At 36.0% G+C, this 144179-nt stretch overlaps 1 protein-coding gene across 1 annotated transcript; it reads left to right on the top strand.

Annotated features, from left to right (window-relative positions):
* The first annotated feature begins 34206 nt into the window (after positions 1 to 34206).
* On the top strand, positions 34207 to 129647 carry ST8SIA4 (ST8 alpha-N-acetyl-neuraminide alpha-2,8-sialyltransferase 4). The gene is made up of 5 exons (XM_037032178.1): positions 34207 to 34792; positions 43057 to 43188; positions 57084 to 57341; positions 76089 to 76382; positions 125337 to 129647. The coding sequence occupies exons 1-5, from the start codon at positions 34680 to 34682 to the stop codon at positions 125617 to 125619; spliced, it is 1080 nt and encodes a 359-aa protein (XP_036888073.1). The 5' UTR covers positions 34207 to 34679; the 3' UTR covers positions 125620 to 129647.
* The last annotated feature ends 14532 nt before the right edge of the window (positions 129648 to 144179 follow it).

Genomic DNA, 144179 nt, shown 5'->3' with positions numbered 1-144179 from the left:
CATTGTGGCTGGGGGTGTGTCAGTTAGTATGCTAATGTATTACAGTGAGGTTATAATAAGGCCAGGGGTTACTATAACAGGAGATTAGTGACCGTGTTGGATCAAGCTACTCTTGCCAGTTGTAAGCCATAAATCCACTGGGGGTTGGTCTTATCCCCATGACTGTCCTTGGATAAGGACTGTCCTTGGAGCCTTTATTGGTTTTAGCCATTTTACCACATACCTTATTTCACTCCTACCAAGAAATAAAAAAATAATAACAGGACAGATTACCATTCTTCCCTACAATCTACAAGAGGTTAAAGGTCTATAAAGGTTTTTCAGCATTTTAAGGTGGCAGAGACCTACTTTTGAAGTTACCTTAGGAACAGTTGCTATAGCTTGAAGGCTCATATGTACTAAGTTTGTATGTTGCTTGTTTGGAGAATTAAACCCATAATTATTTTTTAAAAATAAAATTTAAAATGTCATTGTGTATTTTGACTTATTCCCCCAGGTAAAAGATGTTAAGCAGAAAAATTTGAAAAAAGTGAAGTTTTAACAGTCACTTTAGGAGTTTTTGACTTATCCATATAGTCTATAACTATATATCATCATTTTCTCCTAAAACAGGCAATATTAATATTTTTAGTTATTTTTAAATTTCTTCCTTCCTTTTGTATTTGACATTGTTGTATGTCGATATTTTAAATATTAAATAAATAGCTTTTATTGTCTCTTTCTTTAGAGAGATAACTTGCACATAATCATAAATCTGCCTCGGCAGTGCAATTATTGATATAACTTGCCCATTAAGCAAGCTCTGCTGTCCCAGCAGACATAATTTAAGGACATAGATATAACCATGGAGAGATGTTAACAATATGATTATGACTAAATTTTTAAAATATACTTTAATTTGAATATCCAAGTTTTGTGTGAAAGCTGTTGTAGTAAAGGTTCCCCAGAGAAAGAGATCCAGTATGACATAGCTATGGCTCCATAGGTAGATATGTAGACATAGATAGGTATCCACATCTATCTACTATTTATGAGAGAGAGAGATTTTAAGTAATTGTCTCACAGTTATGGAGGCAAGCAAGTTCAAAATCTGCAGTGTGGATCAGCAAGTGTAAACACAAGAGAGTCTGTGGTGCAAATGAAGTCCAAAAAGAGTCTGCTAAAGAATTCCATCCTGCTCAGGGAAGCCGATGGTTTTATTTTATTCAGGCCTTCAAGTGGTTTAATGAGACCCACCTACATTATACAGGGCAAACTGATTTACCTAGCCCTCATCAATTGAAGTATTAATCTCATCCCCAAATACCCTACAAGTATATACATAAAGTTAAATATCATAATACACTTTTATATTAATCCCTTAGGCCTTATTAAAATACTGATAAGAAGATAAACACTTTACAATTAACATATGATAAACTAACAGAGACATGCTTATTTTATACAATATAATGGAGAAGAGGCATTGTGAGGAAGAAGAGGTGGAGTTGGTCAAAAATGTACTAAAATGTGAAACACTCAAGTTGAGATAAAGGAAAACAATGGTGTATTTTTAATATTCTATTATTAAATCTTTGAAGTATCTATTTTTGTCTCAAAGACTTTACATACCAGTGGTGCGTAAAGGTAGTGTGAAGATTCACGAGTATTAATAGTTCCAGACACTTCAAGGATGGTACATGAAAATATACAGTTAGTGAGATAATTAATTAGCAGTTTTAATCACACAAGGGGTAAGATATTTTTCAACCTTATCTTTGATATAAACATTCCTAGGGAGACAGCAGTATTATTTAAAGAAATAATTAAAGAATTAAACTTTGTTAAAGGAGCTGCTGTTCTCCCTGTGCATCTGCGAAAATCAGATTGAATTTTTCTTCACCTTTTTCCTGAACCTCTCTTATTGGTCCTAAAGGAGGAGCCAAAGAACTAGTGTATTTCTGACTTATTCATGAGGAATTCTCCCCAGCTAACTCATTTTCTCTCTTTTTCTTCTCCCAGAATACTAGAATGTATAAAATTCCTATTCTCCCTTTATTCTTATCCCTATCCTCAAAACTAAATATTTTCTCCAGTAAATAGGAGTATTTTAGTTCAGCTATGCAGTTGCTTGAGTAAAACAGAATAAAGAAACAAAATTTTGTGCTGTTTATGTCAAAAATAGCACTTTTCCGTGCATTCAAGTTAATTGAGCGACCTCTGTTTTCACAAGACTTAACACATATTAAAGACAATTTCTTTTTAATCTATGAAAAGCTAAAATTAGTCTTAATTCTTTCAAAATAATCTGGAAAATTTTTGTATAGCTCTCATATTTTTATAGGTGGAAACCGTTGAGAACTATGCAAATGTTACATGAGTAGATGATGCTAGAATAATATCAACTAGCTCTGTTTTCATTAATCATACATTCCACTGTGTACTTTCAGGCTTTGTATATGAATTTATCCCATGGCAGTGTGGGATATTGAAACATTTAGGTAAGTGTTGCTGAACATTATGTGCAACCATGTGATTATTCATAGACGTTTATATGAATCTTTCATTCCCCATCCAAATAAATGCCACATTGAGCAGTCAATATGTTTGAATGTGCAATCTCTCACAAAAAATATACTTTCTTCAAACCATAATGTTATACATTGCTTTACTATGGAGCTTTTAATATATTAGAATATGATTCTGCACATATTAACTTTGGGATCTTGTGCTATGAGCCATGGGATGCTCTTATACAGTGGTGCCTTGATCAATGGACCAGAGCTTTATTATGCCACTGCAAAGAGAGAGTAGAGCAGAGGTACTTGCCACTTACACGACTGTCTCTTATTTTGATTGTTTTATTTAGACAATAAATCTCAGTGGCATTAAAGGTGGTCTGAAAGTTAAACATTGTAAAGGCTTTCCAAAATTAACAATGGGCTGCTTCAGATGAACAAAATTCACTTGAAACTGTAGTGGTATTTATTTTTGCCTTCCATTCTTTTTTATTTTCTTTTAAGTCTACAAGAATTAATTAAATAGCTCATTTTTCTAAAGCCTGTAGAGATATTAGACTTTCTGAAATTAGGCTTTGTAAGAGGTATCAGAAATAAGTTTCCTTTTTGCTGTAAAATCCTGAGTTTCTTTAAAAAATATATATTGTAATTTTCATAAAATGTCAAATAACAACTTTCCAACATGTATCACTTAAAATAGCCATCATGTGCATAGACTTCGATAATAATACAGAATAGACCTACTGAAACTGGAACCAACTTATTTCATACTTCTAGAAATTATGGTAAAAATAGGAAGGAGTCAACCCCTAAAATCCCTATGAATGCAAAAATCAAAGGGTGACCAACCAACACAATGTCATTCTCAGTCACTTTCTGTATAGTAGATAATACAATGTGCCACTCAGAATCACTATGTAGGACAGAGACACTTATCTCCCCTTCCCCTTTTGGAAATTCCTGCAGGTGGGTCAATGTCTAGAAATTTACTTTTGCTAAAGAGAACATCTATACTCAGTCATGTCCCAACCCAAGTGGGAACCTAACCATTTTAAACAGGAGTATAAAAGCATGGCTTTCTTGTCTCAAGGTAAGACACCTGGAAAGGGCCATCCCTTTAGTGCTACCAGTGCTACCCAAGATCATCCTTATAACTGCACTGAAATTCAGCTTCACTGATTGTCCAATTCCTTTCCTTTGCCTTTACTCCTAAAAAAATGTTGACATTGAGTGTGCTGTCCCAGACACTTCCCACATCCAAATCTCCATCTCAAAGTTTGTTTTACAGAAATCTGGACATAAGACAATTTTAATGTGGGACATTGAAACTGGATGCTGTAACAGCCAGCTGGCAATGAAAAAGGAATTAATTATAATAGTGGCAGAAAGCCTTCCAGAAAAGGTCGAGTTACTAGTCTTTACAACAAAGATTCCTAGTTGGAAAGAGTGAGATTCTGAGGCTTGGATTGGGGAATTTAGGGTTGGTGAACTCATAAAAATTAACTCCAGATCCCTTGAATCCTCTGAGCTTGACACAGAGTCCTGCTCTTTCCTAGGAAAAGCAAGTGTGTCTCCATTGCTTGACAATGAGGCAGTGATTTCTGCTCACAAGTTATCATGAGCATCCCTTAGCACAAGGCAATAGTGTCCCTTGAACCTCCAGACTAGGGAAGTGCTAACATGCTAAGGAAGAGATGGGACTGTGCTCTGGAGAGCACTTGATGTCAACTCCCAATATATTAATAGTAGATTCCGCAGGGTCTAGTCAATATACCTGGGGAGGAATTGGGAGAATATGATTGGGACTACATCCTGGGAGTCCTGTATAGAAAAGGTAGAGCATGAGATTGGATAAGGATTCCTTACTTTATTGATAAGGGAGACCTATCCCATGATAAAGGGTTTCACACTTTGAAAAAGAGCTCAGGAAACTGTGCTTATACACTATTAACACAGTTCTTGGAAGCATGGAGAAAAGGATAGCCCGTTATAAGTAAAGTAGATATGCTAAAAATGCCATGGCAGACATAGAAAAAAGAAATTTAAAAAAATCACAAAAGTGTGCAAACTACTTGATATGCTGTATAAAGCCAGAAAATCCACCAGTTAAGCACATTCTGAGAGATTCTGAAATGTGCCCATTTACCAAAGCAACGACAATGCACTGGCGAGAGAAACACCATCATCCTTGAGAAGCTCAGTGGTAGCTGTCCTCTGTTGGTAGAGCACATCGTAATCAATGCTGTACAGAACTGTGTTCTTTGGTTATAAGAAGGATGATAGAATCTTGAAAATCTAGAAACCAAAGGCAGCATCTAACCATAAGAAGCAAAGTCAGTGCAGCTGTCAGGATGGGTGGTGAAATTGAAGTGTCTCTCATATGCATTGATTTAGAGAGGTTTGGAAATGGTTAATAAAACACAGCATCTTAGTATGGGCAGCTGAGAAAAGTATTACTCCATATGTGCAATAAAAAGAAATTAAATATAGATGTTAAGTAGGCTGAGGGCTGCCACCCCAATGAAATATCAGGGTTCCTGGACCAGTTTCTGAATTTCAGCCAGTTTTCATGCCTGGATCCCATTGTAAAAAAAAGAAGGGAAGGAAGGAGGAAGAAATAAAGGGAGGGAAAGAGATGGGGGTACTACAGAGAGAGAGAGAGAGAGAGAGAGAGAGAGAGATCCCACACTTAGGAATATTGCTGTGAACCATTTACAAAGTGACCTGCAAGGCTACCGTCTTTGAAGAGGGCCCAGACCAGGAGAGTGTTCCACAGCAAATAAAGACTGGAGTAGGTAAAAGCTATACCAATCTGGAAGACGTTTGGGTAATGGGAAATGCTTCCTTCTGTTTTTAATGGCAAACTCCATTAGGATAATCATAGGCAGGAGTCTAGGTTTCTGGACCATGACTGTACACTTTTCAGGGGAAAATCATGTATTATTCAAAGAAAGTTGCTTCTGGCATGTCACCAGGGCCTAATACAGAAGAAGCACCTAACACCATGGAAACTGAAGTAACCATTCAGTTTGAACTCCTATTCCTGAGTTGAGGTCTGTCAAATTCTCCACATTGTAAGCAAGGTAGGCCTAGTAGCAATACGCTTCAACATGGGAGTAATGCATGTAAAATCAGAAATATGCGGGGCCACATGCAACATCTAAGCTGCCAAGGTGAAGAGGACTAGAGCCTCATTACACACACCTCCCCTGTACCAGAGCCTTTCCTTCTGCCTAAGTTTGTGACCATATATGGTTTTGTTTGTCTCGCCGATGGAAGAGAAAATAGGTTGAGCTTAATCTGCTGTTTAACTACAGGCCCTCTCAGGAGTAGCCCTGTAAGGTGACAATGATAGGAAATCCTCTCAACTTCATGGTGCAGCTTCAGTTTAAAGACCAACTACTTCTTCAGAGGAGATAATTCGTCCCATTGCCCTTCCTTTTTGAAGTTTCTCTTGAATAAAAGTCCAACAAGAAGCAAATAAATTATGTTCAAGATATATTACATGGTGGAAGGGGTGGACTGCAATGGGTACTGCGGTGCAAAGCTCAGAGATCCCACTTTAGAACCATCAGCAGATACAGCTCCCAGCTGAGTCCTATATCATTCATTGCCTTGAGTCCAAGAGAACTGCCTTGCTCTACCCTGGAGCAACCCACATCTAGTGACTGATGGTTAAAAAAGTATTAAGGGCTTACCCACCCCCTGCCTCAAGGCTGGATGACATTGATGGGCCTTCCCAGATTCAGAGTCCTTTAATGGACAGGGTGATGCCATTGTTAAGGATGAATCATAGTTCACTTTCTTTCCACTCAAATCTACCTCCTTCACTTCCACACAGATGTTGATAATGAGGACACTGACAAATTTTCCACATAAGTCTTTCTTTCAGAGTGTTTCTTGTACAAAAAAAAATGCATACTCCTTAAGAAAAATCTGAAATCTTTATCAGCTAACTGTAGAAGCTCAACTCAAAGATTGCAGGTTTAGTTTCAAACCATTGAAATAAAGCGAGTATCACAATAATGCAAATGGAAGTCTTTTTCCTGGTGGAGCATCTTGCCCTCAATTGGGATAAAAAAGTCTGTAAAGTGCAACAGAACAAGATATGTTTGTACTAGCATGTCAAATAACTTTAGTTCAGTCAAGCATCTAACTCCTGATTGGGCAATGGCTTAATCCAAAACTTACATATATAAAAATTCAATAAGGTGTGGGAGTTTCTAGTATAGTATTAGGAATGAAGAATTAAAGTTGGAGTTTCAATCCAGCATAAAGTCACTGTCCCTAGTGATCTTTCCTGGATACTTGGAGTACTTTATTTTCGATGAAGCATGGTGGTCATAATTAAATGATAGAGGGACATTTCTGGCACAATAAAGCAGTTAATAGGTGCTCATAGTCCTCCAGGATACTGCCATTTCCCCACCTAATGTCTTATATTGTGACCTATTTCCTGCCCTTTCCCACCCCCAGTCATACATTCATCCTCTAAGAACATAAAACTAATCTCCAGTTCAAAGAAAGTTTTAGCATCTAGAACTTAGCATTTTTTTTCATTTGTTTGTCTAGAGAGTATTGTTCATGGTACCTGTCATGTCTCTACTATTGTTTTAACTAATCTTGGTACCATACTCATCATCTCATGTTGTTTCAGAGGAAAACATCAAGGTAGGATTAGATGAACAAGAAATTTATTGGGTGAAGAGTTATCATAAGAAAAATGGGAGAAAGTGGGGTGACCCAGACAATTATGATGTAGGCACTACTCTTATGAGTGGGGGGTAACTTTGAGTCCCAGCTTGGGCTCTAGAGGAATTTATCTAGAGGAATTTAAACTATCAGGAGCTGCTAGCTAGTAGCTAGCAATTCAAGAGTTATTATTAATTATATTATGTGAAAATGAGTGATGAGTATGCAAGTGCTTATGTGAGAGCATCAGAAGAAATTTCAAAAACTCTAGATAGGCAGATAATGGAAGAAAATTACTTGCCAGGGCAAATGTTCAATGTAGACAAAACCTTCCTATTCTGGAAATAGATGCCTGAAAGAACTTTCCTCCGTAAGGAGGCCAAGTCGGTGCTGAGTCTCAAGGCCTTTAGGGGACAGGGTAACGGTCATGTTTGGGGGCAATGTTGCAGGCTACAAATTGAAACCCTCTGTGCTCTGACACCGTGAGAAACTTAGGACCCTTTAAGCTTATCAATAAACACACACTGCCAAGGCACTATAGAACTTATAGGAAGTCATGGATGACCACTTCAAGTTGCCCTCCTGAAGTGCTATGCCAATGAAATGAAGAAGTACTATTTGGAGAATAAAATACCTTTCAAGACTTTACTTATTGTTGATAACGCTCTTGACATCCTTCTTTTATTGGTAATCTTCATTGCAATATCAAAGCGATATTTGTCCCTTCAGATACTGCCTATTTGATCCAACCAATGGATAAGGAGTTATGAAAGCTTTTAAGGCCTACTACCTGAGGATGACCACTGCCAAGGTTATTGGTGCCACTGAGGAAGACACTAGTGATTAGTTTAACTAATCATGTGGATCTTGATGAGCTCGTTGACTTCAACGGACTCTCTCCTGGGCCCGGTACTGATTAAAGCTGGCCTTGGTGTGCAGGATGGTTTTTTCTGCACATACCCAGGCCTAGTAGAGGAAGCCACACACTGTCAATTACTAATAGCTCCAAACAGATTGACCAGGGCCAGTCACAAGCGGTATATGACAAAGGCCTATACCAGAGTCTTTGCAGATCTCCTGAATACATAGAAACAAATACAAAGAAATAGCCAAAATGGGAAAACAAAGAAACAGATCCCAAGCGAAAGAACAAGAAAATTCTCCAGAAGAATTCGATGAAATGGAGGCAAGCAATTTATCAGTTAGAGTTTAGAGTAATGATTATGGGGATACTCAGCAGCATTAAAAATACATAGAAACCATAAAAAAGGACTAATCGAAAATAAAGAATGCAATATCTGATATAATTCATGCAATGGAAGGAATCAATCATAGGTTAAATGAAGCAGAGGATCAAATCAGTGACTTAGAAAACAAGGTACCCAAAAAAAAAAACAAACACCCAAGCACAGAAATGAAAAGAAAAAAGAATTTTAAAGAAATGAGGACAACTTAAGAAATATTTTGTACAGTGTGAAGCATAACAGCATTTGCATAATGGGAGTACCAGAAGGAGAAGACAGCGAGCAAGGGATGGAGGACCTATTTGAAGACAAATGACTGGAGACTTCCCTAATCTGGTGAAGGAAAAGGACACACAGATCCAGAAAGCTGACGGAGTCCCAAACAAATTGGACCCAAATAAGCCTAAACCAAGAAACACAATTAAACTGGCAAAGCTTAAAGACAAGGAAAGAATCCTAAAATCTGCAAGAGAAGAAAGCAGATAGTTATATGCAAGGAAGAACCAATTAGAATCTGATTTCTTAAAAGAAACACTTCAGGACAGAAGGCAGTGATTTGAAATATTCAAGGTGATGAAAAGCAAGGACCTGCCACCATGACTATATTACTCAGCAAGTCTATCATTTAAATAAAGAAGAAATAACAAGTTTTCCAGACAAGAAAAAGCTAAAGGAGTTTGTTAATGCCAAACCCTACTGCAATACATGTTAAAGGGCTTTTAAGAAAAACTGAAAGAGGAAGAAAACACAGAGGAAAATAGTCTAACAATAAAATGACACTAAATACATACCTATCAATAATCACACTTAAGGTGTAATTATTGATAAGTGTAGCTTAAATGCTCCAACCAAAAGACATAAAGTAGATGAATGGATAAGAAAAAAAAACACGTACACGTGCTGCCTCCAAGAGACCCATTCAAGATCAAAAGATACATACACACTAAAAGTAAGGGGATAGGAAAAGATATTTATGTATGTGGAAAGAAAAAAGTGGGGGTAGCAGTACTGATATCTGGCATTATAGACTTTAAAACCAAAGCTATAGTAAGAGACAAAGAAAGACTCTACAAAGTGAAACCTAATCAACAAAACAAACAATCAAGCAATATATGACCAGAGACATTAAAATTAAGGACAAATTGACAATAACCAGAGGGTAGGTGGGAGGGGATAATGGGTAGAAAATGGAGAAGCATTGTCATGAACAGGTATGAAGGACACATGGACAAAGCCGAAGCGGGATAGGATTTAGGGTGGGAGCTGGGGTGGCTGGGTTGGGTGGGAGTGGTGGGGGCAAATGGAGACAACTGTACTTGAACAACAATTCAAAAATAACAAATTTTAAAAAGCAGCAAAAAAGACTCTACATAATGATAAAGAGAAAATCCAAGAAGAGAATATAACCCCAGTAAATATTTGCACACCCTACATAGGAGCACCTAAATATGTGAAGCAAATCTTGATGGACATAAAGAGTGAGTCTGACAGAAATAGTCATAATCAGGGACTTTATAATCCTACAACTTCAATGGTTAGATCTTCCAGACATAAAAATCAACCAGAGACAGTTGCCCTAAATGATACACTAGATTAAATGGATATAATTGCTTTCTTCAAAAATTTATCTCAAAGTAGCAGAATATACAAACTTTTCAAGTGCACATGGAATGTTTTATAGGATGACCACATATTAGGACACAAAACAAGTCTCAGTATATTTAAGAAGACTGAAATAATAGCAAGTACCTTCTCTGAGCATAATGTTGTGAAACTAGAAAGAACACTGAAAAATATGCAAAGACATGGTGCTAAATAACAAGTTATTAAACAATAAATGGGTCAACAAGGACATCAAGGAAGAAATCAAAAGACACCTTGAAATAAATGAAAATTAGGGCACAATACAAAGTTTGTGGGACACTGGGAAAGCAATCCTAAGAAGGAAATGCGTAGCATTATAGGCCTATCTCAAAAAACTAGAAAAAGCTCAAATAAACAACCTAACTCCATACTTAATGGAACTAGAAAAAGATCAACACACAAAGCCCAAAGTGACTAGAAGGAAGAAAATAATAAACATCAGACCAGAGTTAAATGAAATAGAGCCTTAAAAATGATACAAAAGATTAATGAAACCAAGAGTTTGTTCTTTGAAAATATAAACAAGATTGACAACCATTTAAACAGAATCATCAAGGAAAAAAAGAGAGAGTATGCAAACAAATAAAATCAGAAATAAAAAAAGAGAAGTAACCACTGACACCAAAGAAAGACAAAGGATTGTAAGAAAATATTATGAACAACTATATGCCAACAAACAGGACTAGCTGGATGAAATGGATAAATTCTAAAACCAAGTCAGAAAGAATCAGAGAACCTGAATTGGCGGATTACATCTAGTGAAATTCAAGCAATAATCAAAAACCTCCCAACAAACAAAAGCCCTGGATTGGATGGCTTCATGGTGAATTTTCCCAAAAATTCTATGAAGAACTAACACCTCCCCTTCTCAAATTATTTTTTAAAAAGTGCAAGGGGAGGGAAGGTTCCCAAACTCATTTTATCAGGTCAGTATTACCCTAATTCCAAAACTACATAAAGATATGGTGAAGCAAGAAAATTATAGGTCAATATCCCTGATTAAAATAGATACTAGGTCCTCAAGAAAACATAAGCAAACTGAATACAACAATGCATCAAAATATAGAATAATCCAGTGGAATTTATTCTGGTAAGGCAAGGTTGGTAGACCTTCCAGAAATCAATAAATGAGATTCAACACATAAACAAAATGAAGTATAAAAACCACATGATTGTGTTGGCTGGTGTAGCTCAGTGGATTGAACTCAGGCCTGCGAACCACACGATCGCAGTTCGATTCCCAGTCAGGGCACATGCCTGGGTTGCAGGCCAGTTCTCAGCAGGGGAATCACAAGAGGCAACCATAAATTGATATTCCTCTCCTTTTTTCCTTCCCAAGACAAAGACATGGTGCTAAATAACAAGTTATTAAACAATAAATGGGCTAATAAAATCTTAAAAAAACACATGATCATATCAAATGATGCAGAAAGCATTTGATAATCCAGAACCCATGTATCATAAAAAAAAATTTAGCAAAATGGGATTAGATGTTAGGAACCACCCTGCCTGGTTTCAGGAGCTGTAACCCACCATGGCTAAGGCTGAGTGAGTGACCTTTGGACCATAAGCCACTAAGGAGACAAAGCTTATCTCCCTGGCAGGGGCACCGCTTCTGCTCCTTCATCCATAAGTGGCCTCCAGTGCTTGATCAGTTAGCCAGTGACCGGTAAGATTTCTCAAGGAGGGAACGACCTAAGACAGGCATAATCATATGGAAGGACTTGGTGGGGATATGGAGAAAGGGGATGATGTACCCTTGACTCTGGGCTTTGACAAAGCCTGAGTCCTCATTCTGTCTGTGAGAAGTCTCCTAATTTCTTGGCTATCTTGCTCTACTGCCTGACTTAAACCTGAAACAATGACAGAGGGTGGTGCAGCCCTGTGCTGGAAAGGGCAGGCTCCCTGGATAATCAGGCCTGAGAGAGGATATGTAAAATCCTGTGAAACCTGCTTTGCTAAGAATGCTCTCAATTAAATGATAAAGGTCTGAGCAGGAAATGAGTTTCTTTCCCAACATTTCGTAGCTTTTTAGCTAATAGAACCTGACTCAGATCAAGCCCTAATAGTTCTTTGTATGCTATCTACTGTTTGATCCTTACTGCCTGAAAATGATTAATGAGGTGTACCTATATTCCTGCACAAATTAAACCCAATAAAAACCTGTCTAGGCAAGGACGGGCTGTGCTCCCCCCTTTAGGGAGTGGCTATGCCATCCCTTTTCCTCCCTATAGTACTTGGTAGTCCATGTGAATTTGTCTCACATCTCATCCATGACGCCGTGGACACTGTGAGTGGGTCACTGTCCGCATCAATAAGAGGGAATATTCCTAAACATAATAAAGGTCATATATGACAAACCCACTGCCAACATGATGCTCAGTGGGCAAAAACAACAAGCATTGCTCTTAAGATCAGGAACAAATCCAAGATGTTTGCTTTCACCTCTCTTATTCAATTTAGTACTCAAATTCCTAGCCACAGCAATAGACAATAAGAAGAAATAATAGGTATCCAAATTGGAAAGGAAGAAGTAAAACTGCCTTTATTTGCAGATGTCCCTTAATGATCCCACCAAGAAACTACCAGAACTAATAAATGAATTCAGCAAAGTAGCAAGATGCAAAATTAATATCTATAAATTAGTTGCATTTTATATATAAATAACAAACTAACAGAAAGAGAACTTTAGAAATTGTGAAGCATTCGCAATTGCTTCAAAAAATGATTAAAGTTCTTAGGAATAAGTCTAATCAAGGACATAGAAGGCCTGTACTTGGATAATTATAAGATATTAAAGAAAGACATTGAAGATATAAATAAGTGGAAGTATATACTGTGTTCATGGATAGGAAGAACTAAGAGCAGTAAAATGTCCATACTACCCAAAGCAATCTACAGATTCAGTGCAATTCCTATCAAGATTACAATGACATATTTCACAGAACTAGAACCAATATTTCAAAAAAATTATATGGAACCACAAAAGGCCCTTCATGGCAACAACAATCCTGAGAAAAATGAACACATTTGGCGGAATCACACTACCTAATATCAAACTATACTACAAAGCCATAGTAATCTGAACAGCACTCTGCTGGAATAAAAACTGAGCACTGGGGGAGTGGGCTGGGATGGTTGTAAAAGACAGAGAACTATACTTGAACAACAATTAAAATAAAATAAAAAATGACACATAGATAAATAGAACAGAAGAGAGAGGTCTGAAATAAACCCATACTTTTATAGTTAACTAATATTCAACAGAAGAAACAAGGACATACATGAGCTAAAGATAATTTATTCAATAAATGGTGTTGGGAAAATTGGACAAACACATTCAGAAAAATGAAACTAGACCACCTTCTTACACCACACACAACAATAAATTCAAAATGATTTAAAGACTTAAACATTAGGACCAAATTTATAAAAATCATAGAAGAAAACATAAGCAGCAAAATCTCAGACTTTGCTCATAGCAATAGTTTATCAGACATATTTCCCCAGGCGAGGGAAACAAAAGAAAAAATAAACAAATGGCACTGCATCAAAGCAGAAAGCTTTTACACAGTAATGGAAATCATCAACAACATAAAAAGAATACCCACAGAATGGGAGAACATATTTGTCAATACATTTGATAAGAAGTTAAAATCCAAAATTTATAAAGAAGTCACAAAATTCAACATCAAAAAAACAAACAATCCAATTAAAATATAGGCCGAGGACCTGAATAGACACTTCTCCAAAGAAGACATACGGATGGCCAGTAGACATATGAAAAAATGTTCTATGTCACTAACCATCAGAGAAATGCAAATTAAAACCACAATGAGATAACTTCTCACACCTGCCAGAATAGCTATCAATAAATCAACAAACAACAAGTGCTGGAGGGGATGTGGAGTACGGGAAACCTTTTTGCACTGTTGTTGGGAATCCAGATGGGTGCAGCCACTGTGGAAAGCAGTATGCAGATACCTCAACAAATTAGAAATGGATCTGCATTTTGAACCAAAGATCACACTTCTGGGAATGTATCTGAAGGAACCAGAAACACTAATTCAAAAGAATATAAGCACCCCTCTATTCGTTGCAGTGTTACTTACAGTTGCCAAAATATGGAAGCAGCCCAAGTGTCCATCAATAGATGAGTGGATAAAACAACTATGGGACATTTACATAACGGAATTCTACTTAGACATAAAAAAAAAGGGAAAAAAAAGTTTACTTTTGCAACAGTGTGGATGAACCTGGAGAACATGTTGCTAAGTGAAATGAGCCAGTCAGACAAAGATAAATGCCATGTAGTTTTCTCATATGTAGAATCTAATGAAGAAACTGAACTAATAAGGCAAATGAGGACAAACTAATAGCTGGAGAGCAGAATGACAGCTAAGAGAGGAAGGGAGGCTAAGTAATGGAGTGACTGAGTAAAAAGTAAAGGACTTATGGACATGGACAAGAGTACCGTGGTTGCAGGAAGGAGAGGGTATAAGGGGACTAAATGTCAATGGAAAATACAATTAAAAAATAGAATGAAGCCCCTTCACCCCCAAAAGAAATTAATAGAGAAACTTTCAGCTCTTAAAAAAAAAGCATCAAACCGGAATAGCCTGAATTCTATCCATATGCAAATGGAGTTTCTTCCAGCATGAAAGCTTTGAGTCAGTCAGAACTTCCAGTGACATGAAAGCTGTGTGGTATATTTTTAACACTTCTCTTTTTGAAATATGTGAAGGACTTAGGATTGTTTTATTCTTTTTTTATAATAGTAAAAAAAAAAGAAACCCACCTTGGGTTGTTTCTGAAAAAAGTGACAGTTCTTTAAGGAGAGTCTTGGGCAGGTTCTTCTGGAGGGTTTCCAGAAGGCATTCTTAACACAACAGCTGATAGCTCCATGCATGTTATTTCCCCTGAAGACTTTTGCAGTCAGTGGAATAAAATGTGCAGTGCTTGAACAACAATAAAAATTTTTTTTTAAAAAAGCCCTGGCTGGTGTAACTCAGTGGATTGAGCGTGGGCCTGTGAAGCAGAGGGTCACCAGTTCGATTCCCAGTCAGGGCACATGCCTGGGTTGCAGGCCAGGTCCCCAGTGGGGGACACAAGAGAGGCAACCACACATTGATGTTTCTCTCCCTCTCTTTCTCCTTCCTGTCCTCTCTCTCTAAAAATAAATAATTTAAAAAAAAAAAAAAGATGTGCAGTGCAAGTCTATGATATTGATAATCCTGACCCTTGTGTAGGATTAGGATAAATGTGTATTTGCGTCTTAGTTTCTAACAAAAGTTCAAAAAGCTAGAAATATTAAAAACAGGAAATACCTTATAGGATAAAGATATAAATAAAGAAAATATTTTGTGTAATGTGTTATTACAAAGGTGGATATTTAAAAAACTAGAAAGTTTATAAAGTCAAAAGGTTACAGTAAGCTAAGGTTAACTTATAATTAAAGAAAAATATTTTAAACTTAGTGTTGCTTAAGTGTACAGTGTTTATAAAGTCTAGAGTACTGCACAATAATGTTCTAGGCCTTCACCGTCACTTACCATTCATTTATTGACTCACCAAGAGCAATTTCTAGTCCTGCAGGCTCTTTTCATGGAAAGTGCCCTGTACAGATGTATTGGTTTTTTAATCTTTGAAACCATAGATTTGCTGTTTCTTTTCTGGTTTTAGGTCCATAGATTCTTACCATTGAGTTAAAATTGCCTACAGAATTCAGTACAGTAATATGCTGCAGAGGTTTGTAATCTAGAAGTAGTAGGCTACACCTATAGGTTGGGTGTACAGTAGGCTATACCATCTAGGTTTGTGAAAGTGAACTTGATGTTTGCCCGGCAAACTTGCCCGACGACATATTTTTAAGAATATATCTTACTATTTAAGGGACACATGACTATTTAAGGGACACAACTGTATCCATTGAAATGTCGATTTCTCACTAGTCTATAGCATATGTTTGAGATAACACAAACAAACACGCATAAAAACGCTAGTAGATTCCAATTTCAATCCATAAAGGAATAAATGGTACCAGAAGCAACTTCTCGAAGTAAATAACAAAATAAGTCAAAACACATAAAGCAATTTGCTCCCTACAAATGCCCGGACCTCTACTGTAAGACAAAGATCTTTGTGAGGCTACATTGGCTCAAGGACTGCTCATCATCCTAATTAAAACTTTGTTAGAACTATGCTTCAGCCCAAGATACTTCTTACAAATCCCTCCATCTTGCCTTTATCTCTTCATAGGAGCCACCACATCTTCCCTGGTTCTCTCCCATTTTTTTCTCATGAGATTTTTTCAATACATCTCTTGTTCATCCAATTCTGTCTAGATGTTTTTCTTCCAAGCAATGTGAAATAATGCAAATGGTACCAGCATTAGTCAAAAAAATGTGTGGTAGTTTCAAGATTTGGGATGGGCTCACTCACTACCAAGCAGGCAAGGAGGATGCAATTTGTAGTAGAATGTGAGACTATAGTGTAAGGTGTTGCACAACTCTTAATAATTACAGCAGCAGTTACTTGTAAAATTTTCCATTGGGAAAGAAACCTTTTGCGGGTGTGATAATAGACATGTAGGGGGCACAAATGTGGAATTTATGTGACTCATTTTGATACTTTCTGTTACTACCTTCTGTAAAAAAAAAAACACATACAGCAACGCTTTTCTAGAAAGATTATGATTACCAAGAGGTCAGAATGCTCATGAATGAAAGTTTGGGTTAGTCTGTCAGGTGAGCCACCCAGACCTGCAAAGGTGGTAACTGAGGGTGAGAAGAGGAGGGAGACAATGACCAATAGTAGAGACAGGGGCTATATTTGTTCAACCAACTACTACTGCCTTCTAAGATTCTCCTCAGAAACAGAGGCCTTTGAGAATCATAGCAGAACTGTTCCTTGAACATGTGTGGAGAGGTAAATTTGAGGTGGGGGTGAGGATAGTAGTGCCGAGTGGTCATAAGAATGTGTCTCTCTCATATCCAACTGCAGAGAGCATAAATGACAGAAGACCCCAGTGCTGCACTGCGAATCCACTGTCCGTTACTGCCCAGGCCACAATTTCTGTGGCCTGTTTCTGACTAATAGATGATTATGGCAGAAATACTAATGTCCTTTCCAGTCATTTTGTCTTAGGTATTCATTTGCTTTCCTGAAACTCTCAAAGAATCGTAATCAAAGATTTTTTATCACAAATTTTTCTTCTTTAATAGGTGTAACACTTGCATAACAGTCTGATAATTCTCCCCACCTCCTCTGGTTGCTTCCTCACATTCCTTGGTCTTTTCCTCTAGTACATTATCTGTGTGTCTGAACCTGTCTGGCTTCTGCTTCTCTAAGGAAATGAATGAACACATATGTGATCACTAAGAGAACGGAAATGTTTGAGGCAAACCTCATGTTCACACTAGTTTCTGAGTACATACATGCCACTTTCTGAATTGAATGCAGAAAGTAACAAACCAAAGAGAATACAGTCTGTGGCTGAAAAGCACGTTGGATTTCTGGACTTATAAACAGACTGGAATTCTTGGGTTAAGTGACTGAAGAGATGCAAGTATACAGAGGAGTAGTCCCAGAATTCTTCGTGGGTTTCCCCAAACATTCTTCCTTGAGGGCAGGGCTGCACCTGTACACAGTGAGTCTTAATAAGACCTAACACTGACTGCTGCAAGGTGAGAGCTAATGACCAAAGGTCAGGTAAGGTAGGTAGGTATTAGCGTCACATTATATCCAAGACTTCCTATAGTTTATAATCTACCTACAAAAGCTACTACATAATTTTTTTTAAATTAGACAATCAAAACATATGACCCAAAATCAAGAAAAAAGTGCATAAAAACATCTAGAGATAACTCAGATACGAATTTATCAAAGAAGACTTTAACAGCTATAATAAATATAATAAATGAGCTATACATAAAACTGAATATGATAAATAAATGGTAAGGACTCTAAGAAATGATTTTCAAAATCTATGAAAATAAAACAAGTAAAAGCACAGAAATACCAAGTACAATATCTGAAATGAAAAACGTAATGGACAAGCTGAGTGGGAGATCAACTATAGCATGAGAAAGTATTGGTGAATTTGAATACAGTCCAATAGAAATTATTAAACAAAAATAAAAGGAGAAAAAATGTTGGGAAAAAACTGCCTCAGAGACTAGTGTTAAAATACTGATAAAATATATGTCACTGGTATTTTATAGAAGAAAGAAAAATGTCAGAAAAGAGTTACAGAATGATGGCCAATTATTTGAGGAATCTTCATAGTGTTTCCATAGAGGCTGTGCCAATTTACATTCCCACCAGCAGTGAATGAGGGTTCCCTATTCTCTACAACCTCTCCAATACTTGTTATTAGTTGTCTTCTTGATAATAGCCATTCAAACATGTATGAAGTAGTATCTCATTGTAGTTTTTTTAAAGATACAATAATGAAAATATTTTATTTCATTTTCTGATTTAATCTTTATTATATTTTTTCCATTATCATTTAGTCCCTTTATACCCAGGTCCCCTCAGCAATCACCATGTTGTTGTCCATGTCTGAGAATCCTTTTTCCTTTTTGCTCAATCCCTCCACCCCCTAACCTTCTCTCTCCACTAGCATCATCTTCTCTCCACCTATGAGTCTGTCTCTGTTTTGCTTGTTAGTTCACTTGGTTTATTAGATTCCACACGTGAGTGAAATCATGTGGTATTTATTTGTCTTTCTCTGACTGGATTATTTCACTTAGCAAAATGTTCTCCAGGTCCATCCATCCTGTTGCAAAGAGTAAAATTTTCTTCTTTTTTATGGCTAAGTAGAATTTCATTGTGCAAATGTCCCAAAGTTGTTGTATCCACTCATCTACTGATGGACACTTGGGCTGCTTCCATATCTCGGCAATTATAAATAATGCTGCGATGAATGCAGGGGTGCTTATGTTCTTTCAAATTAGTGTTTTGAGTACCTTCGTATATATTCCTAGAAGTGTGATCTCTGGGTCAAAATGCAGATCCATTTTTAGTTTGTGGATATATCTCCTTACTGCTTTCCACAGTGGCTGCACCAATCTGCATTTCCACCAAGAGAACAAAAGGGTTTTCCTTTCTCCATACCCCTGCCAGTACATATTGTTTGTTGATTCATTATTATTAGCAATTCTGAGATGTTATTCCATTGTGGTTTTAATTTTTATTTTTCTGATGATTAGTGACGTAGAGGATCTTTTCATATGTCTATTGCCATCTGCATGTCCTCTTTGAAGAAGTGTCTATTCAGGCCCTGGCTGGTGTAGCTCAGTGGATTGAGCACGGGCCTGTGAACCACACGATTGCTATTCGATTCCCAGTCAGGGCACATGCCTGGGTTGCAGGCCAGTTCCCAGCAGGGGACTCATGAGAGGCAACCATACATTGATACTTCTCTCCTTCCCTTCCTCTCTAAAGATAAATAAAATCTTAAAAAAAAAGAAGTGTCTATTCAGGTTATTGGTCCATTTTTTTAAATTAGGTTGTTTATTGTTGGCATTGGGTTTCATAATTTCTTTATAAATTTTGGATATTATCCTCTATCAGGTGTATCAGCAAATATGTTCTCCCATTCTGTGGGTTGTTTTTTTATTTTGTTGATGATTTTCTTTGCTCTGCAAAAGAAAATTCTTTTAATATAGCCCCGCTAGTTTATTATTTTTTTTGTTTCCCTTTCCAGGGGAGATATATCTGATAAAAAATTTCTACGGGAAATGTCTGAGATTTTGCTGCCTATGTTTTCTTCAAGGAATTTTATGATTTAGGATCCAATACTTAAGTCTTTGATCTATTTTAAATTTATTCCTGTGTGTGGTATAAGAAGGTGGTGTACTTTCATTTTTATGCATGTATCTGTGCAATTTTCCCAACATCATTTATTGAATAGACTATCTTTAGCCCATTATATGTGCCTTTTTTCTCTGTCAAAAATCAATTGACTATGAAAGTGTGGGTTTATTTTGGGTAGCAGGATACAAAATTAATATCCAGAAATCAGTTGCATTCCTATTTGCCGATAGCAAACTAACAGAGAGGAAAATTAAGAAAGCAATCCCATTCTCAATTGCTTTGAAAGAATAAAGTACCTAGGAATAAACCTAACCAAGGAGGTAAAAATTTGTACGTGGAAAATTATAAGACACTGAAGAAATTGAAGAAGAAAGAAATAAGTGGAAGCACATACTGTGTTCATGGGTAGGAAGAACCAACATCATTAAAATATCCATACTACCCAAAGCGATCTATAGATTCAATATAATTCTTATCAAGATTCCAATGACATATTTAACAGAACTAGAACAAATATTTCAGAAATTTATATGGAACCATAAAAGGTCCCCCGTAGCAACAGCAATTCTGAGAAAGAGCAAAGTTGGAAGAATCATGCTACCTAATATCAAACTATACCAGAAGACAGTAGTAATCAAAACAACCTCATACTGGCATAAAAACAGACATATAGATCATTGTAGTTTTGATTTGCATTTCCCTAGTAACTGGTGAAATTGAGCATCTTTTCGTATATCAATTAATCATTTGTGTTCTTGGGAAAAGATGTCTGTTTAGGTCTTCTGCCCTTTTTATTTGGAGTATTTATTTTTGGGTGTTGGGTTGTATGAGTTCTTTATATATTTAAATATTAACTCTTTATCAGAGGTATTGCTTGCAAATATCGCCTTCTTTTTGTTTTTCTGTCTTTTTATTTTGTTGACAGTTTCTTCTGCTATACAGAAGACTTTTAGTTTGATATAATACCATTGATTTTTGCATTTACTTCCCTTGCCTTTGGGGTCAAATTCATAAAATCCTCTCTAAGACTGAGGTCCATAAGTTTAGTACCTATGTTATCTTCTATGTAATTTGTTGTTTCAGGTATTACATGTAGGTCTTTGGTCCATTTTGGTTAATTTTTGTATATGGTAACAGGTAGCAGTCCCACTTGATTCTTTTACATGTGGCTTTCCAATACTCCCAGTACCATTTATCGATGAGGCTTTTTTTTCTCCATTCTGTGTTTTGGTTTCTTGTTGAAAATTATTTTCCCATATACACATGAGTTTATTTCTGGGCTCTCCATTCTTTTCCATTGGTCAGTGTGTTTATTTTTTGCCAATACCTGTTTTGATTATTGTCACTTTGTAGTATAGTTTGAAATAAGTGTAATACCTCCAGAATTGTTCTATTTTCTCAGGACTGCTTTGGGTATAAGGGATCTTTTGTGGTTGGGAGGTAGTAAAAGGTAGAGGGGGTCAAACATATGGTGATGAAAAGTGATTTGATTTGGGGTGGTAAACACACAATGCATATGCAGATTACTTACAATGGAAATTTACATTTGAAACCTATATACTTTTATTAACTAATAAATTTAAGTTAAAAGAAAATAGTCATGTCCAAACTTTTCAAATTTTATGAAAAATATCAACCAGATGTGTTTCCGGAAAACTTTTAAAATAACTCCTATACACATTATAATCTGACTGGTGAACATTAAAGATGTGGAATATAATGTTAAGAAAAGTCGGAATAAAATTCCAGTGTATGGAGGAACAAATACATGAGAAACAGTTTCCTTCTCATAAAAATAACAGGGAGAAAGATAAAGTAAATGTAATGAAATGACACCTGTAAAGTGCTGGAATGAGAGCAATAAATTTTTACCTACTCAGGGGTCTATGTCAAGCCAAAATATCCTTCAAAAAGTTGAGTGAAGTAAAGAACATGTTGCCAGCAGACCGGTATCACAAGGAATATTATCAGAACTGCTCCAAGTAGGAGGACAATGATGCCAGATGAATGTTCAGATCTGTACAAAATAACAAAGAAGAAAGTGGTAAGTATATGGGTAAATATAACAAGTATTTTTATTTTGTATTATTTTGAATTTCTGAAAGTCAACTGAATGAAGTAAAAATGATAACATTTCATTGTGCACCTTATAATGTATACAAGAAAAATATATGACAGCAGTAGAAAACAGAGGTGATAAGCAGAATTACTTATAATTTTGTTACATCTTGCATAAAATTTAATAATATTTATAATATGTTCTAAGAATGAACATTCTAACACATATAGAAGTCATTCTATAAAGGTAATAAATAGAAATAGAGAATATAAAATAAAATGGTTAAGAATTGAAATAATCCAAAAAAGGCAAGGGAAGGCAGGAAAGGAATAAAAGAAGAACCAAAAAAAATCAATCAGGTAGAAAATAATACCAAGTTAGTATAGCTAAATCAAAATGTATGAGTAATTTGTTTAAATTAGACTAAAAAACTAGATAGACTAAAAACTTCTCTTTAATAATTAGAAAACTTGATTCAAAAATATTTGTTGTCAAATTCTTCTTAAATATAAAGGCAAGAATAAGTTAAAAATAAAAAAAGGTATAATATGCAAATTACCAATAAACACAGCTTTGAAAACTCTCAAAATGAAGTCACAAAGGAGTATGTACTATCTAAGTCCATTCTTATAGAGCCCAAGAACAAGAGAAACTGAGCTATGGTGAGATACATAATACAGAAGCATATTATAGGTGGAGACTGGAGAAGAGGACAAAGGGCATTTCTAGGATGATGGAAACATTCTGTGCTCTGACCTGAATACTGGTTATTACTTATAGATTTTACCAAACTCATAAAAGAACAGTTTATTTCACTGAATGTGAGTTATTATATTAATAAAATAAAAATGACTCGATAAAGGCTACAGGGAACAATGAGAAAAATGGCCAAACCCATTGTTATTCCTTTGTGAACATTCTTATTCTCATAACCAATTGATCCTTTGTTTAATCAAGTCTTTCCATCTTGATGAAATAAGTATTTTGGGTTGTTGGTCTGACATTCCAGAGTTTTGAAGCCTATCTATTAATATAAACATTCATCCACTGAGGTGATATAATTTAAAAAGTTTACTCCAAGATTAAGCATTGGGAATATGAATATATCATGTAAGCTTTCTGGAATGACAATGAGGTAATCAATCTAAATTTTTGTAATGGAGTGGGTTGATGATTGCTTCCTGAGCGAGGGAAATTTTAAAACGAAAGAGAGAAGATATGATATAGGAAGGAAACAGGATAGCTAGATAGCCGTGAATATACAAATGTAACCTGATAGTATGAACAAAATGCTGAAGAATGAATGTTGCAATCAAAATAGGACAAGATTACACCAGATACTACAAGAAAGGAATATGAAATAAGTTTTGTCAGCTCCTAACTAAGCAGAGTCTTATGGAAAGAGAGCTTTGGCCATCAGCCTTCAAATACATTTAGCCCACTGACAAAAAAAACCATTCTTTTGCAGAGGTGAATAAACAAGCTATTAGCTTCAAGCACATAATAATGTGAATCTGCCCTCTGACACGTGGAACACTTGCAGAGAAATGATGAAATAATTTATCTGAGTCAGTATATTTAGTAATCAGACATTAAATTGTGAAATATTTACTGTAGAAAAATTGCCACTTGGTGAGGGTTCGAGGTGTGTGGACTAGCTAACCTTTCTTTTCTGACAGCACGGTTCCCATTGTGTCACCTGTTTTTATTTTCCATGATGTTTACAAGAAATGTTCTTATTTATTCTGTTTTTCAATCTTGTATTCCTTTGGACACTGCAGATTTTGTCAGCATTTGGATATTTATCCATGGCAGATGCATGTCTATCTGCCCAGTGTGGATTCAGCTCCTGAACATTATTAGTCTCTTAATGATTTATCTATTATAACCTTGTGTGAGGTATCAGTGATGCTTTCCAGTGGCAGACCTTATTTTTGCTGCTACATCTTTGCTCTCTTCTCGTCTTCGTAAAGGCTTTACTCAGCCTTATTTGTGGACACGTGGCCTGCAAGGCCCTCGTAAAGGAGGTGCCAACCTTACTGTCTGACTGATTTGGGATTTGGCCACAGTACAAGATTTAGACAAAGGAAGGTGAGGAAATGTAATATAGAGAAGCATATTATCTGAGAAGAAACTTCAGGAGCATCAAGAGTTTCTGCCAGCAGCTTTTCTGGAGGTCCAAATAATGCCAGCTCCCTGAGCTGGACAGACAGAGGGACAGAGGCTGGAATCTGGAGTGAGGAGACACGTGGAGCAGACACACACAAGTTGTCTCACAGCTGCTGTCATCCATCATGAACAAGAAATGAGTGTGTGTGTGTTGTAAGCCACCGTGATTTTCAGGGTCGCTTTTCATTAATAAAGCTAATAAAATGAACTGAATGGATTAGGAAATAATCAAAATGAAATATTTTAACAGCACATTTGAATTGCAAATTTGAATCCAATTTAGATGATTTGTTAAATGAGTAAAAATACACCGTTTAAACAAAAGTAAAAATAAAATTAAAGTTACTTAGAATTCAGAATAGTACAACATTAAAAATGTTAAATAAGAAGGCATCTGCAATCCAGAGTTCCTGAAAAGCATAATTCCTTTGATTTTTGGTTATAATAATTTAAAATTAAGTTAACTAATCTTCTCATTACTTAATGATCACTTCTGAGCATTTGAGGAGTGAGCTCCTCATACCTAGCAAAATTTGGTTTTACCTGTTTTGTTCTCCATTAGTCTCTAATTCCCATAGTACCTCTGTATGTATCTTGCACCACCATCAACTTAGTGTGCTCTGCAATGCAAACTGTGAGTATCTCACTCTCCAGGTACCAGCGATGACCTTTTCAGCTTACTTTCGCTAGGAGCCCCTAAAATGTCTCCATTGTATTGAGAACTCATCCTAGTGTGTCATGGACTTCATGCATCTGTCCCCTTCTGTCTTCATGCTTCGTTTTACTTTCACCATCTTGGACGTCAGGGTTCATCGTTATTTGTATGAGTTCTTCAACACTTTCAACTCTTGATTTTTCTTTCCCTCCTATAATTGCCTGGCAAAACCTCAACTTTGGTTGAACTCAAATAAATGTACTATATATATAAAACCTGCATAACTCAGCTCAACTAGAAATACTCATAAAACCATATTGATAGATAGATCTCTGTTTTAATTCACGAGCTCAAACATTAAATAGACAAGTAACACTACCTAAAATAATACTACATGTCCTACACTATTCTAATTTTCTAGGATTTGGTACAAATTTTTCAGAAATTTGCTTTCAACAGATATCTTCTTATATGATTTTATAGTTTGCTTAATTGGTTATGCATGATGTAATGGCTTCCAGTATGGCCTTTTATTTTCTGACATTCCTGTCTAACCATCTTTTGCTTCCTGATTTTTGCACTTGCTATTCTTTTGCCTGGTTCTGTGCATTGCTAGCTTCCATTTATTCTCCAAGTGTCTGTTCAAATGTAAGCTCCTCAGAGAACCCTTCCCTGACTATCTTATTCAAAGAACTTCTTTATTACCCTTTTTCACACTGGCCTGTTGACTCCTTCACAGCACTAATTATAATATGCAATTATCTCTGTTTTTTTCTTTTATCATATTTTTCTACATCTTGAAACTAAACTCTTCAAGAGGAGAACATCTGTGTGATTTGTACCTGCTGTATCTTCAATGCTGAGAGTAATGTGTGACAAAGACTATGTACTCAAAATATTTTTGAGTAATTAATAAATGAATGAATTCCATATAAAATCTCTAGATAATATTTTAATGCATTTTGTAAACCTGCAGAGTAAAAAAATGATAGTGTATGGTTTTTAAAGTCTCCTGTGGGATTCAAGTCCCATCTTTAACTTCTTGACTATATGTTGTAAATAACTATACCATGGGATTAATTGGGTACTTGAATCAACTCATCCTTGAAAGTGTCTTTCTGTACTTGTTATACCATTTGTCATCAGAGAACTTCCTGCTATAAGGCCAGTTTTGATGCATCCTATAGGTGACTTCATTTTCAAAGAATTTATGGGAAAGAATCATCAATGGCCTAACACCTCTGTTCACCTTAACATTTGTGACAGATGTCTGGGACAACCAAGAACACACATTCAAATATTTATTGGTTTGAAGTTAATCTCCATGGGAATTCTATATACCATGAATATTATAATAATCTAATACAAGTTTATTCTTCTTTCAAAAAAGATTATAAGTGGATAAATCCAATTTTCATTGTTTTTCATATCTCCATTTAGCACATATGGCCAAAGGGTAAATCATTTTACTTTTAGGTTAAACAAGAGGTATTAAAATGCCCAGAAAATTTGGATCTTCCCAATAGACTTTTAAAGTGTATTTATTAATTTTTCAAATAATAGGAGCACAATTGTAACCAATATAATCTATGATGATTTGTATGGGCTGTGAATTTGTGAGGATGTATGTAACCACAACACCTATGTTAGCCATGGTTATTTACATAGCAGTGTTTTCTGATGAAATGTAGAAAAATATGACTATATTTATATAGAAAACAGATCAGTTATTCATATTACCAGGTACAGGTCAGATGTGAATTGAACTCATTATTTTTCCTTTTTTCCCACAGGTTCCTTGCATTAGGTATCTATTGATTCACTCTTCCATAGCAACTTTCTCATGATGACAGATTAGGCATTTCTAGACATAGCATTCACAAGTTTAGTTAATAAGGACTTCATTTAGTCATTTATCTTAACTATTCATTTACAAAAGCCAAGGTTATCAAAATTTCAATAATTTAAATAACAGATAAATCATGATTTGTACATCATTTCATAGAAATATTTACTTGCAGTATTGTAATTTCAAATATATGCAGGGGCTAAGTAAATAAAATAAATGAATTAAAATTTTTGGAATAAACAAAAATTGTGGAGAGAGATAAAACAGTTGTTACTAATGCCTCCTAATCATTATTGTCAGAGTAGGTGAATCTGGTATTATTAACAAGTCTTACCATATTTTTGAAAATAAGTTTGTAGTACTGGTACTACTGGCAGGTGTGTATTTAATTTTGATCTATTTTTCTGGAAAACGAAAATCCACTGGAAGCTGTATCCATCATTAGTGTGCCCATTAGTAATGACCTCAATGTTATTTTTCTTCAAAATATTAAATAATAAGCATTAATGAATCATTTAAAATGTCTGCTTCACAAAAGTCTACTGGAAGCTATATCTATCATTAATGTGAGAGTTAATAATGACCTCAAGATTATTTTTAAATATTAAATAATATACATTAATAAATCATAAAAATGTCTGCTTCACATTATATATATAGTATATCAAAGCAATATTCTCCAGAGATAGTCTAGAAAAGCAATAAAACAAAAAATACATAGATGTACATATCTAAAAGAGAGATAGACCTACACAAGTAAATGTTTTAGCCTTGAAAAATGTGTACTATTATTTTTCTTTGTTTCTATTATAATGAAATTAAAATAGTATACAAAAAAGGTAGGTTACATTAAAGAAAAAATTAAGTTCAATGAGAGCAGAAAGAAATTGGCCAAATTAGATAACAAGAGACTTAGAAAACACACTGAGGTTAAAAAATTACAACCCTAAACAATAAACACCCTAGATAATGACACAGAAAATGCCTTATAGGTTATAACTATTCAATAGGAGAGCAGTTTGGGTTAATATTCAGCTTGATAGTCTATTTCTACCAGACAGTTCCTCCATTCTCCACTGAGCATGGAAACACAGCAAAACAAAACACAAAAGATATGTTGATAAATAATAAGGTGGGACTTTGAGGACTTGCCAAAGCATGTGATGAATAATGCACCTGTTTGTTTCAAGGGTCTTTGCAGTAGGAAATAAAATAGCAAGAGCTAGGGCTATAGAACCAAACGAGATAAGGGTTTATAAACAATTAAAATGGGGACTATAAGCAATTGAAGTCTCATTCCAAATTGGTGTATATTTGACTAGCAGTAGTTAAAAGATGTCTCAGACATACCAAATGGATATTATAAATTGAAAAATATTTGACTAACAATGCATAAGAATTGTATTTTCTAAGACATTCATATTTAAATAGAGATTCAGTAGTAAATGCAAATAATTCTGTAAGTGGTGTGGGTTAGATAGTGGGGAAGAACTGAGAATGACAATGATGAGATTTTTTCCTGTTGTTTGAGAAATTATATTAGGTTTATAATTGTATATTGTATCTAAAGTCAAGATCACCCTTCTGTTATTACATTTACTTATTATAAATGAAAAAAAGTAACAGAAAGACAATGAGTATACATATTAAACAAAAGTCAGTGAAGATTTTACACATATTTACATGGGCAGAATTAATTATTTTAGAATAATTTAAAAAACTAGATATTTTGTTCAGAAAAAAAAAGATATTGTGTTGACTAGTGGTGAGCAGCTGGATTTTCTCATTGACATGCTTCTTCCTTTTCCTGATCAAGCATTCATAGGTAAAAGACTTTGCATGAATAATTCTCACTATATTGTAAGGTCATTAACAAAAATTTTAACAAGCCCACCTGTGATGATTTTATGTGCCAATTTCATTAGTCTATGGTGCCCACATATTTGGTTAAACTCCAGTCTAGATGTTGCTGTGAAGGTGTTTTTTCAGATCAGAGTAGTATTTAAATTAAAAAAATCTTTGAGTAAAGCAGATCTTCTGTAATGTAGTTGGGCCTCAGCCAGTAAACTGAAGGCCTTAGGAAAAAACAGATTGAGATTTCCTAAGGAAGAGGGATGTCTACCTCCAGATGTCCTTGTACTTGAGCTACAACTCAAAGCTGCCTACCACTTTATCCTAACATGATCAGTTCATTAACATAAATCTTTTTTTCTGTATGTTACCGCATCTTATTGGTTTTGTTTCTCTGGGCGTTCTTGACTACTACACCAGCATTTCCATTATTAAAATGGAAGTACCCATTATGGGATGGAAATACCCACGATGGAAGTACTGTTCCTTGCTAGTACCCATTATTAAAATGACATGGGTACTAGCAAGGAACAATTGGAACTTGTAATTTAAAAAAAATTGTTAGCACTCAATAAAATACTTCAGTATACATCTAATTAAATATGTACAAGATTTTTATGATGAAAACTAACAAATTCTAATATAATGAATTAAAAATAATTAAATAAATGAAGATATGAACCCTGTTAATGATAGAGAGACAACCTTGTCAAGTTGTCATTTTTCCCCAACTTAATCTACAGATTCAACACAATTCCAATCAGAAACCCAGCCAGTTATTATTGAAGATATTGACAAACTGATTCTAAAGTTTATATTGAGAGACAAAAGATTCAAAATAGTCAACAATATTGAAAAAGAACGAAGATGGAGGACTGGAACTACCAGACTTCAAGACTTACTATAAAGTTACAATGGTAAAGACAATGTGATTATTTGTGAAAGAATAGACAAGTAGATTAGGGGAACAGATGAAATGTCAGAAATAGAACCATTAAAGTACATTTAACTGATTTTTGGCAAAGGAACAAAGGCAGCGCAATGCGGAAATGAGAGGCTTTTCAACAAATAGTCCATAAACAACTAGATATCCACATGCAAGAAAGTAAAAATTGAAAAGAAGAATGTAGACATATACTTTACACTCTTCATAAAAATTAAAATAAGTAGTAGACCTAATGTAAAATGGGAAATTATAACACTCCCAGAAGATAACAGATGAAAAAATCTAGATGACCTTGGGTTTGAAAATGACTTTTTAGATTCACCACAGGCATGATAAAGTCAGAGTAATTGATAAGCTGGATATAATCAAATTTAAAATGTCTGTACTGTGAAGGATACTGTCAAAAGAGTCAGAAGACAAGCCATGGGCTAGAAGAAAATATTTGAAAATCACATGTCAAATGACTGTTATCTAAAACATACTAAAGAACTCTTAGATACAGCCATAGAACAATGAAAAATCCAATTTAAATTGGGCAAAATATTTCATCGGACATCTCACCAAAGAAGATAGACAGATGGCAAATAAGCATGTGAAAAGATCTTCCACACCATATGTCACCAGGGAAGTGCAAATTAAAACAACCATGACACACCACTAAACACCTGTTTAGTGGTCAGCATTCAAAACACCAAAATACCAAATGCTGGTGACAGTGTGAAGAAACACACACTACCATTCATTGCTGATAGGATGGAAAATAGTACAGCCCTTGGAAGACAGTTAAGATTTCTTACAAAACTAACCATGGTATTAGCAGCAACTACCAGATTATCAACCAAATGAGTTGATAATTTATGTCTACACAAAAACTTCACATAGATTTTTATAGCAGCTTTACAATTTGCCAAAAACTTGGAAGTAACCAAGTGGTCCTTTAGTAGGTATTTGGATAAATGCTGCAGTATATACAAACAGTAGAGTATTATTCAATGTTGAAAAGAAGTGAGCATTTAAGCCATGAAAACATATGGAAGAATTTTTAAAGTATATTACTAAGTGAAAGAAGCCAGTATAAAATGGCTACATACTATATAACTACAACCATATGACTTTTGGAAAACCAAAACTATGGAGGCAGTAAGGATATCAATGCCTGTTATGGGTTTGTGGGGGAGGGAGGAGTGGATAGGCTGAGCACAGAAGATTATTAAGGCAGTGAACCTACTCAGTATGATACTTATATGTCATTACACATTTAGCAAAGTCCATAGAATGTTCAATACCAAGAGCAAGCTTTGAAATAACCTATGGACTGTGGGTGACAATGATATGTCAATGTAGCTCCATTGATTTTAACGAATTTACTGTACTGGTGTGGGGTGTTGGTAGTGGGGGAGGCTGTGCATGTCTCGAGGTGAAGGTAATGGGAAGTCTCTGTACTTTCTGCTCAATATTGCTGTAAATCTAAAACTGCCCTAAAAGTGCTCTGTTAAAATAAACTGTCATGGGCCACAAAAAACCCCGCTATGAAATTCCAATTGTCTATCCACTTATTTGTAAAGTTGAGGGAACAGCTAGCAATTAAAACATGATTTACATTAAGTTCAATGATGAAGTAGCATTTTAAAAGCAGCAGCCATTACTTGTATTATTTATTTATAGGGTGCTGCATAATTGCAGAATTGTGCTGAATAAAGACAAATGTGTTCTCTTTATTGAAGAACTTACAGTCCAAAGATAGAATGGAAATTTAGGAACAACTTTAGCTTCTCAGGATCACCAAAACAAGCATTCTCATGGAAAGGAATGAGTCCAAAAGACCCCAGTGTGGATAAGACTTCTTACACAATACTTATTTTTATGGTACTTATCCCTAATTGCATTTTGGGAAGAACCAGACTGTCCTGAATTCGGCCCAAGTGTTGGTCTGTATGTTTTTTATTAACTTGCCAAATGTGGGTGCATATTTCATGAATTCAATAATATTAAACAAATGACACTAAAATACACTCTAAACATCAAATTGTTCAGATATGGGGAGAGAAAGCTCTTCAGTCTTGCTGAACCATTCATTATCAATCATTCAGAATTGTTTACCTCAATATAAAGGGTGCAATGCTGAACAGATTTAGAAACAGTGGCATTATACAATTGAAACATTTATTTTTTTCTCTTCTAGATATCTAAATGTATCTTCTGTGTTCCTATAACAAGTTCTTGGTGTACTTTTGTTCTGTTGGTGTTTTTTTTTTTTCTTCTAACTGTTAGGGCCAGATGAACCACACCCCCTTAATTTAATTTAAAGCTTAAGACATTTTCCTCTTGAAGACTTTCTTGTTGCAATTTTCCCAGGAGACAGCTTGACATTGTGAGGCTGTGGAATATTATGATCATCTGTAAACTTTGTTCCACTACTCTTCCTTCCCACTTTCTGTTCCCACAATGCTGAACTACTTCAAAGTTCCCCAAAGCACCAGCATTGTATTCTCAGAAGTCACACACATACTCTTTCCTCCTTTTGCAATGTTCTGTCCTCCCTTTAACCGGCCCGCCCTTAGCTTTTGGCCTCTTTCAAGAAGCTCACCTTCCTTGCTGCCCACGACTTAAAGACTCCATCTGCATCTACCCTGTAGCTTACCCAAGATACCAACTATATGCTTCAAATGCTGCTGTTAGTCATGGTACCATATTGCAACTTATTTCTTTTGCAATCTGCCTGATCTTAGTGAATGAACTTCATGCTTGGTTAGATGCTGTATTTTAATCATCGGTGTGTTCACATGTCTTTCACATTGCCCGTAATACTTGCTCAAGATATACTGGACAAATTTAAGTGATGGATACTACACCATCCTCATCAATGAGTGATGTTTTATTTAAAATTCAAACTATATTTGTTAATTGTTTAAAATGCATTCTGTGTTCTAACAACTAGAATTTATCATCTTAACCATACATTGCCCAGGTCCTCCAAATTCCCTTTTAACTTAACATGTTCTTTGTTCTTGCAGTTTCTTCAAGTTGAGAAGTCAGTGTGATAGAGATGCAGTAATGCAAGTAGGATTTGCCTAGACGTCAATAAACTTGAAAGGCTCCCAGCAAGGCTCCCAGTGGGCCACTTGTAGTGTCAATAAAGGCTCATAATTACTTGCTCCTTTGAGCATTTTAGACCCAACCCCCCCCCCCCCTAATTCTCTCTGCTGCGAATATATAAGTCCCACAACTGAGAAGTTCTTAACTTCCTGAACCTTAGGCAAAGAATGTTAAACATTGCCAGGGACCTGGTTTCTTTTTATTCAGAAGAGCTGAATGTTATCATGATTATAAGCTCTCATGGGACTGTTAACTCTTAATTTCTTTTCCCACTCTGCTCCAGCATAAGATTGGCTATGGGCCTCACCACTTCCTGGCTTGGCTTGTGGAGGTGTGAACCCCAAAAGGCATAGAATGGATGAGCTAAAGCTGTTGCTTGATCTGAAGGAACAAGAAATTCAATGAAGTTAGTGGTGGGGGTGGGGAGAGAAAAAAATGGGATACTTGTTTATAAACTGGGGAAAATCCTGGCCTTCAGGCACTGTCTCACATTAGGGGTGCCTCCTGATCCAACCCACCTGCCTCCGGGTGAAAAGCCAAACCATGATGTGGGAAAACCAGAACAGCAAGTTCTCTCTGGGTGAGGGTGAGGACCAAAGGACAGTGGAGAAATACTCAGAATGAAAACTGGAGCCCAGGACTGGAGAAGTGCCCCTGCCACATAATGCAGCTCGTCTCTCCTTTCCCTGTCCTTCCTTCCTTTGTTCTTTCTCCCTTCCAACTTCTTTCCTGTTTTCCTTTACCAGTGTGGGTGTGTTTGTATTTAAAAAGCAGGTCCTTGATGACTGCTTTCTCTCGGAATCCTGTTTCTTCTCAGTGAAGTTTAAGTGGGATTGAAGTTTCCTTGACTTCTGTGCAAGGAGTTTCCAGATGACAATGAGAGTCACAGAAATATCCATAAAGTGTCTAAGGACACCTTTGACATCACTTGTTTCCTACACGATCCTGAGTAGGGATCATTATCTACCACCCACCCTGAGTGGGCGATAGGCTAGTGGGTGCATGTGTGTTTTTATACTTTCCAGATTGAGCTGTGTATAGATTATAAAAAGCCCTCTTCTCCTTCGCCCTCCCTTGGAATTCCCTCTACTTGGAAGGCGTGCGGATGCATATGTGTGTGCGCCTGTGCGTGTGTTCAGCAAAAGTGCTTGGAAGAAGCGACCTTTCTTCCAACGCGCTCCCAGCTCGGTCTGTAGTATTTCTCCACCACCACGCGTCTCTAATCAGCTGAAGTGCTCTCTCCACGCGGATGCGGACAGGCGATCCCTGCANTTATAAAAAGCCCTCTTCTCCTTCGCCCTCCCTTGGAATTCCCTCTACTTGGAAGGCGTGCGGATGCATATGTGTGTGCGCCTGTGCGTGTGTTCAGCAAAAGTGCTTGGAAGAAGCGACCTTTCTTCCAACTCGCTCCCAGCTCGTTCTGTAGTATTTCTCCACCACCACGCGTCTCTAATCAGCTGAAGTGCTCTCTCCACGCGGATGCGGACAGGCGATCCCTGCACTAACACTGACCAGGGAGCTGACGCTTCGGGTGTTCTCAGAAAGCCGCCTGACTTCCTCCTGTAGTAATGAGCTCTCCCCCGAGTGTAGGAGTGGTGGTTCCTGCGAGCTTGTGCGTGTGTGTGTGTGTGTGTGTGTGTGTGTGTGTGTACGACTCTGAGCTTGTAGGTTTCCTCTCCCAGCACAGTGCGGGCAGAGCCGGCAACGTTACTCTCCGAGCAGCCTCCGGCAACGCAAGGCAACAGCAGCCTCCGCCTCCTCAGTGCGTTGATTGGCTGTTTTTGCTCATCGTTTCCCTGCTAGGGAAAGGGAAGGGCCAGTGACGACCCCGAACCCAGCTGCAGAAGCGTCCGTCACCTTCAAAGCACACGGTGTCTCGTCTTTAAAGAAATCTGAGCCCTAGGGGAGGCGGCGCGGACCGACCGGGCAAGGCTGGCACGACCCGCGAGGGAGAGCGCTGGGCAGCGCTCGAGCCCCAGTGAGAGCGTGGCCGCAGAGGACCCTGCTGACCTGCTCCTGAGATCCCGGCTCCACGCTCTCCTCACGTTTTACAGATTCCGCCCCCCACCGCCCGCGGCTGTATCCCCGAAAGAGGAGCTTTTATATCCAGAGAAGGTGCGGGAACTGGGGCAACCGCTACTTTCCTGGGCACCCAAGATGCGCTCCATTAGGAAGAGGTGGACGATCTGCACCATAAGTCTGCTCCTGATCTTTTATAAGACAAAAGAAATAGCAAGAACTGAGGAGCACCAGGAGACACAACTCATCGGGTAAATGCAAAGCTTCATTTCAGGATGTGACAAAAAGTCAAGCCATAAATGAAATGTGAATATAGACAATAGAGTGAGGGCTGGGATAGCATGTATGTTCCTGTGAGCTCGTGTGTGTTTAGTCTCGTGTGTTAAATAACAAAGGCAGTTGTTGAGGTGTGTGTATGTGCTTCTCTAGGCATGTTCACAGTAAGAGTTCAACTTGCTGCTGTTTGGTGGCAGTGACAGTTGTGTTGACGCCGGGCTCACACTCCAAAAGGGAAGTCACGGCTGAAGTGTCAACAAAGAACGTGTGCCCTTGCCTTTTTAATCCGTGGCCAGAACTCAAGCAAGATGTCTTTATCCACCATCTGGTTGCCCTCCTTTCTCTTCCTTATCACTCTAGAGATGCTAGAGAAAGCTGGCTGTTGGTAGGGCTGAAGTTAAAGCCCCGAAAGCAGGAAATGTGTCTCCACCCTGTCTTTACTCTTTGGCGTGGGGTAGATCTGTGTATCTTAGTTTGGATTGGAAACTCAGGTACAACCAAGGATACTTTCTTATTTGCTCTTTCGTGGATAAAACGCATGGTTGTCATGGGTACAGTTTTAGAAACTAGGTACTTTAGCTTCTTCACAGTCTATATCCTCCCCCCTTTTTTTGTCTAGATGAGTTCAAAATTCCCCCCCACCCCAGTAAGTTCTCTAAATATCACACTTCCTTCCTCCTTGCCCCTGGCCTCGGTGTCTTTGAAGTTTACCCGATGGGGTGGCTGCAACTTTGTGTTGCTTACATGGCTTGGAAGCGTTTTCTGAGGATGTGAACCTGGTTGTCAACTGTGTTCAAAGTCTTCTTTTGGAAATCCTCCCTCATCCCGAGGCATCCGCTACCGGAAACTCCACAGTGGCAGAGATGCCTGCTTGGTTTTTATTTCCTTTGGCATTTGTGAAAACGAAGTTAGAATCCTGCCTGTGTATGTGTGTGTGTGTGTGTGTGTGTGTGCACGCGCGTGACATAGGACTGCTAAAACGTGCACAAACACACGAACTTCTTGCACTCCATTTGTTAATATTCCTGCTCCTCCCTAAGTAATGAGCATTCAAGTGAGCAAGTCACAGGCTTATCCTTGTAGAAAGAATTGCTGTTTTATAGAAAACTGAGATAGCAGTAAGTACAGTCGAAAGGAACTGTAACAGAATAAAAAAGCTAGTAAGGAATGGCCTGGATGGTCATTATGCACCAATAAATCTATATATGGTCTATTGGGGGGGGGGGCGATGCCGAACTCTATGAGGTCGTTTACACTGGGAGTGGGTGGGTTGCAAATGTGACCTAGCTCAACAGTCAGAAAAGAAGGGTTTTGGGCGGGGCATGAGGGCATCCCAGTCAGACCTGAGCTTCCCAGGCAGACAAAGGGGTCTTTGGGGAGGTGATGAACCGGCGCGTGGAGGAGAGGCGGAGGCTGGGGAGTGGGGGTCGAGGCTCTTTGTTCGCTTCCGGGCTGGTGGGCTCCGAAGACCAGCCCGAGCCAAGACAAAGCGGCCAAGCCTCGCCAGGACTCCGAGGGTTCGGGCCCACAGCTCGCTAGCTGTAGAGCAATAGTGGGCGGGACGAGTGAAGCGGGAGAAGGCACTACACGCTGCCAAAACGCCCCCTCCGGGCCTCCCAAAACAGGCCGGCGGGAAGGAAGCGTGCACCCCGGGGCGAGTCACTCCGGGGAAATAACAGACCCGGGACGCTCCACATTTCAGGAGCGATATTGCTCCTGTGGCCCTTTGCGGGACCCCGCGGGAGGTGGGCTGCCCGGAGCGTTGAGGAAGAGGGGCCGGGTGGAACTAAGGCTGCGGTTAGGCTAGCACGGCTGGGTTTCGCTCGCACCCTTTTCGGGCTGAGCTGCAGTTTGTTCCCTGGCCCCCTGAGAAAGCCTGGGGCAAGCGCTGGATTTAATCACCAGGAAGCGAGGTGTGCTCCAGGTCTGTCCTTTCCTCCCCAGAGCTGGAAGTGAGAGTGGAAGAATGAGTGAGGGTGGACAAGGAGGCGATGCCTTTATTGCAGGGTCAGGCACCCTTAAAAGAACATCACTTTTCCTGCTCAGCCTGCCACTGAGCTCCTCCTCCTTAATTAAAACCCGCAATTACAGGTGTGTGGGACAAGGCAGAGAGCAGGCTGCCGGCGTTGTGCGTCTGTTAGTGCAGCGCAGCGTCCTAGGTGGGCCACTACTGGGGTCTTCCCGGGGAGTTGGTGCTGCTGCGGGGAGCAACGTCAGGGCAGCCAGGCTTCACTCAGCATTAAACGTTCAACGGAAAAGCTTGTGATACTAGTTCATGATTTCAATTCCCGAATAGTGCTTCTGGTGGAGGAGTTGACTCATCAAACGATCATCTTGTTGACTCTACCCAAGCCACGCGGAGGGTCTAGTTTTGAGATGAGTAAACTAGAATGGAGTTTTGGCCCCAGAGCCCAAGCCAGTTTTCACAAGTGAGGTAAGAGAGGCAGTCTCTGACCTTTGGGGGGCACTGCATGCCTTCTGAGTGGGCAGTAGATTCAATTAAGGGCCTTCCATAATGCTCATGTTTTAGAACATCCCCCTAAATTCACATTTAGCTTCCCCTGCTACCATGTTTTAATAGGCAAACAGTTTGTTTGTCTATTGGACTTCTGCTTCTCTTAACTGAAGGTCCAATCTACAATCACTTATACACAGTACTAATCCGACACACGATGTCGAGCAGTCATTCCACTCAGTAGGAAGGAGAAAACCAACGCAACTTCCCTACCTACCATCCACATTCTCCTATGTCCACAGGAATACTAGCAGCATGGTTTTTATAAGGGACTATTTGAGAAGACATCTAGTAATTATTAGACATTTAAAACTGATATTTCCTTCCATGCAAACCTATAAATTGCCTGGCATGATACCAGCTAGTAAAGTTGAACTTAAAGGGCATTGGGAGTATGAAGTGGTCTACTCTTGACTGACATTTTTCTTAACGGGAAAAAGTGGCAGTTGCCTCACAATTAGCCCGTGGCTTCACTGGCTCTTTGTGTGCTATTTGGGTATAAATAGGAAAATTGGAAATTTGTTAACTTAAGTAACCTATAGGTAAAATTATGTGGGTATGCTTATTTAATTAATGAGATAAAGTATTTGAGAGTATAAGAGAAACTTTAATATCACACAAGCATTTGTTTTGATTGCCATTCCTTAAAATTTACCAAGTACTGTTTTCCTGGTTGACCACAAATGAGACATTAAATTACATTATTTTATCACCTAGACATCTTTTTCATTTAACTGTATACCTTATGTTTCTTGCCACTATTAGTTCTGAAACTTATGACAGAATTGACTGTGAAGATAAGCATTCATTCTTCAATGCTAATATGAGTATTAGCATTGTCAGCAAAGTTACTTCCAGATTGTTCTACGATGGAATACACTCTCATAAATCAGAAAACGGAAAACATGTACTTTACTTCACATGTTCCATTTGGAACTCTGCACAAACCATAAAGCAATAAGTTAAGGTAGTACATCTCTCATCTTTATTGTTAGTTGTTTGACACAGGTAATTAAAACAGAAACATGCTTATCGTTTGGGTTCAGGCTGAGTTGGATGCAATTTATTTTCTTTTAAATGACTTTAAAAGTATTTTATTATGGAGGAGAGTTAACCTAGTCCAAAGGAGATACATTCATTCCAAAACAAATCATAAAGAGTTTTTCAGAGTGGTAAATGCAATGATTTTAGGATCTAATTCCGTAAAACAAAATTAATCATATTTTTATATACTGTAGAATTAATAGAACAAATTAAAGTGATACCTGACAACTCATATTTCAAACAGAAATATATTTGTAAGTATTAATAAGATAATTATTGATTACTTTATGTCAGGAGTATTGCATAGATGAACATGTAAGAGGGTTCCATATAAGCAGGGATACTTGATAATATATATTGCTTTATGCTGCATGATTTACTTGATACATCATTTAATTTTCCTATAAAAGTACATGTTGAATCTTCCTATATATAGCAAGAATGCAAGACGTGTTTTCAGTGTAGCTGTTAAGTAATTATGTCTGATACTGAATCAGAAACTAGTAGAGGGGGTGGTAAAGTCCTTTTGCCTTGTATTCACAGGAAGGAAAAGCCTTTTCTAAAACAGAATGCTACCAAGGTCACAAGTGAAAAATCTCTCGGAATCCATTTAACTTTATGCAAAGAAATTTGCTCTAGAGCTTCACATTGCACTAAGCCCATACAGGAATTTCATTGACTCCAAGAAATTAATTAGTTGTAGCTGTTTTCATTCAAAGTCCTTTCCAGTGATAAAAAAACTGAAATTTGACTTACCAGTTCAGTGAAAATAATGCAAACAGCATAGTAACATAGTAGCATTTCATTACTATAAAACTGATTTAGCCCTGGCTGGTGTAGCTCAGTGGATTGAGCATGGGCAGTGAAACAAAGAGTCACCGGTTCAATTCCCAGTCATGGCACATGCCTGGGTTGCGGGCCAAGTGCCCCAGTTGGGGCCATGTGAGAGGCAACCACACACTGATGTTTCTCTCCCTTTCTTCCTCCATTCCTCTCTCTCTCTAAAAATAAATAAATAAAACAAAAAACAAAACTGATGTAAACTTAAATCACTTTAAAAATTCTGATTTTTTTTTTACTGTGAAAAAATCTCTAGAAAGCTCAGTAAAAGCTCTGTACAACTAGGTACATCATAACAATCATTCTGCCATGTAAAAATGTATCAGTATCTATACCGGTAAAATAATCTTTGTGGGTATTTAAACAATGTCAGCCTGTGTATATTTTTAACTTCTATAAAAATTTGCTGATAATTAAAATAATTGCCACAATCATAGTAATCTGTGGTTAGAAAAAATGATATTAGCAGTCAGTTATTAATAAGATGAAGACTAGAAAGATCCCTACCCCTAGAAATGGTGAGAGCTTGTATCATACTCTTAAAGGCATACCTCCAAGTGTAAAGATTAAGTTATGTGTATATCCACATTTTCGTTCATATGTAGTTATTATCATTAGAAATGTAATATAAAAATAGACTTCTGGGCAACTGAGTGGTAAGTTGCTTCAAATGTTTTCTTGCATCCTATATGACCTCTAAAAATGATTATTATTATTTATGCATAAGCACGCCAATGTATCATTTTCATCAGTAGAGTGGTTTAAATATTAATTTTTACAGACTTCTAAATTTTACAGAGAGTAAAATTTGCATGTGATGCTTTGAGTTGCTTCAGACTGGAAGTACATGTTTCAAAAAAATGCAGACCAAAATACCAAACTCTGAGCCTCCAATTACAGAATTCATTGAACAGCTGTTACACAAGCAGTGTTTCCATTGATGAGGGTGAGGATTGCCTACATCATAAACACATTTAAACTTTCTGATTGAGCAAATAGTCATGTTACTTTTTGATTATATTTTTGAAATGCTAAGAAAAAGATAATACGTAAGGAAATAAATACAGATGTTGAAAGGGCTATGCCATTAACAAGTAACTTTTAGATTCTCTAAATCTGGGCTTACACCTATAAAGTACCAAGAAAGTACTAGTTCAACTAGTTCAGCAGTCAATGATATTCTAATGGCATAAATGTGGTCATAGGTATCTATTGCTATCATCCTTCTTTCTAATACCCCTGCTACATGGCATGCTTGCCTGAGACTATTGACTGAGGGCAGTAGCAGAGTTGATTCCTTTGATGTAATAGAAAATACCAGTAATAATGTCTGCTCGGTGAATTTTCTCCCCACTACAATCTCTGCCTCCTTACCACCACCACCAGGAAAGTGTCTTTTGTTGGAGTGATGCAACAGTAATTTTAGAAATTAACACGTCAATACTGCTGTATAAATTACTTTCACATTCAGAGCCCTACTTAAATCCTCACAAAGTCATTGCAAATTAAATAATGTTATTGCAATTTCAAGGTAAAATAAAGGCTTAGTGGCTTAGAAAAAAATATCATCCAAGGTCATACAGGCTAGCAAGTGATAGAATTACCAACATGTCCAGATCACATGATATTCCAAGGTCCTCTTAGTCCAAAACAAAAGCTCTTTCCATTGTGTGTATGTGCCCTCTGTGAAAATAAAATGATAATTTGGGGAGTCTCAAGTATACAGATGCAGAACATTGGCCAAACATCCGGTCTCCATTGTTTGAATACAGCAGTGGGTAGGGGTGGGCTAAAGGAGAACAATGCTTTTTGAGAAATTTTTTCTTTAAATGTCACAAAGCCTGTTTTTCAAGATTCTTATTTTTTAATCTAGGTAACTTTGGTTTATGAAGGTCAATATTGGTTTATAACATTATGAAGTTTCAGGTGTATTTTATTATAATTTAACATTTGTATACACTACAGCGTGCTCACTACCAAAGATCTAGTTTCCATCTGTCACCATACAATTGACCACTTTTGCTCATTTCACTCCACCCCCACCCACATCCATCTGGTAACTACCAATCTGTTGTGTGCTTCTATGAGTTTGTTTTTATTTTTTGTTTGTTTTGGTTTTCTTCTTTACACATATGAGTGAAATCATAGGGCATTTGCCTTTCTCCATCTGACTTATTTCACTCAGCAAAATATCTTCAGGACCCATACATGTTGTCACAAATGACGAGACTTTATCCTTGTTTTAAGGCTAAGTAGTATTTGATTTTGTGTTTGTATGTGTGTATCACATCTTCTTTACCCATTCATCTGTGGACAGACATTTAGCATTTAGGATATTTTTACATATTGTTTATTTTAAATAATCCTGCTATGAACATAGGGGTGCATAGGAGGTCTGCCCAGAAAAAGTTCAACCATTGTTAACCTAAGGAGAGTGGTTTGCAGGACATCTATATAACCATCACTGCACTGGAATGCACAGACATGAGTGCACTAGAATGCACAGACATGAATAATGATGACTTCACCATACTATTCAGTAGGGGTGGTAGGTGCTGCTGAGTGAGCATGTGTACTGTGTGGCCATGGCATTCAGAATGACCGAGTAGAGCAATAAATCTGCATCAAATTTTGCATTAAGCTGAAAATTCCTCTGCAGAAACTATTTGGATGAATCAGAAGGCCTATCGCTATCATCCTTTGGGCATATCAGCTATCAGCTACGGGCATCTGTTGATTGGCACCTCCATCACAACAACACACCCACTTAGGCATCACATCTTGTGTAGAATATTTTGGTGAAACATCAAATGACCCAGGTGACTCAGCCCCCTCCAATCCACATTTGGTACCCTGCAACTTCTGGCTTTTCCCAAAACTGAAATCACCTTTGAAAGGGAAGAGAGTTCAGTTTGTCAGTGAGATTCAGGAAAATGTGACAGGGCAGCTGACAGTGACTGGGAGAAATGTGTGAGGTCCCAAGATACCTACTTTCAAGGGCACTGAGGTGTCATTGTCCTATGTACTATGTTTCTTGTATCTTTATCAATAAATGTCCTTATTTTCCATATTATATAGATGGATACTTTCTAGACATAACTCACATATCTTTTCAAGATAGTGTTTTCATATTCTTTGGGTAATAAGCCAAAAGTGGAATAGTTAGATTATGTGGTAGTTCTATTTTTAATTTTTGAGGAATCTTCATACTATTTTCCATAGTGACTATACCAATTCACAATCCAACCAACAGTGTACAAGGGAATCCTTTTTCACAACATCATCTCCAACGCGTGTTTTTTGCCTTCTAGATAATAGATATTTTGACAGATGTGAGGTGATATCTCACTTAGGTTCTGATTTTCATTGCTCTAAAAATTAGTACTGTTCAACATCTTTTCATATGTCCGTTGGCCAACTATATGTCTTCTTTGGAAAATATTCAGGCCCTTTGCCTATTTTTAAATTGGGTTATTTTTGCTTGTTAAGTTGTAAGAAGTCTTTATATATTTGGATATTAACACTTTATTGGATGTATGATTTGCAAATACCTTTTCCCATTTTGTAAGTTGCCTTTTTGTATTGTTGATGGTTTCTTTTGCTTTCAAAGCCTTTTTCTTTCTATGAAATTGGCTATATTTTATTAGGATAAAGTAATTGTCCTAATAAAATCATATTTACTCAACCTTTATAATACTTTTTATCATGGTCATATCTCTTCTTGTAATGTGTAGAAAACATTGTATTACAATTTTTCACTGGTAATCTAAATAAAATGATGTATTATGCTACTTAAAATGCTTCTTACTTTCACAAACCTGGCATTTTGTTTTGTTTCAGAGATGGTGAACTGTGTTTGAGTCGATCCCTTGTCAATAGTTCTGATAAAATCATTCGAAAGGCTGGCTCTTCAATCTTCCAGCACTCTGTAGAAGGTTGGAAAATCAATTCCTCATTGGTCCTGGAGATAAGGTGAGTTTCTTTAATAAGGCAGAATACTTGGGGCTTGGCAAACTTATACTGAATGCTTAATTTATAGTTCAAGTATGAATACTTTAATATGAGTTAAGCAGCTCTACTAAATGTTACTCATTTAAGAATATGAAACCATAAAACTGAAATCATTATGCAGTCAGAAATTTAAGGAGAATGTGTGAGTTTGAATATATTGTCTTTATATTAATGGAATAAGATATTTAAGTGAGTACTAATATTTAACATACTTTTCTTTTGTTCACTCAATTACTCTGGATAGCCATATATTTTGAGAATTACCTTTAACTTCTCTATTAAGTCTTCATACAGATCTTGAGTTTTTTAACACTAGTTAGAAATAGAACCCATTGACTCCAATTTTGCTGATAAATATGTATAAATTTGACTTACTCTATCAATTGGCATTTCTATGTGAGCTCCTGTAATCAGAGTGTCAGTATTTATATCCAAAACAGGTAAAAATCAGAAAATAAACTTTATAGAGTACTGGCTTATTCTTTGTAACATTTTAGCTGAAACAACCTCTTGAAATCAAAGTTGGTGCTTACATATGTCCATTATACCTTATTTTCTTTAATTATAATCATTATTACTGAAAAAAGGTAAAGCTAGAGCTTCCTAATTATGGGGAAAGCAAGAAGATAATTTTTCTCTAAGTTACTTTTTATGTTGGTCGGTAGATTTTAATAGAGCATTTCATTAAATCAGAGCTCTTTTTAAAAGTTCAAGAGAATGACCATCCTTTATGCAATAAAATCATTAAATGTGTCTACTATTGGCAAAATGCTAATTATTCAATTATTGGATATTAATACAGATTTTTTAAGTGTAGTTAGTAGTTAAGGGGATAAGCTGCTGACCTGTTTGGGTTTCTATCTACTCACTTCTTGGATTAGACCCATATATAATATAGATTATAAATAAATTAAAGGATGAATATGTACACTCATATTTAGAGTATGCATAGCAATTCATAGGGTAAATGGCAGCAACAGCACTCATTACAATTTGAAATATACTTGAAAAAATACCTGGAAATTAAAGAGATGGGTCAAGCAAATGTAGGAATGGTTAGAATATTTTGTGTTAAAGTTTTGGCAGTGACTAGAAAGAGAAAATGGTATCAAGTCACAGTTATATCAAGTGGTGTTATGTTTGGTGCTTGTAATTTAGGGAGAACATTGTATATAGGTAGGTGGAGTACAAGTAGTGAACATAAGTGGAATCTGATGGCAAAGTTTATAAACTGGTGTCGTCTTTGATAGAATATGATAAGCAAAGCAAGATTTATTTCAACTGAATAGGAAAATAAGCCAATGTTAAAAATTAGGAAATACTTTATGAAAATAAATATTTTTATTACTCTTGAAAAATGGAACACTTTGACCACCCTGGATTCCCCTTCAGAGCTCTTTGACTGAAACAAACACTAGGCATGGTCTCTCTAGGCTGACATTTTTACTCCTGCGTCTGCTTTCTCTCAGGACACCTATCTGATATCTTCCACATTCTCTCACACCTTTATACCCACATTTGATTTTAGAAACCCTGTATCAGATGGATAATTATGAGAAAAAAAGCTTCAGGATGTTGGACTAGATGTGCTCAAAAATACAGGTGTGGTTTAGCTTAGAACAGAGTAAGGATTCGTATTTCTTGGTGGTAAATTGTAAAGAGAGAAATATGGGTTATTATAAAAAATATTTGCAGCATTATTCACGGAGGCCAAGACTTGGAAACAACTGAAGTGTCCCTTGATAAGTGAGTGAGTAAAGAAGATGTGGGACACATATACAATGGAGTACTACTCAGCAATAAGGAAAAAATGAAACACTGCCATTTGCAGCATAGATGGATCTTGAGGATATCATGCTAAACAAAATAAGCTGGACAAAAAAATGTCAAGAACTATTTGACTTCAATCACATGTGGAGTATAAAACTGAAAGCAACAAATGAACAAATAAGACACATACACAAACAAAATCTTACAGACACAGACAACAGTATGGTGGTTCCCAGAAGGAAAGAGGAGTGAGAGAGCACATAAAGGGCAGAGAGGGTCAAATATATTTTGACTGATGGAAGAGGTGTGACTTTGGGTGGGAAACACACAATGCAGTATCATAGAACTATGCACTTAAACCTGTATAATTTTATTAACCAGTATCATTCTAGTGATAGTAACAATAAATGAATAAATAAAAAGGAAATATTTAGTCTCTAAGGATATCTCAAAGAGACCTTTAAAATTGAGTGATTGGCAAAAGGGGGACAATTAGATAAGGCTTTGCAGATCACGTAATAGAATGTAATGGAAGAAAGCAAAGTAAGTTAAGAAATTATAACAGCTTAATTAATATATTAGACATGCTAAGTAATATATCAGATAAAATAAAATCTAGCAAGTAAATTAAATAAGCAATTGGCAATTGTTAAATTAATATGTCTGGTCGTGCCTTCCCAGTATCTATGCCAAAGTGAGTACTCTAGCTTTGGCCAGGTGGCTTAGCTGGTTGGAGCATCATCCTGTGAACCAAAAGGTTGCAGGTTCCATCCCCAGTCAGGGCCCCCATGTAGGTTATTGTTCTATCCCTGGTAGAGGCGAGTAGAGAAGGCAACTGATCCCCGGTTTTTTCACATCCATCTCTCTCTCTCTAAATCAATAAACATATCCTTGGGTGAGAGGCTTAAAAAATGAATACTGCAGATATACATGAGATTACTGGGGTATGTTTTGCTATTTTTAAGATATTCAAGCTAACGGTATTAAAGATAAATTAATCCAAGCAGTTCATTATTGCAATTTTACAAATCAATGAGAGTTGCATTCATATCTTTCAGGATGATCTATTTTCAATTATAACAGCTGATTAATATGTATGAAATATTAGTGTTCTTTTATATGGTTCTCCTTAATAGATAAATAAAGAAACAATAAAACAGTGAATAAATATTGAACAATGCACACAAAGTTGTCATTTCCTTACAACAAAATAATAATTTGTAAAACCATTATTGTGCAACATGCAAACAGTCCATTAAAATTATAATTGCTTAGAGCAGTGGTGACTAATGATTATTAATCAGCTTGACACTTGTAATAAAAAATTTACAATACAAAAATGTCTTATTGTTAGCTTATCTTTTTTTAAAAGTCATACTGAAAACTAATTGTAAAGTATTTTGGATTATTTTTTCTTTTTTTCTCCATATCTATAGCATTTATGAAGAACCACATTACTTTGTGTCAGTGAGTGGGTGTGGACATATTTTACAGGTGTTTTCAAAACTCTTTGATGTCTCTCTCTCATCCTTCCTCTCTCTCAAAAAAACAAATCAATGAACATATCCTTGGGTGAGGATTTTTAAGAAAATTACTACTGTAGTTTTTTTATTAACACAGTAAAATTAATCATTTTTGATCTTACATGATTGAATCATGCTTCCAAGCCTTCTTTGTTTTAAAAATTTCATTAAACTTATAACACTCTTGTGACATTCCTAATAAAGTATTTATCTATTTACATTAAAGTGTACAACAGTCACTGAAGATAAGTTGTTTTTCTTTATATTTATAGACACAATTTTCTTTTTTTATCATTCATTCATTCAGCCCTATATGTACTCTGCTACTTTCATAGGCATATCAAGAATAGATTCATATATATTCATCAAAAAACCGTATCTCTGGGGAGCTGTCCAAGAGAAATGGTTTCATGTGTTAGGTCATTGCACTTTGAAGGTTCATCATGATTTAGGGGATTTTATTCATTTTATAGCTAACTTCATAATTAAAACAATTAGCTTGGTTAAAGGCTTGCTTTTATTGTTACTAATTTATGCTTATTTATTATTCTAAGCTAAGAAATAACACACTTTAAAGATGTTGTAAGTAAATCTGTGAATATTATACTAAGGTATCATTTGGTTGTGTCCAACATCTGTGACTTAATTTTGTTTTTTCCATCTTTAAGTTTTTCTTATTTGTCTTTTTTTCACATGTTGAACTGAAATGTAAAGAATGGCAATACCAAATGTAGATGTATAGACATGTGTGAGCTCAGCCACCCATAAGGACAGGTTAAGTGTGCAATAATGAGTCAGAAAAACTATTTTCAACTCTTAGTGTTACCATATATCAAAGTTTCTAAACAGAAAAAGCTAGCATGTCAACTAAAGATAACTGCAAATTTAAATACTCTTATCTATAAAAATGAATTTGCTGTTGCATCATTGATTTTCTTTTTTATATGTTATTGTTTGTGCTATTACAGTTGTCCCAGTTTTTCTCCCTTTGCCCCCCTCCACCCAGCATCTCCCACTTCTACAGGCCATCCGCACACCATTGTCCATGGGTCATGCATACATGTTATTTGACTAATCCCTTTTCTTTTTTTTACTACCCCACCTCTCACCTCCCCTCTATGAGTTTCTTTAGAAAAAATTTTACAAACACTTCTACTTACTTTGTTCAGTAAGTGACCAGTAGAATACATTGCCAGTCACACAGCAGCATAGTGGCATAGTCAAGCTATAAAGTCAGGAGTGTCTAATTGGAAAACTGTTCTTTAATACTAAAATATATTTCATTAAATGCATGTTTCTGAAGTAAAAAATAGTTTTATACATTACAATAAGGACAATGACCAGAGGGGAAAGGGAATGGAATTTCAAGAGAAAAGAGTAAGGGTTTACAGGAATAAGTATAAAGGACACATGGACAAAAACTTGGGGGGGAGGTGGAAATGGGAGGGAGATGGTGGCGCTGGAGGGGTTGGGCTGGGATGGGAGTAAAAGAAAACTGTACTTGAACAACAATTAAAATAAAAGGATAATAAAATATATTATGCATCCAACATTACCAAGTACTGGATCAAATATTAAATGGCCACCACTGGTGTAAATTAAACCAGAAAGTATGTTCCTTTAAGCATTTTGGGACACCTTTGTCCTTTCATTTGGTACCATAGAGGACCCTAAGCTCAGAAGCCTGAACAAGAGACAGGTTATGTTCATTCAGAACTCTGACGCATGTTGCTCACTGAAATAATCTTTTGAGAAAAAATAACCAAACAAAAATGTGTCTTCTTTCTTTCTGCTCTTTGTAGGCATAATGAAACAATTGGTACTTCTTAAACTTTCTTTTTCTTTTTAATAAACCATGCAACAATTGAATTGATTCAGTGCTCTTTGGAGTCAAAGGTTTGCAAAGCCTGACTGCTAATATATGTGTCGTAACCTAATTTGCTTCTCCACTTGTGATGCCTTCCCACTGTAAGATTTGTCTCACAGTATTTGCTGATGGAGTCAGCAATGTCATGTACATTAAATTTTAGTTGACACAACATATATGTTTATTGTTGATAAGAAACCTACAGAGAAGAAAGAGTGTCACCTGGTAATATGTTAGCTATATTTAACATTTCATCAATGAAAACAATGTTCAGTAAGTTAATTCTCTGAGACGTTGTAGCTACTATTTCAAGTGATGGGTGTTGTTGAAAGGGAAGGGAAATTCTAGTTGAAAATTCAGTTGAAAAGTTTCTGTTATGAAACCTATTTCTGTCAGTTTAACTGTCTAAACCACCTTTCAGTTTAAGCCAGCACTGCCTGACCAAAAATGATCTTCATGACTGAGTTTTTAGTCTCACTGAAAGTGAAACACATATTTTCAGGTTCTTTCAGTTACTTTATTAACTTATTAAAACAGTTGCTGAGTTTAGGTGTGTTTATATAATTTAAGTGCTCATATAATGGGGTTCCAGAAGTTACATTATGTTCACAAAATGACAGACATATAGGGACAAGTACACACAGAAAATACAACCCCCTGCTTTAAATATCTGGCAATAACTTGAATACATATAGGAAAACTTGCATAGCAGACCCTTGAGTAATGTGGTTTCACTCAACATCATTCCATTGTAACACTGATGAGAGAAAAAAAAGTCGCTGACCACTGTCTTTGTGGAGTTTGCATGTTCTCCTCATGTCTGCGTGGCTTTTCTCTGGGTCCTTTGCTTTCCTCCCACACCAGAGACGTGTGTGTTAGGTGAACTGGGGTGTCTACATTTTCACGGTCTGAGTGTGGGCGTGGGTTTGTATGTGAGTGGTCCTGAGATGCAAAGGCAACCTGTCCAGGGAGCCAGGAAAGGCTCGTGTCGCCTGTGACCCTGAACTGGAATGAGAGAGTTGGAAAAGAATTCTCTTCCTTGTTTTTATTCATCCTTCTTAAATGTGTGTGTAGCTCACACTCATTTCACTGTCTAATATTTGAAATGTTCTGGGTTTTAACTTAGGAGTCTGATGGTGTTTTTGTGACCAGAAATGTACTCTAGGAACCTAACTTGTTTTTATCAATTAGCCTATGGCAAAATTAGTTTTGCTGTATGACTTCTTTCCCTTGAAGTCACAGTTTCTAAGAACCTCTCCACAACATTAAATGAGGATGTAACTGGCTCAGCCAGTATATTGAACAGTAGCTTTTGTTGATTCATGTTTCCTTAGAGCCCAGAAGTTAAATTGAGTTTTCTTTCTCTCTCTCTCTCTCATTCTGAAGTAATTTGGTTTAACATGCTCTTTTCATTCATATCAATTATCTTCTGAGCAAAAGCATGTCTTTTCTCTTTGGTGATAAATTGTTTCAGTTCCAACTAAGTTCAAGAGTTTTTCATGTTTCCAATGACATTTAGGTAATTATACTGAAGCACTGATTTTCTTCTTCTTCTTTTTTTTTGCTACAGTCTGAACAACCAGACTTAGCAAATTCACAGAACTTTTTATAGCCCTTTGTATCTATAATCTAAAAGAAAATGCCAAGCCCTGGTTGATATGGCTCAGTGGACTGAACGCTGGCCTGTGAACCCAAGAGATCGCCAGTTCGATTCCAATGCCTGGGTTGCAGGGCACATGCCTGGGTTGCAGGCCAGATCCCCAGTTGTGGGCGTGTGAAAGGCAACCACATATTGATATTTCTCTCCCTCTCTCTAAAAAATAAACAAAATGTTTTAAAAAAAGAAAATAAAATCTCCATAGCCTTCTGGGAAGCAAAAAAACTTACCTTTTCTTACGGTTTACAAAACAAATTAAACACTGAAGTCAAAATATTATTCATTCAGTAATTATTTTCAGTCTTCCATCCTACATCAGGAATCTTGACTCAGATAACTTCCCATCCATAGATTTAAGCCTTAAATGAGTAACTAAAAGTTTGGTTTCATATAAGAAAAGGAATATAGTGGAGACATTCAAGGTTTTTTTGCCCTCCCTCTCAGTTTCAAAAAACGAATACTACCCTAAGAATCATTCTGAGTTTTGCCTAAAAATGTATATATTTTTATATTTTGATTAATCTACATGAATTGGAATTTTTATTCTGTCTTGGAGAGTACTTTCACTGTTTTTATCACTGGTATTAAATAAACAAACACAAAACTATTGTTGAGCCTATAACAATATTGGAAGAAAACACACAATAGTGTCATCTGCATTTAATAATTATTTATCTCATGAAGCATTATTTTCTTCCAAGAACAATGTGATGTTTTTCAAAACATTTCTGAACTCGAATAGTCCAATTTTATATCAATTTTCCCTGAGCAAATAATTAAAGATGTCCGTTGATACTCAGGAATTTAGAAGACTTAGTACTTGAACATATTTTGGCGGCTTTCTATCTGTTATTGGAAAGTCTCTCTTGCAATCAGCTGACAAGCATTTAAGTGTTAACTTTTTTTGTTGAGAAAAGGGATTTCCAAGCTCTAGAGTCTTCTTTCAAATCTGGACCTGAAATCTATTCACTCCGTGCTTGCAAGTGTGCCACTGCTTGTGAGTTACATCTTCACAGATCTACCGCAACCCCTCCAAATTATGTTCAAAGGAAAATGATAATACCTCCTCATTTGGTGATTTGACCACATCCGTGCAGTCTTTATTTTAGAGCCAGCTTTGTCGTTGTCACAGGAAATGAAAAAATTTTGTTGAAATACAAGCATCAGACATTACTTTCTTCCCCTCAAACAAATAAATTATAGTTTATAAGTATGTATAAAAGTTTCTGTGCATTGCTGCTCTGCTCTTGGTACTTGTTATTAAGTTTCATTAAGAACCATACTTGCTTAACATCATGAAAGACTTCTGAATTTTCTGCAATACACATGCCCTGTAGTTGCTGAATTCACCAGAAATTCTTTTCTCATATGATCTCATATAACTCATATGTTGTTACAATGAACTGCTATGGTGTCTGATAGTATTTCTATTAATTTTTAAATTTCATTTGTAGGGAAGTTATACAAGTTTTCCTGTAGAGATTTAACTCGTGATGAACCTACTATTCTAACTATTTGAGGACATGTTTTCTTTTTTCTCTATTTTACATTTTTTATTGTTGACACTGTTGCAGATGATCCCACTTTCTCACCCTTCCCCTCCCTCCACTCATTTGCCTTTCCCCTCCCAGCCTTCACCACATTGTTGTCTGTGTCCATGGACTTTGCATATATGCATACATGTTCTTTGGCTAATCTCTTCCATTCCCCCCACCCTCTTTCCCTCTGAGATCTATCTGTCTGTTCCATGTGTCCATACCTCTGGTTTTATTTTATTCATCACTTCATTTTCTTCATTAGATTTCACCCATGAGTAAAATCTTACAGTATTTGTCTTTCTCTGACTAGCTTATTTCACTTGACATAATATTCTCTGCGTCAATCCATGCTGTAGTAAAGGGTAAGAGTTCCTTCTTTTTTAAGGTCATGTAGAATTCTATTGTGTAAATGTACCACAGCCTTTTCATCCTTTCATTTACTGATGTACTCTTAGGCAGTTTCCAGACCTTGGCTATTATAAATAACACTGCTCTGATCATAGGGGTGAATATATTTTTCCTGATTAGTGTTTCAGGGTTCTTAGGATGTGTTGCCAGGAGTGGGACTGCTGAATCAAAGACAGTTCTATTTCTAATTTTTTGAGGAAGTTCCATGCTGTTTTCAACAGTGGCTACCCCAGTCTGCATTGCCACACTAGGATCCCCTTTTTTTACATTCTAACCAGCACTTGTTTGTTTTATTGATGATGGACATTCTGACAGGTGATACCTCACTGTGGTTAAAATTTGCATTTCTCTGATAATTAGTGACATTGAGCATTTTTTCCATATGCTTGTTGGCCAAGTATATGTCCTCTTTGGAGAAGTATCTGTTGGGTCCCTTGCCCATTTTAATTGAATTGTTTGTCTTCCTGCTGTTAAGTTGTGTAAGTTATTTCTATATTTCAGTAATTAAATCATTGTCAGATGTGTTATTGGCAAATGTGTTCTCCCATCCAGTGGGCTCTCTTTTCACTTTGTTGATGGTTTCTTTAGCTTTGTAAAAGCTTTTTAGTTCAATGCAGCTCCATTTGTTTATTTTTCTTTTATTTCCCTTGCTGTAGGAGATGTATCAGCAAAGAAATTGCTATGAGAGATATGTGGGATTTTACTGCCTATATTTTCCTCTAGGATTTTTATGGTTTTGTGACTTACATTTAGGTCTTTTATCCATTTAGAATGTATCCTTATGCATGGTATAAATTAGTGGTCTAGTTTCATTTTTTCACATGTTCTTGTGCAATTTTCCCAGTACCATTTATTTAAGGGACTATGTTTACTTTATTGTATGCTCTTGCCTCCTTTGTCAAATATTAATCAACCATTAAGATGTGGGTTTATTTCTGGACTCTGTTGTGTTCCATTGACCCAATTGTCTGTTCTTATGCCAGACTCTTTTGACTACAATAGCCTTGTAATATAGTTTGATATCAGATACTGTGATACCTCCAACTTTGTTCTTTTTCTCAATATAGCTGAGGCCATTCTGGGTCTTTTTTGAATCATGTGAATTTGTTCTACACCTATGGAATGCATCATTGATATTTTAATAGGAACTTTGTGGAGTCTATAAATTGCTATGGGTAGTATGGACACTGTAATGATGTTAATTCTTCCAATCCACAAACACAGTATATGCTTCTACTTGTATCTTCCTGCATTTCTTTTTCCAATATACAAAAAGGTAAGAGACCTGTACTCAGAAAACTTGAGGAAGAGTTTTCAAAAACCTTATTTTTCAGAGATGATGAACATATTCCATGTAAAATCTGGCAAAATAAAGTTTTTTAATGGTCTGGTTTTCTAATTATACCACACATTAAACTGGGACCTATTTAAAGCAAGCCTAAATAAAGAAATCAGAAGAAAGATATGAGTGAGTAATTTTCCACGTCTTTCTGCTAGTCATGATTCAGGCTTATAAGGTGATTTGGGAAATTGCCTTTCTGGTGAAGTGATGAAAGGAAGGCTAACATTGTGCTCAGTAAGAAAGCGCATAAGTTGTGATGGAGCTTAAACAATGATAACACTACAGGAAAAATATGCCTGTCATATCTTATTATAATAACGACATTGTTTTTAACTCTGAAAATACAAGCTTCAATAAGTGCACACCAGTGAATAATACCCAACTTTCAAACTACTAGAAAAGAGCTTTCTCAGATTGCTTGTAGCTGATATATGTTTGGTAGATTAGGGATCAAGCAATCTCAGACTTTGTAAAGCAGGTTTGTGATTTCTTTGGCAATACAATTCTCAAAAATTTATTGGGCTCTTGGGCTACTTCTTTGTAATTAGTTCCTGGTCGAATACCTCACCCCAAAACTTCTGAACACAGCTTCTTCAGTCTTCTGGCTCCCTCCGCGTAATGGCGGCTATTCTTAAGTCATTATAATAAATATACGTAGATGGGAAGACGATATCCATGTTGCTGTTGGGATGGCTGTGATTTACAGTTTCATCTCTTGCTCACTGGGGCATCAGAAACATTTGGGAGGTCCCAATTACTTGACTCTCACAGTTTAGATTATAGGTTATTATTAGAGATGTTCCCTTTAATTTCAGCTTTCAATTTGGCTATTTTATGCTTAACTTCACCAATCTTCTAGGGTCTTGCTGAATGGAACAAACAATATATAAACACTTTTAAAACAATAACAGGCTGGTTAGGTATATACTGTGATTTCCCAATTGTTACAGACAATAGTTTTATCAGGAGCTTTGCTCTGTCATGCCAAAAGTGACGAGCTTTCTGGCCCAGTACATCTGTTTTTTTTCCATTTGTCATCATCAAACTTAGCATATGCATGTATGTTTATGTAGCATCTTACATGTTTTACCAATTTCTTTATTAGTCATGGGGTAGGCTAAGCTTCCACAAAAAAGAGACCTTAAAATGCAGTGGTTCAAACAAGTTGAAAATCTATTTTTCTCTCAGATAGTCATAGTCATGATTCACTCAAACACCGTTTAAGAAAACAGACGCACAGGACCAAACCTAGATGCACTTGGGTTTGAAAACTTGGAAATGTTCCAGCTGGGCATCGATGCGATCAATTAAAACTTAGAAGACTCAATACTACAAAGAAGGACGGAAGAAAGAACACTGAGGAACAATTAGCTACCTCTGCCATGAGTCCAGTGCTCTATATATCTTCTCCTCTAATGTAGATGCCTTACTTCCTGGATGCTTTGAGCTTGGAAGCAAGCTTTTTTATCTTTCTTTATTTTATTTTACTTTATTTTATTTTTTAATATATTTTATTGATTATACAATTACAGTTGTTCTATTCCCCCTTCATTTTCCTCCACCCTGCACACCCCCTCCCCCACCATTCCCCCCTTTAGTTTATGACCACGTGTCTCAAGTTATTTAGATTCTACATTTCCCCTACTATTCTTGCCCTCCCTATTATCTATTTTCTACCTACCATCTATGCTACTTATTTTCTGTACCTTCTCCCCTCTTCTCCTTCTCCCTTTCTCCTGTTGCTAACCCTCCATGTGTTCTTCATTTCTATGGTTCCACTCCTGATCTAGCTGTCCTCTTGGTTTGCTTTTGTTTTAGGTGTGGCTGTTAATAACTGTGAGTTTGTTGTCCTTTCACTGTTCATAGTTTTTAATCTTCTTTTTCTTAGATAAGTCCCTTTAACATTTCATATAATAAGGCTTGGTGATGATGAACTCCCTGAATTTGATCTTATCTGAGAAGCACTTTATCTGTCTTTCCATTCTAAATGAAAGCTTTGCTGGATAGAGCAATCTTGGATGTAGGTCGTTGCCTTTCATGACTTAGAATACTTCTTTCCGGCCTCTTCTTGCCTGTAAGGTCTCTTTTGAGAAATCAGCTGACAGTCTGATGGGAACTCCTTTGTAGGTGACTGTCCCCTTATCTCTTGCTGCTTCTAGGATTCTCTCCTTCATTTTAATCTTGGCTAATGTAATTATGAGGTGCCTTGGTGTGTTCCTTCTTGGGCCCAAATTCTTTGGGACTCTCTGAGCTTCCTGGATTTCCTGGAAGTCTATTTCCTTTTCCAGACTGGGGAAGTTCTTCTTTATTATTTGTTCAAGTAAGTTTTCCATTTGTGGCTGTTCCTCTTCCCCTTCTGGTACCCCTATAATTCGGATGTTGGAACGTTTAAAGAAGTCCTGGAGGTTCCTAAGCCTCTCCTCATTTTTTTGAATTCTTGTTTCTTCCTTCTTTTCTGTTTGGTTGTTTCTTCCTTCCTTCTGGTCCACTCCCTTAATTTGAGTCCCAGTTTTCCTTCCATCACTATTGGTTTCCTGTGCATTTCCTTCATTTCAATCAGTTTAGCCTTCATTTGTTCCTCTAATTTGTGACTAAAATCAACCAGTTCTGTGAGCATCCTGATCACCAGTGTTTTGAACTGTGTATCTGATAGGTTGACTATTTCTTTTTCACTTAGAGTTATTGGCTCTGAGGCTTTGAGTTCTACGAGGAGTGGAGCCCTAGGTGTTCACCAGGGTGGGGCAATTCAGTTGCTGGGTTGTGACGCTGTACATGGGGGCGGGGTCCAAGAGGGGCAGTGGCAGTCTCTTCTGCTGCTTCCTGCCACTGGGGCCTGCGAGGTCTGGCTCACTGTTCACTGCTCACTTCTTTGCTGGTTTATCTGCCCGTGAATGTGTGACCATGGCCAGCCCGCCACCCTGCGCCCTCACTGGGTCTGCCAGACACTGCCCTGGCTGCCTGGGAGCCTGGGGTCGGGGAGGGGGGGATCTTTCCCCTGGCTCTGCCCCTCTTACCGGTCTGGTTGAACGGTTCGTTGTTGTCGGACTTCCGTATAGTTCAATTTTCTGTTCTTTGGCTGCGTCTTTGTTTACTAAACCTTTGTTGTATTCAAACTTGGTTGTGGGAGAAGGCACAGTGTTTCCACCTATGCCTCCATCTTGGTGGAAGTCTGAAGCCAGCTTTTTAATACAGATAGTATTATAGTTTTTATTCTTCCTCAAGTAATTATAATGTACACATAATTTGGGTAAATGTGTACAAGTTAATTGAAAAGCTCTATTATTTTAATAGAGTTTATTAAAGTGTAATTCCAAACAATATCAAGTTATTTCTATTCAATTTAATTAGACAATATTAAACAAAAATAGATGACTATAGAAAATTAATTAAAGCCAACAGGATATCTAATTATTCAAAGCCAAGTCATGACAATTACATTTTACTTACTGAACTAATTTTCTTGTATGTTCTGATGGATAAAGAGTCTTTTTTCACTCTACAAATGGGTGAATACAAATGGGTGTATAAACTGTATTTATTTAGAAAATCATTGAAAAACTACGTGCAAATGATTTTTAAATATATATTCCATTTCCTATAGAATCTATTTAATTGGTTGCTTTAATTACCAACTCACAATTTAAGATTAGTGATTTACCAGTTTACATGTCATCATGTGGTACTTTGTAAATAATGTCGCCAGTTCTTTGATAAGTTGTCATTAATGGACCACTTTATATTTCAAATATAGGAAGAACATTCTTCGTTTCCTAGATGCAGAAAGAGATGTTTCAGTGGTCAAGAGCAGTTTCAAGCCTGGTGATGTCATCCACTACGTGCTTGACAGGCGCCGGACACTAAATATTTCTCAAGACCTGCATAGCCTCCTACCCGAAGTTTCACCAATGAAAAATCGCAGATTTAAGACCTGTGCAGTTGTTGGAAATTCTGGCATTCTGCTAGATAGTGAATGTGGAAAGGAGATTGACAGTCATAATTTTGTAATAAGGTGAGCTTTCTTCTTTTCCTAAAGAGTAATTTCTTCCAAGACTTTTAATTTAGAACTACAAAACTGGCAGAAATGTTTTAACTTAACATTAATATTAAGGATTATTGAAAGCTCAAGCAAATATTCAGCTATGGTTTTGATGTGTAGTGTCCAAATTTACATTTACCCTAAAATATGGAATCAAAACTTACTTAACAAGAACACAGTGGTGGCCAATACCATGATATATAACTGTGGTATGACCTTAGAGAGAAGTATAAAAAATGAGGATAAACTTCTTTATGAAGGCATGAAAATTATCATAATAATTGTTTTTTCCTTTCTGCCCACTATTAATAGTTTCCAAAAATAAAATTTAGAATTATAGATTAAAGTATGTATTAGGAAATGTAGGTCGGGATTGGGTTTTTAATTTAGGAAAATTTAATGCAAAAGGTATTATTAAATGCAAAAGGAATTTCTTGCTTCAAAACAGTTTTTCTGTTGGGGGACAAGGGACATGTAAATGGCATTATTGTCCCATAAAGAGGAGTTTTGGAAAACATTATTTTTAATATCTCACACAAGTATTTTCCAATTAGCCTATGAAAAGTGCCCATGTTGTACATTCGGTGTGTGATGGTAGTTCCACATAGCTACAGACACACACACTCATAGTGTCATGCATTTTCTCTCCTGAATGGGATACTCCCTCAGTGGCTGTTTGTATCATCAATTAAGTACTGGTTTCAATGAGGTATTACACTGAGTAGGAGCCCTGATCAATAACATTACATGCTGCTTAAAGTTAAATGAATAAATGAAAATCAAAGCCTGGTTTTGGTTTTCTAATGACTGACTAAATAGTGAACTGTTTTGTAAAACCTAGGACTCATACATATAAATACCTAAACAAAAGAAAAATAAGAGAAATAATTTTCTTTCTTAACAAAAGTGTTTAAAATTAAATTGAAATATTAGTGTTATGTCCACTTGGTTGCTATTTTTTATATGTGCATCCCTCAAGACACCTAGCACATGGTTCCCCAGTTAGTGAATGCCTTGTTTCTGCAAGGAAAGAAGATTGGCCAAGGCAAAGAATCATGGGTGGTCAATCACTCCCTGAAATTGAAAATATCTTCCTTCTCTTGACCTGTAACCCTCTCTGATAGGAAAGATTAATAAAAGATGATAAAGCTCTTGTAATATTTATTTTGATGCAATTTACTCTGGCATTCAGATATTAGTTATATACCTTGTTCCACCTTCTTTAGAAGAAAAGGAAATAGAGGCATAAAAGGAAAATTCTATTTTATTCTTCTAGCTTTACTGAGATATAATTTACATGTAACACTGTGTAAGTTGAAGGTGTACAATGTGTTGATTTTATACATGCATATATTTCAATTTAAACACCTCCTACAGGTCACATATCTACCTATTTTTTTGGTGATGAGAACATTTAAAGTCTCTCGTAGTAACTTTAAAGCATATAGTGCAGCTTTGTTAACTAAAGTCACAATGCTATGCATTAGTTGCAGAACTTATTCACCTTTTAACTTGACCTTACCAATATCTACTCATTTGTCCCACCCACCTGTTAACCATCCCCAGTTAACCATCATTCTACCCTCATTTCTCTAAGTTTGGCTTTTTAAATTCAATGTATAAATTGTATTGTACAGTATTTGTAGTCCTTGGACTTTTTGTTTGTTTGTTTAGCATGATACCCTCAAGTTTCATTCATGCTGTAAATGGCGAAAAGGAAAATATCATTTAAAGATTATTCATTGGATCTATTTCTACACTGACAGGCATTTTGATTCTCAGATTGTCCTGCCCTGAACTGGGAGGAAAGTGTGGCTTTTCTTCATGTGCTTCTGCATCCACAGAGCAGGTGCAGGCCAGGCTTTACTCAAAAAGAATATTCTGTGCGATGCATAGTCTTATTTCCAATCTTCTCATTTTCTCCTTTAGGATAAGCTCTTCTTTTCTTCAAATAACATCTATGTCTATGGTGTTTTTAAGTAAAGACAAGTGCAATTTTAGGCCTAAAATAGCTTTGTTTTATTAACTAATAAAAAACATTTCAAATATTCAGTTGACTGAAGTTACATTTCTAACATCAGTTGTAATGATGTGTGTAGACAAAAGGATAAAAAATGTGATTTTTAAAATTATGAAACACTCCTTTATAGCAGTACTTATAGAACCAGTAAATTTAGGGGCCTCCACAAATAATTCCCTATAATTCTTCCCTTTTACAGGTTAACTATAAATCAACTATACACGTTAACTATAAATCAACTTATGGAAACACATTTCTTTGGCATTATCCTTACAGTCACTTAAAATGAAAATAGTCTGTTAAAAGGTAAACATTAAATTATTATCTCAAAGGCACTAATAATGTGTTACAGTAGGTTATTCATACAACAGACTTTAGTGGGTGCCAACAACAGGCCAGTCATGAGTGGAGTACAATTATAGAAATGATTGTTTGTGCACTCCTTCCTGAATGAGGCCTGGAGATGTGCGGGGTCAGGAAAAATCTTTGAAACAAGAAGTTTTTGAAAACACATAGTAAATGTAAAATATTTTCTAAGGGGCAGCTCTATTATTTCAATGCAGAATGACTTGCAAAATATTTTAAAAGGAAAATAGGTATGCTTCCAATGCTGAATAAGACTGTTTAAACTCAGAATTTTACCTTATGTCTGTGAAATATTCCACAATAACTCTAAATAGATAACTAATTTTTAGAGTGACGCACAACACATTTTATCTTCTTAAAGATATTGAGAGAGGGAGAGAGAGAGAGAGAGAGAGAGAGAGAGAGAAAGAAAGAGATTTCAATGCTGCGGGAAACCGTTACCCAAGATAGGGTCCAAAATTGCAAGCAGAGCTCATTGTAAGTGATACTGTCCCAAGTGGCATGCTGTACTTCACTTTCTTTACTTTAGTTTTCCAATGTAGAAACTGAGATTATTACATAAACTAGTTCTCTCTACCTAGATTGTTGGAATTTACCTACTCATGGAGACCACAGAATGATAGAATTGCTTCTTCAAAAGTCTCTGCCCTAAATTCACCCTATGTGTATTGATTTATCTGAAAAATGCTGAACAATTTCAAGACCTTAGAGTTCAGAAGACAACATATTTATATATCCCTCTAGGCAGAAAAAAGAACAAAGGGCAGGTGTAGAAAGCTACCTCTGTGCACTCAGTTTTAAAATACCTTTTGAATATTTTCTTGTTATTTTACTATGTGTAGTTGTAAAATTATTGGAACAGTATACACCTTACATAAAAGTTGCAATGATTTAGTCATGAAAATTTGGGGGGCTTTTGAAAAACAATGTTTAATGTGCTTTTAAGTTTTCCTACAGTTATTTTTCAGGTTTTTTAGATAATTCACATCTGTGTATATGTATAAAACCATGCATTCTAATATTTGTGCTTTCTATATTCAATAATTTTATAAAACGAACAATAGTGGTTTTCCAATGAGATTTAAAAAATTGAAGGAGTTCCTTATATTGATGCTGGGAGATGCCGGAGAACAGAACCTCAGTCCATTTTCCATATTCTTCTCCCCTGCCGCCTTGGTGTACAATAGTGATGGTGGTTTTTCTCCATTCTCTGGGCAACCTGGGGATTGTATGAAATCTCGGGCAGCCCATCAGTACTGGTTTTCCATAGAAGAGAGAGTGTCCAGCTGATGAGTAACCCTGGTCCCACACTGTACTGCTCTTGATGTTATGTGGAGGAGGTCTCTCGGGGAAGGATAACTTAAGTTGCAATTGGCAACTGATATTTTTTAACTATCAAATGCCACTCCTCACTTCAACAGTTATTAGAAACAGTGAACAAGACTCAAATGATTCAGAAATGGGTAACTAAAAGATACAAAAGCACCTTTTTTCCGTTAAAGCTAGTTGAAATTTTAAATTTGATTTTGTTTATTTGTGCTTTTGTAGTACCTCCCCTTTCTTCACTTTCTACTCTCTCCATCTTCCCTTTAGCCCAAAGCACGTTCTTCTAATTGTCCCCTTTTAGTCTTTGATCTTCAATGCCTGGCCAGTTCCCTTTTAATTTTCTCCTGGTTCACATTTTTCCTAAAAATACAAGAACAGCAACGAGTGGCAGGTAAAAATATCCATTTAAAGATATCCATGCTTATATAAGTAAATCTTTGCTCCTCAAATCACAGTTCTAAACTACCAGTATGGACATTACCTGGGAGCTTCTTAGAACTAGAGTCTCAGAACTGGGCCCAGAGCTGCTGAGTCAGAACGCGCACTTGTCTGGATGGCTCAGGTATTCTACGTGCGTTTAGATTTGAGGGATGCCGAACAGCTCAGTATCCCTAGACAACAAGCTCTAGGCATCTTGAACTCTCCAACAAATCTGACTTATTGTCTCTGTATCTTCATAACTGAGCGCCAAAATTGGTACATTGAGTTATATGTTATTTATTAAGTGAAAACAATGTAGGATTTGAGAAAATTCTAGTTTCCATTCGTGTATTGTTGGCTTAGCATTTACACAACACTGGAGTCCAAAATTAATATATAAGGGTAATCTTATATAAGTAAAGGTCATTTAAATTCTTACAATTTGAAAAGGAAATACAAGAACATGAAAAGTGGTTAATGAAATGCCCTAGATATTGGGGATCAGAAAGTTGGGCTCCTGACAATTACTAGAAACATAATTTTAGACATCTACTTTAAGATTTTAAACATCATTATTTTCATTGTCCTGTGATATTAATAATAGTAAGCCTTTTATTTCAAAGTGTTTTTCTAAGTATCAGATGAAAAATTTATAAATAAATGCAGAAACTGTAAAACTAAATTAATAAACTGAAGCACAACTCATCTGAACTAAATGTAATTAAAAATTAAATTTCTCACTGAATTTCCTAATAGCAATGTCCACTGGCTAAAAATAGAAATTTTCATTGTATGATATAAACAAAAGGAGAAAAATTCCCCAGATGTCTCAAATGTGTGTAGAGTTGACACTGAATAACATATTAGATAATATAAAATTCAGATACATGAACACTGCTCGAATAGGTTGGAGTCTCTACAAAATCTGAGTACATAAAATTAGAAATAATTGTAGTGAATGTATATATTTCTTCAGGAAACCAAAGTAAAACAAAAATATTGTAGTTTATGATGACCTAACTTCCTAAAAGAAGGAATGATATGTCTCACAAATGAAAAAGATGGAGGAATTGACTTGCCTTGGCTGATACAATGTGTTTGTATAAAAATCCATTTTTCATTCTCTACTGCTGAATAATTTACAGCAAACTTTAAATTATCCTCTTGACCTTTGAGAAATGCCTACCCTTTTATAGCAAAATAGGCTATTTTCTAGAAGAGAAAAAATGTCTGCTTTTCTACGTATTCACAAAATATCTTTGATTCTCTCCCAACCACTCTCACAGAGAATGTATTTATCCTTAACACATACATTTTAACTGCAAACAATTAATGTTCTGGTAGGAATCTAGGTCTTGGAATTATAAAGACTTTAATAAATTTTTTTTGGTTAAAATAGCTACCTTATATTTTAGGGTTAGCAACACTGGGTATGTGATATTTGCTGCATATATTTTCAACCTTTTTGTTACTTAATATTTTATTCATTATTTTGATCAATGAAATTTTAATTTTTTAAACTAATTATCTTTGTGATGTTGATTGCTTTTAATTATAAAATATATACTCTGGGTAGAATAATAATTTTATCCTAATTATTTATGATTTTAAAAATTTAACTTAAAACTAAGATTTACTATTTTTTATGATGTGAGGGAATGCTCTAACTTTTTTCTTTCAATCATGTTTCTTTTGGAATAAAAAGAGTTTATTAACCTGGCTGGTGTGGCTCAGTGGATTAAGCGTGGGCCTGTGAGACAAAGGATCACAGTTCGATTCCCAGTCAGGGAACATGCCTGGGTTGCAGGCCAGTTCCCAGCAGGGGACACATGAGAGGCAACCATATATTGATATTTCTCTCCCTCTCTCCTTCCCTTTCCCTTGAAAGGTAAATAAATAAAATCTTTAGAAAAGAGTTTATTTACAACAGATAGTTTTTAAATGGAAATGACAATGATTAATAAACTATTTTAAATTTTAAAATATTTTCTTTATTTTTTAAAGAAAAAATTTTAAAATGCATCATTGGAATCTTGATAGAAATTGTGTTGAATCTGTAGATTGCTTTGGGTAGCATGGACATTTTAATGGTGTTAATTCTTTTTATCCATTTACATGGTATGTGCTTCCACTTATTTTTGCCTTCTTCTATTTATTTTTTTCAGTGTCTTATAATTTTCCATATACAGGTCTTTTACATTCTTGGTTAGATTTATTCCTAGGTACTTTATTCTTTTTTTGAATGGGATCATTTCCTTAATTTCCCTTTCTGTTAGTTCATTATTGGCATGTAAAAATGCAACTGACTTCTGGGAATTAATTTTGTATCATGCTACTTTTCTGAATTCATTGATCAGTTCTGGTAGCTTCTTTGTGGAATCTTTGTGGTTCTCTATGTACAGTATCATGTCATCTCTAAATAAAGACAGTTTTACTTCTCCCTTTCCAATTTGGATGCCTTTTATTTATTTTTCTTGTCCTAGTACTGGAGTACTAGGACTCCAGTACTATGTGAAAAAGAGGTGAAAGTGAACATCCCTGTCTTGTTTCCAATCCTAAGTAGAACATTTGTTTGCCGTAGGGGTATAAGGGAATTAAATGGTAATGTAAGAGAAATACAATAAAGATTCAATTAAAAAAAAGAAAGGGCAAGTAAATCATCATATATCTGGGTGATTAGTTACACAACAAATAAAAAAGAGGACTCTAAGGCAAAGGGATCAGTAAGCCCAAAGACAAATGCTTTTTGTAGTCTTTGGATAAGAGAGAGTTTGTGACCATTCTATTACCATATTCATAATAAGCAACTGTCTGAAGGGAAAATAGCAAAATATTTGGGGCTTAAATGATGAAAGATCTTTACACCACTTTAAGGATTTACATGGTTTTCTGTAGTGCAAGAAAAACCCTTAGAGTTTATTGGTTGGTTGGTTGGTTTTTGTTGAGGTTTTATTGCTGTTGGTATAAGCAGAATAGGAACGTACTTAGTGATGCAGAAGCTAGAGCATATTTTCAGATGGAAGGTCATGATAATAAATAAATCAAAGATAAGAAAGATCACTCAATAAGAAAGATACTAGAGGAAGCAAAATATGATAAAATCCAAGTCATAAGATGAATTAAGATGATAAAACTTAGGTGGCACAATTAATATTAATGCCAAGTATTATAGAAACCATCCTTCCCTGGTATGGGCATTAGTAAATGGCCAACTGAACAGCCCTTCCATAGATTTCAAAATATGGCTTCAGTTTTACGTTTAAAATATTTGATATCTTTTATCATACTCGTAGGTAAGTGGACACAGGCCCAGAATAAATACTCCAAAGCCAATCACAAGTGTTGCAGCATCTGTTGTTCCAAGTGATTGATAAGCTAGCTTTGATCTTTCTTATAATTTATTCATTAACTCCTTCCCTCTTTTATTCAGCTATTTATTGGGAAATGGAGATACAGAAATGGAGAGCTGTCTCTAAATTGAGATGATCACAGTCTAGTGAAGGAGATAAAGTAATGAACTAATAATGGGCAGACTACTTTACCAGAGGTACTCAGAAAAGTAGGCACTGGCAATGGTGCAGAGAGGATATGTAAGTGGATGGCGAAGGATTTCCTGAGAGAGGCAGCACTTGAGTCCTGAAAGCTGAGGAGGGGAGTGTAGAAAGGGGAGAAAAGAGAGTGAGACTTAGTTCAAACTGGATCTGTGATGCACCGAGGGGTCTGGGTATGGGAACAATTGGCTTTCCGAGGTCCAGGAGTTGTTTCAGCATACTGGTAGGGGAGGTTGTGTGGGTCAATGGAAGTGGGATAGTCTGGAGAGGAAGGCTGAGAGCAGGTGATGCAGGGTCAGGTCCATTATTCCTTGCTAAGGAGGGACTTTGTTCTGGCAATCATTTCATAGTATATAAACATCTATCAAATCATCATGTTGTACACCTTAAACAATGTTATCTTGTCAATAATATTTCACTAAAGCTTGAAAAAGCAATTTTAAAAATCAAAGAAATAAAAAAGCTAACTTTATAGCAATGATAAGTTTTTTTCTGTTGTGATCTGTGGATCATGTGTGAGATTTCCTCCTTTTATCATGCACTTATTGTGTGTTAAAACTATGTCAAAATATTCCAGAGATAACTAAGTGTGCAGGAGACTCATGTCCTTTTCTCTCAAGGGAACTAATGGCTTAATCAAGTCAGATAACCCTTTAGACCAGGTAGATCTTATTTCAACTTTAATTCTTCTTTTAGCTTTTCCATATATATATATATATATATATATATATATAATACACACACATATATATGGTCTCATATAATATATATATATATTATGTGTGACTTAATATATAATATACACACATATATATGGTCTTAAGTGATTTATTTGCTTCTCTAAATCTCATTTCTTCATATTTAATATGAAGAAAATAATCGCTGTATTCTAATTTTGTTGGTGTAGAAATAAAATAAGATAATACATGTGAAAGGGTCTAGTAGAAACCTAAGTATAAATTAGTGATTGAAGAAATGTAAATTTCTCTTCCTCTGATGGCATAGAATTAGTATTCATGGGGACAAAAATTGTATCTGTGTCCTAGGTACACAGAAAATGTAAATATATTCAGTGAAATGGCCATTGTTGCTACACAGTATGTATTGTCCCATGAAATGATACTTATGAGGTCAGGAACCTGGATCCTCTGCTGGCATTGCCACCAAATTTAGCTGTAAGATTTTGAACAATAATATAAACCACTTTGGGTTTTGGTTGTCTGATACGCCAAGTGTGCAGTTGACCTAGTTGGATTCCTGAATTCCTTCCTGTATCCAAAACTCCATGACTCTATTTTCACATGATTCAGTAGGTACCTTTGGAATAGGTCCTGTCAACTCCCATTGTTGTTTGAATTTTTCCTCTCTGGTTGCTATTTTATACATAAATTTCCTCCTCCTCAGTCAATTTGTAAAAATGACATTTTCCTCTTAAATCCTCTGATCTGACTCTTCCCCTTGGCCCTGCTGATGTTTGCAAGCAAATGGCAGGAGTTAAAATCAGGAGAAGAGTATGACTTCTTAGCCAAAGGGGGATTTGCACAGATTATGGAAAATGTGATGAGGTCAGGGGTTTGAAAAGTCATGGTTTGTATCAAACACATAAAGAAGAACCACTAAAACCAAGAGTTGTCAAAGGACAGAGAAGTTATTTTACAACATCATTTAGTATAGTTTTGGAAAAGAGACTCTGACATTTTACTGGGAGATAGGACCTCCCACTTCCTCTATACTGTTAGCTGGTAACCACTGAAACACTTGGAACCACAGAAAGCAATCTTTTCAGTATATTGTTTGACTTACACCATTACTGGAAACTTTTGTTTAGAACAATAGCAGTCAGTGTGGTATCAAATGTTGCGTGTGATTGTCTTTGAGAGGGACATTTGCAAGTGCTTTATGTCTGAAAATTAGCTAAAGCTCTGTTTATAGTGCTGATATTAGTGTGTATTGGTGTGTGTGTGTGTGTGTGTGTGTGTGTATTTCTTCATGCAGTGAGCAGAAATAATGTTTTTAAATTGGGAATAAAATAACCTTAGTTTTAAAAATTATTTTAAAATCTGGAGTATAGATGAGTAAGGAGATATGCTGGAAGTTAGGAGATTTGGGATTATATTTCAACTCTAACAGTACCTGGGTGATATTGGGCACTAAATATGTTTTCTAATGAACATAAAATTTCAACCTATAGATTTTGCAGCCCATAGTTTAGGCTATTATCTCATTACTGTCAAATGCTGTTTGTGTGTTATGTATGTGTCTGTGTGCATGGGTGTATGTGTAAGAGAGAGAATATATATTTTAGACAATCAAAATCCTTTGAATCCACAGTACTGTGCAATAAATTTCAGATTCATAGGGTTTCAGATTCAAAATTGGCTTCAACTCTCAGTTCTGAAGATTTGGAAACTGAAGCTTTTTCCCCTTCATTTACAATAATCATTTGTAAACTATGATTATTGATACTCAATTATATGGCTGTTCTTTAGGTCTGAATAACTAAGGTATGTGTAGTATCTGGCATAAGGAAGATAGTGACTGTTAGCTTTTGGTTATGGTTAGTGAATTATACAAAAGATTGAACTGAACAACAGTCTCGAGTCAAAAGCACGGTGATCCTATAAAAAATTGGGGGTGATTTTTCTGCTGCGACTCATACGTTCAAAATTGGAATTCCAAAATCATTTTTAGAGTTCTAGTTTGACTTTTGGCATTAAATGTATGGCTCCCAAATATGATTATTTAAAAAACTAAAAATATTTATTTGAAATTTAAAAACGACAGTTGTAGTCTCATAAACCTGTTGTCACACTTTTCAACAGGCATTTCTTTCTTCAGCAAAGAATTCTCAAGCTGTCACTAGATGCCAATTTCTGAAGGACCTTAGGGAACATTAGGGATACCTGTGGTCTATTAGCTAGAGTATGTGTTTTATACTTCTTGAAGTTTTCAGTCTGATGGAGGACACAGGTAGGTAAAGAGAGTAAGAGAAATAACAAAATAGTACAATAGCAGCAATAATATAGCTAGCAACAAAGTATTAATACCAGAGAGACAGAAGAAATTAATTAGCCCTGGCTGGTATAGCTCAGTGGATTGAGCTTGGGCCTGTGAACCACACAATTGTGGTTCGATTCCCAGTCAGGGCACATGCCTGGGTTGCAGGCCAGTTCCCAGTAGGGGACTCCCGAGAGGCAACCATACATTGATACTTCTCTCCTTCTCTCCTTCCCTTCCTCTCTGGAGATAAATAAATAAAATCTTTAAAAAAGAAATTAATTATAAAATAATGTATCTAACTTTTAAGGCAGTTCCTTTTGGGACAGGATACATAATTTTTGTTTGAGAAATGTCATATTTTTATCGATCTTCTTGCCCTTATTCTTTGTGTACACCATCTCATCAAAGTATCGTGTGGATGTGCTTTTCATGTTTGTTAGCCTCTATGATTGAGATCACTCATAATAATCCTACCCAGTTTCATAACAGGCTTTGTCCTTCACTTTAATTTTTCAGATTCTCCAAGCATGATCTTCTATGTAATTCAAGAAAACTATTAATATTTGGGAGCCTTAATTTTGTGCCTTTTATATTCAAGATACTTGTGACTTATTCTTAGTTATCTTAATTATTCTTTAATTTCTGCCTTGGGCGATTAAAAGTCTATAAGACAGACTTTTAAGCATATCTCAGTATTTCATGTGATCTTCAGCAAAAAGCAGAACACTATCTGGATTCAACTAGAACTAGGGTTTTCATTTTTACAAATCACAAACCGAAACTGTTATACTTTAAAGAAATAAGGAGGGAGGGACCTTAACAATTGGAAGAATGCTAAGCACTGTAGCATTTTTTTCCATCCTTATCTACCAACTTTTATTGTGAGTAAATTTTGACTCGAGTGTTTTTAAAAATCAGGATGTTTTTAAAATATCAGCCTTCAGAGAACTTCTCTAGTTTCCTAATTTGTTTTGAATGATGATGGTTCTACTTACAGAAGACAATACTCACTTAAAATAGATACATCAGTGAAATAGATTGTATTTCTTGTTTAAGTTTAAAAATTTCCAACCTGAAAGGATGATTTTAAAAATAGTCTATTTTTGTTAGCATAGTTTCTGAGAGTTGAACATTATAACAACTGTGCTTAAAATGCAGTTTTCAGCCTAACACACATTTGTTTTCATTAGCTCACTTCCCAAAACACACACTATATCAACTTTCTAATGCAACATCCTTAACATGTTTAACAGAGCTAACGGATAAAAATAAGTGTTGAAGTGAGTGTACAGGGAATCAGAAGATTTATTGCAGAGCCCCAAACTGACAGCCTGGCCGCTCAGTCGTGGTGGTAGGTTGTTGTTGTTGCTGTCGTTATAGTTGTTGTTGTTTGGCATTTATCATCATTGACCCAGGAGAGGCTGTTCCCTTTAAATATAGGGAAGCACATAAACAAAATGACCCACTCATCAGAGTTATGTTAACCTCTGGTTTGAGGGTCTGCATGCTTTCAGGACCTGGTTTGGAGCATCAGTGGTGCTCCAAGAAAAGCCTGAGAGATCAAACAGCCTTCTCAACAGCTCTCATTGTGCACACACAGCACACACAGAGTGACTCTCATTGTTCTATGGTTAGCACTTCTAGTTTCATTACAGACATCAACTCTCTGCAAGCAACTGAATATGACAGAATTTTATGAAGAGTAGAATAAAGATATAAGCAAATATTTTAGACTGAAATGGAAACAATTCACTCTGCCAAAGATAGCACTGCAGTAGGTATTAACCTCTGAGTTTTAACAAGTTATGACTTTTTTTAGATTAAAAGCTAGAATGTCTTTGAGAGGAAGGTCATGCCAGGCAAATGCATCATCATAAATAAATGGAACACAGAAAACTATATACAGAAGTCTGATTCTGGAAAGTAAGGGCAGGAACCAATTATGAGTCCCTAGACTGGAACCACTGAAGATCTTTTGTTAGGTTAGCAACATGATCAAATGTACATTTTAATATGATGATACCGTTATTTTTTTATAAAGATTTATTTATTTGTCTTTAGAAAGGAAGGGAAGGAGAGAAATATCAATGTATGGTTGCCTCTCGTGAGTCCCCTGCTGGGAACTGGCCTGCAACCCAGGCATGTGCCCTGACTGGGAATCAAACTGCGATCGTGTGGTTCGCAGGCTGGCGCTCAATCCACTGAGCTACACCAGACAGGGCTTGATGATACCGTTATTGAAAAATATAATTATAATGTTGGAGTCCTTGTGTTAAAGACCTGGTTAGAGCAGCAATTTTCAACCTTTTTTATCTCAAGACATATATAAGGTAATTACTAAAACTGTACAGCACACCAAAAATATATATTTTACCAATTTGACAAAAAATAGGTATAACTTGGATTCATTCACACCAGATAGTTTGTTGAGTTAGCTGTTGTCATTTTTTTTAATTTGACAATCTAAGGGAAAAGAGGTCAGTGCCCCTGACTGAATAGGCAGGTATTGCATGTTTTAAAAATTCTGTGTCACACTAGTTGAAAGTTGCTTAGTTAGAGAATAGTGTTGTTTATAAAGATGCATAGTAATTACATGCAAAAAATTATGTGCAAGAAAATCTGTGTTTTTCTATTATAATCCATTTTATTCTTTATAGTTTGTTAAAAATTGCTGATCATTGACTCCACATTTAATTACTGATACACCAAGGGTCTAGCTAGCAGTTTGAAAAATAATTAAGTAAGAAATATTAATAGAAATAGGGAATATATTCTGGATAAATTATGTGAGAGGAATTTCCAAGGCTTTGTAAGAAATATGATATGGAAGATAAAACAATTATAGAGATTATGACCTTTCAGCAAGTCCAAAATGTGATATTTTGCTAAAAGAGAGCATAGTCTAATATGTTTCTCCATATTTTGATCTGTCTCCTAGAATGAGTTTGATTTTTTCATTCTGAAATTTCCCTAGAAATAATCTGACACTTTTCTTCCTAACATTGCCAGTAATCTAAACAAATCTGGATTTGAGAAAAATTTCCTCTTCTGTTTAGTCAGTTATTTTCATGATATGTGTCATTAGTATTTATTTCTGTGAAGTATAGGATTTTCTTGTTATTTTATCAGCAAGCATAAAATGTAATGTATGTATATTTGTATTCATTCATTCACCACACAGAAAATTCAAATCTTCAACATGATATTTCATCTCTATTTCTAACACTTTGCTTACTACATAATGGTATGTACTACATATAGATCAACTGTTAATCTTATGTTTCATATTTCAAAAAGTCACATCAACTAGATAATTAATCTTCTTGCCAGCATTTTGAAAGATTTTTCCCTCATGAGACCTGAGGTATGAATATTATTTTCATATTTACTATTTATAAATGTCTTTGTTTAATAACTTCTCAGGAAATGAGGAAAGATGTGGCTGAGTTGCTTTCTATAATACGCTTAAACCCTGGGAGTCTGAGACTATGACCTAAGACTAAATGGTAAACTATTATTTTTCCTACAGGAAGTCAGGGTGAAGGATGAACATACAGAGATTTCTGCTGACTCTGAAAGAAATCACAGGTGTCCGTGATTTCATTTAAAACTTCTGTGCTGGAATCATTCTCAAGTAGCTGTGCTTTTCTTCTATATTCACAATGTCCTTGGACATTTTTATTAACTGCTTTGATCTTAGTTCTTTATCTTTAAAGTGGAGATAATACTACTCTTTACCTCAAAGTATTGCAAGGAAGTATTGGTTTCAGGGCTACTTAGGGCCTACTACCCTCACCTCAGGAAAGTCAGAGAGGCTGATAAATTGCATGTGTCTGCTTCCCCTAGCAATTTTGAGAGGATGACCCCTAACCTAAAACACTTAGGTATCAGAGATTATTTGTTCTCTTGGCTCTTCAAGCTCCAAAGCAAGACAAATGTAGATAGAAATCATAAGCTTCCTCTGGGGGCAGAAAAGAGAAAAAGCAAGCTCCCTTTTCATGGTGGTTGACAAATGTGGTCCAACTGGTAACAGTGGTTTGGGCTCAGGTATTTCAGTGATCATACAGGAAAACACATAGTGGGACTGACCAGAGGAGAAAAAGGATGCCAATCATGCATTCGGAACTTATCTAACATTACCTAACAGTGAAAAGGCATAGAGTTTTGTCTGCAATACACTCAGTATAGTTTTCTTCACACTTAATTTATGTTTTATGTAAAAAAACAGCATGTGATAACTCCCTGTATCACAGTACAAACTGTTCAACCTCAGTATTGTGGATGACTACTCCTGCTGTGGGCACAAATGTGTAGATATAGCCTGGGATGGATAAAGACATCGCTGAATGAATGAGGATTATTTTACTGGCATTACTAATAATAACTGTCAAGATTACATTTTGGGCAGATTATATAACAGTAAAAAATTGCTATCAAATAGTAGGGCAGCTGGAGAAAGAATCTAAGCACGTGATGTGTTTTCATAAGGAACTCTCAAGAACTGTTGAGCTATTGAAAGAGGGACCTCGTAGTTGCTTAGACCGTTGAACTATAACTTAAGGAAAATGGCAGAGAATATTGACAAATCTAAAAGTTATGTCTTCCTAGGGAATTCTGTGATCTTGAAATGTTATACATGAAATAAATTACATGAATTAATATTTAAATGAATTTTAAAAATGATGTGGTCTTGAAGTAAATAGAAGTACCTTGAGTTCTGTATCAAAGGACTGTTGAAAGGCAATCCCATCTAGCGTGAGAGCACAGAGGAAATTTCAGAGGCCTAGAGAATAAGGGGACCCAGCTGCATTTCTTCAGGTTTTTCAGCAGTGATGGAAAATAAACACAAATAAATTGAAAATTGGTCGGCTTAGAATAAACAGGGAGTTTGTTCAACATACCTAATTCTGCATATATGTCTTCAGGTTTTAATATGTCAAAACTAGTTAAACAGCGAAAACAATGATTGGTTAGAGAAATAGAGCTTTAAAATATTCTTGTGCACTCAGCAGTTTTGACTCACAAAGTTCATCATTTAAAATTGTCCACTCTCCAATTTGATGAGATTAATAATAAAGTCTAAAACGATATGTTACTTCATAAATGCTTGCTACACATTCTGGCTACTTTTAAATATTATGATCCCTAAGAAGTTTTAAAGAAAGGAAGATTAAGAACATTTGATTGGAAATCTATTCATGATCTTGCTCAATCAGCAGCATTGCTGCTGGTATCGCTACGAGGTTCACAACAAGGCGGCTGAACTGCTGGAGTACGGCCCAGCTGGTCCGTTCTTCTGGCTTGTTATTTTGGCTTACTTAATGTGTGCCCTGATTGTGTGGCATGCAGCTAATTATATGACTAAATATCTGACTCAACCATGGAGTAGTTAATTTACTGGCCACATATGGACATGATGGTAATCTTTCCTGCCAATGAAAACTTAGATATAGTTGCTCCAAGGAAAATCAACCAGCTGGACTCCTGCAGCCAGAACAGGTTATATTTTACTATGCGTCCTTGTGTCATGCGGTTTTCAGTATCCCTGTTTCTGTCCTCACAAGGCCTGGTTAGGCCATGCGTAGGTCATAAGAATTTTATAATAAAGCTCGTGTGGATTAATTGCTCTGCAATCTCCCAGTTCCCTTCACCACAGTCCCTTAAAATTCTTCGATTGTATCAGGTATGTTGGTTTGTCTCCTAGATCAACCCTATTTCCAGAAGTGTTGTTCTATTAGTTTCCTTTTGCTTCCATGGTAGAAAGTCCTGCTTTTTGGTGCCCAGCTTTATTTATTAAAGTCTTTTTAGCTCTGAAATGACATGTGGCCAGGCAATCCTGTTTCAGAAACATGCTCAGTCAATCCTAAAGGACTGGTGTTAGTGAACTTGGGGGTGGAATCGCTTTTGAGTATGTGGTAAGAAAAAGTAATGAAAAACACAAAGTATTTACACGATATTTTTTCCTGAAAAGATAATTTGGTATAATGTTATTTTTGTTCTCTTACACTGGGTTGACTCAGGTTATTTGTATAAGTATGGAGAAAGTGAAGTATACATATTGTTCTTTCCATAGTGAAAATCTGAAAAGGATTGCTGAGGATTTGCTATCGCATAAAGCCACCTCTCCTGACAGGAACATGTTAAATGCAACATTAGCAAGTGTTGTCTATTTTTTACCTAAGGAAATAGAATGTCTGTGATAAAGATGTTCCGAATGCATTTTCCCCCCAGTGTCCAAAGTCACCTCATAATCGGCTTGCTTAGAAGTTTAGACTATCTGTAAAGTTGGTGTGGAGAGCATCTTCAGACTCCAAAAATCATCGTATCCTCAGTCTTCTGTGGGTTTCACTGTTAAATGTTCACAATGGCTTCTGTTCACACGTAGCTGTTCTTTTCCAGGGCAATTCCATTCATAATATTCTGACTGTGGCGGGAATGAATAATATCTAATATCAAATAGTGCATGCATCACGAATGAAGACAAAAGTGCAAGCTCATATAGTATAGTGGGTATAATTAAGTATGTATAACTTGAAATTATTATTTCTAAATAATATGATGTGTTAATTTTTATTTGTTTTCTCTCAGTAGCTCGTCCTGGATAATATAGGCTTTGCTTAAGATGAAAGACATTTGTTGTGGTAGCTAAATGTTTTCAGAGATCTAAGAAGTAATAGCATGCATTCATTGAAAGAAATAAGGAAGAGTATGCAAGTTAGTGTTTTTAACAGAATGAGTATTCTGCCAGTGTTTTTAGCAGAATACAGTTTACTTTTTAATTAAATTTATCTGGTTTGAAAATTTAATGAATATAGCAAAGGAAAAGAAATGTGAGAAACTTCCATGATGCAGTCAAACCTATAAAATGCAGAGAGGAAAACAGTTTATTTTCCCCCCTAAAAGGCTGATATAAGGAAAGAAAAAGCAAAAAAGAAATTTTGTGTGACATGTATGCGTGTGTGTGTTTCATGAAAGTGTAGATTGAATAGATGCAAATGATTTTTTCCAGATTAGCCAAATCTTGTTTGCATTTTATTCAAAAAAATCTAATTCTTTACTACTCAAATAATTAAAATTTACCTTTTTTAGTGAATTAAAATATTTTAAACTAAAAGACTATTTTTTAAGTATCCAAAGATTCATGTGTCAGAATCGAAAAAGCATCACAGATTGGATAAAAAAAATTCAAGGTGGTTTCTGAAGCTTTCTTGTAATACAAGAATGAAGTCGGCTTACAAGAACAGAATCAGGCCCAGGCATTCGGGGACACCCTAGAGGTTCAGTTGTAAAAGCAGAACAACAATTCTGCCCCTCCTCCACAGAGGGTGTGTGCCCATTAGCAGGAAAAATGATCATTTTGAGTATGCCCTAAAAGAAACAAAGATATTTGACCTGATAGTAGTGACTTTTGTGCATTATCTCAACATTATCAACATCTCAAAATGGCATCTTGAACATGAGAATTCCTTTTTCTTACTTTTACTTCCCATTTAGGCCTCTAGAAGGCAATTATAAATATGTGTGTGTAAAATGCTATATGAAATTATGGTTTCTCTTTAACCTCAGGGTACAGAAAAGCCATCATCACTTACTTACATTTATGAAGTTGTGAAATAAGTTTGACACATAATGCAGAGTGGAATGTCAGGTCTAATGTGTTTTACTTACAGAGCAGCATGTGGTTGGGATTCCCTACTGCATGAGAACAGATGACGTTACTATCAAAATCCACCTATTGGGAATTCATATTGCATGGTTTTATGATGATAAAAGCAAAGAGAATTCTCAGACACCAGGTGGAATTAGTATAAATGACAATGTGAGCGCTACATCAGGAGCACACATCTTTATTGAAGGCAATGTGTGGTGATTTATTAAAAATGTAATTTTACCGGATTATCTTTTCCCCCACCTGGTTTAAGAAAGGAAAAAAAAATCTATGCTCATTTCTCATCCTTCTTTCCATACACACCAATTCAGGAGTGGACGTTTCATATTTATTTTTCATTTGTCCATTACTTTTTTTTTTCTTTTCAGGTGTAATCTAGCCCCCGTGGTGGAGTTTGCTGCAGACGTGGGAACTAAATCAGATTTTATTACCATGAATCCATCAGTTGTACAAAGAGCATTTGGAGGCTTTCGGAATGAGAGTGACAGAGAAAAATTTGTGCATAGGCTGTCCATGCTGAATGACAGTGTCCTTTGGATCCCTGCTTTCATGGTCAAAGGAGGAGAGAAGCACGTGGAGTGGGTTAATGCATTAATCCTTAAGAATAAACTGAAAGTGCGAACTGCCTATCCATCACTGAGACTTATTCACGCTGTCAGAGGGTAAGTGTCTGGAAAGGACCAGTCTGTCCTTGGCACAATGAAACACATAACTATGCATTTTCTCTAGACAGGGAGAAGACTCGTAAAGTCTCCCAGAGGGTGTGTGTTTCTGTTAGCTTAGAGTGGCTACTCTATTAAACAACTTGCATTTTCTTTATGCGCTATATCTTAGCTCATTCTTTTTCTTATAAAGGCAAATATTTGAACTTGACACTTACGTATATCTGCTCACGAAAGAACTACTGATTTATATATTTTTCTGTGTTAAAGAATAATAACAATTCATAGTAAATTTGGTGAATTTTGGGTAAGAAAACAATAGAAATGCTTAATGGCTACTGGGCAATATAGTACAAACATAAATGTTAAACATATTTAAGGGGCAATTAAATCCCATCTGTAGTTAAGAACCCCACTGGGGATACAGAAAGCTGACTGAGGTAATATTCCTTAATGCTTCCCCACAAAAGTTACAGATGCTATTTTTATGAATTAAGTCAACATTTCCCTTTTTTTAACTTAAACACAGAAGAAACTTAAGAAATGGACTCTTGTTTAAAAGTGGCAAACTTTGGCCAAAAGGCCAAATTTAGTTATGTGTGTGTATGTGTGTGTGAAATACATAGCACAATGATAAGCGATAATGTGCATTTATTGAATATCTACCAAGTGTCATAGGCTGTAGATACAGAGAACCAAAAACAACCGATCACTGCTTTAAATGGATGCATAGGCTTTATGGTGGAAACAGGCATGCACAACCAGTCAAGGCATAAACAAATGATAAGGGGGTATGCTGTCAGCAGTCTAGAGTTTGTCCCTCAGGTTAACAAGGAAGTCTTAAAAGTCTAACATTTGAGTCCGACTTTAAAAATAGAATAACAATTGTCGGGGGAAAGAGAAAACCAAACAAAGAAAATCTATTGCATCATTAGAGCAAGCCAAGGCAGGAAATGATTAAGTATACAGTAAACTTGTGGAATATTGTGGAGCATTGTAATACAAAGTTGGAAAAATGACTTGTGATTTGGTTGGGAAGAGAATCAATTTTATCCTGCATTAAGCACAGTTAGCCGTGTGAATTTAAGAGGTAAATCTTGTAGCTTCAGACCCCGCATTGGCAAGGAGAGGTGCTAAAGACCATTTAGGCTTTTTAAACTAATTTACTCATAAGATGATAAAAACATAGGGTGTGATCAGTGATGTAGGAAGGAAGGGCAAGTTCAGGGAAGCAACTGAATACGATGACAAGAAAATGGTTTTTAAGTCCAGAGTTAAAAATAGTTTGCTTTGTACTCTATAATTGTAACTGGGCTAGTGTTTTCATTATTTTGTTTTTGAGATGCTGTCCTCAAAGACTGGCCATTTCTTTGTTATGCCTTTAGATAGTTCCTTGGATTGTGTTATTCTGTGCACAATTAAATTGCATCCTTATAATTAAATCATTTTATTCAACATTCAATCCCTTGATGTTTGACACAAACTCTCAACAAAGTTCGATAAAATAAGTGCATTGGGAGGATAAGTATTTTTTGTTAGAAAGATTCCTGTTAATTACATTTGAAAAAAGTGTTTGTTTTTAAAAAATAATGTGTTCGTAACTATAATGCCCTGTGCTAGGAACACATCCTATTTTATGAGATGTCAATGTTGAATATCATTTATTCATAAAAATACTGAGAGATATCACTCTGTCCTGTCTTACACTTGCACACACTTTGCCAAATACGTATGCTCCAGTGATAGCTTATTAAGGTTAAAAAACAAATGTTTTGAAGTTAGTACTTCCTAAGTATAGGAAACTAATTGGAAAATTCATCACTCTGAGTTAGCACTTTCAACAGACTGTTTTTAGAGCAGTCTTAGGTTCACAGCAAAAAGTCAAGGAAGGTACAAAGATTTCTCTCTATAGCCTGTGCCTCCAACACATGCATAGCTTCTCCTATTATCACCTTCTTCCACAGAGTTGTACATTTGCTACAACTGGTGAATTCACATTGATACATTATTATCACTCAAAGTCCATAGGCTACGCTACTCTTCCCTCCTAGTTTGCACATTCTGTGGGCTTTGACAGATGTGTAATGCATGTATGTAGTCATCATTACAGTATCCTACACAGTAGTTTAACTGCCCTAAAAATCTGCTCTACTCAGCCCGCTCATTCCTCCCTCCCCATCAACACATGGCAAGCACTGATATTTTTACTGTTTGCATAGTTTAGCCTTTTAAAAAAATGTCTTATAGTTGCCCTGGCTGGTGTAGCTCAGTGGATTGAGCGCTGGCCTGCAAACCACACGATCGTGGTTTGATTCCCAGTCAGGGCACATGCCTGGGTTGCAGGCCAGTTCCCAGTTCCCGGCAGGGGACACACGAGAGCCAACCATACATTGGTATTTCTCTCTCTCTCTCCTTCCCTTCCCCTCTAAGATAAATAAATAAAATCTTTAAAAAAATGTCTTATAGTTGGAATCATGCAGTATATAGCCTTTTTATATGGGCTCCTTTTACTTAAAAATATGCTTTAAAGATCCCTCCATGTCTTAGTGATGAAAATATTCCATTGTCTGGACGTACCAATTTATTTATTCATTCATCTGTTGATTACAAATTTGGCAATTATAAGTAAAGCTCTGTAAACACCTGAGTGCATGTTTTTGGGTAGATATAGTTTTCAACTCATTAAGGCAAATGCCAAGGAATATGATTGCTGGATCTTACAATGAGAGTATGTTTAGTTTTGTAAGAAATTTCCAAACTGTCTTCTAAAGCGGCTATACCATATTGTGTTCCCACCAGTAATGAATTAAATTCCTGTAGCTCCACATCCTCGCCAGTATTTTATATTTTCAGTGTTTTGGATTTTGGTTTTTTTAATTTATGTTTCTCTGATGACCTATGGTGTGTAGCATCTTTTTATGTGCTTTTCATCATCTGTAGCTTTTCTTTAGTGAGATGTTAAGGTCTTTGGCCTATTTTTTAGTTAGATTGTTAGTTTTCTTATTGTTGAGTGTTAAGAGTTTTGTATTTTTTTGGATAACTATTCTTTATCAGATATATCTTTTACAAATGTCTTTCCCAGTCAATGGCTTGTCTTCTCATTCTCTTGACATTGTACTTTGCAGAACATAAGTTTATTATTTTTAAGGAAGTACCAATTATAAATAAATTATTTCTTTCATAGATCATGCCTTTGGTGTTATAACTGAAAAGTCATTGCCAAACCCAAAATTATCTGGATTTCCTTCCATGTTATCTCCTAAGAGTTTTATAATTTTGCATTTTGCATCTGTGGTCTATTTTGAGTTAGTTTTTATGAAGGGTGTGAGATTTGTGTGTAGAATTATTATTTTTTTGTATCTGGATGTCTGATAATTCTAGCACCATTTGTTGAAAAAACTGTCTTTACTCCACTGTATTTATTACCTTTGCTTCTTTATCAAACATTAGTGGACTATATTTAGATAGGTGTTTTTCTGTGCTCTTTATCTGTTCTGCTGATCTATTTGTCTATTTTTCTACCAACACCTGATGATCCTAATTATGTAGCTTTATAGCAGTCCTTGAAGTTGGATAGTGTCCACTGGCTTTTTCTTATCCATCAGTATTATGTTGATTATTAAGGGTCATTTGCCTTTCCATATAATCTTCAAAACTATAAATTTTGTTCCTTAGATTCCGGTTTATATTTTCAGTTTACTACCAATAGCAAAACATAAAATAAGAGACATTATTCAAATATGGCATTTTCAATTAATTAGAATGCCAATTGAATTTTGTATTATTGACAACATTGAATTTATAACGGCTTCTTACAGACATATTAAGGATAGAAAGTACATCACAAAATGACATCGCATTTATGAGATGTCAATGTTGAATATCATTTAATTCATAAAAATACTGAAAGATATCACTCTGTTGTGTCTTACACTTGCACACACTTTGCCAGATACGTATGCTCCAGTGATAGCTTATTAAGGTTAAAAAACAAATGTTTTGAAGTTAGTACTTTCTAAGTATAGGAAACTAATTGGAAAATTCATCACTTTCACAACTTTTAATAATACACAATATTAATACACAACTTTTAATAATCAGTTCATCAGTACTCTCCTTTTATATTTTATGTCCTTACCTTCCATAGTCATTATAAATATGAACTACTTCATAAACTCTTATGCATGTCATTTCAAAGAGCCACAAGATTAAACTTATGACCACTGGTGATGTTAATGATATGCTTTCTTTTTATTCCTGTGCTTTAGGTGTTTTTGACAAGACTTGTCTTGAATTCTCCAGAAAGACCTTATCTTGCTGTTTTACTGGTCATGTATTTATCTGCATATTTCCCCTGAAATATCAAGTGATTGAGTTCTAAACTTGGCCTAGAATATAAAAAGTAGCTGTGTAGATGCCTTTCACCTTTCAAATATTTTGGAAATGTGTACACATGGTGTATGTGAAAGGCAATTTCACTTATGGAACTAGTAGAATTAATATACTGATGCATGAAACATAGAATTTTGATGTAATGTTTGTACTTTACACAGCTACTAAAATGCTGAAAGAAAATAGGGAAGTGATGAGATAAGATTCATATGGGAACAAAACAAGGGCCAAGTTCCCAAATATCTGTTCTTTACGTATCTGCTTTACATCTCTCTGAAACCCTGTGATTAACACCACTAAGCAAAATAGTTTGGAGTTTCATATCCTCTGTTAATCACTAGTGTTTGTTGTTTTGCATGAAAGCTTTAGAGCACTTAATACATGCATTTTAGGGTGTACAAAATCAGTGTTAAAATGTAAAGGCCTTGCCAAGTACTGCAGTTACAGGGAAAGTTTGAGCAATTTGGAAAGCAGAACACTCTTGAGCAGAACAAGAACAATTTAGGTGGTTTTCATTTTGATAAGCTTCACTATTTAAATATTTTACCCTGAAAAGTATGATGGGTTATTAATTTTAAACATTTATTTGTATGCTTTTTAAGTTATAAAAATATAATTAAAAATCTCAAGACTCAAAGAGATTCTTATGTTTTAGTATATGATCATTCTTTCCAAGCCATATTAAGTAAAACAGGAGGAAAAAATATAGCTAGATTCTAATTTTAAAACATCTTACAAGTAAGAAAAGGGTAATTTCATGAGAAAAATAATAATTACAAATGTATATGTATCCAACTGGTTTGAGATTGCAAGCTTTTCATTGGTGTTCTTGAGAAGCCCTACGTGTTCACTTATAATTTTTATTATTTTATTATATCTCTTATGAAGAATGGAGCTATTTTCATATGACTTAAGAGTCAAGAGGGGATTTTGAAAATACAAAATGACTTGTAGAAACTTAAAACTATTACTACAATATATACAAATAAGGGTTTTTTCTTTATATATTTATAATAATATTATCAACATACAATCTAGAACTTCCTAAAAGCACTCAATTACATAATTTAATATAATATTTTAAATTATTATATAGAACATTCAAAATATTTTATAAAATATCAAGTGTTAGGCAAAAAATCTTACTTTTATGATTAGTATAATTTGATTCATAATCAAATTGAGTACTGTCCTTTGAGTGGGATAGCTATACTTCATTGTCGATCTTTCAACATGGTAGCAAAACAAACGAACAGCTGAAGTTTAAAAAGTAGACCCTCCAGTCCACTGCTGTAATTGACAAGTTCTCGAGAATTCTCCCAGGAGAGAGGCAGGTAAATGAGCATATTTTAAAATTTTGTTTTATATAATTAAGCTTATATAAATTCCTAGTTTTAGATTAGAATCATGTAGATGCCTATACATTTTTTTTGATGTTTGTGCTTTAAGGAATCTTCTCTTATAGTTCTCGTCTCCATTCCTCTGTTTCTTATTATAGTGCTCTTATCTCTAACCAATCTTATCTCTCTCTTACCTCTTACTTTTAAGAGCTTAATTAATTTAATTTAAACTTTCAATTTGTTTATAATCAGTCCTGGAAATGTATTCAAATTTATATGTGAATCCTTTGCTCCCTGGCAATTATTATGAACTATTATTAAACTATTTATTCCAAAAATAAAATAAGTCAAGTATTTTATGATATATGCAATCCATTACTTTTGTTTTAACTCTACTATAACAAAATAATCTGTTTGTTTTATTTGGTCACCATGTTCTAATTATTAATTTGCTTTAATATCAATATTTACATAACTCGCTCTAGTTTCATTAAATTAAGAAGCTTATACTTTTTATTAATCAGGATAAATACTGGTTTGAAAACTTACTGATGACTTGAGATTGATAAAAGTAAATATCAAGTGATGTCAATAAATAAATATCAGTAAAATATCATTATAAATATCAGTAAAATATCATTATCATTATGTCAGTAAATATCAAGTAAAATATCATTTTGTGATGTCAATTTTATAGCAATACTAAAGTTATCTAACAATTTTATAAAGTAACATCTTTAATAAGATGATTTTTAAGGAAAAGATAAATTCAGTTTATCTAGATTTTTAAAATTTTGATACGAGTTCTACTTGTGATATTTATTCTCTATCTTTTAGTAGGGAATTCATTTGTTATCCTTCTTTTAGACTTTATTTTTTTTGACACTATTACAGATGTTCCCCTTCCCCCCACACCTCCATTCAACCCTGGCTCTAGTCCCCCTTCCCTCTGGCCATCACCACACTATTATCTGTGTCTCTGGGTTGTGCATATATGGTCTTTGGCTAATCCCTTCATCTTCTTTCATCCATTACACCCCTGCCTCTACCCCTCTGACAGAGGTTAGTCTCTTCCAAGTACCCATGCCTCTGTTTCTATTTTGTTCATCAGTTTCCACATATGAGTGAAATTATATGGCATTTTTCTTTCTCTGAATGGCTATTTCATTTAGTATAATAATCTACAGGTATATTCATGCTGTCACAAACAGTGAGATTTTCCTTTTTCCTGCCCTTGTAGTACTCCATTGTATAAATGTACCACAGCCTTTTTAGCCACTCATCTACTGATGCGCACTTGGGCTGCTTCCAGACCTCGGCTATTATGAATAATGGTGAATATAGAGTGGTGCAGCCATTGTGGAAGATTGTATGGAGTGTCCTCGAAAAATTAAAAATGGAACTTCCTTTTGACACAGCATTTCCACTTCTGGGAATATATTCTAAGAATGCCAAAACACCAATTTGAAAGAATATATGCATCTCTATGTTCATAGCAGCATTATTTATAAGCTATCCTTATATGTGACCAATATTTCTGATTTTTTTAATTGGAAGGATAATTTAACAACTACAAAAAATGTCCAAGTGTGAAATAAATTGACCACATGACTGCTTTAATTTTGTACAGAATTAAGAATTTTCCTTTGAAAATATATTCCCTTCATGACCTGTATCAGTGTTTTTAAATTAGAGTTCATAGATTCATTAGAGTGTGAGAAAATGTTCTTATTCTCTTTGAAATATGTTTTCATGCTGATCCAAACAGGGAACATTTGCTTAGAGAATTTTCTTTTTTTATTATTTTTTAATTTTTTTAATTTTTATTTTTATTTAATTCTTGTTCAAGTACAGTTTTCTGTCTTATATTCCCAGCCCTGCCCCCCCCAGTGCTCCCCACCTCCCTCCCATTTCCTCCCCCCACCTTAGTTATTGTCCATGTGTCCTTTATACTTGTTCATGTGAGTCCATCCCCTTTTCCCCTGTGATTTTCTCCCCTCTCCCCTCTGGACCCTGTTAGCCTGATCCGTATTTGAGGGTCATTGGTTGTATTTTGCTTGCTTGTTTGTTTTGTTGTTTAGATTCCTGTTAACGGTGATAGCACATGGTATTTGTCTTTCACCGCCTTATCATTTTGGAGTTTGATTTTCAAGGAAGGTCAAAAAACCTATCTTAGTATGACTGTAGGCAAGACTATTTTCAACCTTAAGTCTCACGATCATATTCTTTAAAGTGTGGATATTGACATACATAAGCATTTAGATTAATTTGGGCTTCAAGTTCTACTGGTTCTGTGCTCTGTTCTTACTAAAGTGAATATTCAAACCATCATGATAAATAAACATTTGTATTTGATGTTCACAAACATCTTCAGGAATGTATTCTCTATAACCTAAAGGAGGTACATTTAACTTTTGATCATCTTGGTAGTGGAGGTAATTTCTTAAACATTCCTGCTTTAAAGTCATGAATTTCACTGGTAATTTAAATATTCTTCATATTCTTCAATAGTACAATTTAACTAACCCACCTACATCTAAATATTTAGTATTAATAGTAAAAGGTACACACACAAAAAACACACCCAAATATGTAGATAAATAGACAAACAGACATAGAGATAGAGATAGAAAAGATATAGGTGGAAGTGTTTGTTATGGTGCCATTCAGTCTATTGAATGTATTCTTTCCTTGGTTTTCTGAAATTGTTAAACTTTTTTAAATCATAGCTCTGTTTATAAATGTGAATTATGGAAAATTATTTTTGGGGTAATATATGCTGCACATATGAAAAGTGAAAGTAGTATACACATATGCTATATATTCATGCTATATATGATATTTATTATACTAATAATATATATACTTACAAAATATATAATATAATGTAATGTTACATATGGAGAATATATAATATTAGTATAGTCACATATACTAATATGTGTATGTATTTGTATATGTGTGTGTATGTATATATAAAACAACTTATTCCACCCAAGTTCCTTTGATAGACTTTTTACGTGTCATACACAGTATCAATAACATATTAACTTTTCTTATGATTATGATACATTGTTGATTCATATTCACCTTGGGATTTTCAAAGGCTGATTTTGTTGTGTTTAATATATAACAGAATTCTCATACTTTATAGTTCCATTGTTGTTATTTGTTGTGCTATCTTGAATTCATTCCTAGCTATTTCATCTTATATCAGGAGAATAAGTATTTTTTACACTGCTGCTATGACTAAGCTTTTAATTATTTTTACCCAGAATATAAGATAAAATTCTAATTAATCTAAATATCTCATAAGTAGTATACTTGCTTCTTCATTTTTGCTATTAAATAAAATTATATTGAACAATGGGGTATCACTTAGTATACTCCCTTATATTTCCCAGCCCTGTGCTGGATCGTTGGTGTTTTCCTGTGGCATGTAGTCGGTAAACTGGCTGAATCACAATTTAATGATCACGGTCCCGATTCCTGCTTGCTGATTTGAATGCAGGCAGAAATAACAAGCATGACAGCAACCAACTCAAGTGACATTTCTAGCTAACCTCTCCTCTACAGAGCTTGTCATTGTGTTGTAGAATATTTTGTTGGTCCAGTATAACTATTAAAATAAGCATGCATTAGTTGATAATATATGCTTTTTATGTGGCTCTTAACAAATTAAAAAAATGTATTTTTACACATCTTTCCAGCATCAACTTTTTTCAGTTTTAAGATTAACAAAAAGTATAATTTCTTAGACTTTAGTTACTGCAATCGTCTTTCAAATGTGAAAATTTATCAATTTTAAATGAAAATGTTTAAAAAATCTATATAAATTCAGATTGATCCTTTGCAGACTAAATTCATGTGAATGGCATGCACTTGCACAAGAATCTGAATCAGATGAGGCTCCCAATAGAACCTCCAGTAGAAATGTAGGATGAAACAGACAATTAGCAGGCTTCAGAAAATTTAAGTTCACCACTCTTGTTCAAAAGAATTGTTTTGGAATACTGAATCTGCTCCAAGTCACATAAGTAAAACAAATTTAAAAAAAAATACAACTTTGAAAATAGACATATTCGCTCCAAATGCTTTCTGAAAATGGTTTTCTTGTTCTAAATTTAGTCCTATGCCCAAAACACTTTCCTATGGTTTTTATTTTGACCAATCAGCAACATAGCTATGATATTTATTTATGCAACATGTATCCTCCTTTAATGTTTCTGAATAGTTAGACACTGCATTGTAGATACTTTAAGCCTCATATTACTGTGATGGAGTGGTTCTTCCCTCACTGGGGACTTTGATGCCCAGCCTCTGGTATTGCTCCATTTCCTGATGTCTTAATCTTTTTGCTCTTGAAGTTACATTATTATTTTGTAGCAGCTCCCATCATTCACATATCATCCTGGAATATAAATAGCTTATGTCTGAGCAGTCATTCATGGGTGTGTGGCTCAAACAGGAACCTGTAGGAAACAGAGTTGCCAGGCTACCCTTAGCCAACACGCTCTCCATTCTTAGTTTTCTCATTGAAACTAAGAAGCTTTGCAGACTATCTAGACTATCTTTTGAGCAGTGGGGAAGCCTTCATGGCACTCAGTGACATTGACATATCCTGTTTTTTCTCATTGCTATGCATTGTTCTCTCTTCTCCACTTGGATAATTTCTACTCCTGCAAGTTTCAGTTGAAAGGTAAATTCCAATTGGGCACAATTTCTGTTTTTTTTATGCTATTCACTCAGCTTTTATTAATGCAGGTTCAACCCAAATCTATAATAACCTAACAATGCTAATAATCACTCACAAACAATCAGCAATAATATCACGCAAGAGAACTGGGGGATGATGAAGTCCTGAGAGCCCAGATCAGAGTCCAGGTCCGGGAGGCAGCCAGTCAGCATCTTCCAAGGAAGAGTCTGTGGGGCTTTTCAGTCAGCTAGAGCAGGGTTGAGTGGGGCAGCCACATGCCATTTTCTCCCTCTCAGCTGTCTCAGCTGTCTGTTCTAAGGCCTTTGCTTTCATATTCTTGTCCGATATAATGCTGCATCAGCCTTTGATTAACACATGCTGTTTTGTGCCACCTCGATAAGCACACGATCATTAATACATGCTACTGCACATGCTCTGAGAAGGTGGCATTAGCCCTCAGACAAGCACGGGTGCCTGCCAGATTGTACTGTGCCTATGGCTGCACTGTCCCTCTGAGTCATCGCTCCACTGCGTGCACTCTAAACGTGACTTCTTACTTAACGGGACTGACTAATGTCAACATCCTTCCAATATGTCTGTGTTTTTGCCTAAGCCAGTTACAGTTCTGTCACTAGCAACCCAAAGAGGCTCAAGAGAATGACATTCACTATTCTGGCTCCCAGCTTCAGGTTGAGCTTCTATCTTATGTTATGATCAGCCTCACAGTCCATAGACCTCCTTCTCCAAGGCCATTTCATTTGCTGTCCTTTCTTTATTCCGTAAACAATTTGTGAGTTATCTGCTCGGCCAGGCACACCCCCATACCTGTGGGCTCTGGATAGAACCTAAAGAAGACATCTGGATGTTACCCTGACAAAATTCACACAAACTCTGTGCCTTTGAGGCACATAGTCATCAGGTCAGTCCAAGCACTTTATCCTGATGTTTGGATTATTTTACTTTTTGTAGCATATATTTAAGTTCTTCTTCTTCTCCTCTTCCTACTCCTTCTTCTCCTTCTTCTTCTTCTCAATTTAGCACAATTTCTTACTCTTGTCTCCTTCTCTGAGGTAGACCTGGGTGTCTCTTCTTTGTATTCTCTTCACAAGGGGATAGATGTTTTTAATACACATTCATTAGAACGTATGATTATTATTTATTTTGGTTATATTGTAAATTTCATGAAAGCAGAAATTAATTTGTTTATCTCTTTTCTTTAGAAGCATGAAAGTCCCATACTTGTTATGATAAGGGCTGAAACACATGTAGAGAGGGATGGAAAATGGAGTCTTGAAAAAGGGCTAAGTTGTGCTGACCTTGGTTTAGAATTTCTTCTTATTTTCTTTTAATCCTCACCCAAGGTTGTGTTCACTGCTTTTAGATAGAAAGGAAGGGGGAGGAGAGAGAGAGAGAAACATCAGTGTGACAGAAAATCATCTATATATCGCCTCTCATACATATCCTGAATGCGGATTGAACCCCCAACCTAAGTATATATACCCTGACTAAGATAGAACCTGCATCCTTTTGGTGCAGGGAAAGATGCTCCAAAGCCACCCAGCCAGGGCTAGAATTATTTCTTTAGAGCAATCAAAGAAATGGGATAGCAAGTGAAATGGAAGAAAAAACATTTTAATCAATCTGGCTAACACCAGATTATATTCACACTGTGAAACACAGGGACACGATGCCAATAAGGAAGGCTTGAATCTTAAACAGGGAGGGTTGAACTTGGGTATCTTGTCTTACCAGAAATTTATTAATTAGTTGATTGGTACATATTAAGAACCAACTTGTGCCCAGTAACCAATGCTTAGCAAGTTTTACCGGCCTAAAGTGTTGTTAGAATTAAAATATAAGATTAACTTCTGATTAAAAAGTAAAGAAATCATAATAATGAAGTGTGATGACATCTATACTGGAAGTTTGAAATGCATGCTGACCACCTGAGAAAGTTGCTTTAGTTTTAAAATTTAATAATTTAATGTTATTTCTTGAATATTAACTTGAGTATTATCTTTCAAAATCTGATATATATATGAAGTCCATCCAGAATGTATCCAGCCATGCAATAGGAAATATAGAGATATTTACTGAAGAAGATATAAGATACAAGAAACATGATACATAAGACAATAACACCTCAGCTTCCTTCAAAGTAGGCACCTCGGGACCTCACACAGGTCTCCCATTCGCCATCAGCTGCCCTGGCATATTTTCCTGAATCTCATCAATGGTCTGAAATCTCTTCCCTTTCAAAGGTGATTTCAGTTCTGGAAAAGGCCAGAAGTCACAGGGCACCAAATGTGGCCAGAAGTCATAGGGCACCAGAAGTCACAGGGCACCAAATCTCGGGGGCTGAGTCACCTGAGTGATTTCATGTTTTGCTAAAAAACTCTGCACGATATTTAATGCTTGAGTGGATGCATTGTCATGATGAAGCTGCCAATTACCATTTGCTTCTGAATCATCCAAATAGTTTCTGTAGAGGAATGTTCAAGCATATCACAAAATTTGATGCTCATTTATTGCTCTACTCAGTCAGTCATTTTGAACACAACAGCCATACAGTATACATGCTAACTCAATGGAATATGCTGCCCCCATTGACTAGTACAAATAAGTCATCATTTATCACTCATGCACATTCCAGTCCACTCTTTTTGGCTGCCAGGTTACATCAATGTCACATAAACCCTTTTTATTATATTAACAATGGTTGGACTATTTCTGGACAGACCTCCTATAGATGTAGATATATTGAGAGAGAGATAAGGGCAGAGAGAGGAAGAGAGAGAAACCTATTAATATTTTAAAAATGATTTATTATGGTGATTTTGAGAGGAAAAATATTATTTTAAACACTTTAGCCAGAAAAATGAATGTATTTTTAGTATTTTTTAAGTTCCAAGACTGAAAATTTAGTATTCAGAAAAGGTTTATACTGCTACATTTAAGAGCTGCAGGGAAAATTCATGCATTTATTTCATATGTTTTATTCACTCAGTAGTTTTGGTTGTTTTATTGCCTTTCTACTTTCAAGACCCAATCTTGTAATGAGTGGTGGTATACAGTACATAAATAACCTTAGAAATTCCCTTATTTCTCTGACCTTTCAGGAGAAAAGAGGAACACTGATCAATATGCAAAATATGTATTGAAGTAATCTGTATAGAGCTATTCTAATGTAAGGCCAAGTTACTGGGCAATTACTACTTCCAGAGATTTCTTATAAACACTAAAAAATTAGTTGTGAATTTAAAATAAAAAGCAAATATATAATAATAAATATTTAAGAAGTGACTATGGCCCTGGCTGGTGTAGCTTAGTGGATTGAGCACGGGTGGTTTGATTCCCAGTCAGGGCACATGCCTGGGTTGCAGGCCAGTCCCCAGCAGGGGACTCACGAGAGGCAACCATACATTGATATGTCTCTCCTTCCCTTCCACCCAAAGGTAAATAAATAAAATATTAAAAAAAAAGAGGTGAGTATGACTAGATATTGAGTTTGCTGAAGAAGGTTATTGAATCAAGTGTCCCATAAATCTTTATATATTTACAATTTCTTTTTTCCCTAGCATAATTTAGCTCTGGTATAGCTTGAAAGCAACAGTTTAGATTAGGTATTTTCATATGATTGATTATAGTCAATCAGTATTTCTAGCTTCTAATATGATTGATTACATGATCACAGCCTCAGGCTACAGTTTCAAAATTATGGCTATAAATATTTAAAATGCCAGGTCAAGATAACATACTCTAAAAGAACAAGACAAAAGACTTGGGGCTGGCCCACTACGCTTTTTTGTTGTTATTGGAAAAAAGTCACTGATAGAGACTTTTGCATATTCAAGAGCCTGGCTACCAGCACACCATGATTCCTAATGCCAAGAGATCAAAGAAAGAACCATCTCTCTTCCTTTTTCTCTCTTTTGACAGCCTTACCCCCAATCATTTGAATATCTGGGTCTATAAGCATGTTATACCTGAATAGAGACTTTGACAACTAAATATTTTTAAAGTCCTTTAAAAAATGCCTCTTGGTTCCCTGTTTATGTAAAAAACAAGAATGGGAAAGTACATTGGTCATGGGAAGGCTGGAAGCTCTGTTTCTTACAGTTTCTAGTTGGAATCATATGCATGGGTTTGACTTCTCAAAAATAAGACATTCACATTTTCACATCCCATGGATAGAATGAGTGCAGAAGAATATTCACAGAGACATGAGAAGATCAGAATTATAGAATCCTAGTAAAAACCACTGTTCAGCGGAAAGGGGGAAACCATTGTAGCTGTCTGAGTTTGCTACCTGCACTGGCTTGCCCTCATCAGTGATCATCCCAAAAGGCTAAGGCTGTCTTCTGTTCCCCACCAAAATGCTGGACGACGTTCCTTTATGTGTACTGATAAGGAAGATTGCCTTCGGGTGAGGGCAATCTGTGGTGTGGTACAGTTTTCTGAAGATTATGTTTATACACAATATGTTTTTTGATATATGCATAGAAGATGGTACAATAGTTTATTTTGAAAACCAGTCAAATACATTATATAAGGTGCAAATTCTTGTGTTTGTTTTTTGTTTTTTTTTTAGATCAGTGTTCATTGTCACAATCACTTTCTCCAAATGATATTATGGTAGGGCTGTCACTTCAGGGACCTAAATAAAAGTATAATTGAAAGTATTTTTTTATTTGTTAAGAATAATAGTTTTCAAGGCGGTGAAAGACAAATACCATATGATATCACTGTTAACAGGGATCTAAACAAAACAAACAAGCAAGCAAAATATGACCAAAGACACTGAAATAGGGAACAAGCTGACAGGGTCCAGAGGGGAGAGGGGAGAGAATCATAGAGGAAAAGGGGATGGACTCACATGAACAAGTATAAAGGCCACATGGACAATAACTAAGGCGGGGGGGTGGAAATGGGAGGGAGGTGGGGAGCTTGTGGGGGGCGGGCAGGGCTGGGAATAGAAGACAGAAAGCTGTACTTGAACAAGAATTAAATAAAAAATTATTTAAAAAAAGAATAATAGTTTTCATTATGTTTTAAGAACTGTATAGCCTTCTGATATACTATTGTTATTGTTACTACTTGTTGATAAGTTAGGCATATTTATCTGAAATGTGCTTTGTCTTAGATATCCTACAATACTTCTGCCAGATACAATCTTAGAGGAAATGAAGTACCTATACAATCATGTGACATGCAGATATTCATACATAATATAAATCGCAAATCCTAGTAATTCTATATTACACTATTAATAATTTTTATTTTATTTCATTTTTTTACCCTCATCTGAGGACATTTTTTTCACTGTTTCTAGAGAGAAAGGAAGGGAGAGAGAGAAAAACATCAATGAAAGACAAAAGCTTCTATTGGTTCTACGAGCCTGGACAGGGGATTGAACCCACAACCTTTCAGTTATGTGATGACACTTGAACCCACTGAGCCATACCAACCAGGCCATATTATTAATCTTGATATGCCATATTTTTTATATTGAGCCTAATAGGAACCAACTTCTTTTCCTTTCCTTGCTCCAGTGGATCTTACTTAAAGTAAAATTATTACTTGCAGCTAAAGTTATGATTTTGCATTTTATTCAATGAATAATTTTATTCCTCACAGTTGAATTCTGTAAACTTTCTGCAGAAATTATTTTATAACCATATATAAAATATTTTACAATATGACAAACTTGTCTTATACTCAAATACCTGTTTCTCAGTATTGCTTGAGAAAATTTTACACTCATTATAAATGTTTGACAGTACCTATTTAAAAATAATCAAAAATAAAGAAGCAGCATTCAAGTGGAATCTGAGCACTTTTACAAAACTCTCATCTTTGTTTTGCCTCCTCATAGACATCATTAGAAAGAAAGAAAGAGAAAGGTAGAGAGAAGGAAGGACAAAAGGAAGGAAGGAAGGGAGGGGAAAAACTTGAAACTTTGTAAAATCTGTATGTTTTAGAGTTAAATAATCCATCAGCAGGTTTTCATTAATAAAAGTCACTATCAGGAAGAATTGGTGCTGCTAAGCACACTTTGTAGTTTATTCGGCTGGCAAATATTGTTCTTTCTTTTTTTCCCTAGAACAGATGCCTGCAACAGAATTGCTGTAGTTTCAAAATCAGTAAGCTGATTATTTTATGGAAAATAATTAACACAGAATATGTTCACATAAATATTTTAGTAATGCACAAAGTATGGCATCCCTCCCGGACTGGGTAAAAAATAAAATACAGAATTTTTCATTTAAAAAGTTTCTATTGAATCAGCAAACTACTTTAAATCACATAATTCCACAGTTGAAAATTTTGAATAGATGTATTTCTTCTATACATTCTTTCAACAGCATTCGTAGGGTACATTGAATACTCTATAAAACAAAATACTCCTGGCCACTCCATGCTGGGAGTTGGGCAAGGTCTGAAGCTGCGAAGAAGATAATAAAAGCAAGGAACCCTCAAGTGGTGGAATCCTGACCTTCATAGTCCAGAGATTTAGATAAAGAAGGGACAAGGTAATTTGAGAATGCTAGTCCAGGGGATCTGGCAAATGCTTGGAATCCCCCTATGAAGTTATGTGGGCCCAATCCCTAAATGCAGATGGACAGAAGAGTTTCCAAGCAGGATGAAAGGTCAGCTGAGAGTATAGACCAAGAATTTACAGTAGTGCCTATTTGCAAGTCATATAATAGCTATATACTGCATAATAGTCTACATATTTTTACAGAACTAAATGTATCCTAAACTTTGCTTGATAAAAAATGAAAGAATGAAAAGAATATTAATCAGAGCCCCAACTTACAAAAAGCTTCCGGATCTATGGTAAAATTTATTTTAGGAAGGTAGGAAAGGTGATAAAAAAGAAGTATTTATGTAACTACTGAAATGAGTTACCTGTTTAGAACAATATAAGGTAACAGAAAAAATGTCTAAATAGGTTTATGAATCTCTTTTCTTTCTGCACCATGATATATGGTAGATTTGACATTCCCCTTATTCTGGTTTTCTCATTTAACTTAGTGTGTGCAGGAACTAAGTCCTTGGATTTCTCACTCCATGTCACTGAATATGACTGTAAGGGGGAATACGCTGACTGCCAGTAGGTTAGCAGGAGGGCAGGGACTTACTGGAAAACACAAGAAGCAACTACAAAATAAAAATGTGGCATACTAGACAAACTATCTGTATTTTTAAAAATTCTTTTGCACCTACGTAAAAGTTTTTTTTGAGATTGGTGCTCTTATATCCGTTAGTAACCTGGGACGGGCATATGACGAGAGCTAATGTATGCTAACTGGGAAAAAGACTCAAAGGCAAATAAACTATTCAAATGGAGTGCTGCCCCTACTGGCCAGGCAATGATGGAGCCTGTGGTTTTCTGTCCGGAAGTTTGTGCGTTAGGAAATGACTGCGTTGTGCAAGAATGGTGACGCAGGCTGAAGTGAACTGTTTGGGGAATTGGCCACCCCCCACTCTCCAGACCTTTAACACTTAGGTTTGATTGGGGACTTTCTAACCAAGCTGATGGTTGACAGTATTAGGGAATATTTTCACAGCCTGATCTTTTGCATTATAGTAATATACTGAAAACAGGTTTTATAGTTCCTCTGAAAGTCCCCAATATTTTACCTTAAAGGAAACTCTAATGTATTATACATGTTCATCAAACAACTGTATCTTCAGCTTTAAATATCTTTTTAAATAGCACTATAATTCTTCCTAAAATGAGTAAAAAAGTATTTTAAAATGTTTTAAAAAGAGTGAGGAAATTCATAAATGATTAGAAAAATCTAAACCCATTTGAAAAATAATAAAGATTCTCACTTCATGCTTCAAATAGGTTTTCTGTGTCTCACTGATAAAACCATGTATGTATAGCACAAAAAATTAGGACCAAGAATGGTTAAAAAGTTCTGGCGGGGAGGCTCATTGGTTACACAAAACAAAAAATTTATTATTGTATTATTATTACTTATTGTATTATTTTGTATTATAACTGTAAGCATACTTTTATACATCTCAGTGTAATATGCATAGCTAACTAATTAATTAATATATATGAAAGATATTTTAGTGATCATTTGACACATGTAGTTAAACCCTCATTTCACTGAGCAGGACATTGAGGGCCATGATTTCACCCAAGACCATACATACATTCAGTGGCAAAGTCAAACTTACTTATCCCAGGAGAAGCTCACTTTTCACCAATATCTATATAGAATAATGAAGCTTTATATTAGTGTTACAATATTTGTGCCATATTATCATTCCTTTTTGTTGTTTATTTTGCAGTATAATAAAATGTATTGATTTATATAGCTTTGTACTCTTTGCTACAATGATATTTAGAAAGTGAAAGCATTCCTATCCATATGTTATCATAGACTTTGAACACTTTCTAGATTGTGTTTCCTAGCCAGAGATGAAGAGATTATTTTCTATAGAAAAAAACACTAAATAAACTGTCTATATAGTTAAGGATTTATACCCCAAACTTCAGACACTAGTTGTTAAGTAATTCTAAAATAGAATTCCTTTTTTTCTCAACTCTAAAAGAGATAACACAAGTCCTTACAGCTGGATTCTGAAACATTGCTTTAAGTTTAATTTCATTTATCTACTCAGACTTTCAGCTGACATTTGCAGAGCAAAATCAGGATCTCTTCTAGGGAATTGATTGATGGTGTACCGTATTATTTATAAAGCTCAAACCATGTAAATTTGAAATATTTTATTTTGAGTGAAATTTGAAGCATAGTATAGAACTTTAAGATATGTATTTACCCAGAGAACAACAAAATATCAGTTCTTACATATTTTAAATTGATGAAAGTTTATAGAAGTAAAAAATAATCTTTTTATATCAAGCTTTGTCAACATGACAGATAATTTTGCTGAAAAGTTTAATGTGAATGACACAGTGATAAAATAAAAACATCACTGTTTCACAATTTGCTGAAATTACCTAGTAGCAATTTTGTTTTCTATTATACACACTTATTATTCTGTACAAAACAAATATTCATGAGGATATACCTGAGAACAGTGCCAGATAATGAATTGTAAGTAACTATAATATTGATGACTTGTACTTGAGTCTCTGGACTCAAGTCTTTATTTTAATTTCAGATTAAAATAGTAACTGCATTCTTATAGAAAAATAAACAAATGACTTGTAGTACTGTGAATTTTAATATTGAATGTAACAATTTTTTCATCTAGTATTCTTTTTTTTCTAGTATAGAGTTTTGTTTATTAAATTTTTTTGTAGAATAAATTTTTTATTTTATTAAATTTTTATTTAATTCTTATTCAAGTACAGTTTTCTGTCTTATATAGTATTCTTTGTAGTGTTTCAAACATAATCATTTACTAATGGTAGGACTGGTTTTATAACTATAATTTAGATATTAATCCTGGTCAAGAAAGACTTTTAAAATATGTTGTATTCAGTGTCTATTTGGCACTAATCTGATAGCAGTATAATATTGTGTCGTTCTTTATTAAAATCCCTGGTTTTTTCATTTCTTCTGTAGAAACACCCTATTTCTTTTCTGTTCCTCTTCCTGATTGTAGAATAGGCATAGGAAACTCATGAGTACCAAACTGATGATAGTCTACTGACCTGTTTAACCACGCAGATATTTAAAAATAAAATTCATGGTCAACATTTAAAAACCATGAGCTTTCAAATGAAATTTTAATTTTTGTTGGTTCTTTAAAAATAATCATAAGATCTGGCAATGCTGGGACTTTATCTTTTCTTTTTTCCAATTTTTAAATTGTTGTTCAAGTATAGTTGTCTCCATTTTCTCCCCAAAACTCCCCCCTACCCCAGCCATCCTCACTTCCCACCCTACATTCTACCCCCCTTTGGTTTTGTCCATGTGTTCTTTATACATGTTCCTTAAAACTCTTCCCCCTTCTCCCCACATTATCCTTTCCCTCCTCCCCTCTGGTTACTGTCAGTTTGTTTCCAATTTCACTGTCTCTGGTTATATTTTGCTTCCTTGTTTATTTTGCTGATTAGTTTCTACTTATAGGTGAGATCATATGGTATTTGTCTTTCATGGCCTGGCTGATTTCACTTAGCATAATGCCCTCCAGTTCCATCCATGGCGTAGCAAAGGGTAGGCGCTCCTTTCTTTCTGCTGCATAGTATTCCACTGTGTAAATGTACCACAGCTTTTTGATCCATTCATTTACTGATGAATAACTGTGAGCTAGAACTGAATTTCTCTTTCTATGGTGTAACAATTGTTATCCTGTTTGTCGCAATCCACATACCTAATTGTCCCTTCATCCTGACAATGGGCCCGATTTCCTCACCCTGGTCTCCTGCCCATTAACTTTTAAACATTAGTTTTATTCTTCTTCTTTTTGGAAGGAGAATGAGGTATAAACATATATGTCAACCAATTCAGACAGTCTTAGAGCTAGAGAAGATTATATATCATCTAATTAAAGGATTCATTAAAAATTATGCCATGAAGTCATATTTGGGCAGGCAAAGTGACTCAGACTTTATATGCAATAGTTTGGTCTCAAACATACATCTTTTGACACCAAATGTCATGCTTGTTTCGCTAGTTAAAAAAAACTGTGAAATAGTTGCAGAAATTATACAGCATTTCTTCAACAGAGGTTCTTTTCAGACAATGTGTGCTAATAAATGATTAACAATCAGCAATCTGGGAAAACAAGCCAATCTGGACTAGATCATTTGCTGGTTCCACAGTCCAAGTTCATTTCCCACCATGTCCAATATTAAGCTGTTGGTGAGATGTCAATCACCTTACATAAAATCCAAACAAAAATTTAACAGTGGCTCTTGTGAATCAATAGGAATTCAGTGTCAACCCATCAGAATAGACATATAATTCAGGGAGATTCTTGTGTATATCATAGAGAAATTCAAGCCATTAACACATAAGCTTATTAAACAAAATTCCTTCTATCATACTGTCAACCCTAAGGAATGTTTTACTAATTTACTAAAATATTTTATTTTTATTGCATCTGTCATTGTTTAGATTAACTAATGCAAATGCACTGGCTACAGTGATGTATATAAAAGCAAAGTCAATAACATTTATATAATTCATCTGTTTAGTTTATTATACTCATTAAATATAAATACACATGATAGTTTTTTTATGCAACAATAGTTAAAGTGGAGTATTTAACATTATTGACTAAAGAAAAAGTACTTGATTTTCACACTGCTTTTGAGCCTGGTCTGGCTAAATGCTTGTGAATGGCATTCAAGTTTTATGATGTTTGTCAGAAATGAGTATTACTCTAGACCTCCGTGTTCATTTTTTTTCCCTAAAATGTAAGAACTGATAATCTTATTGATAATAGTTATCATATGGAAAAATTCTTATATTCTAATTTCTCTATTATAAATGCTTGAAAGAATTTGACATGAATTAAAATTTTCCAGTTCAACCTAGAAACTTGGTAGTTTGACATTGATTTTCACCATATAAAATATTTTTATTTACATAATTAGAAAAATATGATTTTTTAACTACTTAACTTAAAAATCAAGATGATATTAGTGAAAATGATAACATCTGAGAAAGTACAGTATATTGTCATTTTCTTTAGTTACAACTAAATATATAGGAAAATATTTTTGGTAAATTTTTATACAGAAAACAGAATTAAATTTTAACATTTGATAATACATAATTAAATATTGTAGCAAATATGTATATTCCTCCTGTAGAAGCACAGCATATATATATATATATATATATATGTATATGTATATTGCATATGTGCAGATGTGTGCAATCCAGTTAATGTGCATCCGAATCTAAATCTAATTCCAGAACCCTAAAGCATTATGTGGGTGAACTAACTGAACTAATTGTCAATACATATTATGATTTATTTCTAAATAGAAAATAAGATGATGTGTGTGTGCAAAATAACAGTTTAAATTTTCAGGAAATAAAATTTATTTTATGTGCCCTGTTTTACATAAACTCAGTTATTTATTCCTGAGGTGTTTTAGGCTAAGAAACTGAAATATTGCTTCTTCCTTCTCCCATAGTAAAAATATCTCATCAGTAACAGGAATTAGTCAAATCATTTATAGTACTGGAGGTCATGCACAGTTCATCGTTACTCTATTTTGTAGCAGTTTTAATCATCTATTTGAAGAGAAAGACTTTGTCATCTAAAACCTCTTACATTCATGCCCAAAATTGAACAGGGGCTCATCATAACCACTGCATCTGAAGTAGTTCATCCTCTTGCAGGTAAAAGACTTGCCCAATGCCACAGAATTATTAAATGTTACAGATGGTAAACCTGCATTATTTGCTTTCATTAATTTTCTTTTCTGGGTGAAAGAAACAATAAGAAAACAGGCAAATGTAACAATTTATAAAGAGTAACGAAAGATAAGATTTCAAGATGAACATTCAACCACTAGTAAAAGCTAGCTGCTGCTTACAGGACATACAAGCCCCATTTATTTTATGTTGTCTATGAAAAGCCTGGCAACGTGGAAGAAAGTGTGTTCGCGCACGTGTGTTGCGTTGGGAGAACCACTTGGAATAGTCGTTGAACTCTCTCGTCTGTTAATTTCATAGTTCTTCATTCATAACAGAAAGGAAATTATTTCTTATGCTCCATGGAGACAATTAGGATTTTGATTTCGGGGTGAGTAGTGTATGAAAGAAAAGTAAAATAGCTTATGTTTTAGGATTCTAGAACTATCCTTTATTCAGAAGTTGGGAGTAGAAATCAGTGCTCAAGACTAAGATTTAAATCGGCTTATTGTTTTGGTTCATGTGTTTCTCTTGAATTTAGAGAAAGCATGTGGTATGGAAAATAAGACTGCAGAAATCTCTCTCTCTTTCTCTCTCATCTATCTTTTTTCCTCTGTTTTGTAAACCAATTCAACACTGGTTCCCTGAAGCACCTTTTACATTTATGATGACTCAGATTTTATAAGTAGAAAGTAGAGTTAATAATCAGAATGGTCTCTTATTTCCCTCAGGTATTGTGGGGTGTGAGTGTGTGTGTGTGTGTATGTGTGTGTTTGTGTGTGTTTGTTTTAGCACTGATGAGAAAACTCCTTAGCCTTCCTTTAGAGTTCCTATGAACAAAGCCAATAGTGATAATAACTGGCATGGGAATATTTTTACCGAGAAATTGAGTAGCATGCCTCCAAACTATTCCATTTTAATGTCAGCACAGAACAATAGCAATTTTCTCTGATGGATTTCATTCTTTTCCAAATATCAGCATTACTTCTACTAAATGTAAATAAAGACAGAATCTGGTGATGATAAAATACTTTCCTAATTATTTATAGTTCAAGTTGATTGTTTTAAATTATTTTTTAGTTCTAAAATGTATTTGTCCCCCTCAATGAAATGGAATAACTTTGATTTGACAAGTTGAAGAAGTTACATGAGACTTAATATTTGCCATAGAACTGTGAAATTTTTTTAATTCCAGGTTACACTCAGTAAGGAGTACCATATCTTTAACTAAGACAGAAAAACATGTCAACCTTCTTTTCTATATTCGATTTTAGAAGCTTTTTTTCACTTCTCTGTGTGTTTTTTAATCAGTTAATGCAACATACCCAGTGACTAATTTCAGAGTTATACCCAAGAAAGTTATAAAATGAGGTATTGGACCCTCAGTCACATTTTATATTTTAGTAATTTAATTATTGATTCTGAAATTAATGTAATGCCAGCTAAAATGACATGGCCAAATTAATAACACTACTGAGATTATTTTGAGATTCAGCTCAACATAATATTTAAGACACAGACTCTGGTGGGAGGTTGTTTTTTGATTCCAAGTTTCACAGCTTGCCAACTCAATGACTTTGGGTTCTTTCATGACTCTCATCATGTTTTGGGGTTCTGAATTGTGAAACAGTTATTAAAAGTACCTACTTCATCGGGCTGCTGAGAGAATCATTTGAGTTGTATATTTGTAAAGCATATAGAGTGGTGCCTGGCACATTGCAAGTGAAAGATCTTAATGCCGTATGCCTGCCCGCACTTCAGAGAGAAAACGCAAGTCCCTGGCTGCCTATATTTCTGACACTTTGTCTATAAATCAAGGGTTTGTACAGCCTCTTCCTTGAGTTTGGTAATTTGCGAGAAAAACTCACATAACTCAGGATGGCACTTTACTTATTCTTACTGGTTTATTATAAGGGTTTGAACTCAGGAACTGCCAAATAGAAGATTCATGTGGCAAGATATGGTGGAGGAGAAGGGGTAAGGAAGATGGCTAGGAGTTTCCAGCACCTTGGTGTGATTGGTTACTCACTGGGAAGCTCTCTGCACCTCCTTGTTTGAGAGTTATTAAAACCCAATCTTCAGCCCCTTCTCCTTTCTGGGTGTCAGAGATTGGGCTAGGTTCTCACCCACTTATCAGTTGGCTTTTCTTACCACCAGTCCCAGTCTTGAGGTATCTAGGGACTCCACCTTATGTAACCTCCTCAGTATAAACTCAGATGTAATTGAAAGTGACCCTTAATGAATAACAAAAGACACATTCCTCACTCAGGAAATTCCAAGGGTTTTATGATCTCTATGCCAGGAAGTAGGAACAAAGACTGAGATGACCCCTTATACTTATTTGTGCAACTGATGTGAAACTTTAAACCTGCTTATAATTTGTGATTGAGAACTTTGTGTACCAGTTGAAAAGATCAAATTAGTATCATGTTATAGATGCAAAACTGCCATAGCTATAAATGTAAGAATATAAATTGGAAATTTTTTTCTAAATTTTTTGGTATTTTATAGCTTTGAAAAAAATTAATCCAAGAAAGATGTTCAATTTCATTGAGCAACAATTTGAGAATGAGCAAAAAGCCCTGGCTGGTGTGGCTCAGTGGATTCAGCACCAGCCAGCTAACCAAAGGGTCGCTGATTGGATTCCAAGTCAGGGCACAGGCCTGGGTGGCGGGCCAGGTGCCCAGTAGGGGGCACATGAGAGGCCACCACACATTGATGTTTCTCTCTTCCTCCTTTCCCCCCTCTCTAAAAATAAAATAAATAAAATCTCTAAAAAAGAGAGAATGAGAAAAAACATTAAATGCAAAACAAATATTTTAAGCATTTAAAAATTCAAAGCCATCAAATTAAAATATTGTGTATCACACAAAAATTTCTTACAGTATCTATATTTTAATGTCCTCATTAGATACCAAATTACAGGCTTTTTCATAAATAAGGATGTTTTACATGTGTGTACATGAGAAGGATAACCATGAGGTTTCTAGTGAGATTTGAAGATATAATAAATCCTAAACTACTATCCTCTCTTTTCATTTCCCACAAACTAACAATAACCCCTCTCGTCATGATAGGATTTCATGTTTTACTCCCTTTCATTATTCTATAATTTTTCACTTTTCAATTCTATTAAAAATAAACCTCAATATTAGGTAGACGTATACATTTTATACCATATTTTAATTGCAGTTGATAGAACTCTCCTTTATTGTTCTGTTTATACTTGATTGAAAGAATCGCCTACACTTCAACTTTCTTCGGGAACATTATTCAGCATCCAACTTTAATCAAACCTAAGCTGTGTGCCATGTAGATGGGGGCGCAAATCATAGTGAATGGACACAGTTCCCACCTTCACCTGGATGATTGTGTCAGTGTAACAAGTGCTATGATGGGGGAGGGCAGGACAGTGTGGGAAAGTCACGTCTAGAAGTAAAAATGGAAAACTGATGAAAAGAAAAAGACGTACTGGGGAAATGTATGTTTTAGTTAATGTAGGAATGGGGGGACTGTTTAAGGCAGAGAAAATGACATGTGTAAAGACAAATGACTTTTTGCAATCATTCCATTGTTTAATATTAGCAAACACTCATATAACTCGTATTAAGTGCCAACCTAGTTACAAGATGTTGTCACTCTATGTAAAAAACCCTGTAAGCTAGTTCTGTTATTACTTTCATTTTTCACATGAGAAAACTGACAGAAGAACTAGTGAAGTTACTTGCCAAGTTTATACAGAAGTGAAAAGCCAGGGTCCAAGCCAGACAGCTTGAACACGTATTCTTCCTCTCACTTCCATAGTGCCTTTACAGTGGAAATGCATTAAAGTTAAAGTTTAATTAGTTTTACATACGAGGTGTTCATTTTGGAGTCTAATAACTAGTAAAATTATTTTGGGGACCAGCTTACAGTGGCTCAAATAATATAAATCACCAAAATGCCTGTGTGTATTTACTATGAATCATAGTTTATAGCAGACTAGGAATTCACTTCACTTCAACAAAGTTTTATTATCTTTTTCTACATACAAAGTTCCAGGCTAGGACTCAGACATAAAGATCAATTTATTTAAGCTCTGTGTTTTTCAGTTTTGTCTGTGAGGTAATGCGTTAACCAATAAGAAGATATACAACTTAGGACAAATACAACTGAGCAGACACCTGTATGATATGAGGCCAGAGTTTTGCTTGTTTACCTTTGAATTCAGAGCAGTGTCAAATACATTATATATGGAATGAACAAATGAATGTGCCATAAAGGAAAACAAGGTGCCATAAAGGAAAACACTGCTGTCATTACTGTGAATCATGAGATACTCATTAAAACAAGACATCTGGGGACCTGAAGAGTGAGTTGGTTTCCCTACTGGAAAATGGTAGAGTAGCAGAGTATATGACACTTGCTTAATACATCAAGTATAAGCAAAATCGGTAGAGTAAAATGGTAAATAATTGAGTAAAGACATAGAAGATTTACTGAAGAGTTTGACTAGTATAAGATTAAAAAAATAACCTTAAAAGATGTAACGAGGAGCTTTGTTTTTGAAAGCGGAAAATCTGTAGAAGTTTGCGAGCAAGAAATGAGAAATCAGAGCTGCACTTTTAGTTACACAATGAAATTAGCATTGTATTTTGTGACTGGAGCCTGTAAGAATATTTGAGAAGCTAATTTGTTAAAGCATGTGCAAATTAATGGTGGACTAAAGCAGGCCAATAGAAACAAGAAGATAAGAAAACAGGAAGATGGAGAAGTTAGCTAAGGATATGTTGAAATTTTAGAATGCTGCAGTGGGTTTTAATGCCCTGACCTACATTAACTGAAAGAGAGTGAGCCACACTTTGAAAATAAGAACAAGTCATTTACTTCATTGATGGAAATAGCAAGTCTTTTTTCTTACTACTGCTGTTGTCCAAAGCATGTTTGAGAATGAAATATCTATGATAGTAAAATATCTTCAATAATGAAACATCTGTGATACTGAAATATCCTCAATATTTTTAAAAAATTTGGAAGGCTTCCCTCAGGCGTATGCCCCAGATATACAGTATTGCATTTTAGGTCTAATTGCAAAAACTGCAGTGCCCCAACAAAGCCCAAAAAAGAAAAACTAATCTATTGTAAAGTTAAAAAAAGATAAAACCTAAAGTGCAGACTGATTTGTATCAGTCCTTAAAGCAAAAAAGGTTTTGCTTTAAGTATAAATACAACACATTTAATTTATCCAGTTATGAAGTCTCCATTATTGATATTCAGTACCTACTAAGTCGAAGTTAAATAGCACCATGTTCAAATAAAACTAGATTTTAGAATTCATAGATGAAGTCTAAGTCTTTTCCAGAATCAATGTTTTAAACAAAGTTATGGTTCTAGATTTAGAGAGCTACTCAAATATAATGCACTTGCATGTATAGGTTCTTACCATGTCTCATCTCAAGTCACCATTTATCCCCTCTCCACCCCCCAAAAACTGTAGAAAAGTTAGATCATGAGTCAGATAAGGAGAGTTTTAAAAATAAAAAATATAAAATTATTTGTTTGAGGCCCCTTCAGAGATGATGAGTTCAAACTACTCAGAAGCATGTTTTCTGGCTAAGAACTGGACTACAACTCCAATGGAAAGTTAAGTAGTAGAGCAGAAGCAGTGGAGAATGAAGGAAAAATGGACACAATGAACTGAGATGGAGAAGGGACGATGTACCAGGGAAAAGTTGTGTGTCTCCCCATGGGAAGAAGGACAATAGCAATAAGAATATTTCCATTTATTGAACACTTCTCATTTAATCCTCATAACACAAAGGTTTTGTAAGTCTCCCTTTAAGAACAGTTCAGACTAGGAAGAAATAAGAAACTTATTCTTTTGTGAAATGTATTTTTCTTGTATTTCCATGTGTACGCTTTGTGCATGACCCGTACACATAGGCACACACATGTGCACACCATAGACAGATATAATGCAGTCATTCAAAAGAACATCTTTGTCTAAATAACACAACTGTCATTTTCCATGTCATTCTTGGTGAAGTGTTCTTGACTGCTTGCCTAAACTCACAATCATTAATATAATATACTACCACCCAGATATATTACATAAAAATACATAAAATTAGCCTACTGAGGGCTTGAAGGGGTATCCTGAATTCAGAAAAAATAAAATCTTTGTTCTACTTGGATATCTATTGCATATGTACAGTTTCTAACTAAGGGATGGATTAAGCTTCAAAATTTTGCTTTATTAGCTCTTTTATTTGATAGTAAACACTAATAAATAGTTTTGTGTCAGGTATTGTTTGCAGCACTTTACAAATTTTAACTTATTTAGTCTCCCTAACAATCCTATATGGTAACTATCATCCCCATTTTATTTTTATTTTTAAAGACCTTACTTAACTATGTTTAGAGAGAGGGGGAGGGAAGGCGAAAGAGAGGGAGAGAACAATTGATGTGAGAGAGAAACATCCATCAGTTGCCTCTTGCACACTCCTCGACTGGGGACTGAACCTGCAACCCAGGCATGTGTCCCAACCAGGAATCAAACCAGAGATGTTTCACTTTTGGGGAGGAAGTCCAACCAACTGAAACACACTGAGACAACTGAGTCAGTGCTCATCCCCATTTTATTGATAATGGAGTGAGGCACAATGGAGTTAAATATCTTGCACAAGCTCACATAGTAAGTGGTAGCACTGGGCCTTGAACCCCATCAGCCGGGCTCCAATTTGCCCAAAGCTCCTGCACAGTAATACATCTCACTAAACTCTGCTGCCTTTCGCTTATTTGCCCAGTGGACCAGGTCTTCTTATTCAACTTTTTATAATTTTTAAAAAGATCTAAACTCTTAGACTGACCCACACAAACCTCTTATCTCTTATCTTTAATGTTCCATAGTCATGGCCAAATATTACCAAAAATACTATTATTGCACTCTTAATAGTAAGGCATAAATAATAAATAGATAAAACTTTATATCTTTATCTTGTTTAATTGTACTTCAGAAAAATCGGTTTAACTCATAAAGAAGTATGTCACTAGGTAGAAATATTGTGGCAATTTTAAAGGATATGTTCAAGCATTTTAGAGGTTAAGGGCACAAGACTTAAGTAAAGTCTTAAGTAAATGAAACTAAGTAAATGAAAAGATTCATCAGCTCATTGGGGCATCATAGGGAGGAGTCAGGGAAAATGGGTCCAAGAGGAATATATGCTTAGGTTTGAAAAAAGAATGAAGGTGGAGTTTCTAATCTGTGAGTGGGAAAAAGGCCAAGAGTGGTGGACCATCAGGCCTAAAGATGACTGTGCTTTGAAGAGGGAGTGAGACAGCGCTGGAGGGTCCCTGATTCACACAGCTCTCAAGGGTTCTCAGACTCTGCTGCTTCCTGGGAGCCGTTTAGAAATTATCATGAGAAGGCAGAGCTCTCCAGGGCTGCTGGATGAGTGTGAGTGCATACAACGATATTTCTGCATGCAGGATATTCTCAGTGAGGTTTCGTGTTTTGGGCACAAAACTGTCTGCATCAGAATTCATCAACATTTTATAGTAAGTTACTTGGTACCACTCTGTACTTTCCCTGACTGTAATAATTAAGCCCATGAAAATTCTTCTCAGTCTCAGACTTGCTAAGGACATTTTACAGGAATCTAGGCCTTGGAGAACACTGAACTCTTCCCTTGTTAATTAGGAAGTAGTATTAACTGAACAAGAGGCTTTTACCTCTTTGACTTGAATCAACGCTTGTGGATAAGGATCTCCCACACTCCACCTGAAATACTGATTCTCCTCTTAAAAGTCTGGAGCTTTGCACTTAGATTATCAATGGCAAACTTCAGGTTTAATCATAAAACAAGGCCCTAAATAGCTCTGGTGTCCCTCAAGTGAGAAAATCTAGGGCACTATGTAGGCTTTAGGCCTGAAAGAAGTCTTTTTGCAACTATGTGCTAAGGAATCTTAAACTTAGCCTATGTTCTCATCTAACACAAAAGTTTTAGTTCTGTTATGAGACTCTTTCTGTTAGGTTTTCAAAAAGTGCTGATTGTGTTTTTGAGGTCTCAGGGGGTGAAGAGTGGGGCTTCCAGCTGGCCCAAGGTGTAGCAGGCGGTGGGCTCTGGGCAAAGCCCTCTGGAAGCTGCTGGCCTGGCCCAAGTGAGGGACTCAGACAGGCCAGCACATACCGATTTATCGCCCATCAGCTCATTTGGGTTTTGTGCCATAGTAGGTTTGTGCAGGCCACGGTTAGTAATGAATCCGAGAAGCTCACCCCTGGAACAATGCAAGGACTCAGCTGGGACAGGTAATCTACTCTCTGGGGACTGAAGGTGAACTCACATTTTGTTGTTGCAATCACACGTTCACTCTAATTGGGGAGATGACCCGGAACTGCAAATCAGGGTGTTTTAACTTTTACTTCAGTTTATACATCAGTACATACGTAGAGACATAGATATAGATCCAGGTTTCAGTTTGAAACTTGAATCCCTTATCTACTGTTTACCAGTGATGTACATGACGCTGATACTGCGCATGGCATCTGAGAGAAGTGCTACAACATGACACAGGGAATCTGTGCTCTTCAAAGGCACTTTGCAGTGTTCTTATAGAACCACAGAGATTGCTGCCATGAATGTCACTGCAATTTAGGGAGTGACAAAGGTACATCTTGGACTTCTTAGGGTGGTCTGCAGCCACACATGCAGCTTGTCTCTGAAGCCAGGGAGGGCCTGATTAAACACAGGGCCCACCCACTGTGAAAAAATTCTCTGGCAGCCCAGCTGTCATTCAGAATGTGAAATGCAGGATATGACCTGTCAAGATGAGCCACTTCAGCACATTGTGGCACTGCAGCTGTCAGTGAGATACATACGTCTCCCAAGAAAAGCATCTGAGCTCTTTCCATGGTGGGATGAATACACACGCACAGCCCAGGTCACATTTGAATGTGATTTCCCTCCAGCAGAGGGATCTACACTGTACAGACCCATTAGTGGAAGCCATCCTGTACCTCTTTTCGTCTTGGATTGCTGAGCACTTTCTGGAGGCAAACTGGTTCAATGTGTCTTTTGATCTGTAGTGGCGAAGAGCACCAGAGTATTTGGATGCTGTGCAAATTTAAAATATGCATTTCTGTCCTCTTTCCCCAATAAAACCAAAATTGCTATAGATCTCCAAAAGCATTTCAATGAAGTTTGGAAAACAGATGGTTCCACAATCCAGCTTAAAAATTTTATTTCATATTTATTACTCGATACTGAACTTAGTCTATTCAACATTTTTATCTATAGCACTAATACCAAAATTTACACTAGAACTTGAAAATTTCTCACTTGTGCCGTGGATGTCACTTTGTTATTCACAAAGTCAGTGAATAACATCAGTAACTATACAAGCATTTTCCTGATGGGAAAGTAACATGCATTGCCCCTCAGGTTTGTACAAATAGGTGGCAATAAGTTAATTTTAGAGCAAATTTCTTTTTTTGAGTTCCTATTAAAAGTTTCTAAAATGTAGGAGATGGCCAAGTACCAAACTTATGTTTTAATTTGATACTTTCTTAATAAAACTGGCTGAAATAAGTCTCATAACAAAAATGCCTCATGAGTGGCAGACTTTCACCAGGAATCATACTATTCTGCATTGCAAACAATAGACTTCCTTTTAACAGCACAAAGGAAATCATAGAAACTTTAATACAGCTAACAGTAGAGTTAAAAAAGTCTTACTATCCCAAACTATTTTTTACTTAAAGCAGTATTTTAACTATGTATTTTGATATTTAGATAATTATTTATATACCTGTGGAATGTTTGTGTGTGTGTGTGTGTGTGTGTGTGTACATATATACAGGGTCCAGCAGAAGTAACGCCTGCTTTAATGTGGTTGGCAGGGTAATAATATGGGTGTAATAATAATAACATTCATAGTTTTAATTTGAACATTTCACCTAAAATGTCTTTTGGTGTGCTTGAGTGTGATATTGTTACGTTACAGAATTACATGCCTATGATTTGGTAATAAAAAAAAATTGTAATAAAAGGAGGCATTATTTTTGCTGGACCCTGTATTTCCATAGCGAATGAGGTATATATTTACTTAGGTATTACATATGTTTATTTACATGTATTTTTGCACATATGTTTAATTTCAAATGTAAGCATAATATGTGATATATAACTATTGTATATAATATAGCCATACTTGCTATTATACTTATATATTCACTTTATTACTTAGAATGAAATGTTATATCTCCTATAATATGTAACAATTTGTTTCACTTGCTTATCTCAGAATCTCCTGATTCCAATAATTCATTAATTTAACAACTATGCTTATGGTTACTATGTAAAATTGTTTAGTAGAGAAGTGTTTCTAGTTTGTGTGCATATAAATTCAGAACATGTCTATTCCAAAATACCAAAAAGCCATCCCTGAAGTATGAAATAACCTTGAGACTTTCACACATGTCATTTCCTCATTGCTCTGTGACAGATTTCTCCCCCAAACACCTATCACATTCCCCAGCTGGCTTAGCAATCAACCATTGGCAGAGTATGAATAATGTTTTAGGTCGAACAGATGTGAGCAATTTGTAATTTTTCCCCTTTCTGAACCAGCTTTGTTTTGATGAATCAACTGGAAATGTAAACTTATGTAGAACTTCTGCTTGGAAAGCAGCAGGGTTTTCCCACATTAGAATATGTAGTCAGCTCTTAAATATGGTAACTGGCAAGGCACAGGGCAGGTGGCCAGACTGTGTGACAGTAAAAACTGGAGGGTCTTCACTTAGCATTGTGGTGGAGTTTCAGTTTCTTTAGTCTATAGAACCACATATAAAGAAGAGATTTAGGTCATTCCAAACCAACCAAACTTCCATCACAGTTTGAAAAGAGGGTTTTTAAGTAGTGTATCTCGTATATATCAGGTTGCCCATGTTTCTTTCTTTCTGGTCAAAATACTCTAATTATAATTATACTGTTGACCTTAATATAGTCAACTTAAACTGATTCTTACTGGTAATTCAGTTTCAGAGAAAGCTCTCCTAAGCTATAAATAACTACTCTTTTCTTTTAAAAAAATGATTTGGGGACTTCTGGCTAAGATGGAGGCCACAGTGTCTACACTGGCTAAGATGGAGACACACTGTGCCTCCTTGCACAACCAAAATAAGGTCAACAAAATTTTAGAAACAACAACAGCAACAAAAAACAACTGGAACTGACAGAAAACTGAACTGTACGGAAGTTCGACAACCAAAGAGTTAAAGAAGACACATTCATCCAGACTGGTAGAAAGGGCAGAGTTGGGCAATGGGTGGAGAGGGGTCATGGCAAAAAAAAAAGCAGTAGCTTGTGGATCTCGGATGTGCAGGCAGCAGCTGACAGACCCTGGGAGCACAGATGGCGACTGGCAAGACTGGCAAACCCCAGGTGCAGGGTGGCAACGGGCAGACCCAGCGAGGCATATAAGGCGGCTGGCTGACCAGGTGGTCCCACATTCACATGCAGATAAGCCAGGCAAAACTGGGGAATAAGACAGACTGAAAAACCCAGGTCCAGAAAATAAAGCCTCAAAACACCGATTGAAAACACCTGTGGGGGCTGAGGTGCTGGGAGAAACTCCCAGACTCACAGGAGAGTTCGTTGGAGAGACCCACAGGGTCCTAGAACTACACAGACCCACACATCTGGGAATCAGTACCCGAAGGGCCCAGTTTGCCTGGAGGAAGCAGCAGAAGGGACTGAGATCCAGCAGAGAGTGGAGCAGTTGCCACCGTTCCCTCTCTGACCCCTCCCCCACATACAGCGTCACAATCCAGCCACTGGGCTGCCCTGCCCTGGTGAACACCTAAGGCTCTGCCCCTCACTACATAACAGGTGCAACAAGACAAAATAAAATGGTCCAAAGGGAAGAACAGATCAAAGCTCCAGAAAAAATACAACTAAGCGACAAAGAGATAGCCAACCTACCATATGCACAGTTCAAAGCACTGGTAATCAGGATGCTCACAGAACTGGTTGAATTTGGTCACAAATTAGATGAACAAATGAAGGCTACCCTAAGTGAAATAAAGAAAAATGTATAGGGAATCAATAGTGATGGGAAGAAAAGTGGGACTCAAATCAATGGAGTGGACCAGAAGGAAGAGAGAAACATCCAACCAGAATAGAATGAAGAAACAAGAATTCAAAAAATTGAGAAGAGACTTGGGAACCTCCAGGACATCTTTAAACATTCCAGCATTGAATTATAGGGGTACCAGAAGGGGAAGAGGAAGAGCAACAAGTGGAAAAGATATTTGAACAAATAATAAAGGAGAACTTCCCCAATCTGGCAAAGGAAATAGTCTTTCAGGAAGTCCAGGAAGCTCAGAGTCCCAAAGAAGTTGGACCCAAGAAGAAACACACCAAGGCACATCATAATTATATTACTCAAGATTAAAATGGAGGAGAGAATCCTAGAAGCAGCAAGAGATAAGGAGACAGTCACCTACAAAGGAGTCCCATCAGACTGTCAGCTGATTTCTCAAAAGAGACCTTACAGGCAAGAAGGGGCTGGAAAGAAGTATTCCAAGTCATGAAAGGCAAGGACCTACACCCAAGATTGCTGTAGCTAGCAAAGATATCATTTAGAATGGAAGGGCAGATAAAGTGCTTCTCAGATAAGGTCAAGTTAAAGGGGTTCATCATCACCAAGTCCTTATTATATGAAATGTTAAAGGGACTTATCTAAGAAAAAGAAGATAAAAAACATGTACAGTAAAATGACAGTTATTAACAACCACATCTAAAACAAAAGCAAAAGTGAACTAAGCAAACAACTAGAACAGGAACAGAATTGCAGAAATGGAGACCACATGAAGGGTTAGCAACGGGGGAGTAGGAGGGGGAGAGAGGGGGGAAAAGTACAGAGAATAAGTAGCATAGATATAGGTAGAAAACAGACAGGGGGAGGGCAAAAATAACATGGGAAATGTAGAAGCTAAGAACTTATGACACATGGGCATGAACTAAAGGAGAGGAGTATGGGTGGGAGAGGGTGTGCAGGATGGAGGGGAACGAAGGGAGGAAAATGGGACAACTGTAATAGCATAATCTATAAAATATATTTTTTAAAAAAGAGTGCATGGGGATTCCAATTTTCCTAATGTGCAGAAAAAAATTAAATGATTTTAAAAATGGCTACCTAGGGCAGATGACTATAGTCCATGACTATAAAATGCACATTTATTTATACATTAATATCCCATTTTCTATAATATAACTTACTTTTCTTATTGTAACCAGTTGCCAGATCTAAAAGGCCATTTAATATCCAAGTTCAGCCACTGCCCTGAACTTCCAGAGTTTGTCTCTGACCTGATAATTCTTGCTGTTGGAAGAACAATCATAGGGAATATTTTTAGCCTCCTTTAAATTAAAGGTTGACCAGACCAAACTAACTGGCCATTGTTCTAGATTAGTTAACACTGAATTCTTGAACCCTTAAGGAGTTGAGAACTCCATATGCTACAGACAGAATTTAATAACCAAAATGTAAACAAAGACACTCATCGATGTACTTCTTATCTCCATGTTCATTACTACATTCAACACCAATGGCATAGAAAGTTTAATGTCACTATTATAAAATACTTATAGGTAAAATTCATTGAACATCCTCAAAAATTTTTAAACTTGCTCCATTTGAAAATCATGACATTTTATACACTTCTTAAATAAATTAAATACTGAAACTTAAACTTGATCAAAATAATTAGAATTCTACTATGCTTCTTCTATTTCCACTCCCCTTCAAAAACACACCTGTTTCACCTTCATCACTGAATAATCACTGGTCCCAATAAGGTGGCCGAGGATCTGATTTACCAAAGACGTTTATGTAGGCAGACATTTTGAGGAAATTAATACATACATTTTCTTATTTACTTATAGAACTCTACAGGATGGCCTACTCTGGCATCTTCTTCTCGCTTGGATTCTCTAAATTAATGTTTCTCAGATACATAGCTCAGTCTCTGAGATCCCGAGTTTCTGTCCATCCACAGCTGCTGGACCAGAGACAAAGGGCACATTTTCATGCCAATAGGAAGTGAAGGGTCCTCTGGGCAGCTCTTACAGGGTGCCCACAAATTACAATGATTTGTAGTCAGTTTGCTGTTGCATTGCATTTGTTCTCTTTATTTGAAAGGATGAATATTAAGATAACAACTGAGACATTTTAGAGGTGTCTTTATTAATTAAGAAGGACCATGTGAAAGTCAGTCTGAGATTTCTTAATATTTTAAATCTAATTACACTTATTCCAAAATAAATGTAATTTATTCTTTAGTAGATGTATAGTCCTTTTCTGAACCTGTATATTCCCCAGGCTCATCTCTTGCTTTCCACACTCTATGGGTGTCTCATGCATCCAGGAAGTTCCCAAATGAAATTGGAGTCAGCATACAAGGCGATATTACATGAATGTACGAACAAAGAAAAGCAGATGGTCAAGAGTACCATACACATACTCTGTAAGCCAGCCCCCACAGATTGCCTGTCTTCAGATCCCCAACCCAGTAGAATCAATCATCAGACAAGTGATTTAAGGTGCTTTTTAAAATGGAAATACTGCTTTGAACAACAACAAAAAGCCATTTCAATTACATTTTCATTTTAAAGAAAGTTATGTTTCACTCCCTTGATAAGTTTATTGTTATGAACGCTTAGCTAATTATCTCCATCAACTTCCATTCTTATTCAAAGTGTCTGGGGAAAAAGTTTTGTTACTCTCATTTCTAAATTTCTATTATATCAGTGTAGCTGAAAGAAAAATAAATAGTATGAAAATGGTTGTCCTAGGCCGCTGCCTCTCAATTTTGTGCGAATTTCATGATTGCTGTATCAACTTGAATTGTATAGTTCACGTTCTAGATAAAAATGTAAGATTATTTCTCCTTGCCTTTTAAAATGTAACAAGTTTAAAAAGTAACTATAGAATTTTGGGTTAGTTTTATTTTCTTAGGTGATTTTTATGTCCTAGTACTATAATGTAGGTGATACTTCATCAAGTTCTTTAAACAAAAACAAGAACTAAACTGAACTCAAATCCATTAATTAAATGTCATGTAGCCATATGAATAGATGATGCAACTGACCTTTTCTAATAATATATTAAATTTCATTTGTACATAAATTCATATTTCATAGTGAACTGGAAAAAGGTGAGGGATGAAGGTTTGATTAGATGCGAAGGGTAGTCAGATATCAAAAGTGGGGGGATTCTTTCTAAACTAACTTGGCAGAATTCTTGCTAAAACTGGGCCCAGCAAGGACGGGCACAGAAGGCCATAGTGGCCTGGATGACAAGAGGGTGCAGAGGATCCTACCTGAAGTTTGGTCGGGGAGGGAATCTCATACCTAGGCATGAAATTGCTGCATAATAAGGTAACTCTAGGTTTATCTTTTTGAAAATCTTCTGGACTTTGTCCCAAAAGGCCTGCATCATTTTATTCTCATACATAAGAACCAGCAATGTATGAGTTTCCAACTGCATCAACTCATTATTGTCTTTTTTATTACAACCATTCTAGCTGATGTGAAAAATATCTCATTGTGGTTTTGACTTACATGTCTTTTATGGTTAATGATGTAGACCATCTTTTCACATGCATATTGGCCATTTATATCCTCTTTGGCAAAACGTCTATTCCTCTGCTCTTTTTTAAGTTGAATATTTTTGTGTATTCAATATTGAGTTGTAAGAGTATTTATATATATTTAGATGCAAGTCCCTAATCAGATATGTCACTTGCAAATATTTTCACCAATTCTATGGGGTTTTTTCTTTTTTTTTGGAACACAGTTTAATATTGGTGAAGTCCAATTTAATTTTTCTATTATCACTTGTGTCTTTAGTGTAATACTTAAGAAGGCTTTACCTAAAGTTGTTACATTATTCCTGTATTTCTTCTAAGAGTTGTAGAGTTTTAGCTCTTAAATTTAGGCCTATGATTCATTTTGAGTAATTTTTGCAAATGGTATGAGGAATGGGTCCAACTTCATTCTTTCAATGTTGCATTTTAACTGAATATTATGGTAAACATCATAATAAGGGCGAGTCTCAGGCAAGGTGCATTTTCTTAAACATTAGCCAGATTTTGTTGTACCATTTTCACCTTCATATTTTTCCCATTGCAAAGAATAGGATATTACGTAATGTAATTGTCTTTACAGCTCTATTCCTGATTGCTTTATTTTGTCTGAAGTACGAGGACATTCTTTTTTCTTTTAAATCTCTACTAATGGTCTTCCATTCAGCAGTTACTTTATAAATGTGATTTATATATTAAGTGATTCTGCTTAAAAATACATTGAAGTAATCAACATTTATTTTTAAATTATTTTAAAATATTTTATTTATTTTTAGAGAGAGGGGAAGGGAAGAAGAATGACAGGGAGAGAAACATCAATGTCTGGTTGCCTCTCATGCACCCCCTACTGGGAACCTGACCTGCAACCCAGGCGTGTGCCCTGACTGGGAATGGAACCCATGACCCTTTGCTTCACAGGCCCACACTGAATCCACTGAAGTACACCAGCCAGGGTGGTATCAGCATTTATTAAAGCTAAAAAAGAGAAAAGGAGGAAAATTGCACTGATCCCTAGATTGGAGTTACATTCAATAAATATTGACATCTGGAGAAAACAGAACAAGTACAAGTTGACATCTGACTTGATGAAAAATATTATAATCACCTTATAGCCCGTAATAGTTTATATAAAAATTTAAAATTGCCCTCTAATTATTTTTGTGGAGCAGAAACACAGCAGTAATATTTCTAGTGACAGGGAGCTTTGGAGTATAATTGAGATCCCCAAACCTGCATCCCTGGTATCCCCTTAGTAATATTCATGGTTTGTTTTCTTTTGTTTTATTTTATTTTGTTTTTAAGCTGGAGGCCCCTTTCCCAAGGTCTTTGCTTATGAAATGTCCTTTACTGAGTGATGAGTTTATGCCAAAGACAACACAATGGTCTAAATAGACAGTTCCTTCAGCATCATACCCTTTATGGCAAGAATAAAAATAGAGAATGATGACCTAAAGTTGACTAAACTCCCCACATGCTATTATGTTGATACTTGTTGGGAAAGCTCTACAGAACTACTCTGAACTTACGTATGGCTATCTTGACTCCATTGCTTCACTGGGCTTTCAGAAGAGCTCTGATCTCTGGCTGATCTTTGTACACTTTGCTAGCAAGCATTTTACATTCTTGAATGGATTATAGATTGCATTTATTTGTCCTTACTCCTCCTGAAATAGATTTTTGCACAGCTCTTATCTGGGAGGTTAACGTAACCTGACTTATTGATGTAAACTAAGCATATACATTTGAAAATACTCTAACTTAAGCTTAAATAAGATCACCAGACCATTAAAAATTGTTTACATTTTCTTATAATAGTAAAATGAACTTTTATTGGGAAATTGTTCTTCTGTTGGCTGAGAAATGTGGAAGTATAGTCTCTAAGTGCCTCCTTGGAATAAATGTTTATGTAAAGGAAAAGCCTGCATGCATAAAGTACAACTATCATTCCTGTCTTCCAATACTGAACTCACTGTTGTTAGGTTTTGGGATTACCCACCCCGACTTGATTTTAAATCCTCCTTTAGTTTTGGTACTACTCCATGTCTTATGAGAAATGATTTTACTGTCTCCTTTTCATCTCAATAAGACAAATGTAAGGTTTTCACAATTGCGGATTTTCAGTAAGCACCTTATAAGAAGGATCATACAAAAGGCACTTCAACATTAACCTTACTTAGCTCCACATCATGCTTCCGAAGGCTGTCCCTCTCCTATGTTGCCAGTATTTCACCATCCAGACATCACCACTTTTTTCATTCTGACAGTTTAGATTTTAATTTCGGTTGTCTTTTAGAATTCATTAGGGTAGAAGAGAAGGTCATTAACACCTAAAGCATTACATCTGCTTAATTTTTTTTGCCATAATCTCCACACTTCATTAGGTTTTTAAGCACTATCTTTGAGAAGTTCTAAAATAGAGTTAGAATACCTTTATATACAATAATTATTTTTAAATTCACCTTCACTAAAATTTTACTAACATATGACACAGTTCTGGTGTAACCCATTTAAATTTCATTCAGGTATCTGATGTGGTAAATAAAATCCAAAGGATTTTTCTGTTTACTTTTGTTTAATTGTTCTAATTGCTTAGCAAAAGTTTATTTTTCTATATTATATCATTCTCTTCCATTAGCTTTATCTTTGAAATTATAGTGGATAGTTTTATAAGTTTTAGATATTAAAATTTTTAATACTAAAAAATTTGTAAGTAAATCTTATTTGTAAACATCACAGAAAAGTTAAAGTGATGTTAAATTTTTCAGCAGGAATGGTTTTATCAAACAGCTAGTTCATAATGTTATTGAAAGGAAATGCTGCGTGTTAGTTAGATCACACATTATAAAAGTGTTAGTAGTGAATGACATCAAGCAAAACATAAAGATTAGACTACTCCCACAGTGGGGTGAATGTTCATGTTGCTCGATATGACATCAGATGACTTGTTAACTTTTACAAATGAGAGTTTTAGATGTGGTAGAAACCATGTTAAGAATCTCATGTTTGGGTTGATCATATGAAACTGAGTAGGTCTGAGGGGTTTGCACAAGGTCACATAGTCAGCTAAGGGCAAAGCAGAGCCAAGACTGTAGCTTTTTCAGGGCTTTCCCCCTGTCGAATATTGTCACGCAGGGATTGCCACACCATGGCTGTGCTCCATTTTTTTAACACCACCAATCTCTAAAATGCCAGCAAAAAGAAACTAAGTAAGCACCCATTAAGCACCTGCTGTGTATTCAGCACTGTGCTAAAATATCATGAGGTAAAATCGATTTATTTATTTCTATCTTATTGTATAATAATGTTGAACTTCTCCATTAGTATGTAGTGAAGCTAACTTTCCAGAGAGACAAATTATTTCTCCATCTTCTCACTTTAAAAATGTGGTAAAAATAAATAACTACCTGGAAATTTTTTTGAAGGCAAGTTTCTTTAAATTTGAATTTTCTTGTACAAACATCATGGAGCCACAGGTCAGGAAGATATTTTCGGAGCCTTTTCTGCAGTCAGTGGTGTAATGGAGCTGGTTTGTGGTGGCTTGCACGAGCTGATCGTGCCACCTCTTCCCATCTCAGTGTTCACTGACATCAGGGGAGAAGCTTGAAATCAGCTGTGATGGGAATATTTACACCACAGAAATGAGCAAATACTGTATATCAGTAACTATCTCTCTTAGTCTCTGCTGTGAAACATTTATCAACGTACCAATGGTGGAGCAAAATTGGACAAGCTTTTTTTCCTTCTTGAGCTATTAAATACTTCTTCTGTGAAGTAAAGATGATAGTATATAGTATAGCATATATCACGGGATTTTATGAGGTTCATGTAAAAGTACTTTGAAACTAAATTTTGAATAAAATCACTAACATCACAGTACTGAGAATTATATATTCACTAATAAAATGAGACACTTGGCAAAACCAACATAGCGTAGGTAGATCTAGAATTTCTTAACATTGCATCTACACATAAACACACTATGGACCTGGCCAGATAAAAAGAAAAAGGATGACATTTCGAGTGAAAGTCAAAGTCTGATTCCTATAGGAGACATCAAAAACCAAATAGCTACCAAGTAGAATATAGAGATTATTGGGTCCACAGTAGTGTTTCTACTGCTCTCCCCAAGCCATAAGTCCCCAACGCCTCTGATGAATCAGGTTTAGGAGGGTGGCAGATGAAACATTTTCCATATGTAGGCTATGAAGGCCTCTGCAGAAAGGATTTTCTGTTTTCTATTTATTGCCTACTTAATAAAGAACTCTGCACACAAACGGCTCATAGAAAAAAATTGACAGGTTGACCTCCCGAGGTTACAAATTTCTGCTTTCATTTTCATGACACTTCAACATATTTTAAGAAGTGTGATTCAAATCTGCATGGAAATCCCTACCCTTTGATTCGGTCACTGCCTTTGGCATTTGCAATGTGGTTAAATGAGTTATTTATCGAAAGTACAAAATCCTCTTCTGATTTCAAACACTTTTGAGAGCGTGCTTAGGAAAAATGTGTCCTGTGTATTTGTCAGCTCTTACTTACCTCTGATTAAAACAAACACTCCAAAAGTGTTTGTGTGAAAAATACCACCAAAAACACTATTAATCACCAAAACACCACATGAATCTTTTATTTTTCTCATGTGAAGTCAGTGTTGAAAATACTGCCAATGACTTGCTTTTTCAAGCTGAATGCCCTTGAGAAGCTAAAGAAATCAATTCCATTTTAGTTACAATCGAAATCATCATAGCCAGCTAGACATGGGCTGAAACCTTGGTTCCGTCACCACCGATCTCCATGAGCTTAAACTGGTTATGTAACCTTTCCAAACCTCGGTTTCTTCATCTGTGAGATAACATCTATTTGTAGTTTGTGGTGAGGATTAAATGAAGAAAAAATCAACAGCATACTTAATGCTCATAACACTGTCTCTGTCCATTGTGAATACTCAGTAAATTATGATTATCATGGTTACTTTTTAATAAATTGTTTATGTTTTTCCTGCTGGGTTTACTCCTAGCTTGCCAAATCATGTAAACTATGTTCCTCTGTCACTCTGTTCCTCACAGGAGAAGTATATTTAAGATCATCACCTTTTCTTCCCTGGAATAATATGTGTTAATTAATTCATGGTGAACCCAATTATTCTAAGTACAGTGCTTGAAGTCATATTTTTCAAAATGACCATCAACCTTACCTTTGTGACAGAACAAATCAACTCATAGTCTTAAAAAAATCACAAACTTTACCAAGAGTTTTGAAAAAATTAAGTTTTATGCAATTTAAAACATGAATTCATGTTTCGTAGCATACTGCAGAGTGGGAGTACAATGAGATGACTATCTGAGTAGTTGAAAGCAAAACATCAGAGATGTTCTGTTTTGGAGCGTGCAGGGGCGACTGCCTTCAGTTTTTTACTGCACTTCCTGTACACACAAATTCTGCCAAAGAATGAACAGACCCGACAAACTGACGAATGTGTAGGACAGAATCCTTGAAAATCCGTATATACTATTCAATATGATAAAATAATTAGTTGTTTAGGGGTGGGATATTCTGGGTGATGAATTATAGAAAGCAAATTCTTTTGTAATATCTCAAGTTTTCATAGGTATTTTAGAACCAGAGGCTGTATTCCACCTTTCATGGACCCTTCCCGTGGAGCCAAGCCCAAAGCCCAGTGTGAGAAGGTTAAACCAGAGAGGAGAAGTGAAGGAGCTGCCTCTGAACTAAGAGTGCGCTGTGTTGTGTAGGTGCTCCACCTCACATTCCAGATAAAAAAATTTCTGGGCTCAAGAATGGAAACTTTGCATGTGATATAACATTAAGTTGACAAGTGTTGGCAGAATGAGATTCCGTACTCTTTATTCAGATTCTTCTAGAAATGTTCATGTTTAATTGTTAGAATAATATTTCAAGAGGAAGAATAGTACTTCTAAATTTCAAGGCTCCTTTGTTTAAATATAAATACAAATTAATCAATATGATGAGTGTGTTGCATGTAATGTTTTTTGCTTTTATTTTTAAACTGTCAGTTGCCTGAAATACTGATATATTTTGACTCATCAGGTGGTTATTATCTAATTTTATTATGAGATAACATATAGCATATTGCTTGCTTTCAAATCAAGCATTCTTGAGTAGCTGCTTTGCATTACATTAAAACCTGGAAGAAGGGAAAGGGAGCAAAACAGGGAGGAGGGAGCCGAGCAGGACCAGTAATGTTTTGGGGACTGTACCGTTTCATGGGGCAGAAGATCTGGAACAGCAGCAGAATCTTATAGGTAGAGAGCATCCCAAAGTCATACAATCCAATGGTTTTGCTTCTCAAGTAAGGAAGTGCAACCTCACCTGTCTAGCCCATATGCAGATACAAAAGGTGCCAAGACAGAAGTGGGATGTGTGAGTAGGACTGAAGAGTGGGTTGTTGTGGGATATTCTGAAGTTCAACTACTGCTTACTCTGTGTCAAGTTCTATGCTACATTCTTCCACACTTACTTTCTTTTTTACATGGTCATAATAAGCTTGCATGTTAAATATTATTAACCAATGTCCAAATAAATATACTAGCTTTTTCAAGGACTTAAAAATATTATTTCACTCCCAGACATTATAAACATAAATATGACCACCTACAGCACACTGATTTGGTGGGCAAAGGTATCCCAAGCATTGAGTGCACCTGAACTAAGAAATGGGACAGTAGATAAGACACCTTGCTGAGCAAGAACAGAGCTTCCATACTGAGTAGTGCAATGATTACATCTATTCAAAAAAAAAAAGATTTAATTTACACATAAAATCTAAGGTGAGTTTGTTTCATGCAAGACAGAGTATTACAATATTAAAACAGAAAGAAAGGGAAAGAGAAAGGGAATTAGTAATATCTGAAAAAAGCCTAACTGATGAATAATATTCTCTGTGTGTCTATGAATGATCACAATATATTTTAATACCCAAAAGTGCCAGGGAAACAAAGGGATGCTGCACATTACAACAGTTATTGTGTTTATGTGATGAATTATAGCTAATATTTTTCTTTTTCATTCACTTTTTTACTTCAGTCTTCTACAAGAAGCCTGCATTTATTTTATAATTTTAAAAATTAATTCATTTATAAAAATAAATACATACATGGAAACAAGATTATTTCCTGACTTGAAAACATGGCTAAATTTTAATCTACAACAAAGAAGAATTTGAGATAAAATTTACAACAGTCGTACTGAATTAGATTATGAATAGTTCATTATTTTATCAATGCAGATGTTTCAACCCGATTTTGTCCTAATTAAGATTAAAAACTTAGTATGCTTTCAAATATGGCTTTCCAAATGTTATTCTGGGCTTTCTCTTTTAAAGTTGACCTGCTAATAGAAGTTTTTTTTAAAGATTTTTTATTTATTTATCTTTAGAGGGTAAGGGAAGGAGAGAAGGAGAGAAACATCAATGTATGGTTGCCTCTCATTATCCCCTGCTGGGAACTGGCCTGCAACCCAGGCATGTGGCCTGACTGGGAATCGAACAGTGATCGTGTGGTTCGCAGGCCCACGCTCAATCCACTGAGCTACACCAGCCAGGGCTGAATTCTGATAGTTAAATTGGCCTATACAATTTCAAGCATAACATTAGATTTATAATAAGCACATAATAAATTATTAGTTAATAATTTCACAGAATGTTATTACCTGTGACTTCATTTCTTGACGTGCTTTAATTTGTTTTAACTTATTTGTTACATGTTGATGTCATTTACTAAGGTCTGTTTTCTCATAATTTCTAAAATTATTCAAAAGTCTAAATGCCATTTAGTTTGTATTTTTATCCAAAAAATATCCTGGAAAATGTGTAATTTATTTACTTTAAAATTATTCAAATTGCTACAAGCCAAATATCGCAAAACTTCATTTCTTCTTCTGCTAACACTTCTAAAGGAAAGGTTATTAATAACAGTATTTCAACTGCATAGATTAAAGCACAGCAAGCTTGTAAAGTATCTCTACTGATTATTTTTAAATAGGACGTTTTGTAATCAGGATTTAGTTTTCAAAACATAAGTTTTATTAATATTAATTAATATTCTAGGTATAATATCCCTATTAAAAATGCACTTATTTCTTCTGTAAAGTACTCACTGAAGTCACATCATAGAGTTGAGAATCATCACAAGCATTATGTTTTTCTATTACATTTTCCTAGGTGTGCTAATATTTCTATCATGCTCATTTTATTTATTTATTTATTTATTTTTAGAGAGAGGGAAAGGGAAGGAGAAAGACTGGGAGAGAAACATCAGTGTGTGGTTGCCTCTCATGTGTCCCTCACTGGGGACCTGGCCTGCAGCCCAGGCATGTGCCCTGACTGGGAGTCGAACCAGCGACCCTTTGCTTCACAGGCCCGTGCTCAATCCACCGAGTCACACCAGCCAGGGCTCTATCATGCTCATTTTTAATGCTTGCTCTGCATTAAGATGTCAGGTACTTGAGAGTAAAAAAGACAACCTCGCTAATTATCTGTGGTATCTCAGAAAGTGCCTGAATCTAACAATGTTGAGTGACATCTCAAATATTTAGGCCAATAATATGGCCTTCAGCATTTGTTTCAACATTAGAGTTGATAATTTGTATTACATATAGAAGTTGCTTTGGTATTTTGTCTATGACCAACCATATTTAAGTACAGTTCAGTAAATCTCACCAGAATTAAGAAATGGAAAGCAATTTTTTATAATATGATCATAGAATCACATTGAATGTGATCTTTCACTCCCATACAAATAAGATAGCATTGTGTTATTGCCCACTACTTATTTTTTCTCTCACCTTAGAATAAGATTAAAATACATAATTCAGTATGACCTTCATATTGCCAAACTATTTCCAATCATTGATACTGCCTGATGAAAATAATAATTTTGTTCACTGAGTTTGAACTTCACCCACTTGAAAAATTTAAAATAAATGCATTTTTAAAACTAACCAACTGTATCTACTGACATTTTTAACCACCCACAGATAACATGGACAAGATTTTCCTATAATAATCACTTGCTTTCTCAGGGCTGAGAGAACTTCAGGCTGTAGCTCAGTCTCTTCTAACTGACATGAAATCGGTGTTGATGGTTTTGTCATGGCGATACCAATATGGGTGGTGTGGTTTCTGCTTGTTCAGCTATCTTTAGATCGAAAACAAATTCTTAGATGTTCTTCTCTGAAAGTTCTTTATGAACCTTTACTGAGAATAGGCTTTCTTGAAACACTTGTGATAACCAAAGGTCAATAATGCTTTTCACATTGCTTAGATCATTTCAGCATGCGACCCAGGAAAAAAATAAAATGTGAAAGGCGATTCTGGTTTGAGGGAGGGGGTCAAAAGAAAAAAAAAAAGGAATGATAATGATAAAGTGTATTTTCCTGTTTTTGATGTTTTTAGTGAGGTTTGAAAGCCCAATATTTCTCCATCAAATGAAATAAAATAAAATTTTGTTTTTTCGTATTCAGTAGTCTAGATATATTTGTTCTTCCCTGAAAAGCTTGAAGAATCATTTTTGAATAAGAAATAATATCATGTAAAATCTAAGGCAAGTATTTAACTACAGCAACAACCAGAATCCAGCAACCTCCCCTTACATTTGAATGGCAGAGGGCGTATTTCCCTGAATAGAAGCTGTCAATCAAAACCAAAATTTAAAAAAAAAACACACAATGTATTTATTGTTGGATAATTTTGAAAGTAACACAAAATGTATACCCTTACTCTTTAGCAGGAGGTAATGTGTATGTGGAAAACTACTGGAAACCCCCTTCCACTCCAGATGTGATGATTAACTTCTTGTGTCTACCTGCACTCTTGTCAAGTGAACAAAGTGTGGCAACAGTTATGGGCCCGAACACGCCGGAGTATTTTATTACCTTTTTAAAATGAATAGCATGAAATATTTATCATCCCTGAATTATGTTTTACCAATTTTACAAAATGTTAAACTGCATAAATGGTGGGCTAGTTACAAATCTAAGTGTGTTATGCTGTTGTGTGGGTGGAGACAGGATTTTAATTAGCCTTTATAAAGTGCGACTCAGACAACCGACATTGAATAGGTCAGCACAATACAGGTAAAGCATTTATTTGTTTGAATTTTTAATTTAACTATGAGATTTTGAAAAAACTATAAACTTAGTTTTAAGTTCCCTTTTCCCTGGAGAGTCACTTTGTCACAGCCTGTGGCTGTGTCTCTCACAGCACGTTTCACACTTCCTGAGAACAGTCCACTCTGTAGAGTTTGCAAATGTTTGCTACTATTTTATTTTAAATACAGGATTACACAGCAGTATTTATGTACATTTCAGGTGACCTGGCTAATTATGTGACCTCAAAAATAACCAAGAAAATCAAGGATTAAGGAAAATAAAGTAGATGCATTAGCATTCTAGATGCTTAACAAATATATTCCTTCAGTAATACTTTGAATGTCATTCATAAAGATATTTTTCAAGTTTCATTTTCATTTACCTTAATTATATATAGTATATTTGCTATAGATGTTGTTGTATGATTCTCTAAATTCTTGTTTCTGTGTTGTGTGTGTATTTTTCCAGTTACTGGCTGACAAACAAAGTTCCCATCAAAAGACCCAGTACAGGCCTCCTCATGTACACACTTGCAACAAGATTCTGTGATGAAATTCACCTGTATGGATTCTGGCCATTCCCTAAAGATTTGAATGGAAAAGCTGTCAAATATCATTACTATGATGACTTAAAATATAGGTACTTTTCTAATGCAAGTCCTCACAGAATGCCATTAGAATTCAAAACATTGAATGTGCTACATAATAGAGGCGCTCTGAAACTGACAACAGGGAAGTGTGTAAAGCAATAAAGCACATTTGGAAACAGACAAGCTGAATATGCACTTCTTTTCTGAAGACGCTTCCTAAGATTTGAAAATAGGATCCAAAACAACTCTGGGTTTCCGCATTCACCAATGACCTGAAAGGTGATAGAGGACATTCTTGAGAAATCCACTACCAGCTGATGAAAAACCTGTAAAGTGCTCTAAAAATTAAATATCTTGACTTCAAGGGTCCTAGTAAGTGCCACTTCCACGAAGAACACAGTTTGAATGTATAATCAGTACTGTTTACAAGATCTAACAATGCATTCGTCATTAGTTACCGAGGCAAAGATGTTCAGCACTGTCCGTCTGCCACTGCAACGCCAAGCACAGGAGAAGAGGAACCCAGGAACACAACTCTGCCCTTGGGGACATTAACCATTCTTGTCAGCAGATAGGAAGATGCAAACAGTTTGATCAGTGAGATTCATAAATTTTAACAACTCGAGCAAATGCCTTCAGTTGAGACTCTGAGTCGTATCATGAATTTTATTTTTCTGTTCCTGTTTTTGTCTGTCTGGAATCTCTTTTGGATTGGGTATTTGGGGTGCTTAGAAATCTTTTCTAAGACAAATGTGAACGAGATAAATAACCAAGTGATCATGTTTAAAGTTCTTACATTTTTAGAGAGCAATCACACAATGTCTTTGATAAAAAGGTTTATTTTGCACAACTGTAAACCTCCAGATTTTTTTCCATTGGTGTAGAAGGTACCAGCTAAACTGTACCATTCAGTAATCTTGAGACATTCTAAAGGAAAGGTGTTCTATGTCACCCGAGGTGGTAATATTAGCTGAAAAAAAATGTACTTTTGGTACCAAAGATTATACTGATGTTTCTACACAACAAACCATTCTCCTTCCATTAAAATAATATATTAATGTGTTATTATATCAATGTGAAAGTATTCTTTAGATATTTTAAATTTTCCAAACTCAAAACTTCCACAGTTTTTACATTTCACAATAACTCTGTGGAAGCATTCTGCCCTTTAGAATAAATGTTTGACTGACAGGGCCGAAACGTGACTTCCAGTTCTTTTGTGTCCTCCCCCGTATTGAAATGAAAAGATTGGCATGCTCTTCATACTATAGTTAAATGTCCTTAGTGCAAGAATAACATGACTAATGAGACTGCTGTTTCCCTAACAGGGATGATCCATTTGAAGCGGTTTAGCACTGAAACTATGTGTCAGTATTTTGCACTTTGTATGAATTAAATTTACCAACATTTTTCTGTGGTTAAATTTATTCATGTTATCATATTAATGTGTTTTCAAAAAAGCACATGGAATTATGAATAAAGTAATTTGAAATGTTTTAGCATATAACAGAATTGACCAATAGGCCTGTTTACTGGAAACTTATCCTAAACTGGTAGGTAATTCTGATGGTAAATTGTTTCTCCCAAAAGCAGAAGTACTCTGTTCCCACTTCTACTCTTGGCCTGAAACAACTTAGATGACTTCTTGTTTTTTCAGGCAAGATGGTCTGAGGAAAGAAGAACAGCATGCAGAATATGTATGTTTTGTTCATTAGGGAAGACAGCGTGAAAAATAGATTAAAAAGCATGGAGAATGTATATGCATATGTTACCATGAAAAAGGATATTCACAGTAGTACAGCTCTCAATATATTAATGATATGTGGTATTATTTTTTAAAAAATATGGTAGAACTGTGTGATATAGAAGACTATATTTTCTGAGAATTCATGTGTCTCTAAAGAAACAAAATAGAATGAATAAAGGAGATGCATAGCTAAAAGTGGGTAGAGCATAATGTACTTTTATCATTAACCTCTTATCTATTGGAAATTTTAAAAGAGTTAGGCACATATTTTGAATGTGAAGTTTAAAAGTCTGATTGGTTTAATAAATCAAATGTAGGTAGGTGATTTATAGAACCTTAATTTTTACAGTTTGCATATTAGTTGTTTAAATAGCCTTTAATTTAAATTTAATGGAAATTTTGAAGTCACAAGTAAATTCTTAGAGGTAAAATTCATCTCAGAAGTCATTGAAAGTATGTCTTAAAAAGCAGCAGAGAGGCCACAGCAAAAGCATCCCAGCCATCCCCTGTTCTGTGCATTGAAGTTTATCTCATAGATGCATTGAGTAGTGCCTTTTTAGCTTCACATTGTGTTGCCACACTATGCGTTGTGTTTTCTAAATATGTTGCCCAGTTCTGAAAATGTCCAGCGTATAAAAAGGGCTTCAGTTTCAACTGAGACTACTTTTGTTCATCTCAGGGAACTTTTAATACTCAAGAATAAATTCAATTAAAAGCATTTAGTGTTCAAAGAATATAAACTTCACATGGTCACTCCATTCCCTGTTGTGTACCTTTCCACTCTCTGGTGCCCCTCAAGGTCGACTGTGGCCTCCCTATAGGGGTGGGGCAAGGAGATCACAGGAGGCTGACAGCAAGAAGAAGGAAAAGATTTGAGATTTAACCAATGTGGGGGCAAAAGGGATCTTGATGAAATTAAATTATAAATACATACTTGAAATATCGAGGTGTTTTTTCTTTTGTACTATTATATGTTCACAGCTTTAGTTGGGTTTTTTTTTATTTCTTTTTCATGATTTAACCCTTTACTGACAAACGCTCAGGCAGCTGATTGTGAACTGTTCCTGTCCCTTAGAAAGCGTGGTTGTGTGCTGTTGACATGAATGGGCCATGGAAACATTTTCATCATTACTACCCAGGCTGTTCTATATTTACTATTACATTGCTGGAATTAAAAACAATGAATCAGTGACAGAATTTTCTGGGCAAGTCTAATTATTCAGCCCACGGGACTGATGAAATTACTGTGGAAGCTTTTTTATCTGAAAGAAGGTACTGGGCATCCCAATGTCTTTATGTAGTATATATCATAGGAAATGTATATCACTGCGTAATGGGAATTTCTACATATATGCTTACAGAAGTGGTTCATTTCAATAATGCTATGCTTGCACTGGGGGCATAGTGGTGAGCATAGCAGCCTTCTACATGCTACGGACAGTGTACATACCAAGTAGTCATTAAGCTACTACACAGGAAAAGGGTGAGCAAAGTAATTTATTTCTAATTGAGCCAGTTAGTCACAATACACACAGTGTTGTATTGGTTCATAAAAGAGTTGTTTTTACGTGGTTACTGTTGAGAGTAGCTGTAATTGTGGAAGGGATGTAGGAAGGGTTAAATAGAGTTAGTTGTTACCTCTACAAGTTTGAAATTTCCCCACTTTCAATATACCAATGTTTTGAAAGTTGAGTTAAAGGAGGTTATTGTTTGCATTTAATGGAGGAAAATCCAAATAAAGTCCACCTAGAAATAGATATTTTATTATATATGTGCTATAGATATATCTATATAGTACAAATAGATGTGTAGTGCATATATACAATGTTATATATGTGTGTTTGTGTGTATACACACTGAGCCTGTAATATACACACATTAGATTTGTGTTAAGCTAACATCTTCAGGGGTGGCACTGAGAAGCACTCTGGAGATAAGACCACTTTGGGATAAAGAAGTCCTTTTGAGACTTCGGTTACTAATCTGCTTTAAGAGGAATCTACTTTATAACTGAATTCTATGTTGTCCATACCTAGAGTTACAATAAGGGTCTAGTCTGTCCAAATGTTTAAAAAGAGAAAAATTAAAATTAAAAAAATCTTCAAGCTAGCAATGTATTTGAATTGCAGTTTTCAGATTGTGGCTTTGGGCCCTGTGTCTCCCATTTAAGTGGCACCTTTTAATAGACACTGTTTCTTTGTGTAGGTAAAAGCACAAGTGGTTCAGATGTATATAACAGGAAAAAAAAGTTTACAGAGACAGCACTGCTGCACAGAGTGATTGCTACTGAGTATTTCTTATGTACTTTGTGAAATTGAAAGATAAGGTTTATTCTGTCAGATTCATCATGTTCAACACTGTTTCCCTATCGTTTATGTATAGCAACTGGTGTTACTGTTTTATCGTTTGTAAAATTGTAAAATAAATTAAATCCCCCTTTTTTTCAATTTTTCTTTTGTTTCTTATATACAAGCCCTTGGTGGTACTTTGTACATCAATATAAGGTCCTAGTTTTTAACAAGCTTTTGTCTTCCCTGCCTCTCAGCCTCAGCCATTGGCAATTTGGCATTTATTTGAAAGTATATGCACAGGGCTAAGAACAAAATCAAAAGCCCATGAACAGCAGGAAATCCTTAGCAATTTTATGTGTGGTGCATTCTGTTTGCCATTGAAGAAATGAAATATTACACAAGTTAGTCATTTAAATTCAATTTTCAGAGCTACTGACTGCTGTCAGTCAGTCACCAGAGCTTCACGGTGGGAGAGGCCAATGGTTTCTTACACATTCACTGCCCATGCTTAAAGCAGCCCTTTGACTTGCGATTTCAACTGCTATTACACCCACTTGGATGTTCATCTTCCAGGAGATGACTCTGGAAAGCTACATGGCTTTCTCTAACTAGCTGGTCTATGTTTTCAGACTCTGCACTATTGTCTCCATTAAGTATTACATAAGATTATTTTTAGCATTCTGTAATTTTGAAACATGTGCTAGAGACCAGCAGCAAACCATTAACAATGGTTAATGAATATGGGTCTTATTTACATTTTCTTATTAACCTTTAATCTCAAAGATCCATACACTATTGGTCACTTGTATCTATCTAACTTGAGGATATAATCAGATCTTATTATAAAACTGAGGTGCATATTGCAAATATCCCAGCAATACAGGNCTCCATTAAGTATTACATAAGATTATTTTTAGCATTCTGTAATTTTGAAACATGTGCTAGAGACCAGCAGCAAATCATTAACAATGGTTAATGAATATGGGTCTTATTTACATTTTCTTATTAACCTTTAATCTCAAAGATCCATACACTATTGGTCACTTGTATCTATCTAACTTGAGGATATAATCAGATCTTATTATAAAACTGAGGTGTATATTGCAAATATCCCAGCAATACAGATTAGATTAAATGAAAGGTTGTATGACTTTTGGAGGTTCAGAATCTGAACCCATGTGATCAGCCTAATTTCAGTGTCCATGTCTTAACCACCGCATTTGGATGCTGCCTCTTAAACTGGCAAGAATTCCCTGGGAAACTTAAGTTTGCAAATAAATTAATATTTAATGAGCACAGCCCAAGAGTATAGGTACATATATAGGAGGGGGTATATAATTTGGCTTTAGGACAGTGTAGTGTATGGCCCCTGCCCCTAAAGAGCACACTCATCTCTAATGATGAGATATGTGCCTTCTAGAGCCGCGGCTTTCCCCTGGACAGTGCGGCACAGATACTGCTGGTTCTTGCTCCAAATTCTTCTTATAATTTTTTCATACAAGCTGGATTACTTATGTTAGAATCTGACTTCATGGATCACAAAATTTACTACATTACAGCTATTTTAAAGTCTAATGTGAGGTTCCTATACAAACATTTTGTTTGAATTTGGGTGTCTCATTCATCTCCATTAGCAACTATTTACAGGAATATCTTAAGGTTGGACTTGTGCAGATAGCTAAATTCATCCATTTTACATTAATTTTTAAAACAAATTTCTCTCATATCCTGGAAAAGGAAGTAACTTCATCTTCAAATTAAGGGGGCAGCTAATGGCTCCCATTACATATGATCTTTATTCTGCGCAAGCCTATGCAAGTATTTTTTAAACAAAGGAAAGAAAACCTCAGATAAAAGAATAAAATTATAGTTTGATCCATTCCTAAAGATATGGTTCTGTCACTTCATTGTTAATTTATCAAACCTCAATAAGCAAATAATATGAAAGAGCTGAATGCCAATATAAATATCCTTTTTTCTTTTTCTTTTTTTGCTTCCAGATTGCTGATTTCTGGTTTAATCACCAGAGTAGTTTCTCATGTAAACACAAGAGAGTATTAGTCCAGGATTTGCTCCAGGAAAATGTGCTCAGTGAATGACAATTCTGTATGTCTCTCCCTTGGAGATTCAGAAAATGCATTAACATAGAAAAAGTCTGAGAATATTAGCAATAAAGACATTTTTACTGTTTAAAAAGTCATAGATAATTTTTGTGAATTATGAAATTGCTTTACAGGTTATATTTGGGATAACATTTCTGAATATAACAATACAAGATAACTGAAAAGACCTGTGGTTAGAAAGGCTGATGGTGACTTTACTCAGCGTTGTCTTTCCCCATAGACCAAAATATTTTCTTAATAATATTTTCAAATATGAAAAAATTTAACCTGATCTTTAGTGTCAAAAATTTTATATTAATTTTTACATTAACAATTACTCTTTCTAAAATATTATACCATGGCTAAATTCTTAAGAACAGTCCCAAAGTTAAATTTTATTGCTCATTCTAAGCAATGGGCACAGACTAGTTAGCATTAAGACACCCATAGCACAGGAAGAAAAAAAATGCTATGAGGTGCTAATTTGCATTTCTAGAACAACTCAGTATTTTACAGTTAGCTCTCCCCCTGCTGTCTGTCCAGCCAGCTTCCTTACCTCCAAAGCCCCATCACCACGCAGATGGGCTGTCTGTGAGCACATCTGCCAATGCTGCCACAGTGTAAACACACTCAGCTGGTAGCAGATGTTTTCCAGGAAAGATTGCTACCGCTGGAGTTGTTCTGCTTCGGATTCTGTGTCCGTGGATCTCCATGACTGGGCATAAGGTCATTGTGTTCAAAAAGATCATTTGTCTCTCAGGTACAGAACAATAACAGGGCAAACGCTGGCTCAACTGTTTGGTGTTACCATGTGCACAGACGCAGATATGCCTCAGAAGGCTCTGCTAATAAGTCAAGATATTTCTTTGTTAAAATATAAGCCTTTAGAAGGCTGTTTGGCTGAGCTCTTCAAAGGTAAAACATGGCCTTAGCAAAAGAAAAATAAATACGATCTTTGATTTTCTGTGGCCATTGTTGTAATGGTTAGTGTTCCTGTGAGTTGTTATAATAATTGTGTGTACTCATAGCTTTCATTCCTACTTTATATCAATATACTAGACATGGAGTAATTTGATTTAATTCGATAGACACTGATGGAGTGTTTTTCTTATGTGAGTTTATAAATTCATTAATAGAGATAGATTTGAAAATTTCTTGCTGGTATGTGTAAACTAAAATTACTATGTCTTATAAATGGTTATAGTTATTGGGCATTTATAAAGTAATGCCACCTATTAGTAACTGAACCAAACATGGGAAATACCTATCCTCATGGTTATCAAAATTTAGATAGAAAAGACATCCAAGATAATAAGTGGTCCCATCCCTTGGTGACAGATGTTCTATTGCTAAAATGCCCAGAGAGTTAGGGGAGCACGGAGGAGGCCAGGCAGAAGGTGCAGGCTATACCGAGCACGGTTTGTACTCATGTGGCACATACTCCATTAAGATGGGAGATCCAAAGAACAGGTGCTAGCTGGATTTAGATTATTTTTATTAATCTAATCAGTAGGGTTTGAGAAACCATTATACAAAACCCTAGAAATACCCAACAATCCCTGCTTATAGAAATTACACAATTTCTACCCCTGCCCCTGATCACCCTTTACCCAGAATCAATCAAATTACAAGTTTAAATAATACTGAAGTCTACCCTAAACCAAGCACTTACCACCAAAGCCAAGTAACTGAAGAGCTATTGGCATTATCCCTTGTACAAGAGTCTCCCTTCCAATTATCTCTTAACATTTACTTTGTGCTTCCAGCTGAAAGAAATACAGCATCAAAGAAAACGTCTTGTACTTGCTTCAAAGTGATGACTTTTAAAACTGACCTATTTCTGTCACTTCAATGCATGTTACCAAATTATTATAACTTTTAAATTTGACTTTGGGGTGACCCCAGAATTTGGAAATCCACCTGCCTAAACTGTCTAAGATACAGAATATGAGGTTTTGAATATGACCTCTCATTCAGTGACCGCAACTTCTCTCTCCTCTGCCAGCTCCGTTTACGTTCCTACCCAAAATGTGTTTCTGGATTTTCTTCCTCTACTTTCACCTCCACAACTCTAGAGATCGTATCTATTCTGATGCTTTGTACACGGAGGGAAGCACGGATAAGTGAAGGCAGTAATAAAGTTGAGGAATCTATTCAGAGAAGAGTGTGCATATTCATAGTTTAGAGTCCCTTGAAAACACGGCTCAACGGTCTTTTAATGCAAATAGTCAGTTGGGCAAATGCTTCCAGGAAACAGAATCGAAGACCCAGGGTGCCACAGACTGATTATGTCTCCCTCCAAAGTTGGTGTTAGAACCTGATTCTCAGTGTAATGGCACTTGGAGGTGGGGCCTTCGGGAGCTGATTAGGTCATAAGCATGGATCTCTCATAAATGGAATCAGTGCATTTAATAGAAGAAATCCTAGGCTGCTGCCTCACCTCCTACACCACATGAGGACGCAGCAGGAAGGTGGCTGACTGAATCAGGAAACAGGCTCTCACCAGACAGCAAATCTGCAGGTGCTTTGATTTTGGACTTCACAGCTTCCAGAACTTGTTATTTATGAGCCACCTGGTCTAATATGTTTAGTTATGTCAGACTGAAGGGACCAAGATGGACTGAAAGTGTAACAGGAAAGGAAAGAAAGCCCATAAAAAGGTATGCTTTCAAAATGACTGCTTCTGTAGATACTGGGTGCTCAATCCCACTTGGACTAACTGAGAAAACTTTTAATTAATGAGGATCTCAGAATTCAAGGGATGTAAAAAGGAAGCAATTGCCCATCAGACTCTCTTCCCAGTGAGAGTTTCTCTATGAGTCATAAACTCCCAGAACTTCTGAGTTATACCTGTGAATTCTAAACTAGCTCCCACAGGTATTCCAAAGCATATAGCAGAGACACACCCAATGCAGTCTGACCTGAGGCACTGTCTGCACAGTACTGTTTGCTGAATCAGTGACTGGAATTAGAGGTGAGGCAGAAAAATTTTGAGGTAGTGGACAAGGGGTTTAATATGATAATTCTAGTGCATCATTTGCATCAGTTGGTGCCCTCCATTATTCCAATCCATAACAAACTCTTCAAACAGTTAGACTGCTATAAACTTTACAGAAGAGTTTACAGAAGAGGAGTAGTTTGGCAGTTATAGTCCCATGAACTATGAGTCATTTCAACTCACTAGTTGTTATTCATGATCTCTTTTATTTATTATTTATTTATTTACTTTAAGACAGAGGGGAAGTGAGGGAGAAATAGAGGAGGAGAAACATCAATGCATGGTTGCCTCACCCGCGCCCCCCACCAGGTACCTGGGCAGCAACCCAGGCGTGTGTGCTGACCGGGAATTGAACTGGTGACCCCCCCGGTTCGCAGGCTGGCACTCCATACATTCTGCCACACCAGCCAAGGCCATTATCTCTTTTCTTAAAGCTGCTCACTTCAGCTAGTGTGGATTTCTTGCCTAAGGGTGACCCAAGTCCTCCAGGAGTCTGAGTACTTAGTTGACCTCTATGTGGTGGACCATGATTGCTGGAATTGTCCACTCAGATCTATTTCTGGGCACTGCATCCAGTGAATGTTCTGGGTCCCAGATATATTTTTCCCTTTCCCCATTGTATTATGGTAGTAATCTTAACATCAAGTTCAGTGAGATCTTTACTGTGACCCCTGAAAGAAACATTCCCCCAGGATTTATAATCTGTTTAACAGAGTCTAAATTGTAAGTCTAAACACAAATTTCCAAAGTAGATTGACAGGGAAAATGGGTAGAGAAGCCAATGGTACTTTTATTACTTGGTTATGAGACTAGTGTTCTTGGAATTAGGAACACAGCACCATATATTGCTATTATTTTAATGCATATTATGCATCTTAAACAGCAGCATGCCAAACCTGCATGGTGCCTTGGCTCTGAGCTGTCATTTTACTGAGAATTCATTCCTCTATCATACTTGTCAGCCCTTTGTGGTAATCAGGTGTGTGGTGAGACAGACTCATTCCATGGTAATAGTAATGCATCTATTGCCTCACCTTATTTCATAAAATTGTCTTATTAGTCTAAAGAAACTTGCAGAACCCTACCCCAGTAAATTAGGGATTTTTTTAAGAGCCTGATGGCAAAGTTGGCAGAAGCATTATGAATAGAAAAGCAAATCTATATCTAGAATTATGTCAATTCTGGTAAGGTTAAATTGCGGCCTCCTCTAATGTTAAAAGGGTCTAATGCAAAAAGGCCTAGGAATTTCACCTTGTATCATTTCAACATGCTTCCAAATTGTTCAACTTGAATTAATACCATATGGAGGGCCCACATCGGTTGCTGTCATTGACAGGTTGTACATGCAGCTGTGGCAATATCTAATCCAGCCAAAAACGAGGTAACTGACATCAGTAGGAAGGGTCATCTTATCCCCCTGGGTGGCTGAAATTCACTCCTGTAATAGGTAGAGGCTTTCCGTCTGCGTCAGATATGAATGTGAGGCACAATAATCCACAAATATCATACCTAGTCCCAAATCACTTTACCTGTAATACTCCAGACTTCCTTTTTTTAGCTTCCAATCTTAGTCTGTCTAGGCTCCTATTTAACTAGTCAAATCACAACTTTGATACAAAGTAAATGACCATGGATATTACTCCCAGCTCCGCTCCCTGGGAGGATTTCTTCTCATGGTCCTACAGGACCTTACCTGGATTGGGCTAAAGCGTAGCAGGTGAACATTTTCAGCTCACATTAACCTATTAAGCTTGACCCATCTGAGAACCAAGCCTAAATTTTTTCTCTCTGTCACTTGGTGCTAAGGAATGCCCTATTAGGCCATAGATGTGAGCTAAAGGATGAACAATGGTCTAATAGAGGTCATTGTCATGGAATTTGAATCATTTGTGTAACTTAGATGTGAGCCCTGGAGTGACTTAGGCTCCACTGTTACCCCGTGAATTCAGATGGTGTACTGGGGCCAGGTAACAGGTACAGAAGAAATAGTAGTTGTAAGGATGATTGGATTGAATGGCTATTGTTAAGCACCATAGCTGATGTCTTAGAAAAATATAATGAAAATCTACTGCTAATCAACAGATAATTGAAAAGCAATATGTTGCAAAGAACAAACAGATTGTTGTTAGATGGGAGGGTGTTAAGAGGTTGGGTGAAAAGGTGAAGGATTAAGAAGTACAAATGGATAGCTACAAAACAGTCCTGAGGATGTAAAGTACAGCATAGGGAATATAGTCCATAATATTGTAATGATTATGTATGGTGGCAAGTGGGTACCAGACTTACCCACTGGTGGATCATTTCATAAGTTATATAAAAGTCTAGCCACTATGCTGTAAACCTGAAACTAATGTAATAGTGAATGTCACCTGTACTTTAAATAAACTGCAATTAAATTACAGAAAGAAAAGTGACATGAAAGACCAAGAGAGTGAGCCCTTGGTAGCTCACAGAGACACATTCTTCCTCTGAAATGGGAAGGCAGAGCAAGCGAAGAACCAAACCTGAACTTAATCATCTGAATAGTCCAGCTTCAAAGAGAAGTGAAATTCTCAACCAAGGAAGCTTATTTTATCAAAATCAGGCTTCAGCTGGGAAAAAAAAAATCATGGACACATAGGTTGGCAACCCCAAAATACTGAATTCCTCAAGTCCTTTAAAAGTGTTCAATAGTAACATAAAGCTAATGACTATTGACTTGAACAGTGTAACTCAGGACATTATGTCTTCGGTGAGTTATGGGAAGACTTTTACAGTCACTGATCAGGCTATGTCTATTCAGGAAGGGGCCCTGGGCTACAGGAAAAAGGCTTGGTCTTCTACTGCCTACCTCACTTATTTGACTTATTTGGTCTGAAATCTCGGATTTTCAGATTATCTGTTAATTGAAGAGAGTAATACCCTCTTAGAGTCTAACATTCAGATATGCTAAGATGTGATAATTGATAGAAAGTAATTTTGGTGGTGAGAAGAAGATGTGATGTACTGTGGATTGAAGGTACTAGAAAAGTTGCAAATAAACCATTTTCTCATGACAAATAAATGATAGAAAACTTAACGTACATTCATAACAAAATAGAATATAGAATCTTTGATTTTCCATGGTAATTTCACCACATGTTTACACCATTAAATAATACATAGTTTATTATGCACAGTTTAGGCTCAATAAAAGCAGACTCATACTTTCTGTACTGTTTCACCACTGGATTTTTATTTTAGCATGATATATGTGAGCTATACGGATGTCAATGCATGTAGCACCATTTGACTCAATTTCACTACCATTTAGTATTCTCTTGTATACATGTACATGTTAAAGTCACGTCAGTTCACTCAGGTGAAAGAAGGATTTCAGACAACATCTGGTCTCTAGCTTTACAGGTACAAAGAGTTCTGTTAGTTACAGGTTGAGCCTTCAGCTAAACATTCTTTACCACAAACATGTAATCCCATTCACTGCAAGAGAAACAGACTATCTCAAGAATAAGATGCACTCTGGGTGATGAGGACCCTGACTGAATTAGGTGATGGCTATTAGAGATCTAAATGTATTTTTTTTCATTACTCTTTTCTTATTAACCCTCATCAGGAACTCACATCCTTTTGACTCTTTAATTGCACGTCTTGGTTGTCAACTTTCTGGGCCAAACTGTGTGTTTCTGGCCATGCTAAAAGTCTCCAGCATCACTCTATTTCTTTTCCCCTGGTCTAACCCGTTTAGCTCGAACACTTTTCCTGACATTCACTGCATACTAGCTGGCTGGCATCTATTTATCACTTGGGTCTCAGCTCAGACATCAATCTATATTTTCCATCTCAAGCACCCAACTTTATTGTCATTATTTATCTAACTTTCTATCAACTTCACAAAGCTGTTTAAAGCTTGGGGACAGAAATTCCATGTATCAGTTCTATCTGTTATGATTATAGTGCCTCTTACAGTCCCTGATACATAGTAGGTACGTGATACTTTTAGTTGGATGAATTATCATGTCTCATTGATCCTAAGGTACATATGTTTTAATATTCTAACATCTCTGAAGTCAGAGTGCTCTTTAACATTGGTAGTGTTCATAGATTCTTTGGTTGTTTTATTTCATCTGAATAATAGAGTCTGAAAACTGAGGATGAATCATATTTTTATAAAATTATAAAAATTAATGATGAAAACACTTGAAGTTTGAAATTATCTTCTCAATGCAGAGTTTGACGTGTTATAATTAGTAAATACACTGTAATGTGAAAATGAATGAATTATTAACCATCAATTAGTATTGATCAAATTTTTTCTGTCACATTTGTATTTTCAAGAGAAGTGGCTGAGCTATTTCATTCATGCAGCATTAGCTTGTTCTTAACCCACAAATTACTGCCACCCAAAATTTGATAAACATTATATGGTGATTTTATCATATTATCCACAGAAAACACTTTTGCCCCTTGCAAGGCCATATGTTAGCTCTAGCAAGGCAAGGACTAAATTCTTTAGAGAACTTAACATTGAAAATTTACTGTGTCCTTCCACATATAATCAAAAATAGAAGAACTGTTAAGTAATAAAATGATTGTAAGGAATAAAATAAGTCTCCAAGGTGGGTTTATATATCTATATATTTTTAAAAGATTTTATTCATTTATTTTTAAAGAGAGGGGAAGGGAAGGGGAAAGAGAGGGAGAGAAACATCAGTGTGTGGTTGCCTCTCATGTGGCCCCTAATGGGGACATGTCCTGCAACCCAGGCATGTGTCCTGACTGGGAATCGAACCAACGACCCTTTGGTTTGCAGCTCATGCTCAATCCATTGAGCTACACCAGCCAGGACAGTTTTATAAATATATTTTAATCAATTATCAAATTCTTAAGGAAAAAAGTTTGTGTCCCCATCAGGCTGGTTGTTTTCCTATTGAGTAATCTAGCACAGACCACACACTTGGGCCACAAATATTATGTCCTTTCTATGTGAAAAGACAGAGAAGATTTCATTATAATTTGCAATTATGAGTTGAAAAAATATAACCCACCTGCCAATGATCTAGAATGGATAGCACTTCATCAGAAAAAGAGGTATCGAACCAGAAGAGTGCTTGTCTGTATTGACCTAACCAAGACACAAGGCCTTGTTCTAAAATCCAGATCTATAGGGTTCAGCCGTCAGGAAGTGCTGGTCTCCTTGCTCTACATGGTCACTGCCAAGCAAGTGTTCCCTCCCCTTGGTCTCCAGACTTTCTGGGAGAGTCAGACACCAGGTGTTCAGCTCTGGCTCTGGCTCATGGAAAAAGGCTTGGACCCAGAGACAGTGGCCCCCATCCTCTTCTTCACTCTGCCCTTCCGATCAGCCTACTTCACCGAGAAGCCCATCTAGACATTTTCAGGATGAGAAATGAATCTAGGTTTTCTGGGTCCAGTTTAGATCTCATCTGCATTGTTTTAATTTCACTGTCTTTCATCAAACCTTCATACTCCTATAGGTTTTGACGGTATGTTTAGTCGTGTGATAAAATCCAATAAAACCCTCCTTCCTGACTCAGGGAGAAAGCTAAAGTTTTGGGGATTATTAGCCTTGCTTCGAACTCATGCTTGAAAAGAGTATCTCCCAAATGACTCTTGAGGCTAAAATAAAATTTATGTATCACAGTAGTGAAAAGTTGAGGGTGAAAGTACTGTGTTTCCCATCTCTCTCAGACTTCAGACATGAAATCAGTCCTAACAGTGGCCCTACACAATCTGTCACACTCGCAACGGACGATTCTTATCCTTCCCTCCATGCCAGGAGCACTGGCTTCTTTGTGATTTTTCTGACATATGTTCACACATCTGCCTCAGGGCCTTTGCACTGCTGCACTCCTCTTCTTTGTTCTCCTTCTCCACCAGGATATCTTCAAGGCTCATTTCCTTGCCCTGTTCTGTTCTTTTTGCAGGTGTCACATTCTCAGTGGGTGTGTCATAATTATATTACATTAAATTTATGCCTATTTCTTTTCTGCTCTATTTTCTCCCCAAATGCTCATTGCTATCTGATGTCTACATATACTGTCTGCTTATTGTCTACTTCCCTTGACTAGAAAGTTATCTTAAATTGGCAGAAAGTCATGCTTCCATTATTCAATCCTTTATTCTCAGCATTTAACACTGCACCTAGCACACAGCAGTGCCATTAGCCTGCCTATTTTTTCTTCTTACCTCTGCCTTTATTCCACCTCAACATCAACCCCTTCTCCATTATGAATTTTGAAATTCAGGCAGGAAGGAACTGAAAACTAAAAGAAGCATAAAGTTATTTCCTCTCTGGTTTATGTAAGATGAAAAACCAAGACAAGGAACAATTGGTAAGGTCACTCTCATACTGAACAGGTTTCTGAGAGCCCACTTCAGTGTCAGGAGGCTGTGATGAAAGTGGACAGAGGAATTTGCATTGTCCTGTGGCGAGGAGCTGGGGAGTTTGTCACCGCACAGCTGCTCTGTGCAGCGCCTGTCTCAGTGAGAATGCATGAAAGGGCCCAGCGGTTTAAACCCACTTAACCTCCAACCTGCTGCTCAGATAAGCACTGAATCTTTGAAGTGCTGCATGTGACCTTGAGCAGCTGAGGCCAGCTTCCTAACAATGTTCCAAGAACTTACTCTTTCCTACTGCACATGATGCTCCTGAACTTTTCTGCCTTTTGCTTTCTGAAAAAGCTGACATGTGTAACCTGGGACAATGGAGCCTGAAAGGAGGCATGCTGGCTTCATTGTCTCCTTTCAAAGACCCTTCTGAAGGAAGTCAGTCCATACCATCATTGTAGCTCCCCCTAGGAACACGCTGCCAGGTCGGCGCTGACGAGTCCTGCATTGGAGACCTGAGAAAAAGATAAGAATATTTGACTTCAAACCTCCTGGTGATTCTCATTAAAAGATAAATCTAGCTCAATCTCTTTTGAGACTATTTTTTAATAACACAATCAAAAAAGGGGGCAATGTGAAAAAACTTCATTTCATCTACCACATTTTTCCTTCTGCTTGTTCTCAATCTATAAATGCATTTAGCAAGTCTAAAGGCAATTGGAAAGTGTGTAGCATATGGTAGCTTTGCAGCCAGGTGAAATATTGCTCAATCAAGTTAGAAAAGTCAAAATCTGACTCTTCTTTGTTCATTTCTGAGCAGAGAGCAAAAGGCAACTTACTCTTCCCATCTCCCTCTCAAAGGCCGTGTTACGTGAAAATCCATTAAGCGGCAGAATGCCACCCACAAGCCTTTTAAAGCTACACCTCCAGTGCACCCGAAAGTGTGAGGTCCTAAATCAGTGATTCAGTGAGGAAAACCCACCTTCAACAGGGGATGAGTCTCTGAGCACCCTGCTTAGCCACGTTCCAGGGACAGCCAGTTTCTGAAGGAGGCCTGCGGCACAGAGTAAGATCAGAAAGGACTCAATCACATAGGATGTGTGTGATTCTGATGGGATAATCAATTGGCCACAACACTTCCCGGGGTGACATATCAACCTGGCAGCATTTAAATATTATGTTGTTTCTAACATTTTAAGGGAATTTTAATATATACTATGAATTATGATTAAAACTAGTGTGCAGTGAAGCACTGGATTTGAACTAAATAAATATTTGTTATTATGATAATGGTATCAAAATCTTAAACTATAAAGAACTTCAAAGGCCGTGGTTAACATTTGGTTTCAGGTGTAAGAGACCTGTGTCCATTGTCACTTCTGTCTCACATAATTCAATTTTCCTCTATTTTTCATAAATTAAGAAGTCATTCTTTTTTTATTTCTTTCTACTACCACTCTAGCCCTCACAAAACAAAACAAATAAATAAAAAAGATGTTCTTATTTATTCATTTATTCAGTAAGTTCTTATTCAGATTTAAACAATAAGCCTTTTAGAAGCTTATATTTAGGAGTTCAGATTTTCTCTGAATCCCACTCCAGGAAGGAGCCCTTGCCAGGAGCGTGTGGCCCAGCCACACAGAGGGAGCTTCAGCGCCCTTCCCTTAAATCCGTGGCAGAAGCCAGGCCTTCACCAGATAACTGCTGATAACTGGGACTAATGAAATCAAATGGGAAGCACCAAACTTTAAAAACTTTAATATGCAGAACTTTATCTTTGCACTGAGAAGACTCTTAAAATGAGACGGTCTTATATTTTATTACTAAATCTTAATTAAGTTCAGCCTTATTAAATATCAACAACATGCAGAATATACTATGCAGGAGCTAAGTACAGGCAAACTGCAAAACTCATCCCTGCTCCCACCGTGTAATCGTTGCAGTCCGTCTCCTCTGTTCCCGTGGCTTCAGTGAGGTCTTCATACCGATATTTCTAAGCTGACCTTTCAGCCCACACCTGTTTCCTCACCTCCACACTCAGAGAGAAAACTGCATACTGGCAACGTGACATACTTACGGCTAAACATTTCTCCCCATTTCTGCATGTCTTCTTCTTCTGAGGTTTCCTGTCATCACAAATGCCATCATCATCAACCTGGTTACTAAGGCCAAAATTCAGTTATCTATTTTCTTTAGTCCCTACAAATATAAAATGTTGCTCATTATAACTCCCAATACTTCTGGATACACATATTCTCGCCAGTCCCTTTGGCACTGTAGCATTCTGAGATGCTATAACCTTTCATCACTTGCACAACTACAAGACCTTTTGTGCTGGTCTCTGATCTACCACTCTATTCTCACACAGAAGTAAATGCAGATAAAGCTGATTTTATCCACTTTTATTTATAATACCATCAACCTTCTGACAAAATTCGACTCCTTAACCTGCATTGTAACACCCGGATTACTTGACCTAAGTATGTTTCCCATTTCAGTTTGTCTTTCTCAGAAATTCATGCATATAGTTCTAAGATTAATTCCTAGAGAAAGCCAAATTCACTCTTAACTCCACATACTATTTATTATGTTTCTATGCTCTACCCCCAAATCCCTTCAGTTTGACATACTCTTACTCATTGTTCAAAACTCCATTTAATACTTTTATCTCCTTGTAATACTTTTCATCTCCTCCTATGATACATTATAAACTTCTTGGGGGGGGTGAACTAATAATAGGCAATTAACACAAAACTTACTCTTTTAATGTACAACAATACCCAAATAAAATTTTCAAATCATCTCTACATTATTTTTAAGAAAATAACATAATAAAATAAAATTAAGTTCTTTTTATTTATGGAAAACTTACTGTGTACTATGTGCACTGCTGCTCTAGTATAAACAATTTTAGTATTAATATAATGTTATTTTACTGATGAGGAATCTGAAGATCCATCAACAAAGAAAGAAACAGGCAATTTGATTCCCAAGTCACCCTAGCTCATGAATTAGCTGTGCTTACTCTACAGGCTTCATTCCCAAAGTAGCCCAAACACAGGGAATGAAAGCACTTGGGGCTATAACAATCAGAGGTCACTCAGAGAGGGGAAAGACTGTAAGCAGGTCAGGTTTCTGCAAAAGATTACAGACGGTGGTAAAAAGGAACCCCACTAAAGAGGTTCCCAGGAGCCCAGGCTGGGTCCTGATGGCTGAGGTCACCCTTGCTTCCCACTCCCACATTTAGATATTCCAGAATC

This window comes from Sturnira hondurensis, unplaced genomic scaffold, assembly GCF_014824575.4.
Source record: "Sturnira hondurensis isolate 20B ecotype Veracruz unplaced genomic scaffold, ASM1482457v3 Scaffold0021354, whole genome shotgun sequence".
Lineage (NCBI taxonomy): Eukaryota > Metazoa > Chordata > Mammalia > Chiroptera > Phyllostomidae > Sturnira > Sturnira hondurensis.
The sequence above is the reverse complement of the archived record's forward strand: the minus strand, read 5'-3'. Positions and strand labels throughout refer to the sequence as shown.

Coding starts and splice junctions, on each gene's coding strand:
- ST8SIA4 (XM_037032178.1), top strand. CDS start 34,680: ATGCGCTCCATTAGGAAGAGGTGGACGATCTGCACCATAAGTCTGCTC. Junction 34,793..43,056: donor CAGGAGACACAACTCATCGG/GTAAATGCAAAG, acceptor GTTTTGTTTCAG/AGATGGTGAACTGTGTTTGA. Junction 43,189..57,083: donor TCATTGGTCCTGGAGATAAG/GTGAGTTTCTTT, acceptor TTTCAAATATAG/GAAGAACATTCTTCGTTTCC.